Consider the following 144,179-nt stretch of genomic DNA (forward strand, 5'->3'; position numbering starts at 1 on the left):
GTTGAGGGAATGTCACAGGATCAAATCTCCGGTCGTGGGGTATTGAATCTTTGAGTTACAACATATGGAGAAAGTATATTGAACATATACTACCTATTTTTTTTTTTTGATGAAAAAGGAGGGGGATACCCAAGAATCATAAGTGTCTACTAAATGTTGCACGCAACATGTCTTGCTTAAGAAGATCTTCTATCTCGGGAGGTACGTCTTTGAGCACTCGGCAACCAACTGGGTTTCTAAAGGCAGCCTTCGCCAGAAAGTCCGCCACCATGTTTCCCTCACGTGGCACATGCACGTATTGTACGTGTGGAATTCCTTCAGCTTCCCTCAGGCACCTCCATATGATGTTGCACACTTTGGTACCTGTCCTTTGACTCATGTGAATCCTGTCAATGAGCTTCTTTGAATCACTTTCTACCATAAGCTTTTCTATGCCTTCTTTCCGGGCCAAGCGTAGACCGTGGAACACCCCCCAAGCTTCCGCTTCGAGCACTTGACATCGCCCAATGTTGGAAGTAAAGCCCGCACACCAGCTACCGGCCTCATTCCGGATCAAGCCACCACAACCAGCCGCCCCTTGCCCTTTACAACTGCCATCAACGTTCAATTTGTGCCAACCGCTGTTTGGTTTCGTCCATCCAACCTGCTCGTTGGCCATTTGCATGACCCCCGTTCCCGGGTGTAGGCGGTTGTTGAAAGCCCCCTTGACTTCCACGTCGTACCTTGCAAGCCAATCTAGTTTATACTGTAACCTCATAGAACGGTGATTAAAAATCCCTTCATTTCTCCAGCGCCATATCCACCACATCCTCACCCCAAAACGGGCTTGCCAATCTGATGTTATCACATCTGTGCTTGTTTTTATGGTTATTTTGAATCATCCAGTAACTAAGTTCTTTAATTTTGCTTATTTAATACATGTTTTCCTTGCTATTATCATTTAATTATGGTTCGCACTTGTTTTGAATATTTTACGGTGTTTGTTAGTGTTTTTGAACCATTTTAGGTCAAAGATATGACCAAGGGGAGTTCAAGGATGAGTTTGGAGCAATTTTGGATGAGTTCGCGGCCCAGTGGACTCGACGCGTCGAGCCACGTCGAAATTTTCCAGTAGCTAATTAATTCGCGCACAGGAAGTCTCGACGCGTCGAGAATTAATTCTCGACGCGTCGAATATGCGTCTGTTTCTGGGATAAAAACAGACGCCTAAAGTGGCGCGGATAAAATAACAGACGCCTAAAGTGGCGCAGTTGGGCAAAATTCAATACAAGCGCGAGATTTCTTTTCCTAATATCAATTGCACGGACTTCAAGGCTCATATCTCCATATTAAAAGTTAGCAATTCAAGGAATCTTCCAAATTCTAAATATCATTAAAGACGGCAATTTCTTTATTTAAATATAGGAATTAGAATTTGAGTCCAATTTGGTACAAGATTCCTATTTCATCTCAACTTTGTACCCACTATAAAATCCCCCCTTCCTCAACCCTAATACCGGACCGAAGACCGAGAGAATTCAGAGATTCTTGGAGACAAGAAGGAGAGAAATCAAGAGCCACAAGTTGTCTTGGGAAAGCAAGAAGAAGACTAGGGAGATTTGGGAAAATCGTCTGGTTAATTCTTGTACTCTTTTGATGATTTGCAATTCTTTATTTATATTTGCTATGTCTAATTTAGTCATGCTTGGCTAAATTCTTTAGAGATTCTTGGGTAAAAGTGTTTATGAACCTATGTGCCTGAGCTCTCAGTTTCTTTAATATATTATTATTTGGGTTTAATACTTGTGTTGCAATCGTGATAATATTGTTTGATGCTTGTAATTAATGGCCATAGTTACTACCTTCATAGCCATGTTTGTGTCACCAATGGGAGTTGGGGCATAAATTAGGGTACACACAATTGCACCTAATGGTTGGACCTTGGGAAAGGGGAACTTATTAGGGGAAGTTTATTCTAGATTGTTGCTCATCGGGAGATGGTAGTAATTAGGAATAATTGATTGCTGATCTTTGATCTTATTGGGTGTTTAAGCCATGGGAATGGAAATTCACTAGGAATAGAGATTACGGGAGTAATTCGATTCCACTTTGCATTCCCACACAAATTTTAATTCCAAACTAAATATTGCAAACGATAATTGGCACTAGGTGATTAAATACTTGAATCCCATGAATCTCAACTTCTCTCTAATTGTTTTCAAAATCCTGAACCTCTGTTTTATTTTATTTATTTTATGCCAATCAATCATCTAAGTAATTGTTAGGATTAGCTCTAATGAACTTGATTCAACCACTTCCCTGTGGATCGATAACCCGTACTCCGAGAATTATTTGTTTGCAAATATACTACGCACCAAATTGGCGCCGTTGCCGGGGAAGTGGCGTTTCTAGTATTAACATTAGTGAAATCTTTATTCTAGGAGACTAGTCCATTTTTATTTTTATTTTTATTTTATTTTATTTTATTTTGCTAACCCATAACAAGTTCATTGTTTTGAGTGTGATTTAGTTTATGGATAGATATGCATTCCAAGGAACCATGCCACCGTTTTACCCTCCTTCTCAAGGTTATGAGATGAGTTGGAATATGAATCGAGAATATGGAGGAATGGAACAACAATTCCCTTTCTCAAATTTTGCCAACTCTAGTCAAGGATATTATCAAGAAAGTTCATATCAAACATCACAACCCCAATGGTGCTCATTTTGTGGTGGGAATCACTTTGTGGAAAATTGTTACATGCTCAACCCCACTAACCATATCCCTCAACAATCTACTCAAGGATTTTGTGCCAACATGAGTCAAGCTACTTATCAAAGATGCACACCACCTACTCCACAACCCTCATGGTGCATGATATGTGGTGGACCTCATGAGGCGGAAAATTGCTTTATCATGGATCCCAATTACAAGTATCAAGGGCAAGCTCAAGAGTTGCCGTACCAAGAGTTTCAACAAGATTGTCAATCACTTGACCAAATAATTGAGATGAAGTCCAAAGAGACCAAGATAATGCAATTGTGCTCGAAATATCTGGAGTTACAAGATCACATGAATGCTCAACTTGATCGCATGAATGCTCGACTCGATCACATGATAGCTCGACAGCAAGATTTGACCATTCAAGAGCCACTTCAAGATTCATTTAATGGAGAGGTTCTAGAAGAGTTGCTCTTGCCAAATGAAGGTCATGAAGTTGAGAGAAATAAAAAGGATGATGAGGATCTTAGAGAGGAAGATGAAGAATTATTTGATAAATGCATTGAGATGGAGACACCAAGCTGGGAGGAAAATGTAGAGTTGCAAGGTAATGATGGCAAGGAACATATAGAGAGTTGCCCATTAGATGAGGAAGTTCTTAATGGAGCACATGATTTGAATGAGGATGTCTCACCAATGGAGAACACTTCCCTTGGAGAGAACTTCAGAGAAATTTTGAATTTGGGAGGCATTGGAGTTCTTAAGGATAATGGCACACATTTGCCTATCTATATATCCAATGATTCCCAATACTTGCTGGTTCATGTGAAAGATCCGAGACTCTCATTACTTGTTGAACAAAAGAGTGTTGAAAAAGAAGGAAAAGAGAATGGAGGCATAATTCTTGATTCGGGCAAATGTGGTTCCTTACATGATGACGTGAAGGGTTCGAGCTTAAGAGAGTTCATAAATGGACACCACTTGAAGAAATACTTGGAAGAGAAAGTTGATGGAAAGAAGGGGATTTTTCTTCTCCAATCACTTGATGGCTAGAGAGGTAACGTCGAGCTAACGACGTTAAATTTAGCGCTTCATGGGAGGCACCCCATGTTATCTTTTATTACTTTCCCTATTTATTTATTGCTTTCTAGTTTTGTCTTATTTAGTTTTATTATTTTCTAGTTCGTGATTATTTTATTGCTTCTTAGTTTTCTCTATTCTCTTGTTCTCCTTTTCTTTTAGTTTGCATCAGGGATGATGCAAAGTTTTAAGTGTGAGGGGGAGGAATCATTAATTTGGGGATATTTCTAAATTTTTAAAATTTTTGATTTTGCTTGGATGACTCATATGCTATTTTTGGTGAATAAGTTATTTGTCTTAGCATGCAGTTACAATTATTCTCTCTTGTTGGTTTGTGGTTTGTTTTAGTGGTGCTTGCTGCATCTCAATTTGTGATGGATGATTTGAGGTGTAACACATATTTGATCTATTCCCTTGCCAATAGCTTTGTTAACCACTTAATAATTGGATTAATTCTTGATCTTGTGTTTTGCATTGCTAGTGAAGGCTTATGTGAGATTCCGGTCATGGGTGTTTTGCTAGAACTTGCCTCATTACTCCCTAAGTGATGTCGAAGTTTTGCATGTTTTGAAGTGATTTAGGCCATTTTTGTTTAGCCATAGCCTTTAAACCTGTCCCTATATATATTTTATCCTTCGTATCCCCATTGTGCCTTTTGTTTGTTCAAATAAGTGCTAAGCACTTATCCCCTCTTTGTGATTGTTTTTCTTTGATTTACCCCATTATTATAATCCTTAGCCCGTGGCCAAATATTTCCCTTCCACCCTTGAGAGAATGAAACTTTTATCTTTATCTTTTTCGTAAGAAGAGTTTTATGGAGTTGTGCTACGAAAAAAAAAAAAAAGCAGCTAGTGTTACAAATGTTCAGGTGTGGAGGTCATGAAAGTTTGGATTAAAATTATCTTGCTATATCCAAAAGAAGTCCAAAGACAAAGAAAAGAATGAGAAAAAAAAAAAAAAGATTGAAAGTTTTTGAGTTTGGATCCCCACTTTACCAAAGAGTTGCTAAGTTCTTAAAAGAAATTTGCTCCTTGAAATTATGATCATCTCATCTCTTCCAAATTTTGAAAAGTTCAGATAAATTGCGACATTCTCTCTTTTTGATTAATTTTTCCATACCACTTCTTTGTTAGCCATCACCCATAGCCCCATTACAAGCTTAATAAAGTCCTATTTGATCTTAGCATGAATTCTTAGATTTGATCTAGAGGAGTATGAAGGGCAAGCCAATGGGATCTCATTCATGAACCGTGTCTTGCATAATCTCAACTGAGTATTTGTGCACACTTGATCCTCACATGCTTTAAATTCTTGGTGCTTGGTTATTGGCTTGGAAATGGGTCTCTTATGTGCCAAACTAATTTGATTCTTGAAGCTTGTAGTTTTGTAGCAAGTGGGTTGGTGGTTTGAAAGGTTGTACAAGAGAGAGCATGAGTAATTTGTATGTTTTGACTTATTATTTTATTCCTTAGTTTTGCTTGAGGACAAGCAAAAGCTTAAGTGTGAGGGGGTGATGTTATCACATCTGTGCTTGCTTTTATGGTTATTTTGAATCATCCAGTAACTAAGTTCTTTAATTTTGCTTATTTAATACATGTTTTCCTTGCTATTATCATTTAATTATGGTTCGCACTTGTTTTGAATATTTTACGGTGTTTGTTAGTGTTTTTGAACCATTTTAGGTCAAAGATATGACCAAGGGGAGTTCAAGAATGAGTTTGGAGCAATTTTGGATGAGTTCGCGGCCCAGTGGACTCGACGTGTCGAGCCCTTGGCTCGACACGTCAAAATTTTCCAGTAGCTAATTAATTCGCGCACAGGAAGTCTCGACGCGTCGAGAAAATTCTCGACGCGTCGAATATGCGTCTGTTTCTGGGATAAAAACAGACGCCTAAAGTGGCGCGGATAAAATAACAGACGCCTAAAGTGGCGCAGCTGGGCAAAATTCAATACAAGCGCGAGATTTCTTTTCCTAATATCAATTGCGCGGACTTCAAGGCTCATATCTCCATATTAAAAGTTAGCAATTCAAGGAATCTTCCAAATTCTAAATATCATTAAAGACGGCAATTTCTTTATTTAAATATAGGAATTAGAATTTGAGTCCAATTTGGTACAAGATTCCTATTTCATCTCAACTTTGTACCCACTATAAAATCCCCCCTTCCTCAACCCTAATACCGGACCGAAGACCGAGAGAATTCAGAGATTCTTGGAGACAAGAAGGAGAGAAATCAAGAGCCACAAGTTGTCTTGGGAAAGCAAGAAGAAGACTAGGGAGATTTGGGAAAATCGTCTGGTTAATTCTTGTACTCTTTTGATGATTTGCAATTCTTTATTTATATTTGCTATGTCTAATTTAGTCATGCTTGGCTAAATTCTTTAGAGATTCTTGGGTAAAAGTGTTTATGAACCTATGTGCCTGAGCTCTCAGTTTCTTTAATATATTATTATTTGGGTTTAATACTTGTGTTGCAATCGTGATAATATTGTTTGATGCTTGTAATTAATGGCCATAGTTACTACCTTCATAGCCATGTTTGTGTCACGAATGGGAGTTGAGGCATAAATTAGGGTACACACAATTGCACCTAATGGTTGGACCTTGGGAAAGGGGAACTTATTAGGGGAAGTTTATTCTAGATTGTTGCTCATCGGGAGATGGTAGTAATTAGGAATAATTGATTGCTGATCTTTGATCTTATTGGGTGTTTAAGCCATGGGAGTGGAAATTCACTAGGAATAGAGATTACGGGAGTAATTCGATTCCACTTTGCATTCCCACACAAATCTTAATTCCAAACTAAATATTGCAAACGATAATTGGCACTAGGTGATTAAATACTTGAATCCCATGAATCTCAACTTCTCTCTAATTGTTTTCAAAATCCTGAACCTCTGTTTTATTTTATTTATTTTATGCCAATCAATCATCTAAGTAATTGTTAGGATTAGCTCTAATGAATAAGTTAGTAACTAGTGCTTGATACAACCACTTCCCTGTGGATCGATAACCCGTACTCCGAGAATTATTTGTTTGCAAATATACTACGCATCACAATCCTCGTCAAAACCATTCCTAATGTTTCCGTCAAGGTTTGTCTCTAGCCACTGGTCCCACGACAAGTTACTCAACTTCGCGTAAGTACTTCTGGGGATGGCTACTTCCCATAGTCCCTTCACCGCCGAGCAATCTCGGAACAGGTGTTGTAGATCCTCGACTTGACCTGCACAAAGGAAACAAAAAGGATCAGCCGTTAATTTTCTTCTAGCTCGTTCCACATTAGTCATAACCTTTTTATGACGCAAAAGCCACAGAAACATGTTGATTCGTGCCGGAACGCGAATTTTCCAAATACGTCGCCACTTTTCATCAGATGGCCGGCCGTGATTATCCACCAGAGTCTTATACATTGAGCGAATGGTAAATTTCCCATTTATCTCTAAGCCCCATCTTGGCTCATCTTCCTTTTCCAAAGTCGTTAACACTTTCCCCGCTAGTCTTTCTTTACATCCTGTGGCAACGCTTGCTCTAAAATCTCCCACTTCCATCCCCGTACCTCATTCCAATAATCCCGGACCATACCATATAATTCTGGTAAAGGGAGGGTTGTTTTAAGGTGATCGAAAGAGGTTCTGGTAAGATCCACTTGTCCATCCAGAAGCGTGTAGTTGCACCACTTCGGACAACGCGTGAGACTCCTTGGGACATGGGTGTCCAAGCCGCAGATATTCCTCGCCAAGCATTGGAGACGTTCCGCCGGCCTTGTCTCATATTATGGATGATCTCTGACTTTCTGTATTTTGCGTTGATTGTCTGGGCCCATAGGCTTTCACTTTCCGCCAAAAGCCGCCAACCCAACTTTGCCATATATGCCAAATTCAATTCATGCATGCGCTTTAGACCAAGGCCACCTGCTTCGGTTGCTGTCGTAACAAGGTCCCAATTAGCCAAACTCATTTTGTTATCGGTACCGGTGCCTCCCCATATAAAATTTCGCGTGCGTTTCTCAATCTCCGTGCAGATCCCCTTTGGTAGAAAGGTCGTCTGCATAGTGTATGCCGGAATAGCATTCAGGACAGAGCGTGCAAGAACGACTCTTCCCGCAAGGGACAGAGTCTTCGCCTTCCATCCATCTAAACGGCTAGAGATTCGAGCCAGCAAGTCCGAATGCGTAGCACTGGTTACCCGGCCATGGATTGCTGGTACTCCGAGGTATTTGCCCAAGTCCTCCGTACTTTCAATCCGGAGCCGGCGCGAGATCTCCTCCTTCATATTCTTATTGGTATTTTTTGAGAAGAAGACCTGAGACTTGCTTAAACTGATCTTTTGTCCCGAAGCGGTGCAAAACTGACCGAAACAGTCCAGGATGACATCCACTTGCTCCAGCGTGGCCTCCGTGAAGAGCACCATGTCATCTGCAAAACAAAGATGTGTTAAGATGGGACTATTTTTTGCAAATTTGATACCTGACCAAGCCTTCGTCTCCGAAGTCGCAACAATTAGCTGACTTAGCCGTTCCATGCAGAGTACGAAGATAGCGGGAGACATAGCCTCCCCCTATCTAATCCCTCTTTCCGGACTGAAAGTATCTAGTCGTTCCCCGTTCCAGATTAGCGAAAGCCTGGGGGTTTGGATACAATTCATAATCAGCTCTTTTAGAACACCTGTGAAACCTGCACATTCTAGAGTATCCCGGATAAAATCCCACGAAAGTCGATCATAGGCCTTTTCAAGGTCCAATTTTATTGCCATGAAACCAGTTTCACCTTTCTTCTCTCTCATGGTGTGCATAGCCTCCTGAAAATTGAGAATATTGTCTGTAATCTATCGGTCAGGTACGAAAGAACTCTGGAAAGGTCCCACTATTTTAGGTAGGATCCGCTTTAACCTGTTCGTGATTGTCTTTGTAATGATTTTATAAGCAACATTACATAAGCTGATAGGCCTGAACTGCTTGATCGTCTCCAGATTCTGTACCTTAGGAATCAAAGCAACGAGGGTATCATTAAGGCCAGCCTGCAGGCTACCCATTGTGAAAGCCTGCTGGGCTAAACGGAACACGTCATCCCCTATCTTGTCCCACATGTGTTGGTAGAAACCTGCTTGAAAACCATCTGGGCCCGGTGCCTTGAACGGTTTCATGTCTTTGAGGGCAGCATGGACTTCTTCTTTCGAGACCACTCTATTGAAAACAGCCCAGTCTATTGGCCTTAGGCGGGGGAAATTAGCAAAAAAAAATTACTTCCGAGGCCCCATGTGCGTCGTTGGTGAAGAGATTCATGTAAAAATTTCTAACATGGCTTTTCAACTCTGTGTCTTGAGTAATCCAGACCCCATTGTTGTCAAGAAGTGCCTGAACAGGAGCCCAGGCTTTACGGATTGCCGTTGCAGCATGATAGTAAGCCGTGTTTCTATCGCCCGAGCATATCCACTCCTCCCTAGATTTCTGAAACCATATAAGTTCTTGCTAGAGAGCGATTTCCAATTCCTCTCTGAGTTTGAGGTCAAGTTTGAAAAGGCCTTTGTGAAATTTCGTTGCTAAGCATTTCTGAATACCGTTAATACGGGACGCAAGAATTTTCTTGCGTTTAAAAACATTACCAAAAATCTCTTTATTCCAGGATGAGAGCGTAGCAACCAAAGTCTCCGTGTTTTCTGTCATTGTCTTTCCTGGGTCCCAGGTGTTCGACACCACATTATGAATGTCTGTATGTGTCAGCCAAGCTGCCTGGAAGACGAAAGGAGCCTCTTTCCGCCGGCTATTTTTCCCAGCGAGTCGAACGAGGAGGGGTGCATGATCGGAGGAAAAGCGGTTGAGATGGGTCACTGATGCCTCAGGAAAACGCACTCTCCATTCTGTGCTGCACAAAGCCCGATCCAAACGCGCGCCTTTTAGGATATCACTGTTTCCATCTTTCACCCAGGTCAACTTTGGCCCCGAGAACCCCATATCAACCAGGCCCTCTTCAAGGATCCAGTTTTCAAAGTCCGAGCTCCTGCAAGAAGAAAAAGAAGAATAGTTACTCGTTTCACTCTTAGATAAAACTGAATTGAAGTCCCCGACTGCAATCCAGGGCCCGACAATCCCACGGATTGAACTTCTTAGGTCCTGCCACAGGCACTGTCATAAATGATGTGTGGGGCTGCCATATACCGCCGCAAGCCACCACGATGGCTGGTTGTTCTCCTCCACCTGTACCAAAATAAATTGGGGATGAGTGTACGTGACTGTGACCCGCAGCGGGTTCTCCCAGAAAAGCCAAATACCGCCACTGAAACCAACTGCCTCCACTCTAATCCATTCCGAGTACCCAAGCTTCTTGCAAATAGAGTTTGCATGGTCACCGGAGACCTTAGGTTCAAAAAGACCAAGAATCTTTGGCTTATGTGATTTTATAAGAAACTTGAGGGCGCGCAGGAACGGCTTACCACCTGCACCCTGACAGTTCCAGAACATGCAGTTCATGGATAAACAAAGAGGGAAAAATTAAGAGAGCAGAGAGCTCAAAAGGTTCACAAACAAAAAAGACAAAGAGGAAGACAAAAAAACGCGGGAGAGCCTATTAGGCTTCCCCGTTACCTCCCCCCATATGATGTTCCTCAATGTTCATCACCGCATCGCACTCGTCATCGAAGGCCTCCGGTGGATCTCCAAAGTGTTCCCCAGTACCCGCGAAGAGTGTATCACTAGCCCTCCTTGCTCGCCCCGGACAACCACGTGCTCCGTCTGTTCTGCTGCGCATCGTGGTCCCTCCTCGGCCATCCTCCTTGTTCCGGCCCCACTAGGTGTCACATTTGGTCTAGGCTCACGTACTAGCACGGGGTCATTCACAATTTGTTTTTCACGCACTATAACATTTGGCCTGCGATTAATAGCATCCCCCTGTGCATGCGTGTTTGTCGATCGTGGCGTGACTGCCCGTACCGCATCATCCCCACGCATCTCGCGATCCTCAGCCACCCTTTCAATGTTCTCCGTAACCTCTTCACCGAACGCCACCTCTTCCTCCTCCATAGTCAGAGGCGCAAACCGGGATGCGGTCGACATCCTTCCCCGCCCGCCTACATTTCCGCCACCTCGGCTACTGCCTCCTCACGAGATTCTGGACGGGCCTGCTGCCGATGATCTGCCTCGGCGCTGAGGTGCGATCATCCAGGATCCAGAAGGGATCTTTGGATCATCAGCCTCCTTCAAGCCTGCCTGACTCCCAGTCGGAATATCCTGCTCTGGAGCGCCAGTTTCCACATCTACCTCTTTCCCTTTGTCCGAATCAGCGTTTTTCAAAGAGGGGCAACTGTCTTTTGCATGGCCGTAGCGTCCACAGGAGAAACATATCAAGTGGAGCCCTTCGCAGGCCACATGTCTCACTTTGCCTTCATAATTAAACTTTGAAACAATAGGTTTACGCATATCAATCTCTACACATATTCTTGCAAACATACCTCTAGAGCCCATGCTGGTAGCCTGATCCACACGTACTGCACTTCCGATCCTTCTCCCCAGTTTTCGGAGGAAGATGTGGTCATAGTACTCCATGGGGATACAAGGGATTCTTGCCCAGACTATCATCTTCTCCGTCTTGTCATTCATTGGGTCGAAATCGGGCTCCCAAGGTTTCACGATGAGGTAATGATCTAGGATCATCCAAGGCCCTTCAAACAAAGCAAATTCTAAGTCATCAATGGATCCGAATCTTACCAGGAAATATTCGTTCGGTAGTGCGATCAAATCCATGCTGCTTTTTGGTTTCCACATTGATGTAAGCCTCCGGAGCATGTACGCATACCCCACGCGTCTCCCCATCACCTTGATTATCAACGATTTTCTCAACGGCGCTCGGATCTTCTCTACTTCCTCCTTTGTCAGGCAAATGGTTGGACAAAGGGGATCATCATCCTCCTCTGCTTCTAGCGTCGCATGATTTGGACCGTCATCAACAACGTTATCCAATCTGGTTGGATCTCCTGCGCCCACTCCTGTCAAACTCTCCACGTACGATCTTCTCTGGCCATCCGGTAGACGTTGTGTGTTCTGCTGAGATGGCGGTCGTAGCCCCATGCATGGCTCCATTGGCGGGATCACGGCAGTGTCAGCCCTCAGTCCTTCCTCCGGCGTCTCTTGCACCATCACAATCTCCTGGCTCATCAAAGGTGGGTAATCAACGTTCGCCATCTCCCGTTTGGATTTCTTGGTGCTACGCCCCAAGAGATCCAAATCTTCGGATGAGCGAGGTGACGAGAACGTTTCTTGAGATTCCATCTACAAGATTTTAAATTTTGAACATATACTACCTATGAATTGAGTTGATACTAATCAAACAGAGCAAATTTACGTAAAATTACATATTTTAAAAATTAAAATTTCTGCATATAATATTCAATAATTTACACTAATGGATATATTAGATTTGGGCTCATAGTGAACCGATCCGATGGAGCAGAATAAGGCGGGTCCTATGGAACCCAGGACCTCGAGGTTGAGCCCCGTGCTCAGCCTCGGTGTATTATAAGTGTTATAAGTTATACTCTGTATATATATAATTCCGAGTAGTTCGCCAAACTCAAGAGGTTTAAGAACTGAGTGGTGAATAAGCTCGAGAATTAGAAGAATGCTCGCCTTCTGTGGCACCCACTCGTGAGGTTGCGGGACCAAGTGGTGAAGCAGAGCAGATAACCACTCATGCAAGGAACCACTCGCTACGCTTCCTAAAGTTTTTGATGAAGGAGTGATCGCTGGGTCAAATTCAGGCTCAACCTGTGGTGGAAACCGGGAAGCGCCAATTGGTGTGAGCTTAGAGAATCTCTTCTTAGTGAATGTAGGTCAAGATGAGATGCCTCAACAATAACCTAAGCCAATGGAGGACATTTCCAACATGATGCAGTTTCTAAAATCCATGGTTGAAGAACAGAAAGTCATATTTAAGAAGGTGAAGAGGGCAGTCAAGAAGACACATAAAGTGACTACTAAGACAAAATCTGTAGTGCACAAGGAAGCTCGTGACACTAGGAGATTTGTTCTCTCCACGAATCACCAAGACGAATCAGCAAACGATGCTGATCAAGAATTCAAGGATTCGGATGTGGAGTCACTTACCTACACTGAGATGGTATGGCTAAAATGCAAAAGGCACTTGACACTGTTCTTAGTGGTCTTCAATACATATTTCAAGAGCAAGAACAAGTTCAAGTCAACCTACGAGCCATCAAGGATGACATCGAGGAGCTCAAGGAAGATATGAAGATTATTTATAAGAGCCTTGGTGATCTCCACACAAAATTGGGAGACTTCACCCCTGGTGATGAATTGCATGATGCTAAAAAAGGGGGAAGAGACTCTAGCACCTGCTCCCAAGAGACCATCAATACTTGGTGATATTAACCCAAGTAGTTCCAGTAAAGGTGGCAGAAGTTGAGCAAGGAAAACTACCATCACACCAGCCGGTGATGTAGTTCCTTATGTACCCAACAGAGAAGGTAGCGGTAATAGATTCAGATGTGAAAATTTGCCCACCTTTGCTAGGAGCTGGAGCAAGCAGCGCAAGATTGACTACATCTCCTCTCGCAATCTAGCCATTGATCGTTAAAGAAGACTTGATGAAGAGCATGAACGCGAGATGAAGAGGAGAAGGGTTGAAGCCGTTGAAGCTAAGAAGAAAATAAAGGAAAGATTTGACTCATTTCGAGGAGTCACCAAAAGCTCATCTGACTCAGAACTCACTAGCGCCTTTTTGAGCTAATGAGGGGTTGTTCCATATCCTTTGTGGATGGAATGAACACGAGTGAGCAAATCAGATGGTGGCGCTGCAGAGTAGTAAATGGAGACAATATAATGGAGGCCTTCCATAACTACCACAGTTTTCAAAATAAAGGTGAAGTGTGACCACCTTGTGGTAGAAGGTAACATTCAAAACTCCCACAGAAAAATAAATGAGATTTTAGACATTGTAGCAGCCAAAGCCAAGAAAGATCAGCAGGAACAAGGCTATATATGGTTTCACAATGAGTAAATTGTAATGTTTATTTACTTATGCTTTCATGCAAAATTTTGATGTAATTGTAATAATTTTTTGTGATTAATGAAATATTTTGTGTGGGTTGCGTAGTGTTTTAACACCTTTAGTACTAAGAAATTCCTAGAATGATTATTGTTAAACTCAATTATGGGCTGAGTTGTAATGAAAATCAGTTCATGGATAAAAACAGCCTCATAATTTGAGTATAGGTTTTGGCATCATAAAAAAGGAAGAAATTGTTATGAACATTTTGTATTTAGATTTTGATGATACCAAATGATTAGGAATTTTAGACCACAAACCCATTTCATTTTTCTAGACTTAGTGTTATTCTACTCAATCTTCACCTAGTCTGAATAGTAACACGAGAAGTCAAAATTCGAATAAACAATCAATAAGAATGATAATTCGAAAGGTTACATTTCAGTTAGTAATAACCAATACTCGAATAGTTACTTGAATGGTTATTTTCTGAAGAGTTAGAGAAGAAGACTTCGAAGAGTTGAAGATTTGAAGACTGAAGACTTAAAGATTCGAAGAGTAGAAGACTACAAGACCGAAAGGTTGCAAAGGCCGAATGGTTGAAGGGCCTACCTTTCGAAGTATAAGAAGAGCAAATGGTAAGGACACCCATTCATAACTGAAAGGTTGCAATGGTCAATATACGGAAGGACCTACCTTTCGAGGAGTAAGAAGGGTCGAATGGTAAAGTCAACCGTTTGTATCCGAGAGGTTTAGGGTTTGAAACATTAACCTAGTTAACCCTTCGAAACGAACTGCTCGACGCATTCTTTGAGCCAACATTTCGGTACCTTAAAACTGAGCGAATGTGTCCGAGGAGTAAAGAGTCCTAGGAACACATCTCAATGAAGATTTCTCCTTAAAAAGCCATTGACTTTTTGCATAACAAAAAGATATGTTAAGTTCAGCGCAAATTAAGTCTCCAACTGCTGTAAAATCTGACACGCTCACCTACCCTTTGGATTACTTACCGGTCTCTACCCACTGGTTAATATCTGTTTGAAATTGGTTTCCCTCCAACAGACACTTTTTTAACATGCCTATAAATACCCTCTTCTGAAATTGAAGAAGGTGTCGGTCTACTGAAAATTACTAAGTGTTAACAAAAAAACGCAAGCGAATCACATCTAGTGACTAGTGAACAAGAGAAAGACAAAAAACTTCAAAGCTCACATCTAGATTTTAAGAGACTTGTGCTGCATATTCATGAAGATCTAGTCATTTAAAGCCAAGTTCTCAGTTGGAGAAGGAAGAATATTTTCTTCAAAAATTGTAAACTCTACTCGGTAGAAGTAGAAAGAGGCGGAGTAGACTGTGTTATTTGGAAAACTTGGTGGAGTTCAAGGCTTGGACGTCCATGATTGTACTAAGGGGATAGTGCAAACCCTCCTTAGAAGTTCCAAGCAGAAGAGTGGAGTATGCTGTGTTAGCCACCACTATAAATTGCTCTCTCAGGGCCGGCCCAGAGGGGCGGACAGGATGGGCACCCGCCCTGGTCCCAACGCTGGGAGGGGCCCCTAACTTCGGTTTTTTTTTTTTTTTAAATAAAAATTTGATGAATTTAAAACAAATGTTTGCATATACAAATATTTAAATCCATGACTTCAAAATTATTTTTTTTTTTGAAAGAATAAGATTAATTCATTGAATCACGAGCAAGAATGTTTACAAGAAAAGATGGGGGAGTATCAAACCACTCCCCGCAACCTGACTCAGAAAAGGCCTCCCTAGCAACAGAATGGGCGGCACAGTTCGCAGATCGCCTAGCATAACAGAATTTAACATCATCAATATCCAATGCTAAATTCCTAACATCATCAACTAAGAACCCGAAAGCAGAATTAAAAGAAGGTGAGCGAATTGCATTATAAACAACTTCGCAATCCGTTTCAACATCCACAGCACCCATACCTGTATTCTTCAACCAGCTCAGAGTCTCCCGGATACTCAAAATTTCAGCTTCTTTGACCATATATACCCCGGGCACTAACATGTTCTTCGCAGCGAGAAAATTCCCAAAGTCATCCCGCAAAACCCAACCAAAGCTCATCAATCTACTACCCTCCATCAGGGAGGCATCCGCATTTAACTTCAAAATTATTTATTAATTATATATTTATCTAAATTAATAGATATATATTAGTGAATGTTGAATTAATTTATGATTATACTTCATATAGGGTCTCAAAGTTTGAATGGGCACTCCGCACTAGTGCAATGCTATTATACAATGTTTTTTAAATAAAACAAAAAATTATATATTTACAAAAATTCAAAACTATCATTTTGTTGTTTTCAATGAACCCATACAATCTTTTATAAGAGTTTTTATACCATAAACCAGGGTCCACCTTGGATCCTAGTCCTAAACGACGTATAAATTATGCATTTTTAGTATTAGAATTGTAAACTTTTATAATATAAATTGTGTTTCTAAGTCAAAACACATAACAACTGTAGAAGGACATTTGTGAATAAAATACAGGGTTATCAAATCCTAATATGTTAATATTGTGTGACTGCAGTATTTGAAAAAAATTTGTTAATACAAAATAAGATAATCAATTACATATACATTAAAATTGTGTATCCGTACTTCGTAGTATACAAATTGTGAATATTTGGACTCTGGTCCACCTTGCAAGATAGATCCGAGTCTACAAAATAATTTACGATCTTTTAACTTCATATATTAAGGGCCCTTATTTTTGTTTCGCCCCGGGCCTATAAAATAATAGGACCGGCCTTGCGCTCTCTCTCTCTCTTTTACTTATCGTTTTCATTCGCATCACTGATAACTCTGGAACCTAACATTTTCAAGAATAGATACGTGTAAGAAATTAAAAAGGGTTAAAATATTATTTCCATTGTGCATTCTCAATAAGTCGTTAAAGTTACCTCTTGGGTACTTTGACGAAACGTTAAAACTTTTCAATATCCTACTAGTCTATTCACCGCCCACCCTCCTCTAGACTTCTGCAAATACCTACCAGGACCAACAAAGATTTATAACTTCAAAATACATCCAATTGAGTTCTAATTTACATTATTTTACAATCAATTTCTTCAAATCACCTTAATGATACAAAGAAATCAAATGAATATATACTTAGCTTCCAATTAACACAAAATTAAATCATATGAATTTGATGTTAAATCTGTACATAAAATTAGTAAGGATTTACACTAATGAGAAATCCACCATGGTCCCTGCTGTCATATTGATCCATCCATTTCAATGAAAATAATCAGTAGTTTATATATCACTAATTAAATCACAGTACAATCTACATAAATAATCAATAATCAAATAAATAGTAACTACCCGATAATTTTATTAAGTTAAAATTAAAGTACACAAAACATAGTAACAGCCAAATACCAAGACACTCATAGCTATGTACATATTCCATACCATTAATATCCACTATCTGATACAATACACCACATACATAAACATAAACATAAAATTTGAAAAATAAAAACACAAACTATAAACTAATCAAACACTTATCCAAATCTTATACACTTCACTTGTCGACTTTGATGATTGGATCAGACTAAGCAATTGCAATCCAACCTGCACTCTTGTTAAAAAAAAAAAAAAAATCTATTTATTAGAGCGCCTAACACTGTAAATATAATGATTTATATATCCATAAGTTTAAAAAATATATTTAACCTAAAAAATAATATCAGTCCCGATTCTTTTTTAATTTGTATAGCATGTACTTGGTGATTAAGAATGCATTGGATGTCAAACATCATCATTATGCCAACTACATGTGGTTCAAGATATTGAAACATAATAACTTTTTAAAATTTTGTATTTGATCTTTGTAAATAAGAACATAAACATAGACATTAGAAGAGATAAATATAAATAATTAAATAATTAAATGATTATATATATATATATATATATATATGTGTGTGTGTGTGTGTGTGTGTGTGTGTGTGTGTGTGTGTACCTTCAGAGTAGTAAAGCCTTAGGAAAATTGAGGTTGTATCCAATAAAAGGAGGGTAACATTTGTGCGAGACCATCTCACGGATCCTTATCCATGAGACGGGCCGGGTCGAGTCAATATGAATATTTAATACTTATACTGACATGTAAAATGTAATACTAATTAAAAATAATGTGTTTTTGATACTTATAAGGAAAAATGTAATATTTTTTTATATGAAAAATGTAATACATTTACATTTTGAAGGTTACGAGTTCGAGCCTCAGTGGAGGCGTTATTGGTTCTTTGTGTTTCAGTAGGTTGAGAAAGTATATGAACAGATACTACAATGTAATAGGGCCAATAACATTCAAAAAAAAATATATTACATTTTTCCTTATAAGTAATTACTTGAGCCATGCTGAAATTATTGCATAAAATCTTACTTGAGCCATGCTGAAGACATAATTTGAAGCGTTTGCATCTTTAACTTCTTGCTAACCATGTGGTTTAAAATGTGGTTGTAAGTGCATCTTCAGATTTTCATCATCCCATTGCAGTTTATTCCACCAATTTTGTTCTCCGCTTATTGACTGAATATTGTCTGCACTTTGGACACTAAGAGGCAACTTCAGCAACATACTGCATTCCCTCACTCTAAGCTCCTTTAGACTTTTCCATGATTCATCTGTTTTGCATATTTCTTCTAGTGCTGGAAGTCCGTACAATTCTAAGGATTCCAACATTGGCACAAAGTTGTTTGTGGATGTGTTTTTGAACACTTGTGACAAGTTCCTACACTTGTGTATCATGATTGAATCCAGATTTGCAAGTTCGTGAAGAGTTCCATCCATTGTGAATAGATTTTCCAATTGATAACACTCCTGAACGAGTATGGATCTAAGCTTGGTGAAACGCAGTCCAAGAAAATTGCTGCAATCTGAAATGCTTTCTAATTCGGTCAACCCAAAAAAGTGAAGTTCCTCTAAGTTAGGAAGCAAGTCACATTCCGTAACACAGAGATGCAACAGCTACCTATTATTAAGCGCTTCAAGTTAAGAAATGGACCAAGGGTAATGCTGCTCCTAACCATGTTGTCAAGCATGAGATCAACTCCCTTACAGTCCCTAATTTCGCAGCAAAATGCATGTACAAACAGCCATCCAATTGATTCATCTCCTGAGAAAAGAAAGCCAGAGAATAACACACGCTTCGTACTGGGTAGATATGGTCCATATGATCTCTTATGATCATGAGTCACATTAACATAGAAGCTGTTAATTCTCCTGAGCCAAGAAACATGTTCAGCAGTGGCATGAGAAATGTCATCCAACTCAATGTGAAAGGAAAGTAATTGATCTAAACATACCAACTTCTCAAATGGTACATCTTCATCATTTACTTTCCTCATTCTCCATTTGATAGCACTGCCCGTCATGCATAGAAACTTTCTCACTAGAAATTGTCCGCAACTTATAAGTGTAAGATAAGTCAAACTGCCGTAGGTTCGTTAGCTTTTCAAAGTCTTCTGGCAATTTAGTGATAGCAGAGCGAGAGCAATTAAGCACTTGCAACATTCCAAGTGTGGCCATGGATGGTAACTCAAACAGTTCACAACAATTTTCTAAAAGGAGAGCTCGAAGTTCACCAAGTTGAAGAAGTGAGTGTGGCAGGAATTTGATTTTGGTGTCACTCAAGTCCAAAATTCTTAACATTTGGAATCCTTGTAAAAATGTGTTTGGTACTTCCAAAAGTGTTTGGTTACCTTGCAAAAATAAAGTGGATGCTTCTGCGCATTGTATGTTGCAGTTTGGGAGAAATTCTATATTGCTCGCCATAAACGACACTCTCTTCACTCCCCCAGAAAAATTGAATAGCTGTTGTGATATTTGCGTCCCGCTAATTCCAGCTTTGATAATAGCTTTACACCCTTCCTCTAAGGATTTTGCTATCCATACCCCAACATCACGAACTACATCATGCATCTTTACATGATTTACACGATGACCTCTTTCCAACAAACAAGAGTCTTTTAAGTAGTCAACAATATGTAGAACTTCATTCTGTTGTTGCTCAAAGTCTTGCTGCTCATCAATTAAACCTTCAGCTACCCAATATTGGACTAGTTTAAAAATATCAATTTCAAAGTCCTCTGGGAACAAGCAGAAAAACAAAAAGCAAGATTTGAATTGCTCACCTTGTAAGGAATCATAGCTCCACTTGAGGGGTTTGTAGACCTTTTCTTCAACACCTCTAATGCGAGACGGATCTGATTTTTGCAAGGCATGTAAAGCGCGCACCCACAAGCCAATCTCTCTCTTTGTCCTCAATGATGCCCCTACCATAATTAGTGCAAGGGGTAATCCATCGCATTCTTTAACAATGGCCTTCGCCATGGGCTTAATTTGGTTATCATCCACCACTTCCTCTTCCACAGTTTCACGAAACAACTTCCATGCTTCTTCAGGAAGCAAGCGACCAACTGGAAAGTCATAGTCAGTCAACATTTGTTGACAAACACTAAACTCTCGGGTGGTTAGTATGATTTTGCTGCTAGTTTGTTCATTTGGTCGAGGAATCCCCACAACATCGAGATCGATTTCTTTCCATATATCATCCAGAATTAGAAGAAATCTTTCGCCTTTAAGTTTGTTGTACAAACAACTGGCCATACTTTCCATGCTCACTTCTCTATTCATCAGATGCAACCGCTCAGCAACTTTTGATTGGACGCTTTCCACTGTTGCGTTTCGAGATACTACAACCCATATTACGATGTTGAAAGTTGGATCTTTGGTGAGCTGATTATTCAAATTCTTGACAAGAGTAGTCTTGCCCACACCTCCCATGCCCCAAACACCAATCCTCTTATACTTTTTACTTTTCAACAGATCCATCATCTTGGCCAAATTTCTTGATGCAGTGGGTTGATCTTCGATTGATGTCACCTCAATATACTGAACTGGCCTTGCCACAGGAATAACACCCACTATCATGTTCTCAAAGGGTTTGCCTTCTTCAATGAGTTGTGTTGCTTTCACAATCTGTTTCGCTATGTTGTTGCTCAATTTGCAGTGCAGTGAACGTGAGCAGCAAGAGGCGGAATCACTTGTAATGCCACTTTCTGCCACAGTTGAACGCAAAAAATTGAAATTTGTTAGATATATTAAATATAATATATTTAATATAATGTATATTAAATATAATATAATATATCTATAATATATATTAAATATAATATAACAATATATTATATTTATATATTGAGAGAGAAGAGAGAGGAAGGAGAATTGAATTCACTTTGAATTGATGATTAAAATGGTAGAATACATAACCTATTTATAGTAATAGCTAATGAAATGAATTTCTAAAATTATGGTCATGTAACACCCCATGACTCCATGTACTACCTCACACTATGCCCATGTAATACCATGCTGCCATCACACACCTAAACTAATGCTAATCATGGCCACATATTACTTTAATTTCTAACAACTAATTACTAGCCACTTGGTTTAACAATTATAATAATAATATTATTATAACATTGCCTCCTTTAAACCAAGTTGAACATATTGGTCATCCCAATATCCTTCTTCAATTTGAGAAATGTCTCTGTCTTCAAGTTGGATATACTGACTTGTATTTCGTTCTGTAAATCCACTTGAGTCCAATTGACTTCTTTTCAAGAGGTAATTCTGTTAATTCACAGGTACCATTCTTTTCAGTGGCACCAACCTCCTCATCCATCGCCTTAAGCCAATGAGTTTCTGTAGCAGCCTCCTCAAAGGATAAAGGATCACAATCTGCAAAAAGAGCAAATTGAACAATATCTTCATCCGACAAATCATTATCTTGACCCAAAACATAATCCTGCAAGCGAGCTGGTAAGTGGCGCTCGCGCTGAGATCGTCGAACTGACGACTCTGGCTGTGAAGGAGACTGGACATTATCTGGAATCGGTTGCTCTTCAACAATATTTTCAACAGCAGGAATAACAACTGAACTTTCATCTTTAGCTAACCAATCCCAGGCACCATATTCATCAAAAGTGACATCACGACTTATAACAACCTTTTTAGTTTCAGGATTGTATAGTTTATAAGCCTTTGAAGCGTCACTATAACCAATGAATATGCACTTCTCACCTTTATCATCCAACTTCTTTCTCAATGGATTCGGCACGTGGGCATATGCCAAACATCCAAAAACCTTGAGATATTTGATAGAGGGTTTTCTCCCACTCCAAGCTTCTTCGGGCGTCTTATCACGAACACTCTTAGTTGGACACCTATTCAACACATAGACAGCACAAGCAACAGCTTCTGCCCAAAAAGGCTTAGGCAGATCCTTAGATTTCAACATGCACCTCACCATATCCATGATTGACCTATTCTTCCTCTCAGCCACTCCGTTTTGTTGTGGAGTGTATCTAGCTGTCATTTGGTGCTGAATACCCTTTTCTTTCAGAAAATTATCACAAGCAATATATTCTGTACCTCTATCAGTTCTCAAGATTTTAACTTCATAACCACTTTGCTTTTCAACAAAAGCCTTAAATTGTTTGAAAACATCACATGCTTCAGACTTTTGCTTCAGAAAGTAAACCCATGTTTTCCTACTGAAATCATCAATGAAAGTAATAAAGTACTTACAACCTCCATATGAGGGAACCTCCAACGAACACAGGTCTGAGTGAATAATCTCCAACTGTTTTGTGGCTCTCCTTGACTTGCCCACGGGAAAGGGATCTCTATGCTTCTTCCCAATCACACAAATCTCACAGATACGATTAGGGACATTCACAACAGGTAAATCAGAAACAAGTTCCTTTCTCGCAAGATAGTTTAACCCAGAAAAATGAAAATGCCCAAACCGCATATGCCATAACCAATTATCATCACAAACTTCAGAATTAAAGCAAGCAAGGAGAGTATGCTTAATTTTCAAAGGAAATAGTCGATTTTGGGACATATTTACCTTTGCAATCAAAACTCCTTTAGCATCTGCAATGGTACAACACCCCTGAGCAATATGTATCTTATATCCTTTTTCTGACAACTGACCCATACTCAACAAATTTTGGTGTAGTTCAGGAACATAGAACACATCGGATATAAAATTGTGAGTACCATCCTTCAACTGAATAGAGATTTTACCTTTTCCCAAAATTGGCACCTTTGACTTATTGCCAAACGTTACTTCAGACCGGACTGATTCATCTAGTTCGGAAAACAATTCTTTCTTCCCACACATATGGTTACTACACCCAGTATCCAAGAACCATATGTTCTTATCTGCAGAAAAACTATCGCTGGCCAAAAGTAAAGTTTCAGAACTCTCACCAGACTTTTCAGCAGTATTTTCAGCAATGTTTGCTTGATTTCCACGATTGTTGTCCTCATTATACCAACAATCTGCAATCTTGTGCCCATACTTGCCACAATTGTAGCAATGAAATGGAAATTTACCTTGTTTGGTATTACCTCCACCTCTTCCTTGGTTGGAGTTACCACGTCCTCCTCCTTGGTTGAAGTTACCACGACCTCTTCCACTAGAACCTCCTCTTCCTCTTCCACGACCTCTACCAGATCCTCCACCTCTTTGATTAATGTCAGTCACATTAAGGGTGACTTGACTCTTCAAAGCTTCTTCTGCTAGTGGTTCCGATTTTGACGCAATCCTGTCAATATGACTTTCTACCATACCTTTCAGCTCTGCAATTGATAAGAGCTCGGTGTTGTGTGACTCTGTTATTGAAGCCACCACATGGTCATACTTCATCGGCATAGTTCGAAGAACTTTTTCAACCACTGCACCATCTTCAATTGTATCTCCGTATAACCTCATCTTATTCACCATATCAATAAGACGAGTGAAATACGCGTCTACTGTTTCTGTAGAGGTCATCTCACAATTATCGTACAACCTTCTCAACGACTGCAACTTAGACTTCTGCGCCCGATCAACTCCTTTGTGTGACACCTTTAAGATGTCCCAAGCTTGTTTTGCTGTTTGAGCACGAGCTAATTGCCCAAAAATGGAATAATGAACACCTTGGTGAATCTGACCCAAGGCCAATTTATCTCGCCGTATAGCGCCTGCATCAGCTCCTTCGGGTAGACCGGGATCAACAAAGCTCCAAAGATTTTGAGCTTGCAAATGTGTGGACATCATAATTTGCCAATAATTGTAATCGAGGTTCCCGTCCAATTTGGGACCCGACCATACAATATTGAAATTTGTGGCCATAATTCACTATGAAAAATACCTCGGGGTTGAAAGGTTGACTGGCTCTGATACCAAATGTTAGATATATTAAATATAATATATTTAATATAATGTATATTAAATATAATATAATATATCTATAATATATATTAAATATAATATAACAATATATTATATTTATATATTGAGAGAGAAGAGAGAGGAAGGAGAATTGAATTCACTTTGAATTGATGATTAAAATGGTAGAATACATAACCTATTTATAGTAATAGCTAATGAAATGAATTTCTAAAATTATGGTCATGTAACACCCCATGACTCCATGTACTACCTCACACTATGCCCATGTAATACCATGCTGCCATCACACACCTAAACTAATGCTAATCATGGCCACATATTACTTTAATTTCTAACAACTAATTACTAGCCACTTGGTTTAACAATTATAATAATAATATTATTATAACAAAATTTTTCTCCAATTCTTCAACTTTGCTTAACCAATCTTGAACTTGAGTTGTGGGCAACAGATGCTGCAGCTGCTCATCATCTAGCCCACTTCTCAAGCGAGACTTGAAAGCCAATACAAGTGTTATGTCTCTCTCAAGATGATTGTAATTTGAATGGATCTTAAAACGATTCTTCATTGCAGCATAGATGTATCCAAATAGAAATTTAAAAGGTTCTATTAGAGCTGAACCAATGATCGCCGCCACAGCTTCCATGGCAATGTATTGAGTACACAGGAATGAAGAAATTCAAGATTTTGTGAACAAAATTTAAGAGGTTTTCTTTCTTTCTTTGTTTCTTTTTAACTAATACTAATAAGAATGGGTGCCCGGGAAAGAACTAAGCATTTACGTGTCCAGATTAATGAATCAAATGTATTTTTTTTTTAAAAAAGCGGTGGAATTTTTATAAATAACTCGAACTTTGTTGCAACTAAAATGAGTTAAAAAGTGCAAATAACTGGTGCAAGTTTGCAAAAAAAATCATTTAAGAGTGCAACCATTTTCACTAAATAGTGCAAGTAATTTACCTTGTTAAAATTGGTACACCTAATGATAACATCTTTCACATTTGTGCACTTAATGATAACATTTGGTGCAATTAATGATAACATTAGGTGCTCTTAATATTGATGCTCAATATACATTGTTTGTTGCACTTTTAATATATATTTACTTACATTTTTAATAAATTTTATTTGCACTTAGGTGAACTATATTAAACTATTACTTGCACTTTTAACACGATTTATTTGTACTGCAATGTTCAATTATTTATGAAAATGTAACCGTGTTTTTTTTTTTTTTAAATTAGTGTTTCTGATCTGTTAGATCTTGACACGTGGACGGATGCGAGTTGTTCTTAGTTCTTTCCTGGACAACCCGTCTAAGTTATTACGTTAGACCTTGAGTTCAACGTAGATGAGTACTTCATTTTGTGATTTGCAAGCATCAAAAGTTTAATTAAAATTGTATCCAAAGAAAGGTGATGCTTGGTTTGCATTGATATAGGGATGAGTTTTTAGTTTTAACCAATCTTTTGAAAAAATGCATGATGCACTGGACTTTGTTCTTGTTTTTTACGTCTTATTTTAATATGCGTCCACTTTAAGAATTAATTTCTCATTCACTATAGTCGTCTATTTTGAACGTATAATATATCAATTTTTTCATCTCACTAGGAATAACACGAATCAACTTCAACCCAATTCAATTTAAATATAAATCCCACATATATTTATATCACGAAATTAAATATTAACTTAAAATTGTCATTTTACCTAAAAACTCCCAACATTTGAATCTCTGATCTAGTGGTTGACCTGATGTCATCCACATTTGTCCATTATGCTTGCATTTTCCATTTTCCTACGTGTATACAGCTGTGAGATAATTAAATTTAAAGTAGATGTATAGGAGCAAGAATATTAATTAATGTATAGATATATGATTCAATCCTTTTCATGGTTGCTTCCTCATCACCCTCGGCGGTAACGACTTTGTTAGCAACTACTTCGTGGTGTCCGTCAGCGCCCGATGAATTCAATTCTCCATCCCTAATTTCTCCTGGAATCTAATCTCCGAATATTGCAAGATCTTGATTGTAATATAATATATATATTTTTAATAATTTTTCTAGTTAATTTGAAAAAACTTAAGTGATAAGCGTAAATATACCAATTTGATTTGCCAAAGACCTTGTGGTCAAGCGGCATAAAGTGATTCTCCTAAGTGGGAGATTATGGGCTGGGCAAATCGGTTCGGGTGAACCGAACCGAGCCGGTTCGGTTCGGTTCGGTTTTTACCCGAAAGACCGATCGGTCCTAGTTTAGGTGAAACCGATCGGTTCGGTTTGGTTCGGTTAAAAACCGAACCGAACCACTAACCCGATCGGTTTTTTTTTTTTTTTTTGGGAAAAGGGTCAAATAGACCCTCAAACTATTGCTCAAAAGTCAATTAGGCCCTCCAACTTTTTTAAGAGGCAATTACACCCCTGAACAATGTATTTTGATGCAATGAAACCCAAATACAGGTAAATGACCTGCTATCCCAGGTCATTACAAATCCGGCGACATTCCGACATATTTTCAGGCAAAAAAGTGACCGGCGATGGTCGCCGGTCACGAAGCCCTCCCGGAGAAGGCCACCCGCCGGAGAAGGCCACCACAGTGGTGGCCTTCTCGCCGGAGAAGGCACCCAAATCTGGGTGCCTTCTCCGGCGACAAGGCCACCACACTGGTGGCCTTCTCCGGTCGAGAAGGCCAGCAGTGGTAGCCTTCTCCACCGGAGAAGGCAACCCAAATCTGGGTGCCTTCTCCGGCGAGAAGGCCACCAGTGTGGTGGCCTTCTCGCCGGAGAAGGCAACCCAAATCTGGGTTGCCTTCTCCGGTTGAGAAGGCCACCACAGTGGTGGCCTTCTCAACCGGAGAAGGCAACCCAGATTTGGGTTGCCTTCTCCGGGAGGGGTCTCCGTGACCGGCGACTGGTCGCCGGTCACTTTTTTTGCCTGAAAATATGCCGGAATGTCGCCGGATTTGTAATGACCTGGGATAGCAGGTCATTTACCTGCATTTGGGCTTCATTGCATCAAAATACATTGTTCAGGGGTGTAATTGCCTCTTAACAAAGTTGGAGGGAGGAATAGTTTGAGGGTCTATTTGACCCTTTTCCCTTTTTTTTTTTTTTTTTTTTTATATTAATAGATATATATTATATTAAATGTTTAAGGTGAAGTTTGAACCCTTATTCATTTGATTATAAACTAAGAGCTTTACCCACTAAGCTATACCCACATTCATGTCTATATTCACATTTGTATGCTAATAAGGGTATACATTTTTCATTAAATATTGCACACTTCAAATATAATGAATAAAATTATCCGTACTACATTCTTGTTAGACTAAAATATCATTATACCGTTATTACACCATTGCTATTTAATTCTAAAGTTTCATAATTCTATCATTATTATCACACACACACACACACACACACACACACACACACATACATACATATATATATATATATATATATATATATATATATATATATATATATATATATATATATATATATATATAATTAACTATGATACCTGTTTCCTATTCTTTAATTATCATTTTATTAAAATCATTATATAATTACTTTAATTGTTGATTATATTTTAATTAAATTTCTATGTATATAAATATTATAACAATTAATAATTTTAACTCCTCAAGTCCTCAAATCTCAACTCCAAGTTGTAAGTCCAAACATTTGGTGTTTTAGTAATTTTTATTTTTCAAATATTAACTATAGATGAATGATTTTTCATTTTGTCATCAACAAAATACTTCAAGTGGCACTTCAAGTGAGCCAACTGAACAACCGGTCAGGCAAAAAAAGAAACGTTCAAATAGTAGACTTTCACCTAAACCGAACCGAATACCGAATACCGAACCGAAACCGAACCGAACCGAACTTTTCAAACCGAAACCGAAACCGAACTCTATTTTAAACCGAATGGTTTAATTTTTTTAAAACCGAAAAACCGAAACCGAAACCGAAACCGAAAAAAACCGAACCGAAACCCGAAGTGCCCAGCCCTTTTATGGGTTTGAGCCTTCGTGGAAGCGATATTGACTCGTTGAGCTTGAGTGATTCTCCTAAGTGGGAGGTCATGACTCATGGGTTTGGTTAATAGTATTCAAAAAAATACAAATTTGATTTCTTCTTAGCTTCTTACCAAAGTCTTCGATTGTAGGTATAAGAAGAGATTATAATTTGAAATTTTTATTTTACCACTCTATTATTAAATTATTTTTTATTAGCTACGGACGGAATACTAATACCGGGGACCAAACTCGTCGCTTCGCTCATAACCGAGATACTAAACTCGGATACGATCAAAACTTAAGGATTGAGTCGGAACTTGGTTATAACTCAGGGATGTAATTTTTTCTTAAATTTAATACTGCATATTAGCAAGTGTATAGATATATTTAAATTCTTTTCTTGCTTGAGATAACTAATTAAGAAATCAACTAGCATACATTTCCTAGCTCTTTCGTGCAAAATTTTGATGTAATTGTAATAATTTTTTGTGATTAATGAAATATTTTGTGTGGGTTGCGTAGTGTTTTAACACCGTCAGTACTTATTAGAAATTCTTAGAATGATTATTGTTAAACTCAATTATGGGCTGAGTTGTAATGAAAATCAGTTCATGGATAAAAACAGTCTTATAATTTGGGTATAGGTTTTGACATATCAAAAAGGGAGAAATTGTTAGGAACATTTTGTATTTAGATTTTGATGATACTAAATGATTAGAAATTTTAGACCACAAACCCATTTTATTTTTCTAGACTTAGAGTTATTTTACTCAATCATCACCTAGTCCGAATAGTAACACGAGAAGTCAAAATTTGAATAATCAATCAATTCGAATGATAATTCGAAAGGTTACATTTTAGTTAGTCATAACCAATACTCGAAAATAAGAAGACTTCGAAGAGTTAAAGATCTGAAGACTGAAGACTTAAAGATTTGAATAGTAAAAGACTACAAGACCGAAAGGTTGTAAAGGCCGAATGGTGGAAGGGCCTACCTTTCGAAGTATAAGAATAACGAATGGTAAGGACACCCATTCGTAACCGAAAAGTTGCAAAGGTCAATATACGGAAGGACCTACCTTTCGAGGAGTAAGAAGGGACGAATGATAAAGTCAACCATTTGTATTCGAGAGGTTTTAGGATTTGAAACGTTACCCTAGTAAGTAAAAACTAAAAACATAAAAATAGACATTAGTTTATATACATATACACACTTCAGACTTCAGAGTAGTACATAGATTTGCTTTTTTTTTTTCTTTTTTTTTTCTTTTTTTGCCGTTTTAATACAACATCAATTAAAGCCATAAGGAAAATGAGATTGTATCCAATAAAAGGAGGGGCACTTTTTGTGAGACCATCTTAGAGATCCTTACCCATGGACGTGTCTCATGTCTGGTCAATATAAAAATTTAATATTAATTAGAAATAATGTGTTTTGATACTTATAAGAAAAAAAAAAATGTAATACTTTACATTTTTCATTAAAAATATTACATTTTCTCTTATCAGTAATTTACTTGAGTGGGATTTGAGCCCTAGTGGAGGCATTATTGACTCTTTCTCACAAGTAACAGTGTCAGTAGTACTAAAAAAAAAAAAAAAAAAAAAAAATTAACTGAGGCATGCAGAAGTTATTGCATAAAATCTTACTTGAGCCATGCTGAAGACATAATTTGAAGCATTTGCATCTTTAACTTCTTGCTAATCACGTGGTTTAAAAAATGGCTGTAAGTTCATCTTGATATTTTCATTATCCCATTGCAGTTGATTCCACCAATTTTGTTCTCCAATTATTGATGGAATATTCTCTGCACTTTAGACACTAAGAGGCAACTTCAGCAACATACTGCATTCCCTCACGCTAAGCTGCTTTAGACTTTTCCATGATTCATCTGCTTTACATATTTCTTCTAGTGCAGGAAGTACCTCCAACTTTAAGAATTCCAACATTGGCACAAAGTTGTTTGTGGATGTGTTTTTAATTTGAACACTTCTGACAACTTCTTACATCTGCCTATCGCCATTGTGAATAGATTTTGCAATTGATAACAATCATAAACGACTATGAATCTAAGCTTTGTGAAACGCAGTCCAACAAAATTGCTGCAATCTGAAATGCTTTCTAATTTGGTCAAGTTATGAAAATAAAGTTGGTCTAAGTTAGGAAGCAAGTCACATTCCGTAACACACCCTTGAGACGACCGCTTGACAGAGATGCAACAGCCATCTATTACTAAGCGCTTCAAGTTAAGAAATGGACCAAGGGTAACGCTGCTCCTAACCATGTTGTCAAGCAGGAGATCAACTCCCTTACAGCCCCTAATTTCGCAGTTAAATGCATGTACTAACAGCCATCCAATTGATTCATCTCCTGAGAAAAGAAAGCCAGAGAAGAGCACACGCTTCGTATTGGGTATATATGGTATATATACTCTCGAATTAGGATCTTGAGTCACAATAACAGAGAAGCTGTTAATTCTCCTGAGACAAGAAACATGTTCATCAGTGACATGAGAAATGTCTGCCAAGTCAATGTGAAAGGAATGTAATTGATCTAAATATACCAACTTCTCCAATGTTACATTCTCCATTTGGTAGCACTGCCCATCATGTTTAGAAACTCCAAACTACATAAGTTAGAAACTTTCTCACAAGAAATTTTCCGCAACTTACGAGTGAGAGATAAGTCTAACTGCCGTAGGTTTGTTAGCTTTTCAAAGTCTTCTGGCAATTTAGTGATATAGCAGAGTCAGAGCAATTAAGCACCTGCAACATTCCAAGTGAGGCCAAGGATGGTAACTCAAACAGTTCACGACATTTTTCTAAAAACAGAGCTAGAAGTTCACCAAGTTGAAGAATTGATTGTGGCAGGAATTTGATTTTGGTGTCACTCAAGTCCAAAATTCTTAACATTTGGAATCCTTGTAAAAATGTGTTTGGTACTTCCAAAAGTGTCTGGTTACCTTGCAAAAATAAAGTAGATGCTTCTGCACATTGTATGTTGCAGTTTGGGAGAAATTCTATATTGCTCACCATAAACGACACTCTCTTCACTCTCCCAGAACAATTGAATAGTTGTTGTGATATTTGCATCATGCTAATTCCAGCTTTGATAATAGCTTTACACCCTGAGGATTTTGCTATCCATACCCCAACATCACGAACTACATCATGCATCTTTACATGATTCAATTGTTGACCTCTTTCCAACAAACAAGAGTCTTTTACGTAGTCAACAATACGTAGAACTTCATTCTGTTGTTGCTCAAAGTTTTGCTGCTCATCAATTAAACCTTCAGCTACCCAATATTGAACTAGTTTAAAAGTACCTAATGGAGTTTTGTTCTTCGGGTGGATTTAGGGATTAAGCAATTAAGTGAATATGATGTCCGAAGTCGCGCATACAAGGGAGAAATACGAAGAATTATACATTAGGTAGATGAAATGACTACTTTACCATTTTATTTAAAGTTCAATTTACTGTAATCTGACGAAAGGACATAAATTAGAAAGAAATTGAAAGTCAAGAAACGTAAAGTGTTCAAATTAAAAATCGATGACTAGTTTTAAAAAATCAATATAGTCGGAGGACCATTGCTAGAATTAACTCTAAAAATGTATAATCAATACTGATAGGCTCATCATTTGTGTTCAAATTTTCATTACCCATAATATATCCTCATGTATGCCCTTTGTAATGTGGTTTACAAAGTATTGACAAAGATGATGGCTAATAGGCTCAAAGGAACTTTGGAAAAGATTGTGTCACAATCCCGAAGTGCCTTTGTCCTGAGAGGCTCCTAACGGACAACATCATCATAGCAGGGGAAATTGGTCATTACTTAAGAAGAAAGACGAGTGGGCGTTTGCGGTGGACGACTTTAAAATTAGACATGGCCAAGGCATACGACAGTATGGAATGGGGTTTTTTGGAGGGGATGTTGGGCGCACTAGGCTATGCGCAGGAATGGGTGCAATCCCTTATGTTATGTGTCTCAACCGTTAGCTACACGATCCAAGTTAATAGTGAGGCCATTGGCACAGTGTGCCCTACAAGGGGTATACGACAGGGCGACCCATTATCCCCATATCTTTTCATCCTCTGTGCTGAAGGATTATCCTTACTATTACAACAGGCTGAGGCACGAGGTGACATTCATGGGGTGAGGGTGGCCCGAGGGGCCCCGACGGTCACCCATCTCTTTTTTGCTGACGACAGCTTGTTTTTTTTCAGGGCCACTCAAAATGAAGCTTTAAAAATCAAAGAGTGTCTAGAGTTGTATAGTGCGGCATCGGGACAGCTAATCAATTTTGAAAATTCAAATGCAGCGTTCAGCTTCAATACACAACCTGCTATGCGAGAGCTGATTTCGAGATGCATTGGCGTTCAGGTACCTGCTGACTTGGGTCGGTACTTAGGCCTTCCCTCGGTGCTTGGCCGAAACAAAATGGCCATATTCAGGTACATTGAGGAGAAGATCCGAGAATGTATAGGCATGTAGCAACATAAACTTCTGTCAAGGGCAGGTAATTATAAAGAGGTCCTAATCAAGAGCATAGCTCAGTCCTTGCCTATTTTCACTATGTCTACGTTTTTGCTTCCAAGACGGACCTGTGACTCTATTGAAAAATGTCTCAATCGTTATTGGTGGGGTGGCTGGGGCACAGGAAGTCGAGGAATTCACTAGTTGAGTTGGTCCAGATTATGTGTACCAAAAGTGCAGCGTGGATTGGGATTCAAGAAATTGCATGAGTTCAGTATAGCCTTACTAGCAAAGCAAGGGTGGCGGATTTTAATCTATCCGGAGTCGATAGTTAGCAGATTATTGAAAGCAAAGTACTTTCTGAATAGCGATTTTTTGGAGGCACAAATTGGGAACAATCCTAGCTACTTATGGCAGAGCATCATCGCAGGTCAGGAGATCCTGAAGATGGGGGTGCAATTGTTGGCGAGGAGCCGAGGACTATACTAATCAAGCCAATCAAGAAGAAATTAAAATTTTTATTGAGGGAGTAGATCTTGCACCAAATGTTAGGGGAGAACACATCACGTTCTGCATGGATTCAGCCCAAATTGAAGCGCCAATTAAAGATAAAGCAACAACTACAATTGTGCATATTAAGTCTCCCCAATTGTTTCAAGAATCAATTTTCACATCAATAGTGCCTTTGGAGGAAAATTTCATCCCCTTTGCAGTAGAAATGATTCCAAAATTGGTTCAGATCATAACTCCAACAAGGAATTATGTTACAAGGCAATCCAGTCAACATGTTGTCTATGATGTCCACGTTTGGCAAATCAATCAACCAGTATCAAGGCATGGATATGCTCATTTTCATACCTACACCTTGAGAACAAGGTGTTTTTTGAAGGGGTGGAGAGTGATACGCCCTTAAATGTAATTATATAAGTTTTTAGAATTAGTAGGCTAATTGTGATGGTACAACTTAATTAGTGGGAGAGTTAATATTGTGCCTAAATTAGCATAGGGAAATTATGTATCGTTACCTTGTATAGTTAGTATACTTTTGATATATTAATTAGTATAGGTATTAGTAAATTAGTATAAATAGGTTATTGTATATGAAGATGAGAAGCAGAGAGAAATATATTGTTATTCTACTATTCTAGTCATTTATATTGAAGAGTTCATCATTTTCTTTCGTTATATTATTTTTCGTTTGGAGTTACCGTAACTCGAATACGGATTGGAGCCAGAAGCCTGCTTGAAAGGTTTCTTCAGTTGCGTACTAAATTTCAGTACGTAACACTCGCCGTATCGGTGATGGCGTGGACACTAGAATATGGGGTTGGGGCTGGTTGTCGGACAGCTCTAATCCTTACCTACACACGCCCTGTATTGACCAGTTACGGGATGCCCGTGTAAGCGGTCTGCTGACGGCCGAGGGGAACTGGGATACAGATGTTGTGAGAGACATTTTTTGTGGAAAATGACGTTCAGAGGATTCTTGAAACTCCGATAAGCTGCCTGTTCAAAGATTCGTGGAGGTGGATTGGCGACTTGAGGGGGAAGTACACGGTGAAACATGGATACCATTTACTTATGAACAACGAACGGCGAACTGACGCGGTCGAAGGCTTCAACGCGTGGAAACAATTATAGACGCTGCCAATTCAGCCAAAGGTAAAAAACCTATTGTGGTGTTGTGCTAGGGTGTGCTTCCGGTTCGTGAAAATTTAAAAACACGACATGTTTGGCTAGGGGGGGGGGGGGGGGGGGGGGGGGGGGGGGGGGGGGGGGGGGGGTTGTCCATTTTGTGGTTTACTATTTGAGACCCAAGAAAATCTCTTTGGTGAGTGCTGGTATGCTTCAGAGCTTTGGGGCCAGGTTGATATTCTTCAGGGACGTTCGTTGCCATCGGTCATGGACTCAATTCTGGGTGACTCCGACATGGGGAAGGCCGTAGCGATGGCAGCCATAGTGGACATGATATGGTCGACAAGGAATGAGATTGTCTGGCGTAATGCTTCGCCGGCCATATTGGCGATGCGTAACAAGGTACACATGCTGCAAAGTGCATGACAGGAAACGTTCAGTAGCCTCGTGAGAGGGGTGACAGTCACTTATGCCGCTGCCTGGAATCCACCACCGAGGAGAATCCTAAAATGCAACGTCGACGCTGAAATCTTCTCGTGTGGAGCTGGCTTCGGCGCTGTTCTCTGAGACCATGCCGGTCGATTTGTGGCGGCTAAAAGTGGTCGTGTTGAGGGCACTCAAGATCCTTTCATGGCTGAGGCGATTGCGGAAGGAGGCTCTAACTTGGTTGAAAGGCCTACAGTGCTCTAGCATCATTATTGAGTCCGATTGCTTAAACTTTTGTAATTCTTTTAATTCTAGCTTTTCTGATTATTCGTACATAGGTTTACTTGCTAAGCAATGTTTATCTATTGCAAATGACGTTGGTGACGGGTGTATCCGTCATGTCAAGAGGTCAGCGAACCGAGTGGCTCACGAGTTAGCGCGGGCAACTGGTTCTTTGTCTATCTCAGGAGAATGGGCTGTTATCCCGCCAACGAGTATTTCCAGTTTTTTAAACTATTAATGAAATCAGTTTCGTTTTTGTTCAAAAAAAAAAAGGGACCAAAAGTGATATTTACTCATATTTCTTATCTTATATCCTTAGGTTAAGTGCTTTGAACAATGAAGAGTAATTTTTTAAGAAGTTGGTAAGTATATTAATTACTTTTAGCTTGTTTATGTTCATTATTTTTAGGCTTGTTGATGTTTATTATTTTAGAATAGATTACATGTGAATTACATATCTTAAATAAATAAATGTATACGAAGTAGAAGTTAAAATAATACAATAATTATATAAATCATTTTAAGTTTATTATGATTAATTTATTTTAGAAGAATTATCTTAGGATCAAAATCAATTTCAAGTATTAATCAATTTTTAATATATGATTTGTACTTTATATCTTTTACATTATTTATTATTATAATTTGTTATTCAAATTCAAACTTATATAAGCTCTTTCATGTATTGCGTGGATAAATTTTTTTATAATATATAGTGTAAAACATAAATGTATGAAGATATTGATAACATAGAGCAATAATTATACAATACATCATAATTTATCTTGTAAAATAAAATAATGAGATAAAAAATTTATTTTTAACATATTAAATGTTCATTTTTAATACATTAAATGTTCATTTTTTGTATATTGAAAATTCATTATTTGATATAATCAAATTATAAACCTTCATATATTAAAGATTAACCTTCAATATACTAAAATGAACATTTATTCGTGAACTACATTATAATGTGAAATTGTGAATCATAGTGCAGAATATAATTTGCCCACATCTAGTCATAGAGAGAATAGACTAGAAGCATTCCAAGAGTTTGTTGGCTTTATCAAAGCTGATAAGCTCATAACTTAAGAGCTTTTTGAGGTCCAAACCATAATTTATTACGGAGTACTATATTACAATTTCTCTTCTACTAAGAAATTTGTCCTCAATGATTTGATGTTATATTCAATTATAAATAACTGTTAACCTATTCATCATTTTTGTTAAAGATATTCATGGATTATTGATCAATTATATATAAAGGGCATAAATGTATACTTATCATTTCAAAAAAAAAAAAAAAAAAAAAAAAAAAAAAAAAAAAAAAAAAAAAAAAGAGCACAAATTCCAGTCATCGCAGGTATTAGCTTAAAAAGCAATAGAGGTGAGATGAGTCGACTCAATATGAAAATTTAATACTTATATTAGAAAATGTAATACAAATTAAAAATAATGTGTTCTAATACTTATAAGGAAAAATGTGATACTTTTATATTTTGATGTAAAAGTATTACAGTTTTCATCAAAAATATTAAATTTCCCCTTATAAGTAATATAATTTACTTGAGACATGCTGAAGTTATTGTATAAAATCTTACTTGACCCATGCTGAAGACATAATTTGAAGCATTTGCATCTTTAACTTCTTTATAATCACTTTATTTAAAAAGTGGGTGTAAGTGGAGTAGTTATGTTGTGCATCCGTATGCACCATGCATGGTGCATACAGATGCAAAAACGACGTCGTTTTATTAAAAACGCGCATCTTCCTTGAAAAAAAATTCAGGTTCGATTCCCAGCAACAACATTATGTTGTTCATTCATTATGGAATTTTAGTTCATAGATTATGAAATTATAGTTCATCAATTCTGGAATTATAGTTCATCGATTCTGGAATAAAGAGTAACTACCCGATAATTTTAAAAAGTTAAAATTAAAGTACACAAAACATAGTAACAGCCAAATACCAAGACACTCATAGCTATACATATATTCCATACCATTAATATCCACTATCTGATACAATACACCACATACATAAACATAAACATAAAATTTGAAAAATAAAAACACCAACTATAAATAAACTAATCAAGCACTTATCCAAATCTTATACACTTGTCGACTTTGATGATTCGATCAGACTAAGCAATTGCAATCCAACCTGCACTCTTGTTAAAAAAAAAAAAAAAAAAAAAAAAAAAAAAAAAAAAAAAAAAAACCTATTTATTAGAGTGCCTAACACTGTAAATATAAGGAAAAATGTAATACATTTACATTTTGATGTAAAAGTATTACATTTTTCATTAAAAAAAAAAATTACATTTTTCCTTATAAGTAATTACTTGAGGTATGCTGAAATTATTGCATAAAATCTTACTTGAGCCATGCTGAAGACATAATTAATTTGAAGCGTTTGCATCTTTAACTTCTTGCTGGTTTAAGGTATGCTGAAATTATTGCTAATCCCATGGTTTAAAATGTGGGTGTAAGTGCATCTTGAGATTTTCATTATCCCATTGCAGTTGATTCCACCAATTTTGTTCTCCCCTTATTGACTGAATATTCTCTGCAGTTTGGACACTAAGAGGGAACTTCAGCAACATACTGCATTCCCTCACTCTAAGATGCTTTAGACTTTTCCATGATTCATCTGCTTTGCATATTTCTTCTAGTGCTGGAAGTCTGTCCAAATCTAAGGATTTCAACATTGGCACGAAGTTGTCTGTGGATGTGTTTTTGAACACTTGTGACAAGTTCTTACAGTTGTGTATCCAGATTGATTCCAGATTTGCAAGTTCGTGAAGAGTTCCATCCATTGTGAATAGATTTTCCAATTGATAACAATCATAAACGGTTATCGATCTAAGCTTGGTGAAACGCAGTCCAAGAAAATTGCTGCAATCTGAAATGCTTTCTAATTCGGTCAACTCATAAAAATGAAGTTCCTCTAAGTTAGGAAGCAAGTCACATTCCGAAACACACCCTTGAGACGACCGCTTGACAGAGATGCAACAGCCAGCTATTAATAAAGTCTTCAAGTTAAGAAATGGACCAAGTGTAACGCTGCTCCTAACCATGTTGTCAAGCATGAGATCAACTCCCTTACAGTAACTAATTGCGCAGTCAAATGCATGTACTAACAGCCATCCAATTGATTCATCTCCTGAGAAAACAAAGTCAGTGAAGAACACATGCTTCGTATTGTGTAAATATGTTCCCATTGATCTATTATGATCATGAATCACATTAACACAGAAGCTGTTAATTCTCCTGAGCCAAGAAACATGTTCAGCAGTGGTATGAGAAATGTCTTCCAAGTCAATGTGAAAGGAAAGTAATTGATCTAAACATAGCAACTTCTCAAATAGTACATCTTCATCATTTACTTTCCTCATTCTCCATTTGATAGCACTGCCCGTCATGCATAGAAACTCCAAACTACATAAGTTAGAAACTTTCTCACTAGAAATATTCCGCAACTTATCAGTGCGAGATAAGTCTAACTGCCGTAGGTTCGTTAGCTTTTCAAAGTCTTCTGGCAATTTAGTGATAGCAGAGCCAGAGCAATTAAGCACTTGCAACATTCCAAGTGTGGCCAAGGATGGTAACTCAAACATTTCACAACAATTTTTTAAAAGGAGAGCTCGAAGTTCACCAAGTTGAAGAAGTGAGTGTGGCAGGAGTTTGATTTTGGTGTCACTCAAGTCCAAAATTCTTAACATTTGGAATCCTTGTAAAAATGTGTTTGGTACTTCCAAAAGTGTCTGGTTACCTTGCAAAAATAAAGTGGATGCTTCTGCGCATTGTATGTTGCAGTTTGGGAGAAATTCTATATTGCTCTCCATAAACGACACTCTCTTCACTCCCCCAGAACAATTGAATAGCTGTTGTGATATTTGCGTCCCGCTAATTCCAGCTTTGATAATAGCTTTACACCCTTCCTCTAAGGATTTTGCTATCCATACCCCAACATCACGAACTACATCATGCATCTTTACATGATTTACACGATGACCTCTTTCCAACAAACAAGAGTCTTTTAAGTAGTCAACAATACGTAGGGCTTCATTCTGTTGTTCCTCAAAGTTTTGCTGCTCATCAATTAAACCTTCAGCTACCCAATATTGGGCTAGTAATTGCTGACCAGTATGAATTTCAAAGTCCTCTGGGAATAGGCAGAAAAACAAAAAGCAAGATTTCAATTGCTGACCTTGTAAGGAATCATAGCTCCACTTGAGAGGTTTGTAGACCTTTTCTTCAACACCTCTAATATGAGAAGGCTCTGATTTTTGCAAGGCATTTAATGCGCATTTCCACAAGCCAATCTCTCTCTTTTTCCTCAATGATGCCCCTACCATAATTAGAGCAAGGGGTAACCCATCGCATTCTTCAACAATGGCCTCTGCCATGGGCTTAATTTGGTCATCATCCACCACTTCCTCTTCCACAGTTTCACGAAACAACTTCCATGCTTCTTCAGGATGCAAGCGACCAATTTGAAAGTCAATGTCAGTCGACATTCGTTGACAAACATTAAAATCTCGGGTGGTTAGTATGATTTTGCTGCCAGTATCTTCATTATGTCGAGGAATCCCTACAGCATTGAGATCGATTTCTTCCCATATATCATCCAGAATTAGAAGAAATCGCTGGCCTTCAAGTTTGTTGCACAAACGACTGGCCATACTTTCCATACTCACTTCTCTATTCATTATATGCAACCGCTCAGCAATTTTTGATTGGACGTTTTCCACTGTTGCGTTTCGAGATACTACAACCCATATTACGATGTTGAAAGTTGGATCTTTGGTGAGCTGATTATTCAAATTCTTGACAAGAGTAGTCTTGCCCACACCTCCCATGCCCCAAACACCAATCCTCTTATACTCTTTACTTTTCAACAGATCCATCATCTTCGCCAAATTTCTTGATGCAGTGGGTTGATCTTCGATTGATGTGACCGCAATATACTGAACTGGCCTTGCCACAGGAATACCCACTATCTTGTCCTCAAAGGGTTTGCCTTCTTCAATGAGTTGCTTTGCTTTCACAATCTGTTTCGCTATGTCGTTGCTCAATTTGCAGTGCAGGGAACCTGAGCAACAAGAGGCGGAATCACTTGTAATGCCACATTCTGTCACAGTTGAACGCAAAGAGTTGAAATTGTTCTCCAATTCTTCAACTTTTCTTAACCAATCTTCAACTTGAGCTGTCGGTAACAGATGCTGCAGCTGCTCATCATTTAGCCCCCTTCTCAAGTGAGTCTTGAGATCCAATACAAGTGTTATGTCTCTCTCAAGATGCTTGTAATTTGAATGGATCTTAAAACGATTCTTCATCGCAGCATAGATGGATCCAAATAGAACTTTAAAAGGTTCTGTTAGAGCTGAACCAATAATCCCCGCCACAGCTTCCATGGCAATGTATTGAGTACACACTACACAGGAAGGAAGAAATTCAAGATTTTGTGACAAAATTTGAGAGGTTTTTTTCTTTCTTTCTTTTGAACTAATACTGATGAGGAATGATTAATGAGCAACAGAAAGTCAGAAAGTCGTATGTTAGTGTAATGATTTAATGTTAGTGTAATGAGAAATTGAGAATGGTGGATGACAGTTAAGTGTGGGTCCAAGAATTGGTTCGAATGATATTTCATTATTTGGTTAACAACTACCCAATATGTGTGATTCGATTAACGAGACTTTGACTGAAATTATTTTTAATTAAATTTTTCATAATGTTAAGTTTAGTATTAATATATAAAATTTATATATTTAAAAATTACATTAAAAGTATCATTAAATACAAAAAATTAAATTTAAAAATAATTATAAGATACTAAAGAAATAAACAAACAAGAACTAGTTGGTTTGACCAATGAATAGTAAGTATGACAGATAAAATGAGACAGAGGGAATAATATTTTAAAATTTAATTAATTTAAAAGTAAAAGAGGAATGCAAAAGAGAAAGATAAAGGGACAAATAGAAAACTTAAGCGACCGATCGTAACTGCATGAATGGAGACAGAGACGAATTCTCTCTCGGACCAAGCTCCGCCGGAAGCGACCGATCGGTCGCCGGAGGACCAAGACTTGCTGGAACGGAGCACTAGAAAGACTAAGAGACTAAGAGAAAACCCAACCCCAGCTAACTCTGCTCGAATTGAAGACACAACCATGAAAAGTAACCCCTCGGCGGAGATTTCCACACCGGACTCAAGCCGGTGGACAACTCCAGCGGTGACCCCCAGCCAGGCTTGGACTGAGAGAAGGGAGAGTGCTGCAAAGGGAACGGCGATCGATTCTGACGATGATATAATGACTGAGGAATGTCTACGTTCTGAGTACCCGGTGATTTTAGTTTCGAAAGAAGAAAAGGAAAGACTGCGTAGGCCCTGGAGAAGGTCGCTCATCATCAAGCTTTTGGGTAGAACAGTGGGTTATAATTTCTTGCTACAAAGACTTCAGCGGATGTGGAGAACTGATGCATCCTTCGATCTAATCTCTCTGGACCAAGATTATTTTCTGGTAAGATTTGAAAACCTAAAAGACTATGAATCTGTGAAATTTGGGGGTCCATATATGGTGCTTGGTCATTATCTTGTCTCTTAGGAATGGGTACCAAATTTTGTCCCAAAGAACAACAAAGTGCGCAAGATGCTAGTCTGGATTAGACTCCCAGCCCTACCCATTGAATACTTCGATGATATATTCTTGAAGAGGATTGGAACGCAAATCGGACGGCCTATTAAAGTTGATACTACCACCAGCTTGGCCTCCAAAGGCAGATTCGCAAGGGTATGCGTTGAAGTAGACATCACAAAGCCACTCGTCTCTAAATTTGTCTTGGACTTTCAAGAATGGCCAATTGAGTATGAAGGCTTCCATATGGTTTGTTTCGAATGCGGTTTATACGGCCATCGCCAAGAGCAATGTAGCAAGGAAGGTCCCAGTACCGCAACTGTCCAGACGACAAGCGATAAGGAAACAGTTTCGCAGAACTGCCCGGCGATTAATTAAACAAGGACCTCCTGGCAAATATGGAGCATGGATGTTGGTGACGAGGAAAGATCGTAGGAATTTCAACAGGAACAAGAACTTTGCAGCCCCAGGAGACCAAAGAAATGATTAACAACCCGCAACAAAAGAGCCAGTTGTGGAAGACATTGTCACTCAATCCAGATTCTCGTCTCTTGCGGATTTAGAGGAAAACCACCAGACCGTACCAACTGTTCAGCCCGCAATACAGACATCGTACTCCCATCCCCAAACCTCACCAAGGATCAGAAGGAATGATCCATCATCCCGTAACTTGACGGATCGCACTCAGCCTATTGAACAAGATTCTCAACATCCATTCCAGTTTCATTCTCTGCCCAGAATTAGGACAACAGCCAGACTGGTGTCTAATGAGACTGAGCAGATAGGCATGCCATCACAGCAGAGACCAAGAGCCCTAACATCAACACCTCGGTACCCAAGGCAAGGAACTCGTGGGGGATTTAGGGGTCGAGGTGGCAGAGGTGCCACTCCCAATCAAGCGGCAGCAGAAAGAGAACACACGGTGGTCCATGGAACGTATGAAGGGAGAAGCATTTCAACAACAACTGTTTACCATGATGAAGGAACCTCCTCAACAGTGGCAGAACTTGAAAACAACTTCAAACAAAATCCCCCAGACACTGATCCGTTACTGTCTACCTCCAGAGAGCCTCCTGATATATCCATGAGTGATATGGACCGTGTTGTTGGCCAAGATGGCCATTCTGATATAATGCTTTCTTAAACGCTCCCTTCTTTTTGTTTGTTTTTATGATTAGTGTCATATGGAATTGCCAGGGTGCAGCTTCAAGGAAGTTCATTCGCACCCTAAAACAGTTTATTAGGGATCATAATCCCAATTTAATATGTCTACTGGAGACCAAAGTTTCTGGTTCTCATGCAAACAAAATATGTTTTAATCTAGGCTTCGATGAGTGGTTTCGAATCGAAGCAGTAGGCTTTTCTGGAGGAATTTGGGTTCTTTGGAAGAACTCCCTCTCAATTGAGATCTTATATACTCACCCTCAATTTGCTCTTTTACAGGTTAAAGAAACATCTACCCAAATATGGACACTTGCGGTGGTTTATGGAAGTCCAAACCACACTCTACGCAGAAGACTTTTTGCTGATCTCACAACTGAAGCATTAGAACTTAGATGACCTTGGCTCGCTGCTGGAGATTTTAACTCAGTGGCATGCTATGAGGAAACCATCAATCCTGCTAGTTACTCCCAAGCAAGGTGTTCAGATTTCAATAAGTGGATCTTTCAAGAAGGCCTGATTGACCTAGGTTTTGAAGGCCCCCAATATACATGGATGAGAGGAAATAGCCCAGAAACATTCAAGGCAGTTCGCCTCGATAGAGCATTAAGTAACATTGATTAGAAGCTAGATTTTCCGAACGCTACAGTGAAGCATCTACCAATAATCGGTTCAGATCATGCCCCTCTCCTCATCAACACAGACGAAGTTGCGCAAGTATTTAGAACTAAGACCTTCAGGTTCAATATGGCATGGACAACACACAAGGACTTCAATAAACTAGTTGCACAAAATTGGAATAATGATCTAGATTTATCCACCAACAACCAGAATATGGCAGAAGCACTATATAAGTGGAACAGGGAGTCCTTTGGCAATATCCACCAAAGGAAAAAACGCCTCTTAGCTAGAATTGAAGGAGTACAACGAAATCTGGCCAGACATAATCGGGCTGATTTACTACGATTGGAGAAGAATTTACGCGGAGAATTAGATGAGGTGCTATATCAAGAAGAGCTACTTTGGTTTCAGAGATCAAGAGAAGAATGGATTACATCTGGGGACAGAAATACGAAGTACTATCACGCAGCTACTACAGTCAAAACAGGCACAACGAGAATCAAGGCTTTAAAGGATGATAACGATCTTTGGATTACAGATATGCAGCTACTTTTAAATCATGTAAAGAGCTACTTTATGGACCTTTTCACAGCTGATAACCAGGCTCAAGCTCTTACATTGACCCAAGGTCTGTTCCCAACATTATCACCATCTGAGTGGCATGAAATAAACGAACCCTTTCAAATTGAGGAAATAAGATCAGCACTCTTCGATATGGCCCCAAGCAAAGCACCAGGTCCTGATGGATTTAGCGCAAATTTCTACCAAAAGTCATGGAATACAGTCGGGGAGAGCCTGAATGCCCATTGCCAAAAGTTCTTCGACTCCGGCAAGCTACCAATCGGATGTAATGACACCCTGATCTCACTTATACCAAAGATTACCAACCCGGAAACAGTCAAGCAGTTGCGGCCTATTGGACTATGCAATGTCACATACAAGCTGCTGACAAAAGTGATGGCACAAAGACTGAAATCAGTTGCATCAAAACTGATCGGACAGCATCAATCTAGCTTCATTCCAGGACGTGATATTATCGACAATATCCTTGTATACCAAGAGGCACTGAATTCAATGAAAGCTAAGAAAGGACGAATTGGATGGATGATGATCAAGATAGACCTTGAAAAAGCTTATGATAGACTCTCATGGCCATTCATTGAGGACACTCTTAAAGATATTGGTTTTAACCATGATTGGACAAGGAACATTTGTGAATGTGTGACGACCTCAAGACTAGCAGTGCTGTGGAATGGTCACAAATCAGAATGGTTCAAGCCGTCCCGAGGAATCAGACAAGGAGACCCCATATCTCCCCTCTTATTTGCACTATGTATTGAAAGACTCAGTCACATAATTGTGGAATCAGAAGCATCCGGCAAATGGAAAGGTATTAAACTATCTAGAAACGCTCCTAACATTTCCCATCTTTTCTTTGCAGATGACTTAGTCTTATTCGGGGAAGCCACAGTAGAACAAGGGCTGGAAATGAAAAGATGCCTTGACCTCTTCTGCGCAAATTCTGGACAGAAAGTAAACCCACAGAAGTCATCGATCTATTTTTCAAAAAATACGATGCCTGCACAGCAACAAGCCATTGCTCAATCAATTGGTTTTCAAGGAGTGTTGGACCTTGGTAGATATCTTGGCATGCCATCCTTCCATGGCCGAGTAAGCAGCGAGACATTCATCGATTTAATCGAACGCATCCGAAAAAGACTCACGGGATGGAGAGCCAAATCCTTATCTTTAGCCGGAAGGCAGGTCTTGGCACAATCAGTACTATCAGCAATTCCCTATTTTGTCATGCAGTCTTCGCTACTACCAATAGGGATCATCAAGACCATTGAAAAACTAATCAGAAACTTTATGTGGGGTAGCAAAGATGGGGAGAAGAAAGCACATCTGGTGAAGTGGGATACAATAACACAATCCAAAAGTCATGGAGGTTTGGGAATTCGGAAGTTGGAACAAATGAACCTCGCGTTCTTAGCTAAACTTGGATGGAGAATTTTAAACAATGAAGACCGGCTTTGGATCAAAATCTTTAAAGCAAAGTATGGACTATCTTCAAACGATTGTAGCTCATGGACTGCCAAAACAAATATGTCCAATGCCTACAAAGGAATCCTCCGAGCAGTCCCCATCCTTAAAAAGGGAGTCAGAATTTATGTGAGAAATGGCAAAAACACTGCTTTTTGGACCGATACCTGGCTCTGGGACAACCCCCTGATCGAGACTACCACTTGTGAAGTCCCGGAATATGAGCTGCAAAGGTCAGTTGCGAGTTATTGGTCACCAGCAAGAGGATGGAGATGGGAACAGGTAGCTAATTTTCTCCCTAATTCCACAATCGACAGATTAGCAGGTTTTATAATCAATGAAGATCCTGAACTCAATGACTGCCCCGGTTGGTCCAAAGAAGCATCCGAAATATACTCAGTCAGCTCTGCCTATAATATTGCTATTGGCGAATCACCAATCGAGCAGGAAAAAATATGGGAGCGCATCTGGAAACTCAAAGTTCCAAACCGAATTCGCTTATTCATCTGGCTGCTTAAGCATGATAGGATCATGACCAATTCGAACAGAGCTAAAAGGGGACTCACGGATAGCGACAAATGTTGGCACTGCACCGAAATAATTGAAGACGTAGACCACGTAATCCGTAAATGCCCTGTTGCAGCGGAAGTATGGAATGCAATTGGCCTCCCTAGACTCCAGCCAGTAACCTTCCCTTCTCTACATGGCTCGATGATAGCATCTCTATGAAGCATGATGGCAGAAATCAATCAAGCGTCAACACCACTTGTGCAATAACTGCGTGGTGGATTTGGAAATTGAGAAATGATGCCATTTTTAACTCCGCCACAAAACCCCTGCAATTTAAGATAGCTTGGATAAAATCACAAGTTAAGGAAGTGGAATCTGCTTTTGCAAGAGCAGGCAAACCAGGCACTATGGAAAACTGCTATACATGGAGCAAACTTTGTTGGACTAAACCACAGGAAGGCTTCATGAAGATCAACGTAGATGGATCTGTCAATCCCATCACATTGAAGGCAGGAAGTGGTGGAGTAATTCGGGATAACACCGGAGATTGGATATATGGTTATGTACACAACATCGGTTGCTGCTCACCACCGGAAGCAGAAGCATGGGCCCTTTTAAAAGGAATACAACTTGCAACCTCCTTGGGATACAGAAAGGCTCTCTTTGAATGTGACGCTTCACTACTACCAGACTACATCAACAACAATTTCCTTCCCACTACGGCGATGCATAATGTCTTAGAAGCATGCAAGAAGGAACTCCGCTATTTCGAAGTTTGGCACGTAACATCAATAGCTCGGGAGCAGAACCAAGTGGCAGACTGCCTAGCAAAAATATCACACCGTTTCACCAGAGGTATACACCTATTTAGTAGCCCACCCATAGAACTTCTTGGACTTTTAGAGGATGATACATTATCAGTCCCCATCTGGCACAACGCTCGAAACATGTAATATGTGTACTATATTGGGTATCCCCCTTCCTATCAATATAAAAAGGGACAAATAGAATATCAAAATTTTCACCAAAAATTAACTTCTGCATTCTTGAAATTAGGTATATATGCATTTCTTAGCACCTTCCTTTGGTTCAGAGTTTCAACAATAGATTTTTATTTTATTTTAAAAAATCAACCTATTCATTAAAAATTCAAGAATAAATTGTCAAATTGGCCCTTAAGTCAGTCAAATAATGCAATTAGATCTCCTAATTAAAAAAAAAAAAAAAAAAAAAAACAACAAAAAAAACAACTCCATTCAGATCTCTTAAACTTGTAAAATTATTTAATTGAGTCCAAATTGATTTGTTTAGCATGTTTGACACGTGTCTTTTTTATAATATTTTTACTTAATTATTGAATTAAAAAAATACAACTACCAGCGGGAACAGGCACGGTTGTCTAGAAATGACGGTCATGCCCGTCTTCGTAGTATGTGAGTCTAAACTTAGCAGACTCTTCAACTATAAAACTTTCTTTGGTTCGGGAAATTAAAGCATCATATGCTATGACAATTTCTTGAAATTGTACGTATGTATTCAATATATTGAATCTTCTCTGGAAGTTTATCCCATGTCATAATATCTTCGAACAATACTTTTCACCTTTCAATATATTTTGGAGAAAAAGTTTTAAAAGTTTTATATAGGAAATTATCATATTAATTAAATTAGGCATTAAAGAAATATCTAGCTGTAAGATAAGTAACACAACTTGAACAAATAATTGAGAAAAAGAACCAAGTGACTAACTATATATATGCACATGTGAGCCAACAAGTAGTGAGAGATACCTTTGTACTATACCTTTGGCCATATCTGCACAAATAATGCCCCAATGCTGCAAAAGTACAGAGAAGACCAAGACTTATCGCAATACGCCCTTTATGCATTAAACAAAAATTTAATATAAGAAAAGAATTATTTCAAATAATATAAAAATCATCTCTAAATATTTGTTTTTTTTAATTGAATACGGAATACAAAATAATTGTATAATAAATAATTTTTTTCGGAGTAATTGTTACATGAAACTGTTTCATATAAAATATGTTAATACTTTTTAGTTAAGATATAAAAGGAATAAATATTGTTATCTAACTAAACTGAGTAACATGATTAACAATATATAATTAGTCCACTAAAAGAAATATCTAGCAGGAAAGAGTGCAATTTGAGCAAATAATTGAAGCCATGTTCAATGGATCAACTTTTGAAAAATTATTTGTACTGTCTTTATTCCTGGCCATTGTCTAGCTAGTGCACCTCCTTGATTGTGGATCACCCGACACATGTACCTACATAAAGCCACATGGATTTGATAGGAATCCAATGACACACATTTGTTTACACAGTTAGGCTGTGTTAGAAGAATTCACATAAACGAAGTGGAAGCATTAATCGTTTTTTCTATATTCTACTTTTAAAAGGAGAGTTTGAATAATTTTACTGTTGAAGTGTGTTTTGGAAGAAACATAACTTGAACCGTTCAATCGTCCATTTGTCGGCAACCCAGTTAGAAGGCTTGCCTTCTTCGGTGAGAAGACAACTCCTTGCCTTCTCACGGGAGAAGGCATTCTCGACTCTTCTTTTTTTTTTTTTTCTTTAATATTTTAATTAACTAATGTTTTAATGAGGTTTGACCAATTGGTGCAAATAACAATTTGACTACCTATTTAGCTATTTACACCACCTATATAATTATTAAATTTTTTTTTTATCTATTTACAATTTCAAAATACTTTATATCCATTTTTGACTAAAAAGTGATGCAAATAGCAACACCCTTTATATACGGCATGGTGGGGTATTTTACAAAATTTCCCCATGATGGATTATTAACTCCACAGTCTCAAACATGCTGTCAGAAAAATACAGAAAACACCATTATAATATATATGGGGACCACTATACTTTTTTCCAATTTTTTATACAGAATTCTGCACAACTACTGATGCAATAAAAAGTTTGTTAATATATACACATGGACCACTACACCCAACCCGTCAAAACTCATACAAATATAAACACATATGCACAAATATATAAATCTTTTGGTTTAAAAAGTAATTGAAAAACATGCAGTATAATAGCAGAACTTGAATTTCAACATTGAAACAATTTTAAAAAGAACATTAATTTGCAGAGCCCCACTGTCCACAGTTGTAAAACGAAACCCGTTACGCTCAAGAATAGAAGAAATACATAGCTTCAAGAATGCTACTAACCTTCAACTTTTCTGATTTTCGACCAAAGACCGACTTGATGTTGGAGGAGCGATTTAGCCGGTGTTGGTAGAGTGGATCCTAGCTTTTGTCCGAGAGAAACTCATATATATCAAATCAATTAAGCATCTCTTTGGCAAAAGTTTTGGGGTAAGAGAGGCTTGAACTCTCTGCCTCAGCATGAGACCTAGGCACCAATCGTTATGCTATGCATCCGTATGCACCATGCATGGTGCATACGGATGCCAAAACGACGTCGTTTTATTAAAAAACGCACGTTTCCCCTTTAAAAAAATTCAGGTTCGATTCCCAGCAACAACATTATATTGTTCATTCATTCTGGAATTTTAGTTCATAGATTATGGAATTATAGTTCATTGATTATGGAATTATAGTTCGTCGATTATGGAATTGTAGTTCATCGATTCTGAAATTTTAGTTTATAGATATGAAATTATAGTTCATCGATTATGGAATTTTAGTTCATATTTTGTTGCTGGGAATCGAACCTGATTTTTTTTTTTAAAGGGGAGACACGCATTTTATTAAAACGGCGTCGTTTTTGCATCCGTATGCACCATGCATGGTGCATACGGATGCACAACATAATTTGCCCCTACGCACTAGCCAACTACGCCACCACCCCCTTAATCAATTTGTCACCTGACACAACCTTCTTGCTGTTTATTCAGCAATTAAAATATAGGCCTTCATCTAAGCCATTCATATTCTTGCACGTTCCTACCAACATCTAAAGTTAGTTCAAAAAATATTTGGTTGACAGTAAATATTTCTTATCTTATATCCTTAGATTAAGTGTTTTGAACAATGAAGAGTAATTTTTAAGAATTTGGTAAGTATATTAATTACTTTCTTGTTGATGTTTATTATTTTTAGGCTTGTTGATGCTTATTATTTTAGAAGAGGTTACATGTGAATTATATATCTTAAATAAATAAATGTATACGGAGTAGAAGTTAAAATAATACAATAATTATATAAATCATTTTAAGTTTAGGAAAATTGACACTTTTGATTCCCAAATTGTTTCATTTTTAAAAATTTGATCCGTGTAAGTTAATTTAAACAAATTTAGCCCCTTAATTGTCTATAATGTTATACTTTTAATCCTTATTGTTATATAATTGTTAAACTCCATTAGATATGAGTTTAATTTTGTCATTTAGAATCAATTTTATGGTTAAAAATGACGATCACATTGAGAAAATGAGACTTTAACTATGAATCTTGATTCTAAATGATAAAAATAACTTCATAAAAAATGATTGCTAATAGAGTTTGGTAATTATATAATACCAGGAACTAAAAGTGTAATATAATAGACAATTAAAGGATTAAAACTGCTTAAATCAATTAATAGAGACCAAATTTTCAAAAGTGAAACAATTCATAAGCTAAAAGTGTTGTTTTCCCTAATTTTATTTTGATTAATTTATTTTAGAAGAATTATCTTATAATCAAAATCAATTTCAATTATTAATAAATTAATATATGATTTTTACATCGTAGTATCTGTTCGTATACTTTCTCAACCTACTAAAACACAAAGAACCAATAACGCCTCCATTAAGGCTCGAACTCACAACTTTTCAAATGGAAGTCCAACCTGTGTATCATTAGACCATATAGTCCTGGTCAAATTGTACTTAATATCTTTTACATTATTTATAATTTGTTATTCAAATTCATATTTATATAATTCTTTCATGTATTGCGTAGATAAAACACTAGTTAGATTTTCATTAAGATATAGTGTAAAACATAAATATTTGGAGATATTTCACATAGAGCAATAATTATACACTAGATACCAAGTGGCTTGTAGTCCGCTGGTATCGGGTTGCTCTCCTAAGTGAGAGGTGTAAGGTTCGAACCTTAGTTGAGGCAATAATGTGTATATGTGGGGTATCCCCTTTCTTATAATAAAAAAAATAATAATTATTATACAGTAGATCATAATTTATCTTGTAAGATAAATTACTGAGATAAAACTTATTTTTAAGATACTAAATGTTCATTTTTAATGCATTGAATGTCCAATTTTTGTATACTCCATATGTCTCATTTTATCTATCCTATTTACTATTTATTGGTCAAACCAACTATTTCTTCTTATTTTAGTTTATTTTCTTTAGTATTCTTTAATTATTTTTAAATTTAATTTTTTGCGTTTAATACTATTTTTAGTGTAATTTCTAATTCTAAATATATAAATTTTATAAATTAGTACTAAACTTAATATTATGAAAAATTGGATTAAAATTAACTTCAATCAAACCTCATTAACCGAACCAAACACATAAAATGAGACAGAGAGAGTATTAAAAGTTCATTATTTGTTTTCAAAAAAAAAAAAAAAAAAAGTTCATTATTTAATATAGTATCAAACAATGAACCTTCCTACATTAAAAAATAACCTTCAATATACTAAAAATAAATATTTATTCGGATCTACATTAGAATGTGAATCATAATCCAGAATATAATTTGCCCACATCTAGTCATAGAGACAATAGACTAGAAGCATTCCAAGAGTTTGTTGGCTTTAACAAAGCTGATAAGCTCAGAACTTGGAGCTTTTTGAGGTCCAAACCATAATTTATTACTATATTATAATTTCTCTTGTACTACGAAATTTGCCCTCAATGATTTAATGCTATATTCAATTAAAAATTACTGTGAACCTATTCCTTATTTTTGTTAAAGATATTCATGGATTATTGATCAATTAAAATTGTAAATTGTTATAAAGGGCATAAATGTATAATTATCATTTCAAAGAAAAAAAAGGTGCAAAAATTCCAACCATTGCAAAAATTACCATCCCAAAACTTGGGCAAATTTTCAAGAATAGAAAGTACTGAGAAATGGCACTTCTATACAATTGACATGGAATAACAGGCTAGAAAATGTTTTTTTTTTTTTTTTGTTACATTCTCGAATCTACAGAACAAACATACATAACCAAATGCGGTTGCACAAAATTCACTACACATCACAAACCAAAAACTATTTTACACTAGCAAAAAATGAAAAAGAATGACAAGAGGAAAAAGAAAAATCAAAATTACCTTGGTTAAATGCGAATGAATGCTTCATCTTGTTAGTGGTTCTGTGAGAGTTAGAAAACCTCCAATTCTGGTTTCCCATTTTCAGAGGTTGTTGCCACTCCCTTCTCTCTAAAAGTCTAAGCTGATGTATATAGCACAACGTAAAGCAAGCTTCGTTGAATTGAGCAGGAATCTCAAGTGCATATACTAAAAATTGAGCTGGGAATGTAGCCTTTTTGTTGTCCCCGGGCATATGTGGCATCTAGCTTCACTAGTTTACCCCTAGTGAATCAAGAGATCCTTGGATATCAAGGCAATCCTTTGCTTAACACTCTCTGATCTGAGGGTTTCTCCTTTTAACCCCAACTGAAATTCAGAAAAGGGTACTCATAAGACATTTTGGTGCACAAAAAGGACAGTAAAAGATGATGATCAGTATTGAAAAAGGTGCATTGTATCATGGGCTGCACTGTATTGTATTTATTTACCTCAGTTTGGTTGTCAGGTGAAAACCACCTAAGCAGCACCCCAAGGTGCACCACAGCAGGTATTAGCTTAAAAAGCAATGGAGTAGTCACCTGAAGATTTGAAAACCACAAGTGCAAAACTCAGCAATCACAAACAAAAAGAACCAAAATCCAAGAAATTTATCCACTTCATATAAACATTATACAATGACACTTGAAATCCTCCAAAGAAATAGAAGCATCCAAGACTACAGATTCAGGATATTGAATGAAACAAATTGCTAATATTTTGATCCTCTTCATTATTCTCTCCCCTGCCCACCTCTCCAAGAAAGAGCATCAAACAGTCATGTGTGCTCATAATATGAAATCCATATTTTATATAGCATAAATTAAGTCCTTAAGAAGTACTGCAGGAAACTATTGAAAAAAAAAAAAAAAAAAAAAACGGATCTTGCCATATGATGGACCAATATTTCATCAAATGTAAAACCTTGATGGCAGTTACATGGAATGCTTAGGTTCTGTTGTACCAGACTAACATCACATGGGTTTTTGTCCTCCTTGGAGTCGGAGAAGCAGGTCACGTGTGGCACCGTCTCGCCGGAAGTTGCCGTTCTCTGAGATACTTCCATTAACGCGGGCAGCCTCTCCCCCTTGGTCAGCCCAGAAATATGGATCTTGTGCCCGCCGGAAGTCTTCTTGAATACTCTGCAGATCACCCATTCCTTCTGGGAAAACACACATAACAAAATCTTTTCACTTTTCAGAGGATTAAGATCACTTTCTGTCGCTCTGTTGGTTCTCTGCCCAGTTGGATACTTCCGGTCTCTAACCCAGAAGAAATACCATTATTTCTCCCTCCCTTTCACCACAGCACAGAAACCGTCCTCTTCCGATTGGATACTCTATTCCGCTGCTCCCACCGCTGTTAATAAGGAAATTATTGAAGCGGTCACCCAAGAAGGACCCCTATACTTCACGGTAGTTTAACGCTATTTCCACAGAAGAACAATGATGGAATAAATAAGAATAACTAATTTTAAAAAATCGCAATAATTAGAAGACCATGGCTGAAATTAACTCCTTTTAATTTATCAAACCTCTCGAAAAATTAATTTAACTCTTGAACAAATCTTTTCTCTCTAAAATCTTCCATTATATTTTATTAGCAGATAAAATCGTGCATAGCCCTATTTTATAGGCAACGAAGGCAACCTTTCTCAAAGCAAACCATTAAGTTATTTCATTAAGGATATTTTTGAAAACTTACCATTTTTTGCAGACTATCTCTAAAATGGTAAAAACACATTTAAAAATTCAATTGCCTTAAAAACTCTTCGAAATCTCTCATACGAAACTTTTTGCAAAATTTCCAAACTTCTGATCAGAACTCGTTTACAATATTCAAGAATACTTCAAAGCCGAAATCAACGAATAATATTTGACATACTGTGTTTGGATTCCTTGTTTCTGATTTGGACGTCGATGCCCATGGCTACAATCAACTTGACTTTTGGAGTGTTATTAGAGGAGAATGAACTACTGAAGTACCCAGACTATCACGGCAAAAGAAAACTCTAAAATTAGAATTTGAGAGGCTAATTGATATTATCTCTACAAATGTCTGGATTGCCGTGACTCGTATGATGATATCACACCCTAGAAAATCTATTGATGCATGGAATTATGGAAGGGATAAAATTCAATTGGGCCAAATACATTTTCAAAATACTAGTGTGTTATAAATAGGCAATTTATATCCTACACCACAGCGCGCGTTGCACTATGCGCCCAGATGCAAAACGACGTCGTTTTAATTTTTTTTTTTTTTTTTTTGAAATTTCCCGTCCCAGTGAATGGCAGTAGTTTTTTCTTAAAAAAGAAACCCGCTGTTCAAGAATGTACATAATGTTATACTAGAATACACATAATTGTATACATGAATGTACATAATTATATAACAAAATATACATACTCTTTTTAAAAGATAATACACATAATCTAACATAATACATAATAAACATAAACTTTTAACATAATACACATCAACTCTTAACATAATACACACAAATTTTCTGATTCGGATGTACATAATTGTATAAAAAGAATGTACATAATTGTATAAAAAATGTACATAACTGTATGAACCAATACACATAACTGTATGAACAAATACACATAACTTTGTGAACAAATACACATAATCCCAGCAACTTCCTACCGCGCCTCCCAAAACGACGTCGTTTTGGGAGGCGCGCGGCGCACAGTGCTATGTGCACCGTGGTGTAGGGTATAACGATTGTTATAAATATTATTATTGTGAACATTATATATATATATATATATATATATATATATATATATATATATATATATATATATATATATATTTGGGGTAGTAGTTGTAATTGATAAGGTTACTATGTTTTATATGTACTATTATTACCTTATATTTGGTGATACCTTTGTATAAATATGCTGATTGATGAATGAGAATATTGGCCTTTCCCTCTCCATTCTCTTGTATTCCTTCTTCCTCTTTGCAATTTCTCTGATTATACAACACGTTATCACTCTTGGAAAAGCTTGAATAGTTTAGTCCCGGAGACGCTCGTCCAGATGACGAGAAACCCTAGTCAATTCATAGGTGCACCAAACAAACATAATACTAGGGATGCGGGACAACCAGATGTGATCTGAATAGTTGTGGGAAATGTCTAGAATCTAATTGACTTAAATATTGCGATGAACAATTATAAATATGGGAGAAATTCTTGAAAAATATTATAAGTTGTCGACAACACTTTTTTTTTTACGCGATGCATGATGCCCAGGCAGACGTGCCCTCGGCCTAACGGCTTCGGGTGCAAAGACGTTCAAAAATATTATAAGTTGTCGACAACACAATTGCCTTCAAATTGCTCATATTATATGACAATCTGGATCCAGAGCTAGGTGCCAGAAGCGCCTAGATTGATTAATGTATAAAGAGAGCAATTAAACGCATATACAGCTCAACTCGCTAATATATTCCTTTCGTACACCAATGAGGTATTAACCATGTAGGTTACAAATGGTGTGGTAGGAAAACAAGAATAACGAGGTGATAAGATATGAAGCGAGTCTGTAACCTATGGGTTCACGCAGAGACCCTTAATTAATTTTAATCAAATATGCTCTTCCACAATAAATGACATTAAGTCCCGCTACATAATATTATTGTCAAAATAATAAACTTAGATATGCAACTAATATTAGGCTGTGTTTGGAAACCCGGAAAATGACTTCTGGAAGTCATTTTCCGGGTTTTTGGTGTTTCGCTAGACCTGGAAAATCCAGTCAACGGAATCCATTTTCCGTTGACTGGGGAAAATGAGGCCAATTTGGCAGAAAACGACTTCCGCCAAATTTGGGCGGAAGTCGTTTTCCGCCTCTTCTCTTTCATTTTTTTTTTTTAATTCTATGGTTTCTGGCGGAACCCAGTTTCGCCGGAAACCATAGGCTATGGTTTCTGGCGGAACCCAGTTCCGCCAGAAACCACCCTTGGTTTCCGGCGGAACTGGGTTCCGCCGGAAGCCATAATTTTTTATTTTTTATTTTTTGTTTTAAAGATTTAAAATAAATTTTTAATTTAGAATAAAATAATTAAAATATTTAATTATACCATTCTACTCTCATTTTTCACAAAATGAACCAAACAAACCAAAACAGTTTTCCAAATGCAACCAAACACTGGAAAAGGAAAATGTTTTCCGGAAAATGACTCATTTTCCAGAAATCATTTTCCAGAAGTCATTTTCCTGCTTTCCAAACGGACCCTTAATTTCAAAAGTCCTCGAAGGATTTTAAGTTCTCAAAATGAGAAAAAGTGAAAATCGCAACATTAAAATATTAAGGTCATTGTATGACATGAAATAATTAAGAATTGGCTGAGTTTTTTTTCCTTTCGAAGAAGGAATGTATTTATGTGTCATTATGTACTCTTTAAGGAGTTGCGAATGAAGTTATTATCCTCATTAAGAATGAATAATATGTACCATTATGTGCTCGATAAATGGTTGATAATGAACTTATTTATTATTTATTATCTCAGTCAATATTGATAGTGTAAACATCAATGAAATATCTAAACAACTTGATGATATTAGTTCATGTCTAAAGACGGAGATTTTTTTTAAGGCTTGGAAAATCTAAGTATTATCTCGACTTGAAGATCGAATTTTTCCTTGAATAATTTTATACACCAGTTAGCCAATATATGATTTTGATTGGATACTTAGACAAACAAATATATAATGGCTACTTGGGTACTGGCTATTATTTTGTATCTCCATAATGCCTAAGTTCCAAAACTAGTTGTATTTATACTTACCCCCATTGTCCCATAGAGGGTCAATAAAGACTGTGTTACACAAATGATAAAAGGATACATAATGAAATCCTTTTGACTAGATATTGTGATGTCAATATTATACCAAGTGAACTCCAGAAGAGTCACGAGATTATTATAGAGTATATTTATTCCATTGACAATTGTATATATTTATTTACAAAATTCCTCTATACATTTTTGGAAATTTAATGTATGAGAATTAAAGATTGTTATCTCGAGGGGGAGTATCATTTTACATGAATCAATCATGATGATTGGGTCTTGATGACTAACGGTTGTACTCTTTTCCTTAGTTATGTTTTTCCCCACGGGTTTTTCTTTAAATCTAAGGTTTTTAATTAGACAGCTAATCTAAAACAAGAATACACATACATCATGCACTTTTTTCTCAACTAGTTTTTCCCACTGGGTTTTCTAGTGATGTTTTTAACGAGGCATGAGTATGATATAATGTAATGTAAATGGGGAAAAGTTGTAAAATAATTACTTAAGTAGACAAACCCCGAAATCCTAAAGATTATGCCGATTATGCCTTGAAGGCATATGGTTGTACTCTTTTTCCCTTAACTAAGTTTTTCCCACAGGGTTTTCTTAAGTTAAGGTTTTTAATGCGGCAATCAGTACAATATAATATATGTTCTTACAAATATCATGTACTCTTTTCTTCAACTAGGTTTTTCTCACGTGGTTTTCCTAGTGAAGTTTTTAACGAGGCATGAATATATACATATATACTTTTTTGTCTAGGTCTTTTCCAGAGGGTTTTCCTAGCAAGTTTTTATGACGCAGGATCATGTCAAATAATGTCCAAGGGGAAGTGTTATAAATATTATTATTGTGGACTTTATATATATATATATATATATATATATATATATATATATATATATATATATATATATATATATATATATATATATATATATATATAGTAGTAGAGTTGTTGTAATTGATAAGGTTACTACCTTTTATATATATTGTTATTACCTTATATTTGGTGATACCTTTGTATAAGTATGCTGATTGATGAATGAGAATATTGGTGATACCTTTGGTGATACCTTTGTAAAACTAGTTGTATTTATACTTACCCCCATTGTCCCATAGAGGGTCAATAAAGACTGTGTTACACAAATGATAAAAGGATACATAATGAAATCCTTTTGACTATATATTGTGATGTCAATATTATACCAAGTGAACTCCAGAAGAGTCACGAGATTATTATAGAGTATATTTATTCCATTGACAATTGTATATATTTATTTACAAAATTCCTCTATACATTTTTGGAAATTTAATGTATGGGAATTAAAGATTGTTATCTCGAGGGGGAGTATCATTTTACATGAATCAATCATGATGATTGGGTCTTGATGACTAACGGTTGTACTCTTTTCCTTAGTTATGTTTTTCCCCACGGGTTTTTCTTTAAATCTAAGGTTTTTAATTAGACAGCTAATCTAAAACAAGAATACACATACATCATGCACTTTTTCCTCAACTAGTTTTTCCCACTGGGTTTTCTAGTGATGTTTTTAACGAGGCATGAGTATGATATAATGTAATGTAAATGGGGAAAAGTTGTAAAATAATTACTTAAGTAGACAAACCCCGAAATCCTGAAGATTATGCCGATTATGCCTTGAAGGCATATGGTTGTACTCTTTTTCCCTTAACTAAGTTTTTCCCACAGGGTTTTCTTAAGTTAAGGTTTTTAATGAGGCAATCAGTACAATATAATATATGTTCTTACAAATATCATGTACTCTTTTCTTCAACTAGGTTTTTCTCACGTGGTTTTCCTAGTGAAGTTTTTAACGAGGCATGAATATATACATATATACTTTTTTGTCTAGGTCTTTCCCAGAGGGTTTTCCTAGCAAGTTTTTACGACGCAGGATCATGTCAAATAATGTCCAAGGGGGAGTGTTATAAATATTATTATTGTGGACTTTATATATATATATATATATATATATATATATATATATATATATATATATATATATATATATATATATATATATATATATATATATATATATATATATATATATATAGTAGTAGTTGTTGTAATTGATAAGGTTACTACCTTTTATATATATTGTTATTACCTTATATTTGGTGATACCTTTGTATAAGTATGCTGATTGATGAATGAGAATATTGGTCTTTCCCTCTCCATTCTCTTGTATTCTTTCTTCCTCTTTGCAATTTCTATGATTATACAACATAGTGAACTATGTGACAAATGCTACTCCTTTAGAGAATGATCCGTTTAAGCAACGAATTGGTTATGGTTTGTTTATAGAAAAATTGTTGAAATATAAAAAGATTGGGTTAAGGAAGTGCAAGAAGATATGAAGCTACAAGTTTATTTTTAGAGGTTTCAACCCAAGCATGAAGAAGAAATCAAGTGTCAGAACAAATTCTGTTAGAGAAGCTTCTATGACTTCCAATGCTCTACTAGCTTAAATCATCCAAAGAAAAAAGGTCAGAATTATTGTTATTGATCAAGCAGGACTAAATGAAGAATTTGGTTCAAATGAACGACCCTCAAGAAGATTGATAGTTGATGTAGTTGAAGTTGTGAGTACTGCCATGTACATAGTTCCATTTAAGTTATGTTGAACAGAGGGTAAGGCGGAGGAGGGTTGTAGTTCTCTGTTGCGTAAGGCTCAACAAAGCGAGACGGGAGATATACAAGGTTCTAGGTCTCAAGGAACTAGGCCTGCAATACGGGGTATCATTATTGATTCAAGAACTAGCAGTCAACAGGGGCGGAGGTACAGTGGAGATAGTGGGGGCAGCTACCCCCACTCACCCACCTCACCCCTAGCCCTTATATATATATATATATATATATATATATATATATATATATATATATATATATATATATATATATATATATATATATATATATATATATATATATATATATATATATATATATATATATATATATATATATATATATATATATATATATAGAGAGAGAGAGAGTACATATATTAGATATAAACATAAGAAAACAGTCAAAAGTAAACAATTGAAGTGTTAGACAAGTTGGCAGGAGTGTGCTTGACCTTATGTAAGGTCAAAGATTCAAAATTGTTTACGTGGAGTTGGTGAATATTTGTGTTCTGGTGAAATTGTGATTTTAAATGTGTATATCTAAATCCCTGAGCATTGTGTTTTAAACATATAGAAGTGTATATTTGTATGTGTGGTGTGTAAAATTGGTAAACCAAAGTTGGCATTGAATCTTTCGAATATATGTGTATATTTTCTTTTGTTCTTGGAAGATATGTACCTTAGACTGGTTTATTATATACCACTTTGGGCCGGGATACTAATTCCCAGAGATTGATTTATTACATACCGGTGTGGGCCGGCCATCATTGTTACATGGACCATGGTCCACACAATTGCATGGACCATAAATAAAAAATATATTTTCAATATACTAAGGGTACATTGTTTACGTAAGGTACATTTTTAATATACTAAGGGTACATTATTTTATATAATGTACCTTCAGTATAAAAATAATGTACCTTCAGTACAAAAATAATATATACTTTTAATATATTAAAAATGTACCTGATATTCATGGTCCACACAATAATTTTGAAATTGTGGTGGACCCTAGGCTAAGAAGATGTGGAGTAAGGGAATGAAGGGCAGGGGGGGGGGGGGGGGGGATCATTCCCCCTCGCCCTTTGGGTCGCCGCCTCGCCCTCCTCCTTCTAAGCGGTCGAGGCTGGAGAAAGGCAAGAAGAAGGCTTACAAACCCTCCTCCCGGAGGCATCATTCCAGCTCTACTCCTTCTGATTTGCGGATGGCGACTGAGGCCCCGCCCTCGGCGATAGACTCCTCTTCTCTTACTGATCCTCCGCCCCAGACCGAGGCCCGTGTCACGGCCCAGGACGGGACTTTTGTCGAGGTGGCGGTCCCAGAGCAACTGGCCTTCAAAATGACGTTCACCATCCCCCTGGATGACCTCAATGGGCCGACCACCGATCTGATGACGGATGCTGACTTTGCTCGATATCTCGAGCTATACCCTAACGACGAAGCGCCCGTGGTTCCGCCTCTCATGCCGGCCTTCTAGGACTCGGTCTGCCTATCTCCGACTGGCCCATCGGAGGAGATGGCCTTCTAAGACGAGCCCTCCTCGTCGGACGAGTGAACTGCACTGCCCGCGGTCCTTGAGCGGCGAGGTGTGATGTCGAGTGAGACCCAGTGAGGGACTGTGAGAGGAACCTATATTATACGAATAAAGTCTTTCCTCTCCTCGATGTACTGCCCTCTTTTTAATAAAATTGTGTGGACTTATTTTCTGACTTTGTGTTCTTTTTCCTTCCTCTGCATACGATCATGCTTTGTTGTTCATCCGACCCTTTAGTCGGCCTATGCACTGCCAAAGGTCTGACACTTGTGATTTTCCAGTATCTTTGGAAGATCTTACTTTCTAGGTCATGGCAGGAATCTTGCCCTTCCCGAGCGAAATTGATGGGATCTTTCCCTGACGCAGATTCCTGACCCCTATCCCCTCCTTCTTTTTGCCCAATGATGGCAGTTTTGATTTTTCTCCGTGATTTGCTCTTCGATATTCGCGTGATCTGGCTATAAATAGGGCTTCTTCCCACTTGCCCTTCTCACTTTTCTTTCTCGGTATCATTTGCAGTCGCTATCTCTATCTTCCTTTCGACATGAGCTACAGAGTTGGTGACTGGCGTTTCTCCATCCGCCAGAAGGAGCAGGCCCGTCTGGAGAAACTAAGGCAGCAGAGGCTGCCCAATGGTGGCCACCTGGTGGGCGACTCCAACTCAGACCCCATCGTGGTTCCCCCAGATATGCTGGACGTGATCCCTATGGACTCAACCGACCGACGAGTGGATCCGGTGATGAACGAGCTGCCTTTGGACGAGGAAGAGGTGTGGGAAGTTCCTCCACTCTTCGGGGTGGCGATGCTCCCAGTGTTCTCGAAAGGCCTCTTCAGATGATCGATGATGGGGAGCCGCCAGTCTATGAGGATGACGTGCCGAGTCCGGATCCGACTCCGCCTCCTTTCCAGCCCCAACTGTTCCTAGAAGGTCCACCAGCCCCTGCCATTCCGTCTAAGGAGAAGACCAAGCTATGATCTCGCTTTTATGTTTTCCAGTTTGTAGCGCGACTGCGTTGTAGGCCTATCTGTCCTGATTAATAAACATTTCATCTTGTTTTCTTTGCCTTTGGAGGAAGAATCTCATTTTATTGCTTTCGCTAACTTTCTTTCAGCCGACTTAACTTTTCGTTAAGGGTAGTCGGTCCCACTTGCTTGATCGCGGGGTCGACGGCGACTCTGCGCTCGAGGCCCAACTATTCAAATGATTGGATATCGAAGTCGGGTTATGAGTGCCAACCCCTTTACTCGACCGGCCCGGAGACCCACTCTCAGGTTGTTTTACCTAGGCAGGTACTGGGGCGGCCCAAGGGGATCATGACGATAATGGGCCTGAATTGAACATGCCGCGTCACTCTGACCTCTCACACCCCTAGAGTCCTAGACACGCCGTCCAGTCTAACCCTAGCTTCAACCGTCATTCCGTATTTCAAGGTCATTTAATGCAGCCGTCCCTTCATGTCAATCAACTTCTCTTGTCCTCCTGTGCGTGACCGACACGTGGCGGCCTCTTGGGATTCTCCCCGGTTTAAATACATCTCCATTCTTCCTTCATTGTGCACTTCGTTTCAAAAGAGCACCAAGAGAGAAATCGAGCCATCAATGAACCCGCTCTTCTCCTCGCATACTGCCGAAATCCTTTCAGGTTGGTGAATCATATTCGAGTCATGTCTTCTTCTTCCTCTCCCTCTCATCGTCCGGCGGGGTCATCCACTACTTCTTCATCGTCTTCTTCTTCATCCTCCTCTTCGTCTTCATCTCCTCGCCACCGGGAGATTCCTTCCGACCTTCCTTCCCCATCTTCTCCTCAGTCGGCCCCATCTCCCTCCGGGGCGACTAGGCCTTTAAGTCCGTCCCCACTAACAACAGTGACGACCTTGCCCGACGGCTTTCAACGGCCAAAGGGTGGTTTCGAGTCAATAGCTCCTCCGGTGGATAATCCGTCGCTGGTGTCGGCGGCGGACCTCAAGATGGCCCGTTATCTTCTCGGTCCGTCGGCCGTCGTTCTCCAGTCGGAAAACTGGCCCATTTTTTACCCGCCGGAGGGTTATGCCGGTGTCCACTTGCACTCGGTGGCCTTTGGCTTTCGAGTGCCACCCCACCCATTTCTCTCTCTTCTTTCGTTATTATAACCTGGTTCCGGGCCAGCTTGTGCCCAATTCCCATCGTCTCCTTGTCTGTTTCATAGTTCTTTGTCGTTGGTGGCTCTGTGAGCCCGACATAGAACTATTCCGGTGTTTGTTCACCGTGAACAAAGTCGGCCCTCATTCCAAGGACTTTGTCCAAGTCTCCGCCCGACCCGGGCGTCTTCTTTTCAAGGGTCTTCCTGATTCTGTGAAGGATTGGAAACCCTATTTCTTCTTCGTTCGTCCTTCTTTTTCTCATTCACCTTCCCGACCATGTGGCCGGCTACTCTCTTCAAGCCCTGCTACCGGCAAGCTGTCTTCACTCTCGAGGCGGACCGGGGTGCCAAGTTTTTGAAGAGGATGAGACTCTATTTCGCCAAGCGTTGGTCACGACTGCGTGCCATGGCGAAATGGGGTCTTCTGCCTACTGGGGCGGCCACCACAGGTAGTCTTCTACTAGCCCTTTTCCTTTTGCACTTCTTCCCAGCCGAGTGACCAGCCCTTCTCTTCACATGTGCAGGTCTCGACGACTCCGCGTCCACTTCTTCAGAGGAAGCTGAAGCTCCGACCGATGCCATGACCGACCGTGCGAAAAAAATGAGGCGTCGACTGACGCAGCACTCGACTGGAACCCCAACGGCCTCCTCCTCACTTCCTCTCCCGGTGCCCCGTGCCACTCCACCTAGGAACGTGGTGGACTTGTCGACTTCACCGGCAGCTTCTCCTTCCCGACTTCCACCTCCAGCCCCGACGGACAGTTCAAGTTCCAAGCGTCCGCTTCTCCATTTCCATCACACAAATGCCAAATATATGCTAAACTCATGAAAAATATTAAAATTTATTGCACACCCTGTGATTGAAATGACTCATTTTTTGCCATTTTTATTGAAATTAAATTGTCATTTTTAATTGAACCGCTCACATATTTCATTATACTCAAAATGAAATGTTTTCAAAATTTTCCAATGCCAATAATAATTTTTCAAAAGACTCTCCCTTTCCATCACCCAAATTCCAACTACATGCTAAATTGATGAAAAATTTAAAAAAAATGGTTGGACACTCTGTCATTTAAAATGGCTTCTGTTTTGCGATGTACGTGCACACGACGTTCTCATATATGGCACACGGCATTCAACAGTATGGCATACTACATCTTAAGATACCATCCTATGTACGTCCACTTAACGAGATGAATTTTTAGCCCCCTTAACGACTGTAATTAAAAGAAGATGTGTCACAAACCCTATATGTAACACCCTTAATTTTTAGTCTATTTTAAAACATTTGAAGCTTAAGAGATAAATGCGAATCTATCATTAAAATCCAACAGAGTAGAACTAACCGCAAGTGTCGCGGTGTTATGTCACATCTAGGCTAGAGAACCTAGATGCACAGGCTATTACTAACCAGTCATAATCCAAAAACATTAACTGAATACAAAACCGGCTCGCAGGCCAACAACTAGAACTAGCTTCTATCTAGACTCGGAACCGCAGCTCCGACTAGCGCGCTCACGAGCCAACTAATCTGCACCTGAAAAACATGCGGTATTACAACCGTTAGCGAATAATGCTAAGCAACCCATTCCCACGCGTTGAGTACAATACATATAGATATAGAAAATCATTTTGAGACTTGGGAATACATAATATAGTCCTAAATGACTCTAGCTTTAAAACCAGGAATCAGACTCAAGGCGTATCAATAGACTCAACACAACACGAAGCATAAAGACACAGCATGCAATACAAAACAAGAAAACGACAATAACAAGTCACAACAAGGCCACACAACGAGACACACCCAGGTTCCAACCTTATACCAAGTTCCAACCTTTACGCCTCTCCATCCTTATAACAGTTCCAACCTGTACCTCCAGGCCACCCTACACACCACATCCTTATTCCTCCGAAGCACCGCATGCTCCCCTCCAACAAGACCTCCAACAATCCACCAACAAATCAGCACTCGCAGAGCCATTACATAACATGACATGTGCCTATAGCACAATGATCAAGTGGTCTGTGCCTATATCACAATAACCAAGCATTCGCACTGCCAAATATAACCTGATATGTGTCTATAGCACAGTAATCAGGCGACCTGTGCCTATAACACAATGATCAATGCACTCGCAGTGCGTCAAACCACCAACAAATCTTTTCCACCAATTTCACATCTTTTCAACACCATGGGCAATAGCACGCCAATCAAGACTCTACAACAATTACATCACAGGGTTGCCGGGAAAGAGCACAACATATGATAACAACGCGGGATATCTACTACAACATGCAATCTACGGGGAAATAATCATAAACCACACGATATAAGTTTAGACCACATGCTTAGACACAGCTCACAAATCATGTTACGGTACCTAAAACATCATGCGAGACTCATACACGTCAAACGAGACACAACGGAGCACAGGATTCGATCTACGGAGACCGAACGACCCCGCAACGGCCCGTACCCGCGGGGGGTACGGCGGGAGGACAACCTTCCGCGGACCTCCCGCCAGGGGAACCACGTCGTTCCAGCGGGTGGTCGTCCACCCGCCGCCGCCGGCGTACTGTTCCAGCGGGTGGCCGTCCACCCGCTGGAACCTTCTCCCCTCCCGGCGGGTGGTCAGGTGGGGGTTCGTCCCCCCCACCGACTACCCATTGGAACATGCTTCTTGGCTAATTTTCCCAGGCCGGGAATTCATCCAATTCACCCAAAATCAAGTCCCAAACACACCCAAACACGTACCAACAATAATAGGGACTTAAACGCATAGAACAAGCCAAGAAACAACACAATCAAATCTTAACCACGAGCACTAATCATGCCAAGACTCAAGAATTAACACACAGCAGTTCAAGAATATCAAGAACCTCAAGAATTTAATCATACCAAGCCCTAATTAATGACTAGTCCTAAACCTTGAATAACACCCGAGCATGCGAAAACCCACCCAAGAATGCCTAGAACGTTACAGATAACAAGATTCACCACATAAATCATAAGGACAAGCCCTAAACATAATTAAATACAAGAACATGCCAACAATCAAGAATATAATAACAAGAATCCATATCACAAATCTTGAAGACAAGCTCTAACAAGGCACAAATACAAAATCACACATTCGATCGTTCAACGGAGCCAATCCATAAACAATAGCAAGGAAAATAGGTTTTGTAGGACATGGGTTACCTGGTAGCTTTAATCAAACTTCTTACGACTTCTAGGGTCTTTCCTCAAGGTGCTCTTCCTATTAGTCTTTCCTAAGCCTGGTGACGGGGAATTCTTTGTCTGATCTCTGGGAGGGGATTTTCGAGTATCTGAGAGGGAAGGGGTTCGAAAGCTTTCTAATTCCTTTTATATAGGTTTAGGATTCCTAATTAGAATCTGATTAATACTGGGCTCAACTTCTTCATCCTAACGGGCTCTAAGGCTTTAATATGGGTAAGGGTCCACGGTCTACAGTGGACCACGTTAATTAATTTAGGGAATCGTGACTGAATTAAATTCTTTTTAGCTATTCTTTTAGCGGGATTAATTAAATAATTAATCCGAATTTAAAGGCATAACATGGGGTGTTACACTATACTCTACCTAATGAACTTCCCATTAAAGTTAGATGCACATAGTTTTCGCTTAGTTTTTTACGGCATGTTTTGTAAACTATGGCCTCCGACATACTACAATGATGCACATGTCATCCCCATGCATGGCACAAAATTTTTATAAGTTTGGCACACGACATCCTAAGTCACGAACATATGTACGTGATTTACCCCAAAAAAATCGTACGTACGTGCACTGCACAATATTTCGCAAACATTATTCTCTACCCTAATGCACTTCCCCTAAACATTTAAATGCACATAGTTGAGTAACTTACCATCATCCATGTCAGTGTCAGCAACTCCTCTTGGGTGGTCCTCGTCCATTCCGGTGTCAGCAGCTCCTCTCTGGTGCTTGTCGTCCATTCCGGTGTCAAAACCTCTCAAGTGATCGTCATCCATGGTGGTGTCAGACCCTCTATTCTAACCATCGTCCATGGTGGTGTAAGAAGCGCTCATCTGGTTGCCGTTCATAGATTTCCATTGTCATGAATTACATTCTGATTTGACCTACAATGTTTACTGTAAATTACTCCTTCTAAGATGCTAAGTTTGTTAATTACAATCCTTCCAAAATTAAAATTCCTTTGAAATGTCTTCTTTGCCCTCCCTTGTTATTTCTAGTCAAAATCACAGCATATTTTAAGTAGTATCATAGCCTTGTAATCTATTAATTTTAATGGTTAGGATTTGTCCTCATAGTCCTCTATATATTAGTGTCCTCATGTGAACTCAACCCTATATATATATATATATATATATATATATATATATATATATATATATATATATATATATATATATATATATATATATATATATATATATATATGGAAGGGATCAGGTGCGGGTGAGGCTTCCCGTGCGGTTGTGCAGATGGACGCACGTTAAGCATCAATCTGACGCACTTAAAGTACAAAACACATGCACATTAAGCACACAAACAAAACACCTTAAGAACACAACCCCACGCACGTGAAAGTTGGTTTTAGTGATGATGTTTAGTGAGTGTCGTCCTCTAGGAATAACTATAAGGGAATTGAGTAGAGTGGGGTTAAACACGAGATCATTGAGTGTTTGAAAGCTAACCAAAAGGAATTAATCATTTGCATTGAGAACAAATATATGATAAAGCCATAGATTATTTAAAACACAATATTGAAGGGAAGGATTTATATAAAGCCACTTTGCATAAATGCTACTAATGTTCTAAGTTTCTAAGCCAAGCAAAAATCAAGAATGAGAGTGAGGGAGTTTAGCAAGTGCCAACTCCATTCTCATGGTCATTGGTCTATCACCCAAGTTCACATCACATTCTCATGGCAACTAGACTAGGTGAGGCAAATAATCAAATACCTTGTGTGCTCTATCCCTTCCAATTCCCCTTTCTCAAGAGTGAGTTAGAATAGTGATAGGTTTGGCTATGTTGAATCCCTACTCTCATAGGTGAAACACCAAATCCAAAATCCTCATGCAAAGTTGGGCCCTAACCAAGCAAGAGTCAAAATATTTTACCAATTTCACAATCAAATTCATTCTAAAGATATTGCAAGCCCTAGGTTTTCCAATTTAATTTATGTTGACATTCATACAAAACAATCCAATCTAAATCCCTAACTAGTTTAACTACTCATAATGGAATTGGCATACTACAAAGTTATTAAAGCAATACATGATGAATTCAAACTACAAATAATGCAAAATGCAAGAGTAAGAAGTAGATAAATTTACTTTATTGAACTAGACAAAATAATTCTGAAATTGACATTGCAAATGTAATTACATGTGGTAATCTTCCTCTAAATCTTCCCAAAGATCATGGATTACAATGGGTGTATGTTCTGAGATGGTTTGTATGGAGAGAAAATGAAAAAGAAGATTCTAAAAGTTAACTGAAAATAACGCTTAAAAGTTATTTATACTTTTGAAATCGTGCCTTTTAACTGCTTCCAAAATATCTAGTCAGGTCACAACGTAACATTCATCGTGACCAGGCCAAAGCCTTGCAGGTCACAGGATGTGACGTGCAGGTCACGGTGATTTGTGGATGTGATTAATTGACTTATTCAAACCGTAGCCCAACGACAACAATATATTACTAAATTCCAATCGATACAGCTAGCTTGTCTTAATCATATTGCAGCTGTATACAGGTAGCAAAATGCAAGCAGGGACCAATTAAGGCTATATGCATGGGTCAATGCAATGTTTATTTAAAAAAAAAAAAAAATCATCCTATTGTTATATCAATACAATTACATTTAACTAGTACACTTAGTAACTTGAGGATGTGATTTAGTGGAAATGACTCATCCATCTTTTATCAAATGTAAAGAATTCAATTCTTGATTTTGGATATGAAACGGTCTTAAATTTCAAAGCTAGCTACGTTGGGTATACCCAAAAAAAAAAAAACACCTAGTATTCAAAAGTGGTTTGTCGATCACTTTCTCATTACATCTAAAAATTATAGTTTTTTTTTTATAAATAAAAAATATCTTTTCTAAAATTATTTTATTTTATCAATATATAAATTAATTTTAAATATTAAAAATAATAATCAAATTTTATTAAATTATTTTTCAAAATTTTGAAATAAAATAATTCGCATTAAGCTAATATTCTTGAAAAAGAATTGTATTAAGTAAATATTTGAAATAAATGAGTGAAAGGTGTGCAATTAATAAATGGAGTATCAATATGCTATCTAAAGTTATTTTGAAAAATATTAAAAATCAAAATTAAACGAAAAAAAATATAGAATTATTTAGTTAAATTAAATATAAAGATAATAAATGTTCATTAAAGAATTTGGAGCAAGTGTAGGACCCTTGAGAAGAAAGAATTTTACTTTAGAAAAATATTTCATGGTTTCTCATTTCTTACTCTCAGTTCTTACTCCTTCCCACAAATCTTTGATATAGATATTTTTTTGGGACTCACATGATGAAAATATCTCATCTTTGTTTGTCAAATTATGAATTTTCATATTTGAACCTCAAACATGAGATTCAGATATGAACAATAGAGAACCATGACTATCTGGAACGAGGACGGCAGCTTCCAGATTGTCCAGATCTGGACCTAGGGTCCGACCATCACTTAAAGATTGAGATGGAATAATCCTGTAGTGTAGAGCATCAGCTTCCCTGACTAAACAACATAAAGAACCATACCAAACTATAAGCCAAAGATTATTCATTGGCTTGTAAAATTTTACTCCAAAATATATTGAAAGATGAAAAGAATTCTTCGAAGATACTGTGACATGGGGCAAACTTCCAAAGAAGATTCAAGATATTGAAGATATACATACTATTCCAATTGTCATAGCATATGATGCTTCTTCGAACCAAAGAAAGTTCTATGCTTGAAAAGTCATATGTGTACAACAAAGTCAACAAGTGTGTGCACATGTGTATATGAAATTACTTCAATACCCCTATTCATTTAAAAAAAAATGCCACATCACCATTATAAATCTGAACAATTGAAATAAACAACTGAATTGTTAAGTGCTGGTCTATAGTGCACTAATAAATCTGAACCATTGAAAATTAATGAAGATTGGAAAAATACGATGGTATTTTGGTAATGTTTTGCATAATGTATATTTCGGTGGAGCACATGTGAGTGCTCTGTGGTGTACCATAAATGTTGGTCTATGGTGCACTAATGAAAAAAATGTGGTGACATTTTGATAATTTTTTGTACCATGTATATTTTGATGGTGCACTTATGAGTGGTTTGTAGTGTATCACAAAGTGCTGGTTTGTGGTGCACTAATGGGGAAAATGTTGTTGCATTTTAAAAAATTTCTGCCCTATGTATATTTTGGTAGTGCACTGCTGGGTATGGTGCACTTAACTGACTTAGAGAGCCAATTTAATTATTTTCCATGAATTTTTAATGAATAGATTGATTTTTGAAAAAAATAAAAATCTATTGTTGAAACTCTGAACCAAAGGAAGCTGCTAAGAAATGCATATATACCTAATTTCAAGAATGGAGAAGTCAATTATTGGTGAAAATTTTTGATATGCTATTTGTCCCTTTCCCTTATCTTTCTCTTTTGTATTTTTCTTTACTTTTAAATTAATTAAATTATAAAATATCCTTTCAAAAAAAATTAAATTATAAAATATTTTTTCTTATATACTCCATAGTTTTTAACCAAATAATAAAAAAAGCTTTGTATTCATGGCGAAAATTCAGTGGAATATTTTCGTTAGTTGTTTATCATTCTCACCAATTCAGGGACCCACACTACGACTTTCTGTTGCTCATTACTACTCAATAATCATTCCTCATCAGTATTAGTTAAAAGAAAGAAAGAAAAAAAACTCTCAAATTTTGTCACAAAATCTTGAATTTCTTCATTCCTCTGTACTCAATACATTGCCATGGAAGCTGTGGCGGCGATCATTGGTTCAGCTCTAATACAACCTTTTAAATTTGTATTTGGATCCATCTATGATGCGATGAAGAATCGTTTTAAGATCCATTCAAATTACAATCAACTAGAGAGAGACATAACACTTGTATTGGCTCTCAAGACTCGCTTGAGAAGTGGGCTAGATGATGTGCAGCTGCAGCATCTGTTACCCACAACTCAAGTTCAAGATTGGTTAAGCAAAGTTGAAGAATTGGAGAAAAATTTCAATTCTTTCCGTTCAACTCTGACAGAAAGTGGCATTACAAGTGATTCCGCCTCTTGTTGCTCAGGTTCCCTGCACTGCAAATTGAGCAACGACATAGCGAAACAGATTGTGAAAGCAAAACAACTCATTGAAGAAGGCAAACCCTTTGAGGACAAGATAGTGGGTATTCCTGTGGCAAGGCCAGTTCAGTATATTGAGGTGACATCAATCAAAGGTCAACCCACAGCATCTAAAAATTTGGCGAAGATGATGGATCTGTTGAAAAGTGAAGAGTATAAGAGGATTGGTGTTTGGGGCATGGGAGGCGTGGGCAAGACTACTCTTGTCAAGAATTTGAATAATCAGCTCACCAATGATCCAACCTTCAACATCGTAATACTGGTTGTAGTATCTCAAAACGCAACGGTGGAAGGCGTCCAATCAAAAATTGCTGAGCGGTTGGAATTGCATATGATGAATAGAGAAGTGAGTAAGGAAAGTATGGCCAGTCGTTTGTACAACAAACTTAAAGGCGAAAGATTTCTTCTAATTCTGGATGATATATGGGAAGAAATCGATCTCGATGTTGTGGGGATTCCTCGACCAAATGAACATACTGGCAGCAAAATCATACTAACCACCCGAGATTTTAATGTTTGCCAACAAATGTTGACTGACATTGACTTTCAAATGGGTCGCTTGCATCCTGAAGAAGCCTGGAAGTTGTTTCGTGAAACTGTGGAAGAGGAAGTGGTGGATGATGACCAAATTAAGCCCATGGCAGAGGCCATTGTTAAAGAATGCGATGGATTACCCCTTGCACTAATTATGGTAGGGGCATCATTGAGGAAAAAGAGAGAGATTGGCTTGTGGCAATGCGCATTACATGCCTTGCAGAAATCAGAGCCTTCTCGCATTAGAGGTGTTGAAGAAAAGGTTTACAAACCCCTCAAGTGGAGCTATGATTCCTTACAAGGTCAGCAATTGAAATCTTGCTTTTTGTTTTTCTGCCTATTCCCAGAGGACTTTGAAATTCATACTTATAAACTAGTCCAATATTGGGTAGCTGAAGGTTTAATTGATGAGCAACAAAACTTTGAGCAACTACAGAATGAAGTTATACGTATTGTTGACTACTTAAAAGGCTCTTGTTTGTTGGAAATAGGTCAACGTTTAAATCATGTAAAGATGCATGATGTAGTTCGTGATGTTGGGGTATGGATAGCAAAATCCTTAGAGGAAGGGTGTAAAGCTATTATCAAAGCTGGAATTAGCGGGACGCAAATATCACAACAGCTATTCAATTGTTCTGGGGTGAAGAGGGTGTCGTTTATGGCGAGTAATATAGAATTTCTCCCAAACTACAACATACAATGCGCAGAAGCATCCACTTTATTTTTGCAAGGTAACCAGAGACTTTTGGAAGTATCAAACACATTTTTACAAGGATTCCAAATGTTAAGAATTTTGGACTTGAGTGAAACTAAAATCAAATTCCTGCCACACTCACTTCTTCAACTTGGTGAACTTCGAGCTCTCTTTTTAGAAAAATGTTGTGAACTGCTTGAGTTACCATCCTTGGCCACACTTGGAATGTTGCAAGTGCTTAATTGCTCTGCATCTGCTATCACTAAATTGCCAGAAGACTTTGAAAAGCTAACGAACCTACGGCAGTTAGACTTATCTCACACTTATAAGTTGCGGAAAATTTCTAGTGAGAAAGTTTCTAAATTATGTAGTTTGGAGTTTCTAAATATGATGGGCAGCGCTACCAAATGGAGAATGAGGAAAGTAAATGATGAAAATTTACCATTTGAGAAGTTGTTATGTTTAGATCAATTACTTTGCTTTCACATTGACTTGGAAGACATTTCTCATGTCACTGCTGAACATGTTTCTTGGCTCAGGAGAATTAACAGCTTCTGTGTTAATGTGACTCATGGTGATAATATCTACCAAACATATAAACCCCATAGATTACATGTAAAATATAAACCCAATACGAAGCGTGTGTTCTTCTCTGGCTTTCTTTTCTCAGAAGATGAATCAGTTGGATGGCTGTTAGTACATGCATTTTGCTGTGAAATTTGGGAGTGTAAGGGAGTTGATCTCATGCTTCTCCACATGGTTAGGAGCAGCGTTGCATTTGTTAATTTGAAGCGCTTAGTAATAAGTGGCTGTTGCATCTCTGTCAAGCGATCGTCTCAAGGGTGTGTTACGGAATGTGACTTGCTTCCTAACTTAGAGGAACTTCTTTTTTTGAACTTGACCGAATTAGAAAGCATTTCAGATTGCAGCAATTTTCTTGGACTGCGTTTCACCAAGCTTAGATTCATAGTCGCTCATGATTGTTATCAATTGGAAAATCTATTCACAATGGATGGAACTCTTCACGAACTTGCAAATCTGAAAACAATCGTGATACGCAGATGTATGAACTTGTCACAAGTGTTCAAAAACACACCCACAGACAACTTTGTGCCAATGTTGAAATCCTTAACTTTGGAGGGACTTCCAGCACTAGAAGAAATATGCAAAGCAGATGAATCATGGAAAAGTCTAAAGAAGTTTAGAGTGAGGGAATGCAGTAAGTTGCTGAAGTTGCCTCTTAGTGTTCAAAGTGCAGAGAATATTCAGTCAATAATGGGAGAACAAAATTGGTGGAATGAACTGCAATGGGATAATGAAAATCTGAAGATGCACTTACACCCACTTTTTAAACCAAGTGATTAGCAAGAAGTTAAAGATGCAAATGCTTCAAATTATGTCTTCAGCATGACTCAAGTAAGATTTTATGCAATAACCAAGTAAATTACTTATAAGGAAAATGTAATATTTTTGATAAAAAATGTAATATTTTTACATCAAAATATTAAAGTATTACATTTTACTTATAAGTATCAAAACACATTATTTTTAATTAGTATTAACATTTTTCAATATAATAAGTATTAAATTTTCATATTGACCCCACGGATAAGGATCCATGGGATCTCATACAAATGTGACCCTCATTTTATTGGATACAATCTCATTTTCCTTAAGGCTGTATTTGATGTTGTATTAAAAAGGCAAAAAAAAACAAAAACAAAAACAAAAAAACAAATCTATGTGCTACTCTGAAGGTGTATATATATATATATATATATATATATATATATATATATATCCTCTAATGTCTACTTTTATGTTTTTATTTACAAGGAGCAAACACAAAATTTTAAAAAGTTATTATGTCTCAATCTCTTGATGCACATGTAGTGGCATAATGATGATGTTGACATCCAATGCATTCTTAATCACCAAGTACATGCTATACAAATTAAAAAGGAACCTTCAAAAGTGGGACTGATATTATTTTTTAGGTTAAATATATTTTTTAAACTAGTGGATATATAAATCATTATATTGATGATATTTACTGTGAGAAAATTACCGATTTGGTCCCTCGACTATGAGGATTTCACCAATTTGGTCCTCGACTACTAAAATTACTCAATTTGGTCCTCAACTATAACATTTTTACCTGATTTGGTCCTAAGTGTTATTTGCAGGTCAAACCTAAAAGGCAATTGTGGGATTTAAAAAATTTATCTTCCTTCTTATTCCCTAAATCTAAGTATCTAAGTCGTTTGTTTTATATAGATAGGTTATTTGTTTTCGATAGCAGTCGCAACTTCAATATGCAATCAAAGTGCAGTGAATCATCTACATCCAGCTATAAGAATCGAATGATGTTCGAAAATGGAGAAGCTTATAGCTGGATGAAAATGATGTTGACACAAGGCAACAAATTTTTGAACATCATTCGATTATTATAGCTGGATGAAGATGATTCATGGCACTTTGGTTGCATATTGAAGCTGCGACTGCTATCGAAAACAAATAACGTATCTATATAAAACAAATGACTTAGATTTAGGGAAGAAGAAAGAAGATACTTTTTTTTAAATCTCAAAATTGCCTTTTTGGTTTGACTTGCAAATAACACTTAGGACCAAATCAAGTAAAAATGTCATAGTCGAGGACCAAATTGAGTCATTTTGGTAGTCGAGGACCAAATTGGTGAAATCCTCATAGTCGAGGGACCAAATCGGTAATTTTCTCTATTTACTGTGTTAGGCATTCTAATAAATAGATTTTTTTGTTTTTTTTTTTCTTTTAACAAGAGTGCAGGTTGGGTTGCAATTGCTAAGTCTGATCCAATCATCAAAGTCAACAAGTGTATAAGATTTGGATAAGTGATTGATTAGTTTATTTATAGTTGGTGTTTTTATTTTTCAACTTTCATGTTTATGTTTATGTATGTGGTTTATTGTATCAGACAGTTGATATTGATATAATGGTATGAAATGAAATATGTATATATCTATGGGTGTCTTGCTATTTGGTGGTTACTACGTTTTTGTGTACTTCAATTTTAACTTTTTAAAATTATATATGTATGCAATAGTTTGGGTTTAACTTTTTAAAATTATATATGTATGCAATAGTTTGGGTTTATGGGGTAGTTACTGTTGTGATTTGATTATATATGTCCGTTGATCCCCGTTAGCTCCTAACTGGTTGAACTTTATTTGTAGAATTTGTGATATTGAAAAGAAAAAAGAGAGGAAAATTTATAGACAATAGTATATGAAGATAAAACAAGACTTCATTCTCCATCATCCATTGTACAAAAGGAGCTACAACATATATATTATATGATATATATAATATAATTATAACAAAAGCCAGAAATGTAATCATAAATCTCCTAACCGTTACGTAATCAATAGAAATAATATCCATACTAAATAAGATTTATAGCACTCCCACTTGAATATTATTTTTCCATAATCATGCCTCGTTAAAAACTTGTTAGAAAAACTCTGTGGGAAAAACATAGTCAAGAAAAGAGCACACGATATATGAGTATCTCATTTGTTGTTTTGGTTGCCTCATTACACTACTACAAGTAATGCTTTTAACGTCAGTTTTCTGTCGACGTCGTTGCCGCAGACGTTGTAAGTAAACGATACGACGTCGGTTATTTATAAAAACCGACGTGGTAGTTTATTTCTTTTTATAAAAAAAGCACATAAGACGTCGTATCTCTTTTTTTAAAAAAAAAAAGGCACAAGTGTCAAATAGGCCCATCTACTATTTGAAGTGCTCAATTCTCCCCATCAACTAAAACATAATCTATTTGTTGGGAAAAATCCCACTATCTGTGACAAATGAAAATCACAGAACCGACAAGAGCGCAAATACGAGATAGTACAAGATAGCCAAAATAAATAACAGATACAAGGGACACACGATTTACGTGGAAAACCCCAAATTGGGGAAAACCCACGGGACCACCACCACGAAAATATTCCACTATAATAAATCTTGGGTACAAAGTTCCTGGCAACCACACGAGCCAAACATCCAAAATCATCAAATACACCAACACTAGGCCAAATTACATATATTCTAATTCACAGGCTAAAAGGAATAATATCTCGTACCCAAAATATTCAACCACCACGAGCAAGGTGAACAGAGTAAAAATATTACGAGATTACCCGAAAGATGCCTGGAATAAATACAAGCTGACCTCAAAATATTTGATGAAGATAACACCCAGGAGCTAGGCAAACCTCCCGCCGTTGCTGCGAACTGCCGTGAAGAAGGAAGAAAGAAAATTGAATTTTCTTTTCTTTCTTGATGCCTCTACCGAAATGAAGAAAGAAGAAGATAAAGTTTATCTTTCTTCTTTCTTGCTTACTGCCTAAGAAGTGTGTAGAATAATGTGGTTGTTTCTCACTATCAGAAAACAATGAGCTCATCCCCTTTTATAGATGGTATTGCCGACATGGAAAAGAGGAGGGGAAATTAGTTTCAACTTCATCCCATCAACTCTTCCCTTCAACTTCAGCCCAAAAACCTTTGCTCCAACTTCCACCCTTCAACTTTTACCCATATCCCATTCTCCCATGACAATTAAATAATTGTCAAACAAAACTTTCCCAAGAAGAAAACAAATATTATAATGGAATATAAATGTAGGCTTGGTCCAAAAATGAGTTGTTTACCACATAGGAGGGAAGTTCATTCCCAACAAATCTCCCCCTCCCGACTATGTGGAGGATATCGCCATCTCGGCGATAGAACAACACACCTCAAACTTTCCTCTTGGCAACGATTTGGTCATCATGTCAGACCCATTATCATCAGTTATGAATCTTTTGAAGTTCAAGCATCTTGCATTCTAAGATGTCTCTAATCCAATGATATCTTGTGTCAATATGTTTTGACCTGTAATGGAACGTGGAGTTCTTTGCAAGATGAACTGCACTCTGACTATCACAATAGAGCACATACTTGTCTTGAACAAACCCGAGCTCCTGAACAAACTTCTTCATCCATAGCATTTCTTTACTGGCCTCAACAGATGCTATGAACTCAACTTCAGTGGTAGACAAAGCAACACACTTTTGCAATCTTGATTGCCATGAAACTGCTCCCCTGCATAGGTAATCAGATAACCTGAAATGGACTTCCTCGTATCAATGTCTCCAGCCATATCTGAATCAGTGTACCCGGTAAGAATTGGTTTCCCTGTACCAAAGCACAAAACTCAGACTTGAAGTACCCCGAAGATATCTCAGAATCCATTTCACAGCATCCCAATGTTCCTTCCCTGGATTTGAAAGAAATCTGCTAACAACACCCACTGCATGAGCAAATATATGGTCTCGTGCATACCATCGCATACATCAAACTACCAACAGCTGAAGAATAAGGAACTCTTTGCCATTTCTTCCTTCTCTTTCTCACTAGAAGCACATTGCTTCTTGCTCAACTTGAAATGCATATCAAGAGGTGTATTCACTGGCTTAGCTTCATCCATATTGAATCTCTGAAGTACTTTCTCTATGTACTTCTCTTGAGATAACCACAGCTTCTTATTCTGCATGTCACGGATGATCTTCATCCCAAGAATCTGCTTTGCTGGTCCCATGTCCTTCATAGAAAATGACTTACTCAACTCTGGTTTCAACTGTTGAATTCTTGAAACATTGCGACCAATAATCAACATATCATCAACATAAAGCAACAATATGACAAAGTCATCATCAGAGAATCTATCTACAAAAACACAGTGGTCTGAAGAAGTCTTCTTGTATCCATGCTTACTCATAACGGAAGTAAACTTTTTATACCACTGCCTCGGAGCTTGCTTCAATCCATACAAACTCTTCTTTAACCTGCAAACATAATCCTCGTTCCTTTGACTTTGAAACCCTCAGGTTGCTCCATATATATCTCCTCATCCAAGTCTCCATGGAGAAAAGCTGTCTTCACATCCATCTGTTCAATTTCTAAATCCAAACGGGCTGCTAGACCCAACACAACTCTAATGGATGAAATTTTCACAACAGGAGAGAAAATTTCAACAAAATCAATACCTTTCTTTTGGCTAAAACCTTTCACCACCATTCGAGCTTTGAATCGTGGAACTGAAGTGCCTTCTTCATGTTTCAATCTGTAAATCCACATGTTCTTCAAAGCTTTCCTGTTCTTTGGTGCCTTCACCAACTCAAAGGTATCATTTACATATAAGGAATTCATCTCATCCTACATAGCCTCAAGTCATTGTCTCTTTTGCTCACTCTCCATAGCTTCTTTATAGAACTCAAGTTCTCCCCCATCAGTCAAGAGCACATACTGACTGGAAAGTAACGAGTAGATGGTCTCTGTTTCCTGTTAGACCTTCTAGGAGGATCAACTGGAACCTGCGACGGAACTTCTTGTTCCTGGTGCACAACATCATCAACATGATCATCCACATCAGTTGTATCATCCTGATTGTCTGGTACTGGATCACCATTCTGGCCATTCTCTTGAACCTCATCAACATCATGTGTGTCTCTGCTGGAAACTGGCTCACAATCAACCAAACTTCCGCCGTCTTGAGATTCTGGCTTTCTCACTTTGTCAACATCTTCAATGGTTTGATCTTCAAAGAACACTACATCACGGCTTCTCACAAGCTTCTTCTCAACTGGATCATACAGCTTGTAGCCAAATTTATCAAGACCATAACCAATGAAAATACACTGTCTAGTCTTCGAGTCCAACTTAGATCTCTCATCTCTTGGGACATGCACAAATGCCTTGCAACCGAAGATTCTGAGGTGATCATAAGAAACTTCCTTTCCACACCAAACCTTATCAGGAACTTCATTATTCAAAGCAATAACGGGAGATAAGTTGATAACATGAACAGCTGTGGAAACTGCCTCAGCCCAAAAAGAACTAGGAAACTTTGCATCATCAAGCATGCATCTGACTCTCTCCATAATTGTCTGGTTCATCCTCTCTGCTAAGCCATTTAACTGAGGAGTTTTAGGAGGAGTTTTCTGATGTCTAATTCCGTGCATTCTGCAATACTCATCAAATGGGCCACGATACTCACCGCCATTGTCAGTACGGATGCACTTCAATTTCTTCCCTGTCTGTCTCTCAACAAGGGCATGAAACTCTTTAAAACACACCAAAACACATCACTTTTGTGCTTCAAAGTGTAAACCCAGAGTTTCCTAGAATAATCATCAATGAAGGTCACAAAGTAAGATGCACCTCCAAGTGATCTAACCTTCATTGGTCCACACACACAAATCAATGTAAAGTGGCTCCGGCTTTTGAAGGAGAATTGCTCATAAAAGAAACTCTTTTCCCTGCCAGGCAATGAACACATCTGTCCAATCTAGCTTCCTTTACTCCTGAAAGCTTCTTTCTTGGCAAGGTAATCAATGCAATCTTGATTGCCATGAAACTGCTCCCCCTGCATAGGTAATCAGATAACCTGAAATGGACTTCCTCGTATCAATGTCTCCAGCCATATCTGAATCAGTGTACCCGGTAAGAATTGGTTTCCCTGTACCAAAGCACAAACTCAGACTTGAAGTACCCCGAAGATATCTCAGAATCCATTTCACAGCATCCCAATGTTCCTTCCCTGGATTTGAAAGAAATCTGCTAACAACACCCACTGCATGAGCAAATATATGGTCTCGTGCATACCATCGCATACATCAAACTACCAACAGCTGAAGAATAAGGAACTCTTTGCATTTCTTCCTTCTCTTTCTCACTAGAAGCACATTGCTTCTTGCTCAACTTGAAATGCATATCAAGAGGTGTATTCACTGGCTTAGCTTCATCCATATTGAATCTCTGAAGTACTTTCTCTATGTACTTCTCTTGAGATAACCACAGCTTCTTATTCTGCATGTCACGGATGATCTTCATCCCAAGAATCTGCTTTGCTGGTCCCATGTCCTTCATAGAAAATGACTTACTCAACTCTGGTTTCAACTGTTGAATTCTTGAAACATTGCGACCAATAATCAACATATCATCAACATAAAGCAACAATATGACAAAGTCATCATCAGAGAATCTATCTACAAAAACACAGTGGTCTGAAGAAGTCTTCTTGTATCCATGCTTACTCATAACGGAAGTAAACTTTTTATACCACTGCCTCGGAGCTTGCTTCAATCCATACAAACTCTTCTTTAACCTGCAAACATAATCCTCGTTCCCTTTGACTTTGAAACCCTCAGGTTGCTCCATATATATCTCCTCATCCAAGTCTCCATGGAGAAAAGCTGTCTTCACATCCATCTGTTCAATTTCTAAATCCAAACGGGCTGCTAGACCCAACACAACTCTAATGGATGAAATTTTCACAACAGGAGAGAAAATTTCAACAAAATCAATACCTTTCTTTTGGCTAAAACCTTTCACCACCATTCGAGCTTTGAATCGTGGAACTGAAGTGCCTTCTTCATGTTTCAATCTGTAAATCCACATGTTCTTCAAAGCTTTCCTGTTCTTTGGTGCCTTCACCAACTCAAAGGTATCATTTACATATAAGGAATTCATCTCATCCTACATAGCCTCAAGTCATTGTCTCTTTTGCTCACTCTCCATAGCTTCTTTATAGAACTCAAGTTCTCCCCCATCAGTCAAGAGCACATACTGACTGGAAGAGTAACGAGTAGATGGTCTCTGTTTCCTGTTAGACCTTCTAGGAGGATCAACTGGAACCTGCGACGGAACTTCTTGTTCCTGGTGCACAACATCATCAACATGATCATCCACATCAGTTGTATCATCCTGATTGTCTGGTACTGGATCACCATTCTGGCCATTCTCTTGAACCTCATCAACATCATGTGTGTCTCTGCTGGAAACTGGCTCACAATCAACCAAACTTCCGCCGTCTTGAGATTCTGGCTTTCTCACTTTGTCAACATCTTCAATGGTTTGATCTTCAAAGAACACTACATCACGGCTTCTCACAAGCTTCTTCTCAACTGGATCATACAGCTTGTAGCCAAATTTATCAAGACCATAACCAATGAAAATACACTGTCTAGTCTTCGAGTCCAACTTAGATCTCTCATCTCTTGGGACATGCACAAATGCCTTGCAACCGAAGATTCTGAGGTGATCATAAGAAACTTCCTTTCCACACCAAACCTTATCAGGAACTTCATTATTCAAAGCAATAACGGGAGATAAGTTGATAACATGAACAGCTGTGGAAACTGCCTCAGCCCAAAAAGAACTAGGAAACTTTGCATCATCAAGCATGCATCTGACTCTCTCCATAATTGTCCGGTTCATCCTCTCTGCTAAGCCATTTAACTGAGTAGTTTTAGGAGGAGTTTTCTGATGTCTAATACCGTGCATTCTGCAATACTCATCAAATGGGCCACGGTACTCACCGCCATTATCAGTACGGATGCACTTCAACTTCTTCCCTGTCTGTCTCTCAACAAGGGCATGAAACTCTTTAAACACACCAAACACATCACTTTTGTGCTTCAAAGTGTAAACCTAGAGTTTCCTAGAATAATCATCAATGAAGGTCACAAAGTAAGATGCACCTCCAAGTGATCTAACCTTCATTGGTCCACACACATCAGAATGTATCAACTCAAGTGGCTCCGGCCTCTTCGAAGGAGAATTGCTCATAAAAGAAACTCTTTTCTGTTTCCCCGCTAGGCAATGAACACATCTGTCCAATCTAGTTTCCTTTACCCCTGAAAGCTTATTCTTCTTGGCAAGGTAATCAATCCCCTTCACACTCATGTGGCCAAGTCGTTTATGCCACAATTCTGATGCACATTCTTTTGCTACCACATTCACTGAATCACCATAAATAGAGCTTTGCAAAGAGTACAAGTTAGAAGACTTGTTACCTCGTGCAATAACCAGTGAGCCTTTAGTGATTTTCCAATGTCATTCACCAAAGAAACAACAGAAACCATCATCATCGAGTTTTCCTGTAGAAATGAGATTCAGTTTGATACCCGGTGCATGCTTTACATTTTTAAGTTCCAGCTTTGTGCCATTGCTGGTCTCAAGACAAACTGTGCCGGTACCAATCACCTTCACCTGACCATCATCACCCATTCTTAGCTCTCCAAAGTCGCCTGGAGTATATGAAGTGAAGAATTCCTTCCTTGGTGTAACATGGTAAGATGCGCCTGAATCCACAATCCAAGTTGTCTCATGGCAAGCAACGTTGATGGCGTTCTCATCACAAGCAAAAAGAAAATATGCTCTAACTGTTGCAACCTGGTTCTCTGTGTGATCATCTTTCTTGTCTTGCTTCTGGTCCCTTTTCAATTTGAAGCAAATTTTCTTGATGTGACCCTTCTTGCCACAATGATAACATTCAAGATACTTGTGCCTTGACCTTGACTTGCTTCTGCTTTTATATCTACCATTCTGACCCCTTTGCTTGCTTCTCCCCCTATCGTCTATAACCAAAATATCTGACTAAGAAGTGGAGGTGTCTTGCGATCTTCTTCTTGACTCTTCATTCAAGATACCACTCTTGACATTCTCCATGGTCACGACACCGTTGGGAGCAGAGTTGGTCAAAGAAACCCGAAATGTTTCCCAAGAATCAGGTAGAGTATTAAGCAACCAGAGACCAAGTACCTCATCCTCAAATTTGATGCCCATGCTAGACAACTGATCAAGAACACCCTGAAAATCATTGACATGATCATTAATCAATGTACCTTCCCTGTATCTCAGATTCATCAGCTGCTTTAACAAGAACAACTTGTTATTGCCTGTTTTGGAAGCATACAGGGTCTCAAGCTTATCCCATAGGCTCCTGGCATGTGTCTCATTGACAATGTGATTCAGAACATTGTCTTCGACCCATTGTCGAATATAACCACACACTTGTTGGTGCTCAAAGTCTCATTCCTCATCTGACACTTTTTCTGGCCTTGCAATTGCAAACACAGGTAGATGTAATTTCTTCACAAACAGGAGATCCTTCATCTTGGCCTTCCAGATGTGATAATTTCTACCATTCAATCGCACCATATTTATCGTATTTGCCTCCATGTCAAATATACCCGATCAACAACCAGGGCTCTGATACCACTTCGTTGGGAAAAATCCCACTATCTGTGACAAGTGAAAATCACAGAACCGACAAGAGCGCAAATACGAGATAGTACAAGATAGCCAAAATAAATAACCGATACAAGGGACACACGATTTACGTGGAAAACCCCAAATTGGGGAAAAACCACAGGACCACCACCACGAAAATATTCCACTATAATAAATCTTGGGTACAAAGTTCCTGGCTACCACACGAGCCGAACATCCAAAATCATCAAATACACCAACACTAGGCCAAATACATATATTCTAATTCACAGGCTAAAAGGAATAATATCTCGTACCCAAAATATTCAACCACCACAAGCAAGGTGAACAGAGTAAAAATATTACGAGATTACCCGAAAGATGCCTGGAATAAATACAAGCTGACCTCAAAATATTTGATGAAGATAACACCCAGGAGCTAGGCAAACCTCCCGCGGTTGCTGCGAACTGCCGTGAAGAAGGAAGAAAGAAAATTGAATTTTCTTTTCTTTCTTGATGCCTCTGCCGAAATGAAGAAAGAAGAAGATAAAGTTTATCTTTCTTCTTTCTTGCTTACTGCCTAAGAAGTGTGTAGAATAATGTGGTTGTTTCTCACTATCAGAAAACAATGAGCTCATCCCCTTTTATAGATGCTATTGCCGACATGGAAAAGAGGAGGGGAAATTAGTTTCAACTTCATCCCATCAACTCTTCCCTTCAACTTCAGCCCAAAAACCTTTGCTCCAACTTCCACCCTTCAACTTCTACCCATATCTCATTCTCCTATGACAATTAAATAATTGTCAAACAAAACTTTCCAAGAAGAAAACAAATATTATAATGGAATATAAATGTAGGCTTGGACCCAAAAATGAGCTGTTTACCACATAGGAGGGAAGCTCAATCCCAACAAAATTGGATACACTTACCTCTAAAAAATTTTCAATTAACGTTTTTTGCAGGTTATCTCCAGGTTGCCACTCCACACTGTTGACATGTATTTTTATTTAACCTTTGAAATTGAAACAATTGCACACGCAGCGTACATCTTGTCTTACCCTATCGTACATAACTTCATAGTTTCTTGCATCCCTTGTATCTCTAGCAGTGTCTTGTTCTTTGATCATGTATGTGATCACTGGTGCATTGGTGTGTATTTGTGACACGCTAAAACAAGTAGACATCAATTCCATTTCAACTTGGAAGCTCAAGAATATTTCTTTTGTGTACATTTCAGACAGCCGTAACTCATAATTGCATCTAGTTCGCAACACAGGGTTGAACTCTTTTGACTCAAGATCATCCAGGGCTTTTTCTGATTCTTCCTTTGCAGTATCAATTCATAAATATCAAAGAATTCTTTCAAATTGGTCTCTTTATGTACAAAACCTTCAAAGAAATGGCTCGTGGACTCACCTAGCTGAGAGACAGACATTATAGCAAAGAATGTGTCTTACAGGTAAACAGGAGCCCATCTTTCACGATATTCATACAATTTTTATTTAAATAAAATTACATGTCAACAGTGTGGAGTGCCAACCTGAAGGTAACCTACAAAAAAAAGCTAATTGACAAATTTTTAGAAGTAAGTGTGTCCAATTAGATTATGGGGGAAATTGAGCACTTCGAAGTAGTAGATGGACTTATTTGACACTTGTGCCAAAAAAAAAAAATAGCGATATGAATTTCAGTTATAAATGGTAAGTCATTCTCCTAAACCACACAAATAATAAAATCGGAAACACAAATTATTCGAAAAAAAAAATATAAAATCATTTGAGAAGAAGCTTACGAGTATAAATTTGTTTATGTACAAGTGAAGAAGCACAATTACTCAATTCCAGTATACTCTCGGATGAACTCCAAGAGATAAAACCATGACAAAAGACTATACATATATGGCATGGGAGTGTACCACAAACTATAAATAAAATACAAGTCCAAAGGTTCACTTTTAATTTATTCTTCTACCAAACTTTTATTTACACTCTATGACTAGAAGGTATCTACAAACTATGGATGTTAAAAACATATAGCAACTTATGGATGTTAAAAACTATGGTGTTAAATCCTAACATTTGATTAATGCCCTAATAAGCTAAGTTGGTCAGACTCGAACAATAAGCCAGCAAGGGGAGGTGAGAGCAAGAGAATGAGAGTCACCAGCAATAGATAAGGGAAGGCAAAGTCTATCATATTATTCATCATCCAGACCAACTTGAGAGCAACATCGCGGCGAATCAAGCCGTAACAAACAACGAGGCATGAGGCAAAACATTCCTTTTACTGCAAAAGCATAGCAAACACATTACTTACATCCACCAACAAACAAAGTGCCAGCCCATTTATGGCAAACCAGTTGAACTACACCTCCACTTCCCTTTCCAATGACTTTGAGATCTTCCAATGAGAACTGGAGGTCAATCTCCTTTGATTCTGAAGGCTGGCAAAATTAAAAATGCAGGAAGTAATAAACCTAGTATCCAATGCAGAAAACACATTAACAATCCTTGATACTCCTTAGTATTGTAGAAAAATGTAATAAGGCTCCATATTTCCATCTTTATTTAATGCATAGAGTGAATATACAATGTGGTGCCTCTTTCACCATCATTAGGACTTCCACACCCTTGTGAAAGTATTGCTAGAAAGTTCCCTGTTATTCAGAGATATACCAATGGAACAACAATAAAGTCTACCTCCAACTTCATGGTTCAAGAATTTGTGAAATCATTCATGGAGATTAATGTTGGCAAAAAGATTGTGATTTTAGCAACCACTATTAATTTTGTTCATCAGGTATGTTCTTTTTCTTGTTTCTTAACTTTTTTTTCCCCAATATTAATGACAAGGTTTACAGCTTAATAATGTAGTTAAAGCTAGGTTAATAAGGTTATTTTTTCATAGGCAATCCTTAGGTTGCTTGTTGCTATGAGTAATTTTTTCTAGGCTAAAGTGTCATCCCGCACCATGAACCATTCTTAATTATTTATGCCGCACCATGATCTTTAATAAGTGATATTTAGAACCATAAATCATAGTATTTTAATTTTTTTCGTCTAGAACTTTTTACAAGTTTCCTACAGGTTACCGGTAATAATATTGTTGACATGAAATTTTTTATTATTATTTTTTTGGTATTTTTCTTCTTTCGTCTTCGTATTATAATTTTTTCGTATTTTTCTTTTTTCCTAAACGTATAGGTCTGCTCTGCTTTTTTCGCTTCTCGTTTCTTCGATACCAAACTCCGCAGAGCAGGCCTGATCGAAGAAACGAGAAGCGAAAAACGCAAGGCATGCCTATACATTTAGGAAAAAAGAAAATTACGAAAAAAAATAATTCGAAGGCAAAAGAAGAAAAATACCAAAAAAAAAACTAATAAAAAATTCCATGTCAGCAATATTATTACTGGTAACATGTAGGAAACCTGTAAAAAGTTTTAGAAGAATTTTTTTTTTTTTATGATTTATGGCTCTAATATCACTTATTAAAGATCATGGTGCGGCATGAATAATCAGGAATGGTTCATGGTGCGAGATCACACTTTAGCCATTATTTTTTTAAAAAAAAAGTGACATGATTATAATAGGTTTATTGATGTTATCAAAGAGTAATTAAAGAGTTATGAAATGAATTTGTCACTTAACATAAACAGACTTGTCACTTTCATTTATTTTAAACCCATTGGTTAATATATTATGTGTCTGCGGTTAATATATTATATGTATGTAGTTGTCATGTTATGTGCCTTCAATTTTATTCACAGACACATATATTGTTAATTGCATGTATTTCAACAACAAACACATAATTTGAAGGGTAGTTTGGACTTAAAGAGTATATTCATTCCCCCCCCCCCCCCCCCCCCCCCCCCAAAAAAAAAAAAAAAACTAAGGTTTTGATATCTTAAGAGATCAATGACACTCAAAACACTTAGTATAATTTTGTCATGTACTACTACTGGAGTATAATGTGACCATCATAGAAGACAAAAAGACTCATATTATTCAATATGACTTTTCTATATAGTTCTACTTGAGTACAATGTGACTAGCTTAGAAGGCTAATGGAGTTTTTTATTAATATTAACTTTCTATAGTTCTAATATATTTTCACCTATGAAAAAATACTATACTATACTGGTCATATTCAGATATGGATTCAACATCCTGAAATCTCAAATTTATTTATTAGGAGATTATAACAATTTATTGATTATAGCAATCCTTTACAGGTTGCACTTAGGATCTATGCATACTTTTCGATCAAATATTCACTATCGGGGTTTAATTTTACTCCAAAGGATGACATATAAAGGATTAATGCTCTTAGTTTATCACTTTACCTTCTAAATAAAACTATATTAAAAATTAGACACTAGCATTTTGTTTAAATACTCATATTTGAAATTTATTTCAATGCCCAAGGGCTAAGATTCATCTAAAATAATTTCTATAATAAATTAGCCCCATCAATAAACTTGAATTTGAACAAATAACATTTGACTTTTAAATCAATACCAAGTCAATTTTACATTAAAAATTGTCCTAATGTTGTTATCTCTAATTAGTGCTTATAATTTGTCGCCTTATGAGCAATGCTATGTTTAAAAATTAGGCTATAGTTTCATTTATAAGATGTGATATAAACCTCAATATTTAGGGCCTATAGCAAATAAATGTTACCATCCAAAGTAAACCGAAAGATTATTCTTGTATGACGGTACATATTACCATTAAGTACAAGAGAGCAATTTGTGACATAACAACAATTTGTCACTTGACAATAAGTGCACCCACACATAATTAATATAATATAATTATAAAATTTAAAAAATAATAGAAAAAAAAAAAAGTAAAGAAAAATTGGTCCTTAGTAGCAAATCAATGGCAAAGGAGAGTCTATCAGCTCACCAAATTTTTCAAATATTTTTAAATGCACAAAATCTTTAAATACACAATTATAATTACAGGAAATTATATAAATGTTATTGTTTTTTTTTTAAATCTTTTTCATTAATTTTAGCCTTTGATCATACTAGATCGACAGTTAAGATTTGTCCTCAATTCTCACTCGGCAATTGTTAAAAAAAAAAAAAAAGAATAATAAATTGACTATTTAATTCATTAAGAGATTAAATTCACAAAATGATCAAATAATTGATAGCTATATTGTCTAAAATTGAAAATAAATGACTAAATTACATAATACTATGTAGTTAACAATTAAAAGACAAAATGTGATTATCCCATATAAAAATTTATAATCAATATTGATAGGCTCATCATTTGTGTTCAAATTTTCATTACCCATAACTAGTATTTTTACCTGTGCGATGCACGGAATGAATTTACTATAATATTTTAAGAATATTTGGATCGATAAATTGATGGATTATATGAACCCGGGGGTCCGGATTATACAACCCGAATATATGATCGAATTATAACAAGTATAGGATTATATATATAATTATATAAATTATAACATTAAATATTATATAGTGCAATTGAAAAGATGGTTTGGATCAATTATGTTATGTGATGTTATCATTGCTTGAGTTCGACCAAATAATTGTTGAATTAATAGTTAATGTATAGATGTACGCATGCGGTGCTGTAACTTTAGAGATTTTATATACCATTGTTTAGGATTTTTATAAATTGGGCAAATGTGCTCGTTCTCTAGCAACTTAGTTATAATAATAAATTGCTATCCTAATTCATTTGTATAGAGGATATTCTTTTTTTCTAGATATATAGCAATTTTGTCATTTTGAAAAAAAAAACATAATATCATTGATTGTATTTATACATTATTGAAAACTTCTTTGTAAACGACATTGGTAGTCGCAACACAATATTGTCCATCCTCATCTAGAGCTAACACCTTCATGCCATCATGATGGGTGACTCGGGAGAAAGCCACGTACAATTGTCAGTGATTAAAGACCAGTTTTTTTTTAGCAATAACCCAACGTGAGTTAGTGTTTGGCATTGACTTTTGTTTGGGAATTGTTTACGCTGGAACTTGAAGGACAATCTCGTATCAGAAGGAGTGAGAGACATTCGAGGGATAAGAACTTTGGTTCCTTCATGTGTCCCATTAACTATTCTTGTTTCGACAATGTGATCTACCAATGTTGTGATGATGAGCCGCGTCCCGTTACAAAGACCAAGAGAGTAGTGACGGAATAATATTGTTGAATAGGAATAGGAATTTTAATATTGGTGTATTGTATTACGAATAAGAATTTTAATGTAGAATTGTAGTACGAATATGAAAGTAGGAAATTAAACAATATGTTGTATTAGGAATTGTATTACACTATTTTACAATATTACGCAAATCTAAGTATTATTGTTTATAATTTGCAAATTTGCAAGTATTATATTTTATTGTATTACGAATATGAATTTTAATGTAGAATTGTAGTACGAATAGGAAAGTATGAAACAATATATTCTATTAGGAATTGTATTACACTATTTTACAATATTACACAAACCTTAACCGTGCGTTTTGTTGGAGGGGAGAATTACATGGGAAATGAATTGCGATTCCATGGGAGATGAATTACTGGGAATGATGTGGGAATTTAAATTCCAGTGTTTGATTTACAGGAATAGAATTACTGGGAATTTCAATTCCAATGTTTGATATACATGGGAATTGAAAGGGAATAAGTAGTATAAAGTCCAAAATGCCCATTGTTGTTGTGGTATTAATTTTAGGTAAAAAAACAAATCGATGGGTAATTTTGTCTCATCACTAGATTTTTTTCTTCCTAAAATCCCAAGAATTAAAATCCCACGGGCGGACATGAGATTTTAATCCCATGAAAATGGGGGAATTGCAATTCCTTCCAACCAAACTAAGGAATTTTATGGTCTTTGGAATTAAGTGGGAAGGGAATTTAAATTGTCTCCAACCAAACGCCCTATAATAGTATAGGACTGTTTTGGACGAAAAGTTAAAATGGAGGATTTTGTTTTTATTAATAGTATAGATTAAGAATTTTAATGTAGAATTATAGTACGAATAAGAAAGTAGAAAACAATACATTAAAATTTGAGGATTTTGCCCGGGAAGTTAAAATTTAGGATTTTATTTTTATAAATATTATAGGAGTATAGAATAAGAATTTTAATGTAGAATTATAGTACGAATAGGAAAGTAGAAGCATAAAGAATATATTCAATTAGGAATTGTATTACACTATTTAAGAATTTTAATGTAGAATTATAGTACGAATAGGAAAGTAGAAAACAATATATTAAAATTTGAGGATTTTGGGCAGAAAGTTAAAGTTTAAGATTTTGTTTTATATATAGTATAGATAGAAGTATAGATATATCCTCTAGTATAGAAGTATAGATATATCCTCATGTATGCAAAATCAATTTGAACAAACCCCTACCACGCACGGATTCAGCGTCTCTTGGAAAAAGGATTTTGGGGTGAGAGAGGCTCGAACTCTCGACCTCAGGATCACTCTAAACTATGAGACCTACGCACTAGCCAACTGCGCCACCACCCCCCTTGCGGGCTTTTTTATTTTTTACGCTTAATATGAACAAATTGCACTTTTGGTCCTGTGAGTATTAGGGTACTGACAATTTGAGTACGTGACTTTCAAAACTCCCAATTTAGACCTTTAACTATGCAAAAATTGGCAGATTTGGTCCTCCGGGCCAAATTGCCGGCCAATTTTGGCCGGAAAAACATAAATTGGTTCGAATTTATTTGTGTTGAGGGCAAAATCGTCATTTCACTCCCTTCTTCTTCATTCTCCCTTTCTTCTTCGTTCTTCTTCTGCTTGAACCGTCGCCGGATTCTGATGCCGGCACTAGCAAGAAATTAAACCGTTCTCAGCATTTTTTTATTTCGCCGGATTGTGTGAAATGACGGTTTTGAAATAAAAAGAAATTAAAAAGTAATTAATTTTATATGTATTTGCAGCCAACCAGCGGTGGGGTGGTGGACAAAAAAAGGGTTGGTTGTACTTGCGGCGGTTGTTGTTCTTGATTTTCCGGCAGCTCCCTAGCACGACGATGATCTTGATTATCTTCTCCGGCGGGGAGGAGGTTGAGATCCAAATTCAAACCTTTCCCATTATTTTCTTCCTTTTGGAGTACCCTTTTCTCGAAGCTGGAAGAGCTCGGGCTCAACTGCGAGGCGGCGGCGGCGGCGGTGGAGTTACGGTGGCGTCTCATGTGGCCGCCCAACGCCTGGCCGGACGAGAATTCGGCGCCGCAGTAGGAGCACTCGTGAATCCTGGGGGAGGACTTGGCGGAATCGTAGAAATGGAGGGAAGAGAAAGGGGGAGAGATTTTAGGGGTCTTGTTGAACGGATAAGGATTAATGTCTTCTTCATCGTACAAGGACAGCGGCCTCTTCACGGCGGCGGTTTCCACCGTCGTCAACGGTGGCTTCTCCTTGGTGTGGCTGGTCCGGTGGCCGCCCAGCGCTTGAAACGTCGGAAACGTGCGGCCACACGTTTTACATTCGTAGACATACATCCCCACTTTCACCCCTCCCCCGCCGCCCACGGTGGTCGTCTCTATATATTTCTTGCTGCAGAATTTGCTCCCGCTGCCGCTCTCCTCCTTGTACAGCGGCGACTTGGGGATGGCAGGAGGATGACGCGAGACTCCTCCGCCTTGGGAGATGAGCATAAGGCAGCGAGCCATGTCCTCGTCCTCCGGCGTAGGCGCGGCGGGAATTGGTTCAGAGGTGGCGGAAGAATGCGGTGGTGTCGTGTCCGTGATCATGGTGAAAAAGAAGGGAGTGAAATGACGATTTTGCCTTCAACACAAATAAATTCGAATCAATTTATGTTTTTCGGCCAAAATTGGCCGGCAATTTGGCCCGGAGGACCAAATCTGTCAATTTTTGCATAGTTAAAGGTCTAAATTGGGAGTTTTGAAAGTCACGTACTCAAATTGTCAGTACCCTAATACTCACAGGACCAAAAGTGCAATTTGTTCGCTTAATATTTAATACTTCGCACGGATTAATCAATTTGTCACTTGACACAATCTTCTTGCTGTTTATTCAGCAGTTAAAATATAGACCTTCATCTAAGCCATTGATATTGTTGCACGTTCCTACCAACATCTAAAGTTAGTTCATAAAATATTTGGTTGATAGTAAATATTTATTATCTTATATCCTTAGGTTAAGTGCTTTGAACAATGAAGAGTAATTTCTTAAGAAGTTGGTAAGTATATTAATTATTATTACTTTTAGCTTGTTGATGTTCATTATTTTTAGGCTTGTTGATGTTTATTATTTTAGAATAGATTACATATCTTAAATAAATAAATGTATACGAAGTAGAAGTTAAAATAATACAATAATTATATAAATCATTTTAAGTTTATTATGATTAATTTATTTTAGAAGGGAATTATCTTAGGATCAAAATCAATTTCAATTATTAATCAATTTTTAATTTTTAATATATGATTTTACATCGTTCTCGATTTGTACTTTACATCTTTTACCTTATTTATAATTTGTCTCTTTCATGTATTGCGTAGATATAAATTTTATAATATATAGTGTACGCAAAACATAAATGTATCTTTTACATTATTTATAATTTGTTATTCAAATTCAAACTTATATAATCTCTTTTGCGTAGATAAATTTTTGTATAATATATAGTGTAAAACATAAATGTATGGAGATATTGAGCACATAGAGCAATCATTATACAATAAATAGATCATAATTTATCTTGTAAGATAAAATAATGAGATAAAAAAACTTATTTTTAACATATTAAATGTTCATTTTTTTTAATATTAAAAGTTTATTTTTAATATACTGAATGTTCATTTTTTGTATATTGAAAGTTCATTATTTGATATACTATTAAATAATGAATCTTCATATATTAAAAACTAATCTTCAATATACCAAAATGAACATTTATTCATGAGGTACATTATGGCAATTTATATCCTACACCACGGCATACATTGCACTATGCGCCCAGATGCAAAACGTCGTTTTAATTATTTTTTTTTTTGAAATTTTCCGCCCCAGTGAATGGCAGTAGGCTTTTCTTTAAAAAAAAACCCGTTGTTCAAGAATGTACATAATGTTATACTTGAATACACATAATGTTATACATGAATACACATAATGTTATAACAAAATATACACTCTTTTTAAAAGATAATACACATAATCTAACATAATACATAATAAACATAAACTTTTAACATAATACACATCAACTCTTAACATAATACACACAAATTTTCTGATTCGGATGTACATAATTGTATAAAAACAATGTACATAATTGTATAAAAATACACATAACTGTATGAACCAATACACATAACGTTGTGAACGAATACACATAATCTCAGCAACTTCCTACCGCGCCTCCCAACACGACCCCAAAACGACATCGTTTTGGGAGGCGCGCGGCGCACAGTGCTATGTGCGCCGTGGTATAGGATATAACGATTGGTACATTATAAAGTGAAATTGTGAATCATAATCCAGAATATAATTTGCCCACATCTAGTCATAGAGACAGTAGACTAGAAGCATTCCAAGAGTTTGTTGGCTTTAACAGAGCTGATAAGCTCAGAACTTGGAGCTTTTTGAGTTCCAAACCATAATTTATTACTATATTATAATTTCTCTTGTACTACGAAATTTGCCCTCAATGATTTAATGTTATATTCAATTAAAAATTACTGTGAACCTATTCCTCATTTTTGTTAAAGATATTCATGGATTATTGATCAATTAAAATTGTAAATTATTATAAAGGGCATAAATGTATACTTATCATTTAAAAGAAACAAAAAAAAAAGGTGCAAAAATTCCAATCATTGCAAAAATCTACCATCCCAAAACTTGGGCAAATTTTCAAGAATAGAAAGTACTGAGAGATGGCACTTCTATACAATTGACATCGAATAACAGGCTAGAAAATGTTTTTTGTTACATTCTAGAATCTACAGAACAAACATACATAACCAAATGCGGTTGCACAAAATTCACTACACATCACAAACCAAAAACTATTTTACACTAGCAAAAAATGAAAAAGAATGACAAGAGGAAAAAGAAAAATCAAAATTACCTTGGTTAAATGCGAATGCGAATGCCTTCATCTTGTTAGTGGTTCTGTCAGAGTTAGAAAACCTCCAATTGTGGTTTCCCATTTTCAGAGGTTGTTGCCACTCCCTTCTCTCTAAGTCTAAGCTGAAGTATATAGCACAACGTAAAGCAAGCTTGGTTGAATTGAGCAGGAATCTCAAGTGCATATACTAAAAATTGAGCTGGGAATGTAGCCTTTTTGTTGTCCCCGGGCATATGTGGCATCTAGCTTCACTAGTTTACCCCTCGTGAATCAAGAGATCCTTGGATATCAAGGCAATCCTTTGCTTAACACTCTCTGATCGGAGGGTTTCTCCTTTTAACCCCAACTGAAATTCAGAAAAGGGTACTCATAAGACATTTTAGTGCACAAAAAGGACAGTAAAAGATGATGATCAGTATTGAAAAAGGTGAAAAGGTGCATCTTATCATGGGCAGCGCTTATTTATTTACCTCAGTTTGGCTGTCAGGTGAAAACCACCTAAGCAGCACCCCAAGGTGCACCACAGCAGGTATTAGCTTAAAAAGCAATGGAGTAGTCACCTGAAGATTTGAAAACCACAAGTGCAAAACTCAGCAATCACAAACAAATAGAACCAAAATCCCAGAAATTTATCCATTTCATATAAACATTATACAATAACACTTGAAATCCTCCAAAAGAAATAGAAGCATCCAAGACTACAGATTCAGGATATTGAATGAAACAAATGCTAATATTTTTTATCCTCTTCATTATTCTCTCCCCTGCCCACCTCTCCAAAAAAGAGCATCAAACAGTCATGTGTGCACATATAAGTTATCTGTTGATCAAATTTACTCCAAAACTCAAGTACTTAAATCCTAGCAGCTCATAATATGCAATCCATATTTTATATAGCAGAGTTAATTTCATTTTTGGTCCTATAAAATTATTGGGGTGTTGTCAATTTGAGTCCACAACTTTAAAAACTAACAATTTAGTACCCTAACTATTCAATTTTTATCAACTTTAGTCAGTCCGACCAAACTGTCGTCCAATTGTCGCCGGAATATTTTAATTCAGTGTTAAAATGGAAGCTAATTGTGAACCATTGTTTGAATTAATAAAGAGTCAGGTGGGATATGGCTAAAAGTTGGCGACAATTGGCTGATAATTGGTCGGCAATTTGGCTAGACTGACTAAAATTGATAAAAATTGAATAGTTAGGGTATTAAATTGTTAGTTTTGAAAGTTGTGGACTCAAATTGACAACACCCTAATAGTCATAGGACAAGAAGTGAAATAAACTCTTATATATCATAAATTAAGTCCTTAAGAAGTACTGCAGGAAACAATTGAGAAAAAAAAAAAAAAAAAACACCTCGACATGTGATGGACCAATATCTCATCAAATGTAAAACCTTAATGGCATTTACATGGAATGCTTAGGTTCTGTTTTACTAGTACATAAGGAATCAAGTGAAGCATCACAGAGGATTCATACCAGACTAAGAGCTGTTGTACCAAGAAGCAGAAGATACAGTTTCCCCTGAAAATGGAAAAGGTACCATCTGAGGTAAAAAAAAAAAAAAAAAATTGACTTCTACATATAAAATGGGTATAAACAAGAAGTACTACCATTACGATAGTAAAATATCTATCCCTCCATCTCGGGGAAAAAAATAATATAAATATAAATATATATTTTAAAAAAAAAAAAAAAGAGAGAGAGAGAGAGAGAGAAACATGCCTCATGCATCACATGATAACATGATGCAAAATTGCACATCAAACCACAAAGCATTTACCTCGACAAGATGAAGGTTTGATGCACGACTGAGTAACACAAAAGCAAATTCCCCTATTTGTGCTAAAGACATCCCAACCTACAGAATCCATGATCCATCATTTCCTGTAACTAAAACTATCGAAATACACAATAAAAGACAAAAGCTCTGATTTAAATAAAGCAACAGTATCAAACCAGAATCGCAGTTTTGTTGTTGTAGCCAAATCCCTTGACAACTGTAAAAATTACAGCAGTTTTAACAACAATCACTAGTATAACTGATGCTAGTAATATATCAACATGGTTCCAGAGGAAATGAACGTGTATCAGCATCCCGATGCTAGCAAGAAACAAAGCAGCAAAGAAGTTTCGTATGGGTTCAACCTGTGTAAATGGCAACTGTTAACCCAATGCCCAGTCCAAATGACATCATATAAAAACAATCTACCTCTAAATTTTTAAGCATTCAGTCATTCACAGAAGAAATTGAATCAATAAACCAGAGGGTCGTAGCTAGATATAAACGTAAACCATCAAGGACTTGAACCTGGTTTGGGACTAATTTGATTATAAAATATAACATGCCAATTTCTAGTAAGTATTTATTCAATCCAACATCGCCCTTTAGGCAACCACCCACATTCCTGACATAATAGTATATCAAATTTACTTACCACGCATCAGATAAATAGATGCTAATGTCTTGTCCAAAAGACTTCAAAATTAATTAAAACAGAACCCAAGCTGATGATTCTGACAAGATAAATTTATGCTTTTGCAAACAATATCAACAGAACCAAGCAAATGACACCTATTCTTATAATGCTTTATGATTTTCAACATATCCTTTTAATGCAAGTTCACAACCATAGAAACTATCACATCTCTAGTGTCTCAGGAAAAAAACAAGTGAAAGGAAGAAATCTGACTTGTTCTAATGTATGTTGAGCAAGATCGGTAGTTGATATCATCACCCCAGCAGCAAATGAACCCAATTCTAAGCTGAGACCCAGCTTGTCACTACACTGAATTGATATACAAATCATTAGAGACCACAAAACATCTCATGACAACACAAGGCAAAATTTCATACTACCATCCCCAATTTTGATATACACACATTTACACTACATACTGTACATAGTACATACATCATTCCAAGTAGGTGGTAAAAATGCTTTCTGTGCATGCAAAAGGGATTGAGGCAAATATTTGAATACAATAACAAAAGGACTTTAGATGCTGCAAGTCAATAAAAGCAGATAAAAAGTCGGAGGGCCATCAAGTAAGGATTTTGTGCTGATGTACCAATCTTGGTTCTGGATTTATCACTTTCAGGTAAAAATACATGTAAGAAATAAGCCCAAAAGGATCTGAACAGTGAGAAGAAACACAAACCCAAGCAACAAGGAGGCAAAATGCTACAGCTGCCAGTTGATAAAGTTCATTGGTCTGCACAGAACAATAAAGAAGCAATTCAGTAAAACTTTGGGCATGAACATTATAGCTTATTAGGCACCAATGACTAGTAAAAAGTTAAAAACACACACTCAAACATACTATAAGCAACTCTATTTGAATAATTAAGATTTAAGACCTATATTTGCATCTTTCAACTAGTAAAGTTCACCTGTGACGATAAGCTAACCATCAGTTTCAGGAACCAAGGCACACATGTCCGAGACAATATTGACAGAACGGCTAAGAATGTGAACAACATCACCGACCTGATGATAAGTTATCAGTATAACACAGATTTGACCTGATGTAAAGCAAGTATAACTGAAATGGAATACAAAAGCTGCTCCCTTAGCATCTCCATGTTAGTGTTAGTTTTGTAGAGAATATTTTGATAGAATACCATAGAAACAAAACTAAGGAAGAATAACACATAGATAAAGCTATACAAAGAATAATTGCACTTATTTGAAAAAGACAACATCAAAAACAAAATTAAATTTTAAAAAAATAGAAGAATTGCTATATCTTATACTCCTTATTTTGCCTAGGCAGATAAAATACCTCTAGCATCTTGAAGACTATCATATCAAACTTCTCTTGGTATTTTTTGAGATTATCATTTTCTAAACACTTCAACTGGTGAGAGAAGTGAATTGCAGGCAAGGCTTGAAAACAAATCATTATTAAAATGAATTAATAGTGTAAAACAATCGTGACAAATTTACTTAACCTCTAGATTATCCGTTATTCACACTTATAAAGGTACCAAATACTAGGTACCAGACTTGCTTCTATATTGTATAATTGAAATTGATCCACCTATACCATGATCAATCTAGATATTATTGTCGTGGGAGCAATTAAACACCTCTTCAGAGGCAGAACTCCTTTGTGTATTCTAAACAATTCTTATTGTATTCCTTTCATATAATACCATTAACTTCAACAACTACTTTCATCCTTTGTCATGTGTGAAGACAGTTTATAGATAATCCAATTTAAGAAAAGGGCTTTGTAGTCCAGTTACATAAGCTAAAGAAGATAAAGAGGTTCATTAAAGCTCATTGCCCTCAGATGTATCCAAAAGTTTTTTAAAAATGGAATAATAGGTTCTCTAGACTTATAATAATAGATATTAATATTATTATTATTATTATTGTTGTTGTTGTTGTCATTATTTTGGAGTATTTATCATTATATACATAAATAAAAGGTGGTGAGTTTCAAGAAAAAAGAAATTTAACTTTTTAACAACTTTGTCAAAATAAGTAATTCCCCACAGTACTTGTTCAATTGGAAGACTTACGACTTTGTCATGGACATCACTCCTTGCAGTACACCAGATGTTCCTCCTAGTACTGGAAGTAGTGCAAACAGAAGACCCACGGCACAATCCTGAAAATTGTGAAATATAACTGGAACTTAGATCATGACATCGTTCTCCTTGAAGAGAAAAAAAATAGGTATAAATGAAAGGGAAGTTGAAAGAGAGGTCAATGGTATTTCAAAACAAAAAGGATCAGTCAGTCTAACAATGAAGTTATTACCAAAAGAAACATTATTAACAAGGAATTGGCTTTTAAGCTCCCATTACACTTCAAAAGAAAATTAAGCAAATAGGGAAATAAAAAATGAATGAACCAGAGGATCAATGCACCTGAAGAATAAGAGTGCCAATGGTAACTTGGCCATGAAGAGTGTTGGTACTGTTCTTTTCCATCAAGAATTTCAAAACCTAAAGCAAGAAGACATTGTTGGCTATCAGAGCTTGAACAAGAGTTTTAAGTATGTAGACAGTAAAAGACAAACATGCTTACCACTGCTGTTGAAGACATTGAGAGAAAAGCCCCAACAAAAACACCTTCCGAAGGTTTCCCACCACACAACTACAATTACCATCAAGTAGCGTCAACCAGAATTGCCAGACAAAGTTAGAACACTCTATGGCATATGAATTACAGGTTGGAAATCTCTTTAGAGGAGAAAATTATTTTCCTAAACCAGGGCGTTACAAGAGATCATGCAACTGTTTCAAATCCAACTCTTTCCAAGTAAGATTTAAAGGCTCTGAGTTCTTATCTTTTATTTTTTAAATCCAATGAACATCACAGAGTTGATTCCAAACAAATGCCTGATATAATAAAATATCTTCTCAGGTCTAGTGATCTAGAAGAGTAGGCAAAGTTCCAAAGGCAAAAATATCAAAAACAGAAAGTTCCCTTTTTTATTCGCACTTAAGACGTGTGTATACTGTATAGGTCTTTTCTTCATATAGTATTCTTACCAATTTTCCATTTATTAGGAATCATCAGAGTAAAATTTGCAACAAACAAATTTGACCTCCCTCAAATTTTATTACAAGTTGCACCTTCTAGTGTTTCATAGAAATATAAAAAGTGTTTTGAAATATTTATTTCTCTGTGTTGGTCCAGTGGTCTTTGCATAGCCTTCAAGAAGTTAATCACAATGTAGCAAAGGGGAACTATTTATTCTCAAGTCAAAAAATGATAGAATTGTGCATAGTAACATAATGGTCAAACTGAAATAGCTTATAAATATGGAAATACATAAAAATTCCCATATTAGAGAAAGTCCTGAGAAAGGGTGTATTCTTAAAAAATGATGAGCCAACAAATTTTTAAGAAAAAAATTACACAAGGGAAAAGAGTTTAAGATCTACCGAAGCTGTAATTCCAGAAAGACACATAAACAGGAGAATCTGAATCAGGCCTCCAAGAACAGCTACTGCTCGAACAACTCGGAGCTATAAATGTATTACACTGATATTACTAACACAGACCAATAATCAAGATGTTGTGGGTATAAACATTGGCATGCAGCATATGTATCATGTATGCCAATTGGAAAACATAAACTAACCTTTGTTGTGGAAAACTCCAGCCCCAAAGCAAAAAGAAGAAAAATCACACCAAACTGAGCAACAGTCTCTACCTATGTGCACATCACAAATTAAGATGAACAAAAGAGTAAAATAGAGAAGAAAGCGAGAGAGAGAGAAACATGGAGTTTTAAGCTCCCCATGCATAGCTGACTTTTAGTAAAGCACGCATGAAGATGCACATTTCAGAAAGAAAGTAGAATGTCATGTAAACTACTTACTTGCACAATTTCACTAACAACATTAAACCCTCCAGGTCCAACAATGGATCCTGCTAGTAAGTATCCAGTTATAACCTATGAAGTTACAGACTGTTAGAACTATTGAACGTCAGGTATCTATTGTTGAGATATTAGATGTTACTATAGATAAAATTGAGTGGAAGTTAACAAACTGGCTGTCCAGCACAAGCAAAAGCAATTCCACCACAAGTTGCAGCAACAATGACAACTACCAGATCTGATATCAACCTATAAATTATGCACAATACAAAGCCTTTAGCAACAGAAGAGTTGACAATTGTTGGAAAGTTCTATAACAGTTTAGAAGGAATACCTCAAGTCCAATTGTAGCACTGGATACTTTGACTTGAAACTAGATATGATAAAGACATTGTCCTAAGTACAAGAAACCAATCATCATTATTTTTTCAAGAACATCAAAACTTAATTCAAACAGACAATCTCCACTGTTTTCAATTGTTCATTCTCTTCTTAGAAAGGACGGGAAATGACATAGGAAGTCAACATTAGAATATACCTTTCTATCAATCAATGTTGGCGTCTCTTCTGCTCCATTGTCATTATCAAGGTTAAAGACATGGTGAAGTTGAAAAGACCTGAACAGCCATTTGCATGAAAGAAAAAGATGAGTATATGAATGCGAATGTAACTAAATACCAAGCTCAAATGGTATAGGTGCATACTTTTCCTCCTTTTTGGTGTCATTTTTCTTGGACTTAACTCTAGCCACAGTCTCCAACACTGCCTGATGATTAGTGAAGAAAAATGCATGATCTAGATAGCTTTAGAAAACCTATAAGCTAGAAAGGAGTTCACAATGAAATAAACACTTAAACATGCAATGCAGTAAAGTTTCAATTGTAACTTAAATCTACTGGCTTATCACATGTGAAACACATAAATGTGTAACCTTGAGGCTCATTTGCTCAGAGGTAGACCCTGTGGCTAAAGAGAGGATTACTTCTAAACTGATTTCCAGCTCTAAAGCTTTCAAATAATTCCAAAGCAGAGAAGCAGAAAGAAAAATTAACTGAGGAATGAACCTTTTATGCACCCAACCCCCAAGGTTTGAGGACACCCTATTAAAGCAGTTTGTATCCCCCACTTTCCCAAAGGAACAATTACAATGCATTAAAATACATGGTAAAGGACACCACAGATAGAAAGCTTTGAACAGAAATTCAAAATTTGTAAGTGAAGAATGTATGATTGTAATCTAGATCAAAGTCTACCCTCCCATTCTTTTGGTGGTGGCTCATGCTTTGAGCTTATTGAATACAGTATTAGCCAAAACGTAATTCTTCTGGTCAATGATACACTGATTGATCTAGGACATTTAGGAAAAGGGAACAAAATATGACTACATTAGTTTTGCATATATAAACTGCCCTTATAGAGAAATGGCTCAAAATCAGAAGGAAGAATGTTTAAGATTCCACAAACCTGCTGCTCTGAAACAGTATTATTGAAGCTGCCTGCATCATTAGCTGCCAATTTAATGCAAGTCCACATATTAGGAAAAAGCAATATTAGTTCAGGATATACTTTTACCTACAGCTATAGAAGCTGACCACAATAAAATCGGGATCAAATTCAAAATTATTTCTTGCATAAAGCTCTAACTTATGACATGTACCCAAAAAGGTAATATGGAAAGTAAAAAGTGAAACGACTTCACATATTAGGCACAAATGAGCATGACCATCTGTTGTGAATCTTCTGAGCTCAAATCAAGCGCTATAGCTATTTAACATAACAAATAAATATAAAAAATAAAGGATAAAAGCACCCAGTCGCAAGCTTCTACTTTAGAAATGCATATGCAGTTGCTAATTGAACGAAAACCACTTTGGCTTGGCACCAAAAAGTGCAAAATACTGAATGACAAAAATTTTACAGTTTTGGTGAACAATGAGAGCACAATTAAAACCCTATTCCAAATCGCAGCCCAATTGCAAAATTTCAATCCAGAGTGGGGAAATCACAACTCAGAGTTGCCAATGATAAAATAAAATTGAAGAGAATAGATCTGCGAAATTAACCTTCGTTCTGATCAGTCTCATTGAATTCCTTCTCGAGAGCTCGATCGATCATGTCAGCAAAGCTATCCTCCTTGGGGCGAGAGTGGGGTCCGTTGCTGGAGGAGTTGAATTCAGAGGCATTAGCAGCGGCGCCATCGGCATCCAGCAGCTGATCTGCTTCGGAGAGCGCAAATGCGAAGACGGCGGAAGTAGTAGGCGTAGTAGCAGAAAGCAAAGCTAGAGAGATGATAAGGAAAGCGAGAGTAGAGAGAATTGGGAGGTCGAGGAGGGAGCATGATGAGGGCGGCGGCGAAGACGAGCTCATCCTCCTCCTAGACATTGCACCGGCGCACGATACGCAGTCCCCGGCGCAGGCTAAGAGGATCCGGTGCGGTGTCGGTGTGTCGCTGTCAAGAAGGCGGTACAGTAACACTCACTGCCGTTTAAGCGTCTAATTATTATTATACGAACATACCCGGAGAAAGCTAGACTCTACTCTCTAGCCAGTTTTTTTTTTTTTTGAAATAACATATATTGCCTTGCCGACTCGATGACTTTCCGTAACCAATAAACGATGTTTATCTTATTATATAAGTTGCTTTAAGCCTTTAAATCCGTTTATTTACCTCAAATTAATACTCCATTTGTCTCATTTTACCTCTCTACTTGTAAATTTGATTACTAGGCAAATTATTTCTTTTTTTTTTTTATTTTTCATTAGTATTTTTTTTATAATTTTAAATTTAATACTTTTTTAACATAGTTTCTAAATATATAAATTTTACATATTGTCAAGTAACTTGTGTAATTCAATAACATCATTGTGTCTCTTCCAAATGGGGATGTTACTGGTTTGAACCTCAATGGGGACATTGATTCTTTACGCTTCATTAGGTGGACAGATACTACGTTGTAATAAAGTCAATAACACTTTTAAAAAATTGCATACTAATTATAAACATAATGTAAATATAAAAAAAAATGTCAAATAGACCACTGAACTTATCAATTTTGTATTGAAATATGAAATGAGCAAAATATGTGTAATTGGGACATTTTCATGATTTCTTTTAATGCAATTTAAGTAGCAAATATTTCAATATTTTATCACAATTTGTATGGCATAGGAAAGGGCGATTTTTAGTATATAACATATAAGTTATACGATCCGGTTCTACTGGAAAAAAATTAGAAAAATGTCTCAATTGCACATGTTTTACTTGTTTAATAATTTAATTGCATATTTTAAAGCATTGTTGTAAAAATCAGCCTAGGAGCCTCAAACTCGGCCAAATTAACTCGTTCGACTCGACCTTGCAAAGTTTTTTCCATTTGTGTGTGTGTGTGTGATATAACATACACTCACACATGTGTACTATTTCTTTTTTTTTTTTTAATATAACATACACTCACACATGTGTACTGTCTTTTTTTAATTAGTCGTATAGGCGCCCGCCTAAGCCGTCAGTGTGCTACTCTACCGCCCGACTAGCATCTAACGTATACTACAACCATGTTTTTAAGTTGACCCAATAATTGTACAAAACGATAAGATTAGTAACCTATTTGACACTTTTTACTAAATATTACTCTTTACAATGGAGTTGTGGACAAGCACGTAAGATTGACAAGTCATTAAAGAATACACCCAATGTGATAAATTCTTAATAAGCACCAAACATTATTTCTCCATCTCACTTAAGAGATAGCTAGTCGCCCTTATAACAAATATATGCATCAATCGTCTTAAAATAAATATCTTTTTTTGTAAAAAATAAAATATTCAACATTTAAAAATAAAGAATAATATAAAGTCAACAACTTACTCACCTTATGAAATATTAAAAATACATAATACCCACTTTCCATTTTGTATGCATTGTATGCATTAATACAACAAAAATAAAATTTAGGGACGAAAAGAGTGAACAAATAGTCCTAAAATTAAAAGTGTAAATTCAACATTAATATGATCTCAATATAAATATTAAAGTTAGGCCATAGCCGATAGGAAGGTTATACGGAGTAGTAAAGATGCTTGATAGATCTCTTTCCAATCCCCACACTCCAGTCCCTATCCCCCTTTTTTCTTTTTGTTTTTTCCACTAATTTCTTTGAATTTGAAGTAGTGGTTCCAATTTGAGGGAAGCCACCCTGTATATGTGTGTGTATATAAATATAAATAAATAAATAAATACACACACACACACAAATATATATATATATATATATATATATATATATATATATATATATATATATATATATATATATATAAAAGTGTATTCAAATAATTAAGGACAACTATATTATAAATGACTGTGAGGACAAATGTAGTCATGTGTCATTAGTCCGTATGTCGTGTGCATATGTTTGTTAATTAATAGAGTCTGGGTTCGAAACCTGATGTTTACATGTATACTAGTGTCATTGTGCATTAAATTTCCTACATGATACTAATTTGTCGTGTGCTCATAATCATGAGGAACGCAACCCTATATATATATAGGGGCACGATCTCGTGCGAATGTCTGCCCAGATGAGAAATGCGAACCAATCAGCGCGACAAATGCATGTAGTTTTTACCTGTACTTTCACCTACAAGTGCATGTAATTTTGCCCTGCATGTAATTTTGCCCTGTTATCATTCATTGATCAGGATTTTGCCCTGTTATCATTCATTGATCAAGTGCACCTACTTTCACCTACAAGTGCACCTACTTTCACCTATAAGTGCACCTACTTTCACCTAGATGCACCTAGTTATAACTATATGTACATCTAGTTATAACTATATGTACACCTAGATCTGAAACGTGCCGCGTGCTGATTGGTTCGTGTTTTCACTCCGGGGTGCGGCATTCGCACCTGAGCGCAACTATATATATATATATATATATATATATATATATATATATCCAGGATCAGGTGTGAATGATTTCTAAGATAAAAAATACACACAAATCTCAGCCATTAATTTCGTCCAAATATACTGCTCTTTAAAAAAAAAAATTACACTTCAAATTACAAAATTATGCACTTGAAAGCACAAAAATATGCACGGAAAGATGCAAAAATATGCATTGAAGGCACAAAATTATGCAATCGAAGCAATTTATAGTACCAAAAAGGGAAGTTATTCAACTTAAGTGTTATTGAAACAATTATCCTTACAAATCATTGGTAATTAAATCTCACAAAATTTCCATTACAAACTTAGTTATACGTTGTTGAAAAGAATGCTAATGATATAATACATATTGGCCCATATATATATATTAATAATCAAATGAGAGCAAATCTTCATATGAGTCCTGTGTGACCCTTCGTAAATGCACACAAGCTACTACACGAATGTACACAGACTAGATTGTGTGCAATTTGTCCATCAAGAATACACATAATTTACCGTGTGTGTATTCGTGTAGTAGCTTTTGTGCATTTATGAAGGCTCTCACGTAGGGATAGCAGATAGCCACCTCCGCATGGGTAGGTTTTTTTTTGGGTGATAATGGGTCAGTGGTGTGTCTTAAAAAAGTAAACTCGTAGTACTGTGTTGGGTTGGATTAACGTTCTATGTACAAAACCTGCTTAGAACCCCACCCGACCCACCATCTGTGTGTGTATACACACACACACACACATATTTAATAGTAAATAAATCGTAATATGTAATTATTTATAAAAGTTTCTATAACTTCGTGTAAGTTTTTACTATTTTTATATCTAAACTACTAAGTTTATTTTAAAAATTAAAAATTTAGTTATTATATTTAAATATTTCTATTATTTTATGTTTTAGTATAACTAATGAATTTTATTATTTTATTATGCGTAAATAATTAAAATATTATTTTTTTGAAAAAAATAAGATGATAAGTTATACGTACCCGTAGTGGCCACCCACACTCGGTTGGGTGGGGTGAGTTTTGAAAAAGTCCATCCTATGTGGGTTGGAGGTAGGGTGGGTGGAGAAAATATAAGATGAGTTAGGTGTTGGATGTAGCCCTCCCTAATCCATTGCCATCTCTAGCACTTGAACATTAGCATATATATATATATATATATATATATATATATATATATATATATATATATATAAACAGAAGTCTTTGTTGATTTTTTTTTTTACAAAAATAGTATTTTAAGTAGTTATTTTAACATACAAATATATGTAGGGCCCAAAGCAAGTTGTGTAACCTCTATATCCCTCAAGGCCCTCATTTTTTAGGGTTAAAAATTTTATACCCTAACCCACCCCACTACGATGTGGTTTAGAGCTAGCCCACGGTGGGGCGGGCTAGCCCTTATTGCACCACTACATAGAAGCTTTATCTCGCGCATAGGGGATGCAAATCAAATCATAAAATGAGCCAGAAAATACTTGATTCATGTTATGCTAACTTACCAAAAAGTGAGATTGAGGCCCAACTTTTCGATCAAACTCAGAAATTAGGTTTTAATTCTCGGGTTGTAACTATTCGGGTGTACTTTTTGGAGTGTCGTTCTAGAAGCGTTAATTCTGATCCATTGTGTTAAATTCTAGATTAATGTTCTCGGTTTCAAAGGTTACAAATCTGATTTAAATTCAGATATTAAATATCATTTGTTAAAGCTAATTACTTTACCATTCCTTATAAATACTAAGTGTTGGTATATTGATTTTCTATTGGTTTTTAACTTATCATAACTTTGTTGATTTTCTTTTGAGTAAATGCCATATGGAGTCCCTCGACTATTGCGATTTAGTTAAAAAGGTCCTATGTTTAGCGTTAGTTGTCTATCAAATCTAGAGACAGTCATTTTTTCAAGCATTGGTGCATTGAATAAATTATGTTAAGGTCACTCATCGATCTAGAGAACCTCAAATGTATCAATCTGGAGAACCTCAAATAGTACCACAAGTTATCACCACCTATCCATCTCAATTTGCTTTCGTTTCATTCCTCTGTACAAAGATTCAATCGCAATTGCTGCATTTGGCGTCATGATGAAGCGCATTCTATGGATCTTGACGGTAAACAACGTTGTTCCGTGGATCTTGACGGTGGCGTCTAGGTTGACGGATTGGTAGTTCGCTAGAACTTTAACATTAGTAATGGGGTAGAAATTAGGGGATGGACTACGTTTCCTAGGAGAGCCATCGTGAGAGGCATATCTCTGCTTTACAACAAAACCATTTCAGTTTACAACTCAACTGAGCTAGTAGCCCAAGTCCTTGATCCAAGATCAACCATTCTCATATACCAAATATCATATGAAGCAGATTTCTCCACCCATATGGGCTACGTCACAGAGGCTAGGCTCCGTGCTGAAATCTTCATCAATGACGATACAACTATTTTCATATTTGTCAATTTTCCTAACCCAGGAGTCGTCATTAGCCTAGTAGAAAGGAAGCGGGTGATCATGTACGCCAAGAAAGGAAACTACCTGTGAGCCACCATCACATTCCAGGAGATATATTTTGAAACAAGCTCGCCTATACCGCTTCCGCATCCTCTTCCAGAAGCCCTTCTCCAAACTACCTCTTAATTTCCAAGCCAGATATAATGGCGCCGAGAGTGTTGGGGTGGAAGTGGGAAGAAGAGGCGGTGAATCGGAGGTGGAAAGAGTAAAGAGGAGAGTGAGGAAGATGAGAAGGGCGCATTGTTGATTTTTTGCAGTAGCAAATCAAGTATGGTGTGAAATCAACGGATGTCGAAGAGACGCACAGTATTAGAGGTTGACTGGTTGTATATATGGAAATTAAAGGTGAAGGTCTAACTCTTATGTGTCTTCTCTTTCCATTGTAGACACTATTTTATGCAACACAAATAGCAGTTTGTGAATCACAATGCATAGGAACATCGGGTGCTGGACACCCCTACAATGGCACGTCTGCCAGCAAGTTCCTTAGCCATTCGGCTTCTTGGCTTGCCAGATCTAGAGCTATAAACTTGGCTTTCATGGTTGATCTGGCAATGCACGATTGTTTGGTTGACTTCCATGATATTGCTGCTTCACACATAATGAATACGTATCCACTAGTTAAGCTTACATCATCATTGTCATTTACCCAATTTGCATCGCAGTACCCTTCTAGCACAACTGGGTATCCTTTATAATTAAGACCCCAGTCTATTGTGCCTCTGAGGTATCGAAGTACCCTTCTCAAAGCATCCCAATGAGGGGTACTTGGGTTGTGGGTATAGCGACTAAGCTTATTTACTGCAAATGCAATATCAGGTCTCGTGTAGTTCATTAAGAACATTAGACCTCCAATTACCTTAGCATACTCTTCTTGAGACACACTTGTCTCTGCATTCTTTGACAGTTTGATATTAGGATCAAAAGGGGTTTTTGCCGGGGTCACATCAAAACTGTCAAACTTCTTCAGAAGTTTCTCTGTATAATGGCTTTGAGATAAAAGATAACCTTTCTCAGTTTTGGTAACTTTTATCCCTAGGATCACATCAGCTTCCCCTAGATCCTTCATATCAAACTTGTCACATAGAGTCCTTTTAGTCTCATTTATAGCCTCAATATTTTTGCTAAAAATCAACATGTCATCTACATAGAGACAGATAATTACAATGTTAGACTTTATCTCTTTAGTGTATAGGCAGACATCTGACCGGTTAGTAGAATAACCCAAATCTAATAAGGTTTTATGAAATTTTTCATACCATTGCTTAGGGGCTTGTTTTAAGCCATATAGAGATCTTTTGAGTCTGCATACTTTCCCTTCTTGACCTAGATCAACACATCCAGGAGGTTGTTCCATGTAGATTTCTTCTTCTAATTCACCATTGAGAAATGTTGTTTTTACATCCATTTGCTGAACTATCAACCTGTGTAAAGAAGCCAAAGCAAAAAAGGACACGAATGGTTGCTACCTTTGTCACGGGTGAGTATGTAAAAAAGTAATCCTCACCGAATTTCTGTGTGTAGCCTTTGGCTACTAGCCTAACTTTGAATCTTTCAATTGAGCCGTCTGGTCTCAATTTCCTTTTGAAGATCCATTTGCAGCCAATTGGTTTGCAACCCTTGGGTAGATTGACCAATTCCCACGTGTGATTAGACTGTATTGAATCTAATTCACTTTTAACTGCTTCTCTCCACAAAGTAGAATCAACCGAGCGCATGGCCTCTTCAAAGGTTTTTGGTTCTTCTTCCAAGACTAATTGACATATAGATTGATCACAAAGTTCATTTAAGTCTTTCAATTTTGTCACATATGTTATAAAATCAGAACCAAAATTTTTCTCGATTCTAGGCCTTTTACTTCTTCTAGGTTCCTCAGTAATAGATGGGAAACTGGGAAACAAGGCAATAGATTTTTGTTGAAGTCTATTAGTAGTTGAATCATAAACAACCTTCAATGGGAATATGTGTTCAAAGAAAACAGCATTTCTTGACTCGCACATAGTACGATTTTCCAAACACATGAATCTATATGCAGCACTATTTTCAGCATACCCAACAGGTATGACATCTAAGGTTTTAGGTGTCAGATTAGGCTTTTTGAAGGACGGTAGTCCCACCTTTGCCAAGTAGCCACATACTTTAAAGTATTTAAGATTAGGGGCATGCCATTTCCATAACTCATAAGGGGTTTTTTCGAACTCTTTATGCGGGACTCTATTTTGGATGTGGTTTGCTGTTAAAGCAGCTTCCCCCCACAAATATTCTGGAGCACCTGAACTGATCAACATTGCATTGATCATTTCCATGAGAGTTCTATTTTTCTCTCCGCTATGCCATTTTGTTGGGGAGTATACGGTGCAGTTACTTCATGTATAATGCCAGATGATTCACACAATTTTTTGAGGAAATTGGTTGCATATTATCCCCCTCTATCGGATCTAAGCCTTTTAATCCTTTTGTCTAGCTGATTTTCTACTTCAGTTTTAAAAACCACGAATTTTTGTTCGACTTCATCTTTTGATCTCAATAAGTAAATTTTAGTAAAGCGAGAGAAATCATCAATAAACGTAATATAATAACGTTTTCCACATTTACTTTCAGTGTTTTTAAAATCACCTAGATTAGTGTGAATTAGTTCTAACACATTTGAAGTGCGATTAATCACAGTTGAAAATGATTTTCTAGCAAATTTCGCTTCAGAGTAAGTTTCACATTGTGTGCATACATCACTGGACAAGTTTGGTAACAGATTCATGTTTTCCAGTCTATTTAAACATTTTGTACCAATATGTCCTAGCCTACCATTCCAAACATCAACTGAAACAGTAATATACGCAAAAGAAGAAGCATTATTATTGTCATTGTTTGGTCCATGCCAATTTGGGATGAAATCATAAGTGGTAAGGGGATGATCATTTACAACGGGATGATTTCTAACTACACAGACATCTAGCACAAAAAGACATGCACGCACATATCCTTTCCCAAGGAATTTCCCACAACGAGTCATAACCATCCGGTCAAACTCAAAAACCATCTTAATTCCAGCCTTGTCTTGCAGGCCTCCGGAAATTAAGTTTCTACGAAGGGAAGGAACATATAACACATTGTGCAACAATAATTTCTTTTCAGAATGAAGCATTAACTCTACTTTTCCTCGACCACTTACCTCGGAAACACTAGAGTTCCCCATATATACTTGTTCTCCTCTAGTGATAGGCTCGAACACTTTGAACAGGTCCTTATTGGTGCAGAAGTGGCGTGAGGCTCCTGTGTCCACAACCCATTCGTCAGGATCTCCCACCATGTTTGCCTCGGTTATCACGGCTGCAACTATGTCAGAATTTTCCGTGTTTTTCAACAGGTGAGCTTGATTCTTGGGGCTATCATTGGTTGGCTTTTGACCATTCTGGTTCGTGGACCCTTTGCGGTGAAAGCATTGAGCAGCCCGATGGCCTCGTTTGCCACAAACGAAGCATTCACCATTATTCTTCCTTTTTTTTTTCTGATTTTTCCCATTCTTGAAACGATTAGAGTTGTTGGGTTTTAAGTGTTTCTTTTGATTTCTACTGGTTTCGCCAGACTTTGGCCTGTCAACACCAACATTTGTTTCAACTACATTAGTCTTAATATTATCAGAAATAGTAGCTGACCTGAGTACGGTACGATTTTCTTCTTCGATATTCAGGCTATTGATTATCTGTTGTAGAGTGTAGTCTCTTCGTTCGTGCTTCATTTTGTTTTTGAAGTCAACCCATGACTCAGGCAGCTTGTCTATTAGTGAATCAGTCAGGAACACATCATTTACTACAGCGCTTCTGCCTTCATGTCTGCAACGAGATTCTCAAAATCATGTACCTATTCAATGACTAGTTTGGAGTCCGTCACCATGAAGTGCAACCAGCGTCCTACGACATATTTTCGCCTTCCTGCATCGTCAACACCATATTTTTCCTCAATTAAATCCCAAATTACGTTTGCTAATTTGTGAGGTGAAAACATGTCAAACAAAGCGTTCGTGACACACTGTAGTATGGTCGCGTGAGCAGTCTTGTTATCCTTTTCATACTTTGCGCAAGTTGTTTGGGAAACGGACGAAGCCACTTCTTCGAAGCTGTCGAAGACTTGGGATCGACAATAGCATCTGATGCAGTCTTTTGCAACTCCTTGGCAGATTGAACAGGTGACTGAACATCAGGCACCTTTAACTTCTCAGGGTCTTCAAAAATCACATAGTCCACATCTTTGGACTCTAGCAGCATTATGATTTTTGCAACCCACCACTTGTAGTTTAAACTACCAGTCAATGGTTTAATAACAGCAACATGAGAAGCTTGGTTGGATGTCTGAGACATAGTTGATTTCTAATAAACGCTTTTAACTGTTGATTTTTTGCAGTAACAAAACAAGTATGGTGTGAAATCAACGGATGTCGAAGAGACGCACAGTATTAGAGGTTTGCTAGTTGTATATGTGACACCCCGAAATCCAAATTCGATTAAGGGATTAATTAAATAATTAATCTTATTTCAATTGGTGATTTAATTCTTAAAAATCCTGAAAATTCAATAGTCGGGGACTAGTAATTGACTAGTCAACCCCAAAGTCAATGTTGTACCTTAAGCTTTGTAAGGAGTTCCCTTGTTCCCTTACACTTCTTTATGTTAGTAAGGGTATTCTTGACTTTTCACCTTGTGTTAGTATTGTAAGCTAACCTAGTAGAACACCCTCATTTCTCTCCTTACACTTTCCAAATTCTAGCTCCACCTTCTCTCTAAAAAGGTAGATAGCTTTTTTTCCAAGCCAAGTCGAAGCTTTGTCAAAACTTCAAGAGTTGTCTCCAAGATTCTACCTTTCATACATTTGGGCATCTAGGAGGGTAATATCTATGTTCATCTTGTGTTTTTAGTGTTCTCTAAGGTGTCTTTTCTTAAAGATAGAATCTTTATGATCTTTTGGTGTGTTTTTGAAGTGGGTTTGGAAGGTGAGCCTTATTAGGAGCTTGGTGAAGTGTTAAGTGAAGGTTTTTGTCTTCAAGAGGTAACCCATGCTCTACAAAATCTATTTTGCTTACCTATGTGATGATTTCTTGGATTCTACATGTGATTTTGCTATGAAATATGAGTGTTTATGCATTATCTTGTGAAAATGCATATCTAGAGCTTGTGTTTAGGGTTCATTTATGCCATTGCTTGGCTATTCCTTTGCTTCAAGTCATTTTGTTGTATTTGGTGAGATTTGGCATGTTTTGGACATGAATTTGAGCTTGGAGTTGAAAATCCCCGAAGGGATTACTTTGTGCAGGTATATGTACCCGCGAGCGGAACGGCGGGCAGTGGCCTACCCGCCGCCCACCCGCGGGGTACATGAGGCCGGTGGGTTTGTACCCGCGGGTCCACCCGCGGGGTACATGTTGATGTTGTTGGGGGATTTGTTCCCTGTGATTCTTTTGACTCAGTATTTGGTCTTTTGACTTCCCGATGTTCTTTTGTGGAACTATTTGAGTGTCTTCTTGATGTTTCGTATGTCTAGAACTATATGGTAGGAATCCATGTAGGTTTTGGTGTGGTGAATCGTGCTAAGTGTTCAACATTGTGTTTCGTTGAACCGTGATGTGTCTTGTGTGTTCTTCGGAACTACGTTTGGTTTACCCGTTTGATAAGCATGCTAGTTTGGTGTTTAAATGCTAGCGTGTGTGTTGTTTGTACCTTCCTATTATTGATGATAACTTGTGTTATTCATCTTTGTTGTTGGACTGTGATCCATTCCTTGATTGAGTATGGTTTCATATCTTCGTTGTGATCCGTTTATTGATTCCTGTTGAGATGTGATGTGTGTGCGGCTGTACCTGGATTACACGATTTCGGTTTATGGGGCCTTAATCACCAAGGTACGGCAGTGGTCCTCGTGGTGGCCATGACGTGATTATGGAGTTTGTGACCTTTGTGTAAGGTTCACGTGTTTCTTGGGTGGCATGTGTTGCCGTGTGTGTGATCGGTACCCTCGTGTACTATGAATCGGTGGTCTTGTTGGTGGTCGTTGGTGAGGGTGATGAACAATATTTATGTTATTATTTTTAATAAACTTTGTTAGAATTAGTAAGGAAATATTTACTTAATTTTGTATTTTCTCTTATTTTAATAAGCATTGTTAAATTAAAGTTTGTGTTTTATTATTATTATTATTATTATTATTATTATTATTATTATTATTATTATTATTATTATTATTATTATTATTATTATTATTATTATTATTATTATTATGTTATGTTTGTTTCCATCCCCAAATAAAAGCCATGAATAGCAGCACTCCAGACTCAGGACGCGAACACCACAACAATACCGCGAAAGACGGAACACCGAGAACGAACGACGCGGACAACACAAACGGTAGAGGCTCCGGTCTTGTGAACGTCCGATTGTTCGGAAGCTTCAATGGCAGTTCTTGATTCAAAGCATTCTGCGGAAGCTCGGACCACAACTTGGAGCGAAATCTCGTGAAAGAATCGAAGGTCCGGAACAGTATAAAAGGGGGGCAAAATGGAAGTGAGGGGATCATCATTTTTCATCACGGAAATTCATCACCTTTCACCAAAAACTTGCTTCAAATACGTCCGTCTGGGCGGAAATTAACTTCGGAAACTCCGGGCAATAATCTGATCCGGTGGCTCGTGAATTCCGGCGGTGCTATCCATTGGCGATCTTGGAAGCATTAATCCGACAGCAAAATTCTGGCGAAAGACTTTTTCGAGCAATCTGGTTCTTTTCTCTTTAAAACTTAATTCTTTAATGTGCCTTGTTTTTCTCTTCCTAAATTTCTGAATTGTAAGCAGCTTAATCCTGGGTTCCTTTTTCATTTTCTCTATCTCTTAATTTGTTGTGATTAGAATTCTTTCAATTCTGAAAACTTTAAACTGTGTTGCAATACTTAATGTTTTATGCTAATTGCATTTACCAATATACTATTAATTATGCTTAGTTGGTAATGTTGTTTTGGTGAAACATTGAACCATTGAACCATTGATGCCAATTATCATTTCTTTCTTGATTATAAAGGACTGTCAATTTCTTTGTTCTAAGAATATAATGAAAAAGCCATGATCCAACAATAACTGCTTTATCTTGATTTATTATTTAATTGTTTAGTTTTTCCTTCTCTTTAATTCATAGTCTCTCTTCGCATTACTTTGCCAAATTCCAAATTGTGAGTACTGCTTTTAATACTGCATTTTTCCAACTCTTAGCTCTTGAAGCATTGATTTTAATTGTTTGGCACTTGAATTGATTCGTACGATTGATTTTTGTTTCTAGCACGTTAAATTATCGAGTTAATTAACTTTAAGATTATAAATTGCATATTATCAATTCCTCTTGGGTTCGACCCTTGCTATTGCACCATATTACTATAGTGATTCGTGCACTTGCGAGGACATTATAACTAAATTGTCCATCAATTTTGGCGCCGTTGCCGGGGAATTGTTTATTTTGCAATTTATTTTCTGTTCTTCCTCGTTTTTCTTATTGTGCAATTTGTTTATTTGGCTTATTTTCCTTTGCTCAATACTACTTATAACATTTATTTCTAATTTGCTTTTTGCTTTACCTATCTTGATTATCTTGTTTCTTTATTTGCTGGCTTATTTTATTTAGTCAAAATATTAATTTATTTACTTGTTTTTGCTATTTTATTCATTCATTCATTTATCTATTTATTTTATGCATGGTCGCCGTTCTTTAAATCCTGAACTATTGCCTTTAGACGATCGCATCAATAGAAAAAAAGAAAAATAGTTTACCTTTAGAACCACAAGAAACAACCACAACCATGGCTGAACTTCCTCCACCTAACCCCAACCCTAGGCCCGTTCCCGACCCTAGGCCCGTTCCTAGGTTGATGAAAGACTTTGGTAGGCCCCAAGTAGGAACTTCACCTTCTTGTATAGTGCTTACCAATGCAGCCAGGAATTATGAGCTGAAAACTATCCATTACAATCAGTTGCCATCTTTTCACGGTTTAGCAACCGAGGATGCCCTTACCTTCGTCCGGGATTTCTACGGGGTAGTCCAAAACTTTCCATTGAATGACCTGCCAGAAGATGAACTAAGGAAGAGGTGTTTCCCGTACACTCTGAGAGATGCGGCAAAATAATGGTTCATGTCTCTAACACCCGGATCCCTTCGGACATGGCCGGAGGTTTACAATAAGTTCATAGGTAAGTTTTATTCTCATGCTAAAACTTCTGAATTAAGAAGAAAAATTGCAAATTTCTCGCAAGCTGAAGGCGAGCCTTTCCATGAGGCATGGGAGAGGTTCAAACTGTTGCTTATTCAATGCCCTCACCATGGTTACCCATTGGAGCTGCAAAATCAAACCTTCTATGATGGTTTGACCCAAACCAGCCAATCAATTGTTGATAATGCGGCTGGAGGTGCCATGGGAGAAAAAACTGCGGAGGAGACCTTAGCATTGTATGAAATGCTAGGAGCAAACTCCCAACAAAAAAGCGTAAGGGGACAGACACCAGGTATGAATGAAGTTAATTCACTTGCTGATTTGAAGAATCAAATGTCTGCGTTATTAGATGAAAAAATGAATAACTTCTGTTCTATGATGGCTATGAAGCAAAATAATGCATATATGGTTGGAGAAAATGATAGTTTTGAACAAGCCAATGCAATGAATAACTTTAATCAAAGGCCCATAAATGACCCGTACTCTAACTCTTATAATCCGGGTTGGAGGAATCACCCTAACTTTTCTTGGAGTAATAATCAAAATAATTTTCAACCAATTGCTCCACCTCAGAAACCATCTTTGGAGGATACCTTGCATAGTTTCATGCAGGCCACCAAGATACAACAGGACGGATATGATCGACGATTCCAAAAGCAAGAAGAAGCTAATGATCACCGCTTCCAACGAACAGAGGCTTCCTTGAGAAAATTGGAAGTACAAGTGGGGCAACTTGCTAAATCCATGCAAGGCCATGTGCCAGGTAAGTTGCCTAGTCAACCTGAAGAAGCTAAAGTTATGGCTGTTTTAAGAAGTGGTAAAGTTATTGAAAATAATGTAAAAGCGAATACCACTTCTGAACCAATTGAAATAGTTGAGAACTTGCATGTTGATGATGATGTTAATAAAGATGAACCCAAATTGCATAAATCTGATAATCCTTATGTGCCCCCTAAGCCTTATGTTCCCCCAGTTCCATTTCCTGGTCGATTGCAAAATTCAAAATTTGATAAATCATTTTCTGAAATTTATGATTTGTTATCAAAAGTGCATGTGAATTTGCCTTTGTTAGACATGATTAAAAATATGCCTGCCTATGCTAAGTTTTTGAAAGAACTAAACACTAGGAAGCGTAAGTATGAACATAATGAAAAAGTTTTCATGTCTAAAACAGTGAGTGCTGTTTTGCAAACTGACTTGCCCCCAAAATTAGAAGATCCCGGTAGTTTCATAATAACTATTACCGTGGGGAATTCTAAGAAAGAAAAGGCAATGCTGGATTTAGGGGCAAGCATTAACTTGATGCCATATTCTGTTTATTTGCAATTGGGTCTGGATAAATTAAAATCTACTACAATGTCCCTCGAGCTTGCTGATCGATCTGTTAGATATCCTAGGGGCATTGTAGAAGATGTTTTGGTTCAAGTTGATAAATTAATAATTCCTGCTGATTTTGTTGTTCTAGACGTAAATAATAAGTGTAATCATGAGCAGGACATGCCTATTTTGCTTGGCCGACCTTTCATGGCCACAGCAAAAACAATGATTGATGTCCAAAATGGAAAACTAACTATGACTGTCCTTGATGAAACTGTTGAATTTTCCATTCTGAAATCAATGAAATTGCCTGAAAACGATATTAGTCATTGTTTTGCTGTCGATGTTTTAGATTCAATAATTTATGCTGAGTTTTTAGATGAATATCCATTGAAGGTCAAAGAGACTGAGGCCAACGAAGTGGAGTCCGGCCAAAGCACAATAAAAGAGGGGAGTGGTGAAGGAGGTTCAGTTACAGGCTGTTTGGAGCAAATTAAGGAAAAACTCCATTCAAGTGAAGCTGAAGTTCCACCCAAGCTTGAACTGAAACCTCTCCCTAATTCTTTAAAATATGCTTTCTTAGGTCCAAATAATACTTATCCTGTAATAATTGCTTCCAACCTTTCACATGAGCAAGAAAAAAGTCTGCTGGCGGTATTAAAAAATATATAAAAGTGCAATTGGTTGGACAGTAGACGATATTAAAGGAATAAGTCCAACGGTTTGTATGCACCGGATCCTACTTGAAGAAGGGGCAACTCCTGTCCGCCAACCTCAACGTAGGTTAAATCCAAATATGAAGGAGGTTGTACGTGCAGAAGTCCTAAAGTTGCTTGACTCAGGTATTATTTACCCAATTTCAGATAGTAAGTGGGTAAGTCCAGTTCATGTAGTGCCAAAAAAGTCTGGGATTACTGTGGTTAGTAATGAAAAAAATGAATTAATCCCAACTAGAACAGTAACTGGGTGGTGCATGTGCATAGATTATAGAAAATTAAATGCCGCCACTAAAAAATATCATTTTCCTTTGCCCTTTATTGACCAAATGTTAGAAAGATTAGCTGGGCATGCTTATTATTGTTTCCTTGATGGCTTTCAAGGTTATTTTCAGATTCCTATTACACCTGAAGATCAAGAAAAAACGACATTTACATGCCCTTTTGGCACTTTTGCTTATCGCAGAATGTCATTCGGGTTATGTAATGCACCTGCGACTTTTCAAAGGTGTATGATGTCAATATTTTCTGATATGATTGAAAAATATGTTGAAGTGTTTATGGATGATTTTTCTCTGTTTGGTGATTCTTTTGATGATTGTCTAGCTCATTTATCTAATGTGCTTGAAAGATGTGTTAAAATGAACTTAACCTTGAGTTGGGAAAAAAGTAATTTCATGGTTAAAGAGGGCATTGTTTTGGGGCATATCATTTCTGACAGGGGAGTAGAGGTCGATAAGGCTAAAATTGAAGTTATTTCTAAATTACCTCCCCCTACATCTGTGAAAGAAGTACGGAGTTTTCTTGGTCATGCAGGTTTTTACAGGCGATTCATAAAAGATTTTTCAAAAATTTGCAGGCTGTTATATAACCTGCTGGGAAAAGATGTTGTTTTCAAACTTGATGATGATTGCCTTTCTGCTTTTAAGTTTTTGAAAGAAAAATTAACTGCTGCTCCCATTCTTGCGGCACCTAATTGGGAGTTTCCTTTTGAAATAATGTGTGATGCATCTGATTATGCCGTAGGTGCTGTGTTAGGACAAAGAATTAATAAAATGCCTTATGTGATTCATTATGCAAGTAGAACTTTGGATAGTGCTCAGGCTAACTATACAACTACTGAAAAGGAGTTGTTGGCTATAGTCTTTGCATTAGAAAAATTTCGTTCTTACTTGATTGGTTCTAAGGTGATTGTTTATTCTGATCATGCTGCTCTAAAATATTTGTTGGCTAAAAAAGATGCTAAACCTAGACTCATAAGATGGATTTTGTTGTTGCAAGAATTTGATTTAACTATCAAGGACAAAAAAGGGTGCGAGAATGTGGTAGCTGACCATTTGTCTCGTTTACCTGAAGTAGCCAATAATTGTCCTAATTCTGATATTCCTATCAATGACAGGTTTCCAGGTGAACAGTTTCTCTCTTTACATAATAAAGAGCCTTGGTATGCAGATATTGTGAATTATTTAGTCTCGGGTCAATTTCACCCAGGCTTAAATTCACAAAGAAAAAAACATTTTCTTTCCAAGGCAAAACATTTCTTTGGGGATGAGCCTTACTTGTTTAAAATTTGTCCTGATCAAATAATTAGAAGATGTATCCCTGAGTTTGAGCAGAAAAATATTTTGAATCACAGTCACACTTTAAATTGCGGAGGACATTTTAGTGGGAAGAAAACAGCGTTAAAAGTTTTGCAGTCTGGTTTTTATTGGCCCACTTTGTTCAAGGATGCATTTGAATTTTGTGCTAAGTGCGATAGGTGCCAAAGGACTGGTAATATAAGTAAGCGTCATGAAATGTCCCTTTCAAATATTTTGGTTATTGATCTCTTTGATGTTTGGGGAATTGATTTCATGGGGCCGTTTCCTACTTCCTTTGGTTATAATTATATTCTTGTGGCTGTTGATTATGTGTCAAAATGGGTTGAAGCTGTAGCTACCAGGACAAATGACAGTAAAGTGGTTTTGAAGTTTTTGAAAGATATTTTTGCCAGGTTTGGGACACCCAGAGCTATTATTAGCGATGAAGGTACCCACTTCTGTAATAAACTTTTTGCATGTCTTCTTAAAAAGTATGACATTACTCATAAAGTGGCTACTCCTTACCATCCGCAAACCTCTGGACAAGTCGAGGTGAGTAACAGACAAATCAAGGGAATTTTGGAAAAAACAGTGAATCCTTCCCAGAAGGATTGGACCATCAAGCTGAATGATGCGCTGTGGGCTTACAGGACAGCTTACAAAACCCCGATTGGTATGAGCCCGTACAGGTTAGTCTTTGGCAAGGCTTGTCATCTGCCAGTAGAGTTAGAACATAAAGCCTATTGGGCTATTAAATTCCTAAATTTTGATTTGCAGAGAGCTGGTGGAATAAGAAAATTGAATTTGAATGAATTAGATGAAATAAGGAATGAAGCCTATGAAAACTCAAAAATCTATAAAGAGAGGACTAAAGTTTATCATGATAAGTTTATTTTGAGAAAAAATTTTGAACCTGGGATGAAAGTTTTGCTATTTAATTCTCGTTTGAGATTGTTTCCAGGTAAGTTAAAATCTAGGTGGACATGGCCTTTTGTGGTACGTGAGGTGTTTTCTCATGGTGCATGTGAGATTGAAAATCCAGAAACAGGTGAAAAATTTAAGGTAAATGGGCAAAGACTAAAGCAATACCTTGAGGGGGAACCCTCAGCCCTGATTGTTGAACGGGTAGAGTTGCGGGACTCTGAATGCCCATGTCTAGCTACTGACAATAACTAAAGCGCTATTGGTAGGCAACCCAATTCTCTTCCCGTATCTCCTTTATCTTCATGTTGTTTGTGTTCCTCTTATAAGTGTTCTTCTCCACATTGAGGACAATGTTTGAAATAAGTGTGGGGAGGGAATTTCTATTTTATACTATTTATCAAACCTATTTTACTATCTGTCAAAACTATTTTACAACTTTTAAAAAAATAAAAAATTAGAATAGTTATCATTCTGTTGAAAAAAAAAATTATTTTACTTTTAAAAATAAATTAGTATGAACTTAAGCTTTTACCCAATGAGCTTTTTGAATAGCCTATGATGAAAATAATGCATGTTTTGTCAACTCTTAGTATGTATATTACATGTGATTAGTTAATTTCTTTATTTTTATATTTTGAATAACTTAGTAAAAAAAAAAAAAAAAAACAAAACAAAAAAAAAAAAAAAAAAAAAAAAAAAAGAGAACTAAATTAAAAGTCTTTTAAATCACAAATGCCCTTATATGTTTTATGCATTTTTTTTTAATAGTTAATATGTTGGTTTCACTTTATATTACCTTTTTCAAATTCTTAAATACTTCTTGAGTGCTATAAATTGTGGTGTAGAGTGTTGGTTCAAGGGATCATCTTCGTGGCATAAGTGAGGTCATAAAAAATATATATATATTTAAAAAAATTAAATGAGAGTATTTGTTTATTTATTTATTTTGTTTGCAAAAAAAAAAAAAAAAAAAAGAGATTCTACTCCGTTGAATCAGCCACCTTATACACATGTATAATAAATAAATCAATAAGTGTCGTGGTCTGGTTTATGAGTACACACAAGATTGAAAACCCAAACAAGTCTGGCGTAAAATGGCGAGGTTTTTTGGGGAAGTTCTCTTTGGAAAAAGTCAAAATAGAAGAATAATGAGTGAACTTTGGAAGAGACGAGCGTTTGCATTTCAATTTTAATAAATGCCTTTGATCCTAATTTCCTTTCATGTTTTGCACCTGCACTGTGATAGAATATTTCTGAATTTGGTTTAGGTTGAATTTGGTGAAATTTTTGTATTTATTTTATTGAGTTTTTGTATAGCTCATATAAGGGGTGTCAGCACACGAGCACAAGTTTTATATTTATTTTAGTTGCTAAAGTTTTTAAGTTCTAGTCAAATATTTTGTACATTCTTTGAGTTGACACTGATTTTGCATTGATGAGGCAAATAAATTTGAAAGGCTATTTGGGTAAAGCTCAGTGTAATACTTGATTTCTTTTTCTTTAATCTTTTCTTTTCTTTCTAATAATGTCTTTGTTTGAGGACAAACAAATAAATAAGTGTGGGGAGATTTGATGAACAATATTTATGTTATTATTTTTAATAAACTTTGTAAGAATTAGTAAGGAAATATTTACTTAATTTTGTATTTTCTCTTATTTTAATAAGCATTGTTAAATTAAAGTTTTTGTTTTATTATTATTATTATTATTGTTATTATTATTATTGTTATTATTATTATTGTTATTATTATTATTGTTATTATTATTATTGTTATTATTATTATTATTATTATTATTATTATTATTATTATTATTATTATTATTATTATTATTATTATTATGATTATTATGATTATTATGATTATTATTATTATTATTATTATTATTATTATTATTATTATTATTATTATTATTATTATTATTATTATTATTATTATTATTATTATTATTATTATTATGATGTTATGTTTGTTTCCATCCCCAAATAAAAGCCGTGAATAGCAGCACTCAGACTCAGGACGCGAACACCACAACAATACCGCGAAAGACGGAACACCGAGAACGAACGACGCGGACAACACAAACGGTAGAGGCTCCGGTCTTGTGAACGTCCGATTGTTCGGAAGCTTCAATGGCAGTTCTTGAGTCAAAGCATTCTGCGGAAGCTCGGACCACAACTTGGAGCGAAATCTCGTGAAAGAATCGAAGGCCCGGAACAGTATAAAAGGGGGGCAAAATCGAAGAGAGGGGATCATCATTTTTCATCACGGAAATTCATCACCTTTCACCAAAAACTTGCTTCAAATACGTCCGTCTGGGCGGAAATTAACTTCGGAAACTCCGGGCAATAATCTGATCCGGTGGCTCGTGAATTCCGGCGGTGCTATCCATTGGCGATCTTGGAAGCATTAATCCGACAGCAAAATTCTGGCGAAAGACTTTTTCGAGCAATCTGGTTCTTTTCTCTTTAAAACTTAATTCTTTAATGTGCCTTGTTTTTCTCTTCCTAAATTTCTGAATTGTAAGCAGCTTAATCCTTGGTTCCTTTTTCATTTTCTCTATCTCTTAATTTGTTGTGATTAGAATTCTTTCAATTCCGAAAACTTTAAACTGTGTTGCAATACTTAATGTTTTATGCTAATTGCATTTACCAATATACTGTTAATTATGCTTAGTTGGTAATGTTGTTTTGGTGAAACATTGAACCATTGAACCATTGATGCCAATTATCATTTCTTTCTTGATTATAAAGGACTGTCAATTTCTTTGTTCTAAGAATATAATGAAAAAGCCATGATCCAACAATAACTGCTTTATCTTGATTTATTATTTAATTGTTTAGTTTTTCCTTCTCTTTAATTCATAGTCTCTCTTCGCATTACTTTGCCAAATTCCAAATTGTGAGTACTGCTTTTAATACTGCATTTTTCCAACTCTTAGCTCTTGAAGCATTGATTTTAATTGTTTGGCACTTGAATTGATTCGTACGATTGATTTTTGTTTCTAGCACGTTAAATTATCGAGTTAATTAACTTTAAGATTATAAATTGCATATTATCAATTCCTCTTGGGTTCGACCCTTGCTATTGCACCATATTACTACAGTGATTCGTGCACTTGCGAGGACATTATAACTAAATTGTCCATCAGAGGGACGACGATCCCAGGAGGGAAAAGGTTGGACTTGGTTGTACAGGGGTCCTGGAGGTAACGGTTGGAACTAGAAATAAGGTTGGGGGTAGCCATAAGGTTGGAACCGGGCATAAGGAAGGCATATCAACTGGTGATGCGTGATGTCACGAGGGCTTGTGTAGCCGTTGTTGTGAGTTATCTTCTTGTGACGTGTGTAGTCACAAAGGCATGTGTTGCCTTGGCATGTGTTGCCATTGGGTGTGTCCTTAATCTTTTGAGTTGTGCATGTCGGGTGTTAACCTATTGTGTGATGATAAATTATACCTTGAGACTTCTTGTGAGTCGTTGTTGTTCTTTGTGGTCTTGGGATGTGTTCCTGTGTTCTTGTTGAGAGTGTTTGAGTCTCATGTTGACTATTACTCTTGGTTTTGTACTTATATATATGTATTCCGTTTCGCAAATGATTTTACAAACATATATCTTATCTATGTATGATATTTCACATGTATTGGTGGGTTACCAGCATTATTCGCTGACCGAGCGTCGTCCCATGTTTTATGTGTTTCTTTCACGTGATGTTTAGACGAGTGCGCGGTTTAGTGCCAGCTAGTGTAGCTCCTCCCTTATGTTTTGTGGCCTGTGAGCCAATTTAGACTTAGTACCTTATTTTGATGGTTTTTAGACGTTGAACAATGCAGATGTTTCCCTGTGCGTTCACCCCTGGGTGAGCGTGGCATAGCACCCCTTACTTCTAGTTTATATATATTTCTCTTTCAGTCTTCCGCTGTGTTTGGTGTTTTGGTTTAGATATCTGCATGTTTAAGGCTTTAAATAGCACGGAATTTAGGGGGTGTTACAGTATATCTAGAAAGGTGAAGAATGCTGTGTCATGTTCAGTAACACTTCCTTCAAAGCGTTTACGACCAGGGTATCGCACGCTCCCGACAAGAACACAAAACTACAAGATAAAACCTGTATAAACTCAGGCAAGATGAACGAATAGCATATGCAGAGAGGGGTCGAAAAACTTGTATCTACAGAGGAGAAGGGAACAGTTTAAATATTGTGTTTGATAACCGCCCACTCTCCACAAGCCACAGAAAATGTCCTATAATGAAGGGAAGGTGTATGACCAACTCACAACACTGGTTTATGGAGATGTTGTGCGGACAAGATGCTGAGATGATCCCAACATGCATATGGAAATGGTTGATTGGGTGGTGGAAAGTAGGTGTGTGGAATTGGAGCAGCTAAGCAGAGCCTTAATGGCTTTGAAAGAATATGAGGGGGGGGGGGGGGGGGGGGGGGTTGCAGATAAGAGATTGTGGCTGGCTGCCTGTCTTTCTTCTTGCTAATGAGGGCAGTGGAGGGAATATGCATGAACCGAAGGAAATAACATTTTTACCCCTCAGTTTGATGGACAACTAACGGAAGGACTAACAAGGTAACGTTTTAGTAGTTAAGGGATTAAATTGAGCAAAAATTTAAATAGAAGACATTTTAAAATAAATCTCAATAGTCAAGAGACCCTATCTAGTATTGACTCATTTTCTTCTCATCTCTTCTATGAAAATAATTTTTCTTCCTATGAATTTGTGCCAACATTTTTGATAAAAGTCAAAGTGTTCTCCGGCCTATTGGTCTAGTTTTCTGAAAATATATAGATTGAGTGCTCAACTATATTATTTTAATCCATTTTATCTTGAGAGACTAACGCTACAACAATCTTAGCACCATTGGGAGTGATAGTGGATATACCTTAGGCTACCGACCCGTGCATACAGAGGACCTGATCGGTCTCGACCCCATGCTTAGCAAGGATTCTTTCCCGGCCTAATCCGACTTCGAGAGGAAACTCGACTAACCCAACCTGAAGATCATTTTTCCTATTAGCTTGATGATGAGCTTATGCTCTTACTCTTTTGTGCTCGATTCCGACCCAAGTGCTCGGCTAGGGCCCCGAGCCCGATAACCATTAGCTAATCAGATATTCCTCTCCACGTAGACGCTTATCCTTAACCTCCAGGACCGGCGAGTGCATGGAGGACACATGTCGCACATGCCGACCTCTCGACATGTGTATCTTTTCGCCTCCTATAAATACCATGTTTGATGCTTGTTGAAGGACCCTTTTCCCTTCTCTTGCTCTAAGACTTACAACAGGAACCCCTGACCTCCAGTCTAATTCGCCCGAGCTAATAAAAATTATACGATAAATTACATTAATCCATATTTTCAAAATATACACTCCAGAGTATTCACAATATCAATTGGCGCTCCACCTGAGTTAGAACATGTATTTAATAGAATCTATTCGGAATACACGGAGTGTATGGAACGAGAGGGAATCAACTTAGCCCCCAAATGGAGCAAGCCTGAGCTTATCCGGACAGTGATTGGGGACGAGGCAATTAACATCCCAGGCTTTTTCAGGGATTGCTATTATGATGTTATGTTACATGGCCCTATTATAATAAAGTAGGAGTTACTCTTTTACCTCTGAATATTGCTCTTTTATTGTCTAGGGAATGCCAAGAGGTTTTTCAGTTTCTGGATCTAATCAACTATGTCTTCTAATCTGAGAACTCTTTGAAAGTGGGAATCCCCCTTTACTTTAGAATAATTATGTATATTATTATGGAACAAACTCTCAGAGCTGCGGAACTAACGAGTCTATTAGAAAGTGGAATTAGCAACATTTACACGAATTTTCAAGTGGATGAGATCGGTCGAGTAGTCGCAATTGGAGATGGGATTGCACGTGTTTATAGATTGAACGAGATTCAAGCTGGGGAAATGGTGGAATTTGCCAGTGGTGTGAAAAGGAATAGCCTTGAATCTTGAGAATGAGAATGTAGGGATTGTTGTCTTTGGTAGTGATACTTCTATTAAGGAAGGAGATCTTTTCAAGCGCACTGGATTTATTGTGGATGCTCCTGCGGGAAAGGCTATGCTAGGGCGTTTGGTCGACGCCTTGGGAGTACCTATTGATGGAAGAGGGGCTCTAAGCGATCATGAGCAAAGACGTGTCGAAGTGAAAGTTCCTGGGATTATTGAACGTAAATCTGTGCACGAGCCTATGCAAACAGGGTTAAAAGCGATAAATAGTTTGGTTCCTATAGGTTGTGGTCAACGAGAACTTATAATCGGAGACCGACAAACTGAAAAAACAGCTATTGTTATCGATACCATATTAAACCAAAAGCAATTGAACTCAAGGGCCTCCTCTGGGAGTGAGACATTGTATTGTGTCTATGTAGCGACTGGACATAAACGCACAACTGTGGCACAATTAGTTCAAATTCTTTCAGAAGCGAATGCTTTAAAATATTCCATTCTTCCATTCTTGTAGCAGCCACCGCTTCGGGTCCTGCTGCAATTTTTGGCCCCATATTTTGGGTGTGCCATGGGGGAATATTTCTGCGATAATGGAATGCACACATTAATAATCTATGATAATTACAAATGTCATTATTGTTACATATTAATAATCTATGATGATTACAAATGTCATTATTGTTACGCCAACCACCAGGTCGTGAGGCTTTCCTACGTGATTTTTTTATTTATATTCTCAAGTGTAATTACATACATTTGAAGTGTTTAGTAATCTAATTAAACTTTTTTTTTTTTTTTTTTTTTTTGTTCAGTGATTTAATTACATTTTTAGGTTATAGAACCTATTTGAACCTTATTTATTTATTTTTTTTTTGTTCAGTGATTTAATTACATTTTTAGGTTATAGAACCTATTTGAACCTTATTTCTATACAATTTAATATTCAACTAATAATTTTTATTGATTTAATACGGAGTATAATTTTACCTAATTGAATCCTAATTTTACCTAATTGAATCCTATATTAGTCATCCGTTTGTTGGTTCCTAGAATCAAAACTAAATTGAAAAAAAAATATTTATAATTAAAGATTAAATCAAATAAAATCACTTTAATCAAGAACTAAATTAGACAAAGTCACTATAATTAAGTACTAAATTTGATAACTTTCGAAAAAAAAAAAGTACTAAATTTGATATTAATAAAAGAAAAATTACCAAGTTATATCATTACAAGAGAGTTCAATTAGATAAAACCATCAAAATCCAAAACCAAATTAAACACAAAAAGTCATTTTAAACTAAATTAAGAAAAACTACTATAATGTTCGTACGGTTTAACTTAGTAGTTTAGTAAGCAATGTTTAGGAGAAAAGAAAAATCACTATAATTAAAGATTAAATTGAGTATTAACTCCTTTACTTTGCTAACATCCACATAATTCATAACTTAATTTTTATAAGGACAAAAAAAGAAGGGGTATAAAATGAAGGCAGTATCCACAACAGGTGACAGGAGGTTCATATTTTCCCAGAAATGCCAGTACCAATGTCTATCAACGACTTCCTTGAAAGATTTATGATTGAATCCGCTATAACTCTAGCACTGGACTTCATGTAACCACCTGAAACATCATACCATATTAAAACACAGATTTTTAGATGGCCTAAATAAGAAGATCACAATGACTTAATAATGACACTTATTCAACCTGATGTAAGCATCAGAAGAGGGATATTTCTCTCCCGACCAAATCTAAAAACCTTTTCATCCCTTGCGGCTATTCCTTCTGGACTGATCTACACACATGAATAAATATGGCTGAATTATCCTTCATAAATTAGCATACAAAAGAGAATCACATCAGATTCCACACATAATTTCCGAAAGGCAGTGGCACAGAATCACAGATCACTAATCCAGCTCTAGTTTAGTGTCTATTAAGAGTCCCACAATGAAAAAATAAGAAAGAACATGTGAATTTCTAAAGTCACGAGTTGAACTAGCTAATTGATTAAATTCAGTATTGTAGTGTTTCGAAACAATAAGAGAGAACATATGGGGCCTTGGGTTAGCCTGTTTGGTTGATCACAGAATATTTGTTTTTATTGAAGCTAGGATTTTATTTCTTGCCATACAAATTTAAGTCTTTAAGAAGCTTACCTTCAATCTGCCCAGAGGATCTCCATCCAATATATCAGTGCCAGCATTATACACAATTAACTCAGGGTTAAATTTATGTTCAGCAACCTGCAGATTCATTTCAAAAATCATACATACATACATACATACATAGGGTTGTGTCTGTTTATGAATAGGTGTTTACTTAAGAGTTATGTGTCTATATATATGTATGATGTATCTTCAATAGAAACATAGAATTATAGAAATATATTGTAACCTTTCAATACTATATACAGTTTCTCATTCCTAGATTCTTCATCTTTGCTTCTGCCTAACTGGTGGGTGGTTGTTATCCTCTACCCGCCAGGCATTTTTGGATCTTTCAAATTCAACATTCTATATACATTAATAACTAATTAATTATTGCCTGTCTTAATTCTCCACATTGAGTCTCCTCAGTTCCTTCATTAAAAAAGGGCCACCACGGCACCACCATCTGTGTTTTCTCATTTGAAACTGAATGAAGAACCAAGTAACGAAAATACAAACCTTAAGAGCTTGATCTAGTTTAGTCAAGTAGTCATTTGTTTCAGTCCCACTCTGTCAAAATTGATTTAACAAAGGTCATATGAGTTTGACGAAACAGAAGCACACAGTAAATTCATATTAATCAGGGGAATTTAATTCTCACCCCAACTTCAACCTTCTGATCAATGTATCTCCTGGCTTCAAAATCCTTAAAAGATACATAAATTAGAAAAAAGACAAGTAGACCATATGCTCATGAAAAACCATATATTGATTCCATTATCACAATTCTTTTGCAAGGGGACACTAGTGAAAATCATGAGGGCAACAAGATAAAGAGGGACGTAAAGCAGGATAAACAATTTAGTGGGTATAAAGTGTTTGGGCAGCAACTCACCAATGGATAAATGCCAGGATTGTACATGTCAAGAATATAGACCCTTCCTGCCAATATCCAATCACAGATCAATCAACAAAAGAAAGGGGTAACCCCAGCCAAGATGGCTAAGGATACAAACTTGTAACCACAAGGTCATGAGTTCGAATCCCATCCTTCTTGGTTTGAGCCAGTTAGCTATGGGCAACCTAGACTGGTTTACCTCGTGGAAATTGCCGGCTAGGGTCACAAGGCGGGGTTTACTCATTGTACACCCTCGGGTAGTGGCTGCGGGTTTTCCTCGTCAACCCAAAAACAAAAAAGAAGCCACAGAAAGCCCAAGAGTAAGGGAAAGAACCATACTGTCATTTGCAAAATCAATTTCATGGCCATTTCCTTGATGTGCATCAAGATCAATTATCATCACTCTGTATATGTAGATAATAAAAATTAACAAATTTTTATGCTCAACAAATTGCTTAAAAGTTTATGTAGGTATAAATTTGCATAAATACCTTGATATATTCAACCTGACAAAGGCAAACTGAATACAAATTGAGATGTCTGCATAAGCACAAAAGCCACCTCCCTTGCTTGCAGAGCAATGATGAAACCCACCACCCACATTGATAGCCCATCCTCGTTCTTTTGCAAGCTTAGCAGACAAAATGGTTCCTCCTACCTATCATAAACTGCTCAGTGAGTAGTTTGAACCATAATTTGTAAAGAAATAGAAGCAGAATATAATTAAATTTCACCTGCTTGCGGAAAGGCTGAAGAACTTTCTGTTGTACAAGACAATTAGGCAGAACTGAGACAGGTGGGACCTACAACGTAGAAGTACAAGATATCCAGAAATCAAAAAGTTCATTACAGGGATTCTTTTGGTTCCAGCTGTACTTTCAAGAAAATGTTACATTAAAAATATGAAGTTAAATTCAAGTCTGACCTCAACAATCATAGCGACATTTATGCTGCTCTTTAAACTAGCCAAGTAGGACTCTGAATGTACCTGTCACCAAAATCACAGATTCTTAGACATACAAATAGAAGTTACAGAACATGAGGAACACGTAGCATGCAAGCTTCACAGCAGGCACAAGAAATTAATACTTCCCATTTATGTTCACATTAGAGGTAAAAGGGTGACATTTTCTTAGTTCCATTGTTAAGTCTGCTCTAGAAAAACAAGAGAGGGAAGGAGAGAAAATAGAGTTTGTTTGACAGACACGCATTTTGACTTTTGAACTAATGGACCCAATATCCAGCAGATGTATAAAGTTCAGCCTCAAGCTCTAGAATCTTATGGTCTATATGCTAAAATCTTCTATAGAGCAAGGATAAGCACATCTGAGTATGTATAAGGCACTACATCAGTACATCCTCTTAAGCAAATCTAAGCAGGTATAAGGAAACTATGCCCAAGACCTTGTGGTCAAGTAGCATAAACTTATAAACTTAGCTAAGCTTAGGAGGTTACAAGTTTAACCCCCAACACTTCAGATGTACTCCCAAAATAGAATCAATTAAATTTACTATTTGTTCTATTCCTTAGTTGGAACTTGTATAGAATCATTTTTCGAGGCAGCAGATCTCTGTTTCCATGATCTCCTGTTCCCTTCTCTGTCATAATGCATTTGCTAAAGACCAAACTGTTCCTATAAAGTCCAGGACCAACACATCACATTAAGTTCCTTTCACGCGCTCATGATAGTATAAAGAATAATGGGCATTACACTAGAATGGAGAAGGATAATTAGATATATAAAATATAAATAGCAAAAAATCCTATAAGTTTCAACTTTCAACATCTTATTTTAAACAAGCACAAATAAAATGCAAGTGAAAAGTGGCTTGCAATACCACTAGGAGATCATCTTTGGTTGCCTCCAGAGGCTCAACTATTTGCTTTTTCTCCAGAATTTTATCTGCAGTGAGGAACTGGCAGATACGACCCCATTTAGAAGAATCAAATGGGTGCCTACATCAATTAATAAAAATGAATTGAACTTCAGAAAGACATTCAGCACAAAATGGTTACCTCTGAAAGGATGAAACAAAAATAAATAAATGTGCATAAAGAAAGGTGGACTATTGACAAGGTACTTGCAAACGGAAAACCAATCATATAAGAAGTAAAATGTTGTTTGCACCAAATTAATTTTTCCACAAAATATTATTAAAATGGTGCGACTTTGGAGGACTATACTTTGGTGACTATATGATGGATTTGCAAAATTCACATATGCTCAAAGAGCACTTGAAGTCCTGCTATATAATAAATGTTACATCAATAGCCCAATAGGATGTCAATATAAAATTATGATCAATTTAGTTAGGACTTTCTAGATTTCCAGCACGTTGAAGTTAGGGGTTTTTGTTCAATCATGTACTAAATATTGAGTCATCTAGTTTCATATTCTTGTAACATATAGTAGTGATGACTCAAGAATAATCTATTTACTTGCATAAATTTAAATGTAATTATGGATTAAATGGAAGTGAAGCTATAAACATATTAGTGAAATATTGCATAATACTCATAGTGTTTTTGCCTTCCTAATATTCTGTAGTTGTAGACTTGTAGTTGTCTAATAGTGGTGTTTTTCAGTTCCTCACATTCTATAGTAAAACACTTCCATTTTGAAAAAAATCACTAAGCAGAATTTAAATTTAGAAACTTACAGAAAAAGTAAAAGTATAATAATTACCACAATAATAAGAAGAATTTAAATGTAGTACGCCATTGATCATGAATAAATGTGTGCCTTTATTTTAAAAAAAAATGTTAAACATTTTCAAAGAAGTATAACTGCACTGGTTGTTTTCGAACATCAGTTACATATCGTGTTTACTCTGGCATTCAGTCTTCCTATAAATTTAAGTCAGAAATCATAAACTGCCAAAAACAAACATAAAATATATATATTCCATCTCCACATTCTCCCACCTTACTCATGCAAGACTGGAATTATCTTATTGAAAGTTCACTCAATTAACAGAGTCTCCAAAGAAATTCATCAAGTGTACTCCAAAAGCAATACAAGTATTACTCCAAATGCAGTAAAACCATATACTAACCCAATAAAAGGAGAAAAACACAAAAAGCAGATATATGGGGAGACAATTCCAATAAAAGGAAAGAAATAAATCCTTACAACTTTTCTATGCCGAGAAAGGCGATATTGTATGAAGATGAGTAGATAAACGGAGCCTGGTTCAACAAATAGAAGTTAAAGTTCAGTTAAGAACATTTGATAAAGTGTAGCTAAAACAATCGTACATACACAATACATTGTATTAAATTCTAATAGAGCTAGTAGCATTCAAAAAAAAAAAAAAAAAAAAAATACAAGTGTTGTAATTTTCACAATTATTCAAAAAATAATACTAATTATTTCCCGAAGAATAAAATAGATATGAATTATATATCTAGAATCAATTTCTTATTTACGCATAAAGTAAACCTCTTTCTTAAAAGGAGCCATAGAGGTGTGTTACCTTAGAAGGAGGCACGTCGAAATAGAGCTTCCTTGAGAGAATTCGATTTCGACGGGCTTCGACGTCGTCGTCGTCGTTTTTAGATATCGGAGAAGGGCCGCCGGACGATGAAGACATCGTGGACCTTCGGCTAGTTGAGAAGAGAAGCGAAGAGTTGAGGATAATGCAACGATTGAGGGAGCGGTGAAGTTTAGCGGCGATCGGAGGGGAGATTATATTATCCGGCTGACGCATAGAGGATCATAGCTCACTTCCGATTTATGGCGGTTGGGAGAGAGGTGTTGAGTTTGACTCGGCGAGTGTGGGAAGAGCTAGACGCTGCTTCGGAGATAGGTGTCAGTAAAGCTATGCGGAGCATGCCACGTGGAGCGGAGAAAATTACATATGAGCCCCAGCAGTTGCTTAGGGAAAATGCTTCCCCTCCTAAATTTCATCTTCAATGTTATTTTTTTTTGAAAACATCTTCAATGTTATTAACATTCATTTATTAGGTGTTATCAACTCCATCACTAATTCAAAATAGAATTTAGCTATCAATGAGAGGTGGTCACATCATGAGGGAGGAATTGAAGAGAATGTTGTATTGCAAGTTTATTTGCAGGCCTTTAGCTCGTGAAGAACAGTAAGAACAAGAAGAAGAGTAGAGACAAAATAGAGGGTTTCTTATTCCTTTATATCACACCTATGATCATTACATTAGAATGACATATATATAATAACAAGTGTAACGGAATACAATAATGGCAAGTTTATTTGCAGGCCTTTAGCTCGTGAAGAACAGTAAGAACAAGAAGAAGAGTAGAGACAAAATAGAGGGTTTCTTATTCCTTTATATCACACCTATGATCATTACATTAGAATGACATATATATAATAACAAGTGTAACGGAATACAATAATGGAGACATTAAGGAAACCGTTACACAATAATGTCCACAATCATTACTATTTATAACACTCCCCCTTGGACATTATTTGTTGATGATCTAGCCTCGTTTTAAAAACTTTCTAGGAAAACCCTGTGGGAAAAACCTAGACAAGAAAAGAGTACAATAGAAAATATATTCATGCCTCATTAAAAACTTCACTAGGAAAACCACGTGGGAAAAACCTAGTTGAAGAAAAGAGTACATGATATATATAAAAACATATATTGTATTTGGTCGCCTCATTAAAAACCTTAACTTAAGAAAACCCTGTGGGAAAAACTTAGTTAAGGGAAAAAGAGTACAACCATAAGCCTTCAGGGCGCAAACCGCATAATCTTCAGGATTTTGGGGTTTGTCCATTTAAGCAATTATTTTGCAACTTTTCCTCATTGTCATTACTATATCATACTCATGCCTCGTTAAAAACCACACTAGAAAACCCAATGGGAGAAAACTAGTGAGGAAAAGAGTACATGATATTTATGTATTTATGTGTTGCAAATAGTGCGCAATTGTTAGTCTTTTATGACTTAATCTTCAGGATTTTACGTTCAATGTTCAATCTTCCGGATTGATTCGAGTAAATGTACTTCCAGTCTCCCCCTGAAGATAACAATTTTCAAGTTCTACATATATTTCAAATTTTGAAGAGATGGATTGGACAAATCTTCTGGATTGTCACTTAGAGTAGTGTACAATAATCTTATGGCTCTTCTAGAGCTAATATAACATTTGTGCAACACAAGTGTTATTGTCCTCATTTTGAACATTTAGGGAAATTCATTGTATAATTAGTTTGGACTTGGCATTGCGGGGATCAAACAAAACAGCCAGTACCCGAGTAGCCTATTAAAACCGTATCATGGTTTCTTACATAAATGTCATGTCTTTGTATCTCGAAGATACCGGAGGATATGTTAATCATTATTCAAGTACTTCATTTGTAGGGGGAGCACTAGATTTTGCTAGCAATTTTATCACAAATATGTTGCGGTTATGGAACTTCTGGTTTTATAATGGTGCTCCAATGATAATGAAGTAAGGGACTTCGAGTCCAAAAAGGTTCCTTATCTACTTCAAGAGATTATTAGGAAACCTTTAGTTTGATAAAAACATGACACTTATATGCATATAGACATATGAAAAAGCATTTTTAGATGTAGGCTGACTGGTGTATAAAAAAACTGTAAAGAAAAACTCGATCTTCAAGTCGAGATAATACTTATAGCTTTCACAAGCTTTTTGTTTCAAAAGTCTCAGTCTTTAAATATGAACTGACATCATCAAGCTCTTTATATCTTTCATTGATGTTTACACCATCAATCTTGACTGAGATAATAAATAATAAATAAGTTCATTATCAACCCTTTATCGAGCACACAATGGTACATATTATTCCTTCAATGAGGATATTAACTCCATTCGCAACCCTTTAAAGAGTAGATAATGACACATAATAATACTTAAAAATGAGAATTATGAATCCATCAGGGATTTCTCAAGATAAATTTAACTGCATATCTAAATTTATTATTCTGCCAATTGTATTATGTAGCGGAACTTAATGCCATTTACCGTGGGAGATTATATTTGATTAAAATCAATTAAGGGTCTCTGCGTGAACCCATAGGCTACAAACTCGCTTTATCACCTCATTATTCTTATTTCTCTTTCATGCACACACCCATTTGTAACCTTCAGGGTTAACACTCAAATGGTGTATTGTTATAAAGAGAATTTATTCATTTTAGCGAGTCGAGCTATGCCTTAATTGCTCCTTTATATATTAAATAGTCATGGCACTTCTGGTGCCTAACTCTGGATCCAGATTATATAACGAGCAGTTTGTAATAGCAATTGTGTTGTCGACAACTATAACTTTTTTGTAAAACTCCCATATTTGTAAAAGTAATGGCAATTTCTAAAACAACCAGATTCTAAACATTTCCCAAAGATATTTTGATGTGGTCGTTCCGCATCCCTAGTATTACGTTTGTTTGGTGCACCTATAAGTCTTACCAGGGTTTTTCGTCATCTGGACGAACGTCTGCAGGACATAATTATTCAAACTATTTCAAGAGTGACAATATTTCTTTACTAGATCTAGTATTATGATTCATATCTCTTTCACCGATAGGTCTCCTACACTTCTGGTGTCAAGGAGCATCGATAGATATGTTTGGTCCAAGGATATATGACCTAGTCACTTCTTTTATGATCATTATGATCAATAGATGTATTCGGCAGATTATTTGCTAAAATTGCAAATAGATTATCTTTTGAACTTCCAGTTCAATCTAACTAGTACATGGATTTAAATAATGAAGATGTTTTTATCCTTATGAAATTTCTTGGCATTCCAAAAAGCTACGGAGTAGTATATTATCTCCCCCTAATGCCGAGAAACAATCTTCATTAGGAATGCAGTCAACGTACCCAATTATATGTATTGATCCCCTATCATGGGCTTTCTGTATTTAATCAATAGACGGAGGTTTCTTTGATAGCCCTTTTAGAGGTACGTTGTGGTGGTGATATAAAATAGACTGCGCAAATAAAATAACGCAGATAGGAAAATGTTACTTCTGAAATCACGTACTAGGTGAAAAAGGGGGTATAGCAATCCTTGAGGGATTGATTTGTGATATGCATTGAGTTAGACTTGGATAAAAAGAATTTGACTCATAGTAACGTCAAACAATCCTTCGGGGATTGATGGGATAGGTTGACCATTTTTGGTCAAGAATTCATTGTCAAGATTCATCCTAAAAGGATGACTTAGAGAATTAAAATCATTAATCTACCTTCTGGGCAAATAAATATACAAAATAATGAGGGCTATAAATTTAAATATCATATGCCCAAATCTCATGTCAAAAAGTTTCTATAGCAGAAACTAGCACTGTAAACATGTCATAGCCTTTAACTATTATCACATGCAAGCTAAGGTTTAGCAACGACAGGTGCAACCTAACCATATTGAGAATTCATGCTATTTTCCACTTATAAGTTGGGTGATAAATCTCAATAGCTATGGCCTATAGCAAATCATAAATTGCCAACAAGATAAATAACAAAATCTCTTATGTGAACATAATCAAGAGATTATATGCTAAATGTTGTCAATTAAAGAGAAGCACATGCAACATGTGATATAATTGTCCCTTATGTCTTGGACACCAAACACTCAATTGAGTCATGCACATCCATTAAATAAAGAATATCATGTTTGGTACACACAAGGCATGACATGACAAGAGATATTGTTTATTAATTCATAAATTATAAAAATGAGAGAAGTACCGTTCGCCGAATAATAATGAGCACATGTTCGCTGCCGGGCCCATTCATTCCTATTTCGGGGCGTCAAAAACAGCACTTTTCCAAGCAAACTCTCATTTTATTTCATAGTTTCATATCTCAGCATGAAAACATCACAAAATAGCAAGATATACAAGCTGAAAACGGCAGAAAATTTTCAGAATTTTGACCTGGATTGCAGAATTTTCTGGGGGAAAAAGGTAACACATTTTGACACAAAATTTGGCAGATATGTAGTTCAGTAAGTCTAGAACGTACATAAAAATTTTCATGTCAATCCAAGGTGTGAAAGTATTTTTTCTGAAATTTTTCACAACATTGCTCCAGGCAGAAAAATAATTGGCAGCACACTGCCAAAACTTTACAAATTTTTCTGGAATAACCAAAGTATATTTTTAACAAAATATTTTTACAGACATCAAATATCACGAGTCTAGGTTCTCCAGAAAAAATTTCATGCCAAAAGGAGTTCAACAAGTATTTTTCACGAATTTAATTTTCAAACTGCGCCGGTCAGAATTTTCAGGCAGTGATTACTATGTGTAAAAAAATCACAACTTGTTTGCTTCAGGCAAACCAACATGATGTGAGTCAATATTGACTTTTGGAGAGTAGCATAGCATTAGAAATAGAAGTTGCAAACTTCATTCATGAGTCATTAGTCACCTTAAAGATCAATCCACATTCAGGGTCTTCCAGACCTTATTAAAAAAAATAGCCCAATGACCAAACACTTAGCATAATTTTGTCATGTACTACTACTGGAGTACAATACGACCATTGACAATAAGACCCGCATACACCAAATATCCTTCAGGGATTGACTTAGGGTCTATAAATCCTTTTAGATCAAATATCTATAATCGAGGGTTGGGGCAAGATAATGGGTGACAAATAAAAATAGTGCTCTTGATTTACCTTCTAGGCAAAACTATATTTAGAATTCAGACTATGACCACTTGTTCATTAAAACGATCCTTCAGGGATTGTCCCATAATAAACAGTGGCTTTGATTTGCCATCCGGGCAAAGCTTCTAGTAAGATTTATAATAAATCTTAAAATATATGGCGTATAGCAAACAATTGCTACCATCAAGAGCAAATCAGTAAATGCTCTTTTGTGATAACTCACATCCCTGTAAGGCATGAGATAGCAATTTGTGACACAACAAAAATTTGACACTTGACAACAAGTGCACCGACCATACAATGTATTTGGTGGTCACATCAAGAAAGTATCACAATATTATGTATTTTAATTAAGCTCTCTAATTCTATGCATGCGCATCGACGGGATGCAAAAGCATATGGCATAAGCTACAAGAATTATTAGGAATATTTTATTATTCCAAAAACAGCCCACAATATAATTGAGAGAAAAAAATGGGTATCAAGATAATGCTTAAGAACGATCCACTATATGGTATATTTGCATTCAGATATGAAAGAATCGTTCAAGCAGAAGCATGCTCGAAGGCATGGAATAGAGATTGAATATTCATTGTATGAGGTCATGGTTAAGGTGGTGACGAAGAAAAATGAGCGGTATTGCCTTCTGGGCCTCAATACTCGTAGATGCCTCTTTGATGGTGTTTGGCAGTTTTATAGATGCAAGATATATTCCGACATCAAACACCCAAATAAAGAAATTTCTTCCATTGAGTGCGAGCTCAGTGAATTCTCTTTTTTCAAGAGCAACTATTTTCTACCGGAAATAGTTTTAATGAGGACCAAGAAAAAAAACATATTTTATAAAAAAAATATGGGACTTAGGATTTTTATGTAAGAATGGTTCAAAAATAAAGATGGTCCATTTATTTTAAAGGTGGTCCAATCCAAATCCTAAGTAGGAATTAACGCTTCTGGCGTTTTTTTTTTTTTTTTTTTTTTTTATAATGAATAAAAGCAAAAATCATCTGTAAACAACGCGAAATTAATAACGCTTCTGGCGTTATGGGGCTTGTATTTACGCAAACGGTTTCGATAAAACGAAGAGACCTCCGCCAACCGCCATTATTGATCGTCGCCCTTGCCGCAGACCACCACCGGTCGTCAGTAACGCGGCCACGATCTTCGTAATAGCCGCCGCTCGCCTCTACCGCGGCCACCCATAGGGCCATCCTCACAGCCCACCATGCGATGATGGTGCAGATCAGAAAAAATGGGGGACGATCGGCCGAAAAAACGGGATCTATTTTTGTCCCTCTCCGATCACTTCTAAAAACAGGGCTGGACTGCTGGACAGCCGCCGCAAAAAAAATAGCCGCCCCATGCCGCCGCTGCAACACCTCCGACGTGGCTCAGATGACAGGCGCGACGGCGATGGAGGGGGAAGAAAGGTATGAAAAAAAAACTCATTCTAGACAATTTCTCATTGTACTAAACGAATTATCATACCAAAAATAATTAATCAATCAAATTTTTCATGCCAGTATGTAAAAAAATAGTGTATATATTGAAAGCAATACAATTTTTCCGAAAAAAAAATATATATCATATGCAAAATTCCAGACTTAGTACATCTAGCAACTAGAATCTTAGATATTGCAAGAAAAATTGTACGCATATTTGATATGAAGTCACATATAAGCATAGGCCAAAAAATTTTGGTTCCTCATCAAATATTCATCAACATCAATATTTTTGGTTCATTGCTACGAAATATATGTATTTGCCCAGTAAACTTATTCATTCATGACATACATATTCACAGTAAAAATATACTTACGGATGCAGAAGTATATTATCAAAAATATATAATCATATGATCAAGTTTTCATAAATTCAAAAATGCATAAAGCATAAACACATATAATTTTGAGGCATCCGGAAAATAATAAGGCATAAAAAACTCATAAAAGTTACCGTTCACCGGGATTGAGCGTGCTGATAACGTGTTGTATTGCAAGTTTATTTGCAGGCCTTTAGCTCGTGAAGAACAGTAAGAACAAGAAGAAGAGTAGAGACAAAATAGAGGGTTTCTTATTCCTTTATATCACACCTATGATCATTACATTAGAATGACATATATATAATAACAAGTGTAACGGAATACAATAATGGAGACATTAAGGAAACCGTTACACAATAATGTCCACAATCATTACTATTTATAACAGAGAAAAATTATTAGAGTCTCTAACATTACTTATTGGAGTAAATATCAGCAGAGGTCCTCCGACTTTGGTGGCACTACCACTTTTAGTCCTCAATTTTTAAATCAACCACTTTTAGTCCTCTTACTTTTTGTTTCTAGCCATCTATGGTCCTTTTGATATACTTGGTCATCTAATGTCGTTTCCTCAAGGGTAATTCGGTCCTTTCATAATTAATTTATTAATTATTATATTTAATTTCCTCATCAGAATAGTCAAACAATAGTTTCTCCATGAACGTGTACAAAACCAGCTCGTGAATCCATATATGCATTCACAATTCGTCGCCGCTTTCATTGGGGAAACCATTGTTTGACTATTCTGATGAGGAAATTAAACATAATAATTAATAAATTAATTATGAAAGGACCAAATTACCTTTGAGAAAACGGCATTAGACGGCCAAATTTAACAGAAGGACCATAGATGGCTAGAAACAAAAAGTAAGAGGACTAAAAGTGGTTGATTTAAAAGTTGAGGACTAAAAGTGGCAGTGCCACTAAAGTCGGAGGACCTCTGCTGGTATTTACTCTTACTTATTGCTTAGAGCATCTTCGGAACAAACTCAATTTTAATGATTTTTTTGTGAGTTATTTACAAGACAACTAAGAAAGGGGAGAGAGAAAAATAGGAGAAAAAGAAAAGAAAAATACATTTTGACAAAGAAAAAAACAATAATAACAAAAGACCCATTGACGCACCTAGCTGGGCACGAAAAGTGCAAATTGCGGGTGATTCCCTTCATTTCTAGACTCACAAAAAAACTTTGATTTGCATTTGCGGGTGATTCCCTTCATTTCTATTCTCTCTCTAGCTTTGTCTAGGGTTTTCCTTCCTAGGGTTTTTCTAGGGTTTTGTTGGCTTCTCTTGATCTTTTTCCGGTCACTTTGCCTATTTTCTTCTCGATTTTTGATCGGTTTTGTCTGACTCTGTTGTGGGCATGGCTTCGACAACCCCTGGAGATGGAGGTGTAGCAGGGTTGACGGCTCGCTGGGCGGATTTGGTACTAGAGGAGGAAGCTCTCGCGTTTGAACTGTCAAAGGAGGTAGTGGCGGTGTCCGGGAAGGGGTTGAGCAGACGTGGGTGATTGTAGGGAGATTCTTGACAGAGAAAAGGGTGAAGGTGGAGTATATGAGTCAAGTCTTGGCTTCGATTTGGAAGCTGGTGAGAGGAGTCCAGATTGCAAAAATCCAACCTAACCTTTTCACGTTCGTCTTCTATCATAGGACTGATATGGACTATGTGTTGGAGGAGGGGCATTGGTCTTATCAAAGCAATATCCTACTCTGTAAGCAGGTCGCCGACGGCATGCTCCCGACTGAGGTGGTCCTTGACTCGATCGACCTTTGGGTGCAACTCCATGATCTACCGGTCGGCTACATATTGGAGATAATCCAGAAGCAGATTGGGAACTTCCTGGGTTCCTTTATCAAGTGTGATGAACGGTTTTTCGGCGCACCGTGGCGTTCTTTCTTTCGTATCAGCGTCTCCATCCCGGTTGCACGTCCTTTGAAGAGGCGCATGAGGCTGATCAAAAGAGATAAGTCGAGCAGCTGGGTGGTTTTCAAATATGAGAGGCTATAAGCCTTTTGCTATTATTGTGGGATGATGGGGCATGCATACAAGTTCTATATCAAAGCTCGTGAGGCACCGTTACTGGTTCATCAGCTTCCGTTTGGCGACGATCTCAGACCAGGGGGCCGAGAGCGATCGGGGATCTATGGTTGATTCCTCTCGGTGGCCATCCGCGTCCGACAGTGGAGGCTGTTGTCATGGCGGAGGGTTCGGCTGACTTGTGGAACTCACGCACATGCGACAGTAGGAAGGAGGGAGAGGTGGCAGTTGTGGCGGCAGCGAAGCGCCGACGTGAGACGGGGAGTGGTGGTGGGATGCAGACGGGTGGCGGCATTAGTGATATAGCAATGCATGATGTGTCAAAAAACTTGCTCTCGACGGGCTCTGGTGGTTCCCAGACCCACCCGTCCTCATGAGTACGATCCGCTGGAACTATCGTGGCTTGGGCAATCCATGTACAGTTCGCGAAATTATGGACCTGGTGTCCCAAAAGAAGCCCGATTTTGTTTTTTTTTTTTAATGGAAACCAAGGTGGGACGGATACACGCTGAGCGCCTCCGTGTCAAGCTTGGTTTCGATGGCCTATTTTAAGTTGATAACGTTGGTTTGAGTGGAGGTTTAACTTTGTTGTGGAGATGCAATAATACAGCAAGGCTTTTGAGTTATTCGAAAAATCATGTTGATGTGGAAGTAAGTCTGGGAAATTTTTTGTGTTGGCGTATGACATGTTACTATGGATTCCTGGAGCGTAATAGAAGGCGGGAATCGTGAGATCTTCTTAGATCCTTAGCTGACAGATCACTGCTTCATTGGGTTGCTATAGGGGATTTCAATGATCTTTTATACCAACACGAGAAGCGTGGGGGAAATCCACACCCTGATGGCCTCCTTCGCGATTTTGGGGAAGTTGTTGAGGACTGTGTT

General features: G+C 36.9%; 9 protein-coding genes, 1 long non-coding RNA gene, 1 other non-coding gene and 1 pseudogene across 18 annotated transcripts; 2 read left to right on the plus strand and 10 right to left on the minus strand.

Moving 5' to 3' along the window:
• Nucleotides 1-6,829: 6,829 nt before the first annotated feature.
• LOC109171271 lies at nucleotides 6,830-8,816 on the minus strand. Its single transcript, XM_019320338.1, has 4 exons — nucleotides 8,763-8,816; nucleotides 8,459-8,582; nucleotides 7,328-8,200; nucleotides 6,830-7,008 (listed from the first exon to the last, which is right to left on the minus strand). The coding sequence occupies exons 1-4, from the start codon at nucleotides 8,814-8,816 to the stop codon at nucleotides 6,830-6,832; spliced, it is 1,230 nt and encodes a 409-aa protein (XP_019175883.1).
• Nucleotides 8,817-8,847: 31 nt separating this feature from the next.
• LOC109171272 (disease resistance protein At4g27190-like) lies at nucleotides 8,848-18,773 on the minus strand. The gene is made up of 3 exons (XM_019320339.1): nucleotides 18,270-18,773; nucleotides 17,104-17,106; nucleotides 8,848-8,858 (listed from the first exon to the last, which is right to left on the minus strand). Exons 1-3 carry the CDS (start codon nucleotides 18,619-18,621, stop codon nucleotides 8,848-8,850), a joined length of 366 nt encoding a protein of 121 aa, XP_019175884.1. The 5' UTR covers nucleotides 18,622-18,773.
• On the minus strand, nucleotides 17,188-31,785 carry LOC109171274 (annotated as a pseudogene).
• Nucleotides 19,162-24,827, minus strand: LOC109171273 (disease resistance protein At4g27190-like). Its single transcript, XM_019320340.1, has 3 exons — nucleotides 24,475-24,827; nucleotides 19,965-20,919; nucleotides 19,162-19,868 (listed from the first exon to the last, which is right to left on the minus strand). The coding sequence occupies exons 1-3, from the start codon at nucleotides 24,727-24,729 to the stop codon at nucleotides 19,162-19,164; spliced, it is 1,917 nt and encodes a 638-aa protein (XP_019175885.1). The 5' UTR covers nucleotides 24,730-24,827.
• Nucleotides 29,850-40,469, minus strand: LOC109171290 (probable disease resistance protein At4g27220). Its single transcript, XM_019320355.1, has 2 exons — nucleotides 37,412-40,469; nucleotides 29,850-29,901 (listed from the first exon to the last, which is right to left on the minus strand). Exon 1 carries the CDS (start codon nucleotides 40,367-40,369, stop codon nucleotides 37,412-37,414), a length of 2,958 nt encoding a protein of 985 aa, XP_019175900.1. The 5' UTR covers nucleotides 40,370-40,469; the 3' UTR covers nucleotides 29,850-29,901.
• Nucleotides 40,470-51,989: 11,520 nt separating this feature from the next.
• Nucleotides 51,990-54,160, minus strand: LOC109171280 (K(+) efflux antiporter 4-like). 3 transcript variants are annotated; one of them, XM_019320345.1, is made up of 4 exons: nucleotides 54,143-54,160; nucleotides 53,223-53,684; nucleotides 52,711-52,800; nucleotides 51,990-52,588 (listed from the first exon to the last, which is right to left on the minus strand). In XM_019320345.1, exons 2-4 carry the CDS (start codon nucleotides 53,322-53,324, stop codon nucleotides 52,505-52,507), a joined length of 276 nt encoding a protein of 91 aa, XP_019175890.1. In that variant the 5' UTR covers nucleotides 53,325-53,684; nucleotides 54,143-54,160; the 3' UTR covers nucleotides 51,990-52,504. The 3 variants fall into 3 exon arrangements, 1 of the variants encoding a protein (XP_019175890.1); XR_002052555.1 differs by lacking the exon at nucleotides 54,143-54,160 and having other exon boundaries at nucleotides 53,183-53,709; XR_002052554.1 differs by lacking the exon at nucleotides 54,143-54,160 and having other exon boundaries at nucleotides 52,711-53,476; nucleotides 53,526-53,537.
• A 17,140-nt stretch (nucleotides 54,161-71,300) lies between these two features.
• On the plus strand, nucleotides 71,301-76,010 carry LOC109171300 (disease resistance protein At4g27190-like). 2 transcript variants are annotated; one of them, XM_019320375.1, is made up of 2 exons: nucleotides 71,301-74,426; nucleotides 75,812-76,010. In XM_019320375.1, exon 1 carries the CDS (start codon nucleotides 71,406-71,408, stop codon nucleotides 74,373-74,375), a length of 2,970 nt encoding a protein of 989 aa, XP_019175920.1. In that variant the 5' UTR covers nucleotides 71,301-71,405; the 3' UTR covers nucleotides 74,376-74,426; nucleotides 75,812-76,010. The 2 variants fall into 2 exon arrangements, with proteins under 2 accessions (XP_019175920.1, XP_019175921.1); XM_019320376.1 differs by having other exon boundaries at nucleotides 75,819-76,010.
• A 15,535-nt stretch (nucleotides 76,011-91,545) lies between these two features.
• On the minus strand, nucleotides 91,546-91,629 carry TRNAM-CAU. The gene is given in 2 exon segments: nucleotides 91,546-91,581; nucleotides 91,592-91,629. It is a non-coding gene; the product is annotated as a tRNA-Met (tRNA).
• Nucleotides 91,630-92,035: 406 nt separating this feature from the next.
• On the minus strand, nucleotides 92,036-92,863 carry LOC109171276 (zinc finger protein ZAT5-like). Its single transcript, XM_019320341.1, has one exon. The coding sequence runs from the start codon at nucleotides 92,861-92,863 to the stop codon at nucleotides 92,036-92,038; it is 828 nt and encodes a 275-aa protein (XP_019175886.1).
• A 2,088-nt stretch (nucleotides 92,864-94,951) lies between these two features.
• LOC109171287 (K(+) efflux antiporter 6-like) lies at nucleotides 94,952-104,104 on the minus strand. Of its 4 annotated transcripts, none has more exons than XM_019320350.1 (20): nucleotides 103,618-104,104; nucleotides 103,019-103,062; nucleotides 102,259-102,320; nucleotides 102,093-102,171; nucleotides 101,889-101,950; nucleotides 101,776-101,803; nucleotides 101,555-101,575; nucleotides 101,315-101,386; nucleotides 101,115-101,198; nucleotides 100,252-100,320; nucleotides 100,092-100,169; nucleotides 99,741-99,829; nucleotides 98,604-98,700; nucleotides 98,372-98,425; nucleotides 97,903-97,998; nucleotides 97,169-97,357; nucleotides 96,993-97,070; nucleotides 96,689-96,733; nucleotides 95,676-95,765; nucleotides 94,952-95,551 (listed from the first exon to the last, which is right to left on the minus strand). In XM_019320350.1, the coding sequence occupies exons 1-20, from the start codon at nucleotides 103,934-103,936 to the stop codon at nucleotides 95,462-95,464; spliced, it is 1,746 nt and encodes a 581-aa protein (XP_019175895.1). In that variant the 5' UTR covers nucleotides 103,937-104,104; the 3' UTR covers nucleotides 94,952-95,461. The 4 variants fall into 4 exon arrangements, with proteins under 4 accessions (XP_019175895.1, XP_019175894.1, XP_019175897.1 ...); XM_019320349.1 differs by having other exon boundaries at nucleotides 101,555-101,629; nucleotides 101,728-101,803; nucleotides 103,618-104,103; XM_019320352.1 differs by lacking the exons at nucleotides 100,252-100,320; nucleotides 101,115-101,198 and having other exon boundaries at nucleotides 100,092-100,156; nucleotides 101,362-101,386.
• Nucleotides 100,669-128,003, plus strand: LOC109171289. Its single transcript, XR_002052561.1, has 3 exons — nucleotides 100,669-100,679; nucleotides 112,722-112,728; nucleotides 127,919-128,003. It is a non-coding gene; the product is annotated as an uncharacterized LOC109171289 (long non-coding RNA).
• A 1,106-nt stretch (nucleotides 128,004-129,109) lies between these two features.
• Nucleotides 129,110-134,715, minus strand: LOC109171288 (histone deacetylase 2). Of its 2 annotated transcripts, none has more exons than XM_019320354.1 (13): nucleotides 134,276-134,712; nucleotides 133,933-133,988; nucleotides 132,638-132,755; nucleotides 131,724-131,786; nucleotides 131,533-131,601; nucleotides 131,290-131,456; nucleotides 131,138-131,202; nucleotides 130,796-130,842; nucleotides 130,562-130,606; nucleotides 130,420-130,470; nucleotides 129,910-129,996; nucleotides 129,458-129,545; nucleotides 129,110-129,370 (listed from the first exon to the last, which is right to left on the minus strand). In XM_019320354.1, the coding sequence occupies exons 1-13, from the start codon at nucleotides 134,507-134,509 to the stop codon at nucleotides 129,267-129,269; spliced, it is 1,194 nt and encodes a 397-aa protein (XP_019175899.1). In that variant the 5' UTR covers nucleotides 134,510-134,712; the 3' UTR covers nucleotides 129,110-129,266. The 2 variants fall into 2 exon arrangements, 1 of the variants encoding a protein (XP_019175899.1); XR_002052560.1 differs by having other exon boundaries at nucleotides 129,256-129,370; nucleotides 129,458-129,540; nucleotides 134,276-134,715.
• Nucleotides 134,716-144,179: the final 9,464 nt, after the last annotated feature.

Source organism: Ipomoea nil, unplaced genomic scaffold (genome assembly GCF_001879475.1).
Source record: "Ipomoea nil cultivar Tokyo-kokei standard unplaced genomic scaffold, Asagao_1.1 scaffold3401, whole genome shotgun sequence".
In the NCBI taxonomy this organism is placed as follows: domain Eukaryota; kingdom Viridiplantae; phylum Streptophyta; class Magnoliopsida; order Solanales; family Convolvulaceae; genus Ipomoea; species Ipomoea nil.

Coding starts and splice junctions, on each gene's coding strand:
- LOC109171271 (XM_019320338.1), bottom strand. CDS start 8,816: ATGGGTAGCCTGCAGGCTGGCCTTAATGATACCCTCGTTGCTTTGATT. Junction 8,583..8,762: donor TCGTTGCTTTGATTCCTAAG/GTACAGAATCTG, acceptor CTCAATTTTCAG/GAGGCTATGCACACCATGAG. Junction 7,009..7,327: donor AATGAGGTACGGGGATGGAA/GTGGGAGATTTT, acceptor TCCTTTGTGCAG/GTCAAGTCGAGGATCTACAA.
- LOC109171272 (XM_019320339.1), bottom strand. CDS start 18,621: ATGGATGGAACTCTTCACGAACTTGCAAATCTGGATTCAATCATGATA.
- LOC109171273 (XM_019320340.1), bottom strand. CDS start 24,729: ATGGAAGCTGTGGCGGCGATCATTGGTTCAGCTCTAATAGAACCTTTT. Junction 20,920..24,474: donor TTGAAGAATTGGAGAAAAAT/TTTGTTATAATA, acceptor TATCTAACAAAT/TTCAATTTTTTGCGTTCAAC. Junction 19,869..19,964: donor GAGCTATGATTCCTTACAAG/GTGAGCAATTCA, acceptor GGGTAGCTGAAG/GTTTAATTGATGAGCAGCAA.
- LOC109171290 (XM_019320355.1), bottom strand. CDS start 40,369: ATGGAAGCTGTGGCGGGGATTATTGGTTCAGCTCTAACAGAACCTTTT.
- LOC109171280 (XM_019320345.1), bottom strand. CDS start 53,324: ATGGAAGTATCTCAGAGAACGGCAACTTCCGGCGAGACGGTGCCACAC. Junction 52,801..53,222: donor ACCCATGTGATGTTAGTCTG/GTACAACAGAAC, acceptor TCAAATCTTCAG/GTGACTACTCCATTGCTTTT. Junction 52,589..52,710: donor CACCTGACAACCAAACTGAG/GTAAATAAATAC, acceptor TCTGAATTTCAG/TTGGGGTTAAAAGGAGAAAC.
- LOC109171300 (XM_019320375.1), top strand. CDS start 71,406: ATGGAAGCTGTGGCGGCGATCATTGGTTCAGCTCTAATACAACCTTTT.
- LOC109171276 (XM_019320341.1), bottom strand. CDS start 92,863: ATGATCACGGACACGACACCACCGCATTCTTCCGCCACCTCTGAACCA.
- LOC109171287 (XM_019320349.1), bottom strand. CDS start 103,936: ATGTCTAGGAGGAGGATGAGCTCGTCTTCGCCGCCGCCCTCATCATGC. Junction 98,426..98,603: donor TGGTTAGCTTATCGTCACAG/GTGAACTTTACT, acceptor TGTTCTGTGCAG/ACCAATGAACTTTATCAACT. Junction 96,734..96,992: donor CAAACCTTCATCTTGTCGAG/GTAAATGCTTTG, acceptor TTCCATTTTCAG/GGGAAACTGTATCTTCTGCT.
- LOC109171288 (XM_019320354.1), bottom strand. CDS start 134,509: ATGCGTCAGCCGGATAATATAATCTCCCCTCCGATCGCCGCTAAACTT. Junction 131,787..132,637: donor CCAAAGATGATCTCCTAGTG/GTATTGCAAGCC, acceptor TTTTGGTGACAG/GTACATTCAGAGTCCTACTT. Junction 131,203..131,289: donor GTCAGGTTGAATATATCAAG/GTATTTATGCAA, acceptor CTACATATACAG/AGTGATGATAATTGATCTTG.